Here is a 131,394-nt window from a genome sequence, read left to right on the forward strand (position 1 = left end):
ATAAAAGAGTTAAAAAGTATACCATCCGGCCATATGGCCTACGAGACACTATCACAGATAACATCGTACATAACAGTAAAACTCATGTATGCATATGCAGCACTGAAGTATAGTGTATGTTCTAACTCTATGACATCGGCACCATGGCAGCCCACCCCAAATCCCGCACGCACGCCCCGTACAGCTAGGGGCGGTGGGGTAGCCTAGAGGTTAAAGCGTCCGCTCGTCACGCCGAAGACCCCGGGTTCGGTTCCCCACATGGGTACAATGTGTGAAGCCCATATATGGCGTTCCCAGCCGTGGTATTGCTGGAATATTGCTAAAAGCGGCGTAAAACCAAACTCACTCACTCACTGAGCATTACAAGTAAACACCGTTGTGTGGACGTTGGAGGGACCTACGTACCTACTGCGACATAACCGAGGTTCGACGGAACTTCAAATGATTACGAAATAAGGAATAAGGGTCCAAGCCTTTACTTCGAGACAGTGGAAAGTTCGACATATCATGTGTTTGACTGAAGTTTCACGTTGGAAATGGAAATCTCACGACATATATTTTGTCCAGTTCTTCAATATATTATTTATGATTTATATTACCCAGTTTTCAAGCATGTTCTTTGTACCCTACAACTAAACAGTGAAATATACCCTTGTTTCTTAATCATGTTCTGTTCCTGAATATTGCTGACGGAATTCCAAGGAATAGAAACATGGCTCTGCTCCATAAAAGTGAGTGAGTTAAAGTTTATAGTCACAATGGCAGTATTTTAGTCATATGGCGACTATAAATAGTTATAACTTAATGATAAATGCACAAATTTTAAAAAACCTGTCGGACGAAGGATTCTCATTAATAATAACAGTACTGTTGACGCATACATACATGCCGTGTTCGCCTTTGTCGTAGTTGAAGTAGATTCCGGAGCTGATGGTGTTGGTGCAGGGGTAGTTCCTGGGGTAGTAGTAGCAGTAGTTGGTGTAGGGGTGGTTCCCGGGGTAGCAGTAGCAGTAGTTGGTGCACGGGTGGTTCCCGGGGTAGCAGTAGCAGTAGCTGGTGCAGGGGTGGTTCCCGGGGTAGTAGTAACAGTAGTTGGTGTAGGGGTGAACGCACCAACACGTACACATACATGGTCTTTAGCTGTGTTGACGGGGATGCACATGTGATTGGTACTACATGGCTGGCTGGAACATGGATGAGCCTAGAAATAACAACAAGTATTCATGTTAGCTCTGCGTGAGAACGCAACAAGGCTACAGTAAAGAGTTTGTCAACGACCCAAACACCTTCATGGATTGTGTGTGACCGAAAATGCTCTTTAAATTATATTACAATGCTATGCTGCACCTTAATAACGACATATGACCTGAGACTAGTAAAAAACATTCAAATTACGGGGCGGTGGGGTAGGCCCGTGGTTACAGCGTTCGCTCGTTACGCCGAAAACCCGGGTTTGATTCTCGACATGGATACAATGTGTGAAGCCGATTTCTGGAGTCCCTCGCCGTGATGCTGCAGGAATATCGCTAAAAGTGGTGTAAAACCATATTCACTCACTCACTCACTATCCATACCAACAGTCACAGTCGACATTTAACATGTTCTCCATGAGACCCGTGAAGATCCGGGTTAGAATTGATCTTCAGTAACCCATGCTTGACTAAGAAGGTGTAATCCCATTTTTGTTGAAGTCTCGATGGATGAGCGGGTTAGGCGGCTGACTTTGTGTGCTGGCGATTTGGTGCCTGACTCTGAGGGTGTGGGTTCGAATCCCGGATGGGACTCAACCCCCAAAAGTACTAGAATTTGTACTTTACTAAGAAAGTGTAATCCCAACTAAAACATATGTTCCATGCTTGTCGTAAGAGGCGACAAACGGGATCGGGTGGTCAGGCTCACTGACTTGGTTGACACATGTCATCGCATCCCAATTGCGCAGATCGATATCGATGTTGATGCTGTTGATCACGGGATTGTCTGATCCAGACTCGATTATTTACAGACCGCCGTCATATAGCTAGTGCGGCGTAAAATTAAACTCACTCTCACTCACTCTCACTCAGTCACTCACTCACTTCATGATCAATATGCCCCGGGAATGCACAGCCTCAAACTAACGATTTTACGAGCGCATCAGAAGTGCAGTAAAGGCGAAACCAGTTGCTAGTTCATTTACGAAATATTAACTTTACTTTGGATTTAGAATAGTTGTCTACTGTTGATGAAAGTCCAAGTTGCCCAAGACCCAGCGCACATGTACTTGGGTCCGCGTCAAAACTGTACAGGGAACCATGTGTTGCAGGCCATGGCTGCTTCGGCGTGGAGTAAAGGTCTCAAAACGCCCCAATACTAAATAATTACTGGAACTGGGAATCTGACGAAGCTAACAACCATGTTGGTATTAAGACAGCTGGAAACGCTGGCGTCTATTTTCCAAAACCCGAAAAAAATGATATTAAACCGGAAAAGCTCATAGAAGTGCTCATAGCTTTTTACAGTTGTAGTGTAGGTCGGAATGTGTTTTGTCAAATCGGAAAAGCTGGTAACGCATTCGTAACAACTCGCCTCCTTCCGTGACCTACAAGAAGTCTCGTACCTGTATAGTACGCCATTATTGCCAAGAATCGTGACAAATCAATAAAATCGCGCATTTCGAAGCATGAAAATGGCGGCACCGTCGAACTTTGAAACTTCGCTAAACTATGGAAAGCACAATTTGAACATAAACTTTGAGCTAAAGGATCAACAACTTTGAACACCGAAACTCTTTTCTAAGAGAATGATTGTACAGCCCAGGGGATATGGAATATTCTTGGAGAAGCCATGTTTGGAAATTCAGAGTTACCTTTCCTTGGAAATAGTAATGGACTATTTTCATCTCCATGCCCGTTTGCGTAAGGCCCAGTCGTGAACGTCGCCACGAGTTGCGTATGAGTCGCCAACCGGCTTGCCGGAATGACACGAGTAGTTAAGAATGACTGGCAACGTAGGTATTTAGGTAGCTTGAAGCATGATAGTTTCCGTCCCAGTTGAACTACATTCTTTTATGCATCATGTCAACTGGGGCGGTCGTGTTTTGGGGCCTGAAGTCGTGGATGGGGCTGCCTATGTTTAAGCATATAACACCTTTTTCGTCTTAGATTTGTAGTAAAAAATGCAGTCTTGTTGTCTAACTGAATAAACAATTTCAAAACAAAAGTTAAGAGGTTGCTTTTAACAAATAAAGAGCGCCAGGTAACAGAAGATGACGTCACAAAAGCGACCCTGCACTTTTGTTTGTTTGTTTGTTGTTTAACGCCGCACTCAGTAATCCTTCAGATATGACAGCTGTCTATATACAATCGTGTCTGGACCAGAAATGCCACTGATCAACAGCATGAGCATCGATCTACGCATTTGGGATACGATGACATGTTTCAGCCAAGTAAGCGAGCCAGACAATCCGATCCCGTTAGTCGCCTTTTATGACAAGCATGGGTTGCTGAAGACCAATTCTAACCCGGATCTTCACAATGAGATCAATATATATATATATAGTTTGACCAGAAATTATTGAGAATTTTAGGAATATGTTTAATTGGATTTCTAGTATAAACAACCTTGACCAGCTGTCAACTGCTTGGTTTCATTCAAGAGAGACAACTCCATTAATCCTTTTCATTAGTTTGTGAAGAGTTATCCCCCTTTGTTTACTTGCTAGCAGACGACATTTTCAGTGATCCTCAGTATGGATGGTTTAGAGAAGAGGAAGTTGATTTTAGAGTATTATAACAAGGACATCAGATCAGCTAAAGTGATTTCAAGTAGAACAGGCATCCCTTTGTCCACTGTTTATCGTGTTTTGGAAATATTGCAAATGGATATGTCATTGAGCACCAGGGAGGCGCAGACAGGCCCAGAAAATTGACTGTCGGTGACAGGAGGCGGCTTGGTATTCTTGTTCCTAAAAACAAACGAAGGAGTTTAGAAAACTTAAGGCTGGATATGATTGATAGAGGAACTGTGGCTGTCAAACAAACAAACTGAAAAACCTATGTATCAGCGCCCAAAGTACAGTCCGAAATTTAACGTGTGGGGCGGCATATCTGTGTTAGGGGCAACGCCCCTCTGTGTATTCAAAGGGAATATGAACAGTGAGCGGTACACGGATATTCTCGAGGGACATTTACTTCCATCTGCTCACGTGTTCTATGGAAATGTTTTGATTTTCCAACAGGACAAAGACCCAAAACATCGTTCAAAGCATTCACAGGCCTGGTTTCGGACCCAAAATAGGACATTATTAGATTGGCTAAGCTATAGCCCTGACCTAAATCCAATAGAAAATGTTTGGGGACTTATGAAGGAAAGTGTCGATAAGAAAAATCTGACAAATATTGCTGAAATGAAAGAAAAGGTGGTCCTATATTGGGACAGCATGGACCACGACTTTCTAACTTCTTTGATCAGTAGTATGCCCCGCCGCATTGAAGCCTGCATTGCTGCCAATGGTGACTTGACAAAATGCTAACTGTTCACCTGTCTTTGAATCTGGAGTTATGTTCTGCTAATATTCACATTAATACGTGAGTAATGAGTGAAAAAAGTAAAAAACATTACAATCTTTAAATTCTCAATAATTTCTGGTTGTACTGTATATACTAGGCACATAAAGAAACTGTGCATACACAAATTTAAAATCTAATTTATCAAAACTGTGTAGACACATAAGGATTCAAACTCAGAGATTAGTGACATGTATCCAACATGCATGCACGTGCCACGTTCCGTGACGTCAGTGGGTTCGTCCTTGAGACGTGCAATACGTTGTTGCACGTGCATTCCGGGAAAGAGAAACAGAGCAAATGAATGCAACACAATACTGTCACTTTGGAAAGCTAAAGCCCTGACCTTCCGATCGTTCAAAAAATTAAACGGCTATTGAAACGCATAGCATGCCAAGGCTCACGTCTGCACAACGTCATGAGGCCATTGGGATGGTCCGTGGGGGAATGTCTCAACGACAAGTGGCTGCACATTTCCACTGCCACCGGAACACCATTTCTGCACTGGTGAGACGCTACCAGAACACAAATGACGTCATCGATCGGCCACGTTCTTGACGTCCACGTGTAACAACGCCAAGACAGGACAGATGGATAAGGGTGACCCATCTTCGCCACAGGTTTCAGACTGCAGTGATGACTGCCCGAACCATCCCAGGACTTCGCCGTATCCACCCCAACACAGTTCGACAACGTTTACGTCATCACGGGATCAGACCACGACGAGGGGCGGTGGGGTAGCCTAGTGGTTAAAGCGTTGGTTCGTCACGCCGAAGGCCCGGGTTCGAATCCCCACATGGGCACAATGTGTGAAGCCCATTTCTGGTGTCCCCCGCCGTGATGTTGCTGGAATATTGCTAAAAGCGGCGTAAAACCAAACTCAGTCAGTCAGTCAGTCAGACCACGACGTCCCGCCATACGGCCTATCCTGACATAACGTCACCGACAAGCTCGCCGAATGTAGTGCCGAAATCATGTCCGCAGACCCTTGTTTTGGTGGAGAAATGTTGTTTTTACAGATGACTCCAGGTTTAACATTTCCCATAGTGGTGGACGGCAACGTGCCTATAGACGCGTGGGAGAACGTTATGCACAGACCTGTGTCTTGGAGAGGAATCGCTTTGCTGCTGGTGGTCCCGTGATGATTTGGGGTGGCATAACAGCACGCCAAAGAACTCCTTTGGTGATTATTCAGGGCAGCTTAACTGGTGTGGGCTACAGGGATTAGATTCTTCGACCTGTGGCAATTCCTTTTCTGCAACGTCATGGCCCTGGGTTAACATTCCAACAGGACAATGCCCGCCCTCATACGGCAAGGGTTGCTATGGATTTCTTGCAACACCACAACGTTGACTTACTGCCTTGGCCTGCAAATTCACCGGATCTCTCCCCGATAGAGCATGATTGGGACGAGATGGATCGACGTCTACGCCGTCTACCTCATCCGCCAGATAACGTCCTTGACCTTGCAACAGAACTTGAGAGAATCTGGCGTGACATCCCACAAGCCTTCCATGCACGTTTGATAGGCTCTATGCGTCGTCGATGCACTGCTGTTCTCAATGCCGATGGTGGACATACCCGTTATTGAGCTTGTGACATGGTCGTTTGACCCCTGTCCCGCTTGTGGACTCGTGACGTCATTGTGATTGACTTTTCAATTGAAATTCTCCCGACTTGTTATGGTCACGTGATCCTTCCATTAAAGTTTATATAAACCTTTGACATTGTTATCGTACTTATCAACTGGGATAATATTTTGGCAATGCAATGAGCTGACTTCGGTTACAATTTAAAAAAATATTGACATCGTTCTTTTTGTGTCGCACGTCTTGTGTTAAAATAGCACCGGAAGCTACGTTTGAAAACAAGTTCAGTTGTTTATTTAATCCAACCTAGCCAGAAAACATGTTTCGTTTGTAAATTGTGAGGCAAAATATGATCTTAAGAACATATCTGAAACACATGAATTATTAACAAATCCTGCCCACCTACCTGCTGTTTCATCTGCTGGACTAGTAGATAATTGCTACTGTCAGACACAAGCAACCGTTTCCTGTTCCCCTTCTTTGATTTCAGCTGACACTCCCTGGTGGACGATGACCAGTTGACGGAGAGGCATCTTGACGTGTACACACAGAGTCGGCGACACTGCTGTAAAGTAGTTCTACGAAATATCTGGAACACAGATCCGGGCAAAACCAGATCCTGTGTTCCATCAAACTGTCCGTTGGCTGCCACACTTAAAGAAAAGTGTAGAATCAGAGCAGCTAGAAATATGGTACTGGCATCCATTTGCTCCATGCAGTTGAAGTCGACAAAGCAGACCCAGCTCGTCTCTTGAACTAAGCAGTATTAATGGAGAGGTGTATCACTTAGAGAATCGATAGACAACAACCTTGTTTGTATTTGTTTGTTGGGGTTGTTTGTTTTCCGTGTAACGCTGCAGTCAACTGAAACCAGTTCCATGACGACAATCTGCAAGTTATCTAGTCTAGACCAAACGAAACGTCGATGTCTACCCATGTCAGGTTTTATACTTGTCAAGGTACCAGTTCTCTGGAAACAGAAAAGATTTTAAGGTTTTATGATATCCTGGAAGATGCTTTGAATTCTGAGTGTCTTTGTCGAACTCGTTTCACTGCAGCCAAAGCTATAAATTACTTACTCCTCCTGCATATTACATTATAGCAGTTCAAACTGCTTTGATACAAAATCGTTTGTCAGTGATGCGTTAAACTGACAAACGTCTTTCATTCTGTTCACTGCCACAGAACATTGTAGGGCCTGACGAAACAGAGCTGGTACACTTAAGAATTGAATGTCAGTTTGTGTGTTTGCCTTGAAAAATTAACGATGTCAAAGCGTTGTTCAAACTCGTGTGAACGAGCGAGTTTACGAGTTTACTGGTGAAATTATTACACAATATACATGCTGGTATACCACACAATATACATGCTGGTATACTACACAATATACATGCTGCCACCAGAACAACAAGCATGGGTTCACATTTCGGCATCAAACACGTGTCTCTTTGTGAAAAAAACACCAAAGAACCCATAGAAGCATGCCCCTTTTTGCCATAGGATTTATGTCCAACGCTTCCTTTGCTAAACCGACTGGAGTTTGCCGCTGATTAGTCGTTTGAAATATTCATGTGTTTTTATGGCGTGTTTACTCATGTTGTCTCTTAGAGATTCACACAACATGTGAACGTAATGTATTGTACCTGGAACTCGAACAAATGGATGCATTGTCATTTGCACATGAAAGCCTTAAATGCTTTCATCACTGTAAAAAGGTTTTTAAAAAATAATTTTATATAAAAATGCAAAGTGTTCGGTTTGTTTTGGGTGATGTAGTCAGCTGTATAACGAACATCAAATCCATCAGTCGAAACGTTAAGGAAGAAATGATGGATGAACACCTTCTTTTTTACAATGAGGAACGAAGTTTCGGTGACGGTTCTTACGCCGTTCCACGGTCATGTGTCTTCATGACTCTTTATCAAGTAAATATATTTTATCAAGACATAAGAATTGTTTCTACAACCATTCAGGTTCACGTCAACCGACATAAAGTCACAGGAACACTAGTTTACCTTAGAATCCAGGGACGATTCACAAAACTTTGCACTTTGCTATTACGTAAGCCTGTGGTAAATATAGAGTTACGAAGGGTCGTAACGGAACGGCACCCTGTTACGACGTAAATTGTAAAATGTAATTAACGCGGTAAAATGTAATAACACCGCGGTAAAATGTAATACCGCGGTAAATTGTAATAAAAAACGCGGTAAATTGTAATAACTGAGCCGCGGTAAATTGTAATAAAAACTGCGGCAAATTGTAATAACTTAAACTGCGGCAAATTGTAATAACCCCTGCGGTAAAATGTAATAAAATACATTTCATAGCCTATTATGCAAGGAAACATTCATGATGCTAAAATGTGAGACTAAGCTTTATAAAAATCCCAACCCGGACCTTGAAAACATCGGCATCTCTGAATCCTTCTACTTTCCAAAGAAGGTCCAATTTACCGCGTTTTTTATTACAATTTACCGCGGTATTACATTTTACCGCGGTGTTATTACAATTTGCCGCAGTTTATTACATTTTACCGCGTTATTACAATTTACGTCGTAACACACCCTGCATTGATCCAGGCATGTAGCGACCTCGTCATGACTTTATTTGCGACTGGGACACAGAGATCACTACCATCAGTATGGACCAATACGCGCTGTTAAAAGGGCGTCTTAACTTGATCCATGAAGGCATCTGAAGTTTTCTGAGAGAGACATGTGACATGTGACATGTGACATGGTGGGCATCCCCTTGGTGTCCCCCAAGTAGGCCTCCCCATGGCGCCAGCTGTATTACACTCATTGCTGAAAGACTCTTCATCAACTGTGACTGTTTTTCAAAATTGATACAAGGCAGTGTGGAAGGAAGTTTAAGTTCAGCTTCAGATGGATAACAATCACCTGTATTCCCCTGCTACATTCCCGACAACAGCCAGAACAACGTCTTCTACAACATCCCCAATATCTGCGACGTCTCCTACAACATTGTCAACATCTCTGACAACGTATCCTATAACATTCTCTACAACGTCACCAACAACATCAACAAGATCTGTGGCAACGTTTTAAACAAAATCTCCATCCAAAATTCCTACAACGTCTCTAAGCACATCTTCTACAACATTTCAAAGCCCCATGCTCCCTCTGGGAACGTATGTTGGTGATACTAAAACCATGCTATCAACGACGGATGACGTCAACATGTAAATACATGTTATCATCTCGCATATGTATGGAATCCGAGAAGGGACATTGTCGCTATGACGCATTGTCGCCCTCTCAAAAACAATTAAAGTGAGGCAAAATAAACCAAAACGCGACACGCGACATTTCGCCCATTTGTCGCATTGTCGCGATGTCGCGTGTCGCGTTTTAAATAATATTTTTCCATTCCTCCAAAGGGCGACATGCGACATAGCGACAACGCGACAATGTCCCTTCCAGGATTCCATACATATGCTTAGTTTCGAAAATTCACGCCGTTGGTTGTCACGAACCAGGAATAGCTCAGGTTGGCTTGGGGTTCTGTGATGTATTGCCGCTCCAGTTAAGACAATATTTGACCATATAGATTGATTGTTGAGTTTAGTTTTACGCCGCACTCAGCAATATTCCAGCTATATGGCGGCGGACTGTAAATAATCGAGTCTGGACCAGACAATCCAGTGATCAACAGCATGAGCATCGATCTACGCAAATGGTAACCGATGATATGTGTCAACCAAGTCAGCAATCTTGACCACCCGATCCCGTTAGTCTACTCTTACGACAAGCATGGGTTACTAAAGATTAATATTCTAACCCGGACCTTCACAGGTGTCTAGCTGTATGAGGGCAGTCTGTAACTAGACAATCCAGTGACATCACAATCATCAGTCTACACATTAGGGACATAATACATGATTATTGCCTACACCCATGCTATTCATGGAGTGTGTGCAAGCATGCCCAGTGACATGTTCCTACGATTTCAAGCCTTTTAGTGATGGCTGAAATTGACACATGACGCTACTGTTGCCTTCATATGAACAGTAAGTGAATGTAAATGAAAAGGAACTAGGTGATGCATGCAATGTTGACAGATTAACTTGTTGACATTTTCCCTAATTACCATGATACTGTGATGATTTTATCAACTGTGATGATTTTATCAACTGTAGCCGCCTCTAACGTGAAAGTGAATGAGTGGTGCATGCAATATGGTTAAGTTACACTGTAACTCTATTGACATTTTCCTAGTGACCATGATATTGTGACCATTTTGTCAACAGCAGCTGACTCCAACATGGAGGTGAGGTGAAGTTAAATTGGGTTTAACGTCGTGCTTGAGAATATTTCGCTCATATGACGATGTGCATGCGTGTATATGTGTATGTGTGGCTGCTTGTACTAGCCCAGACTTAAGCTGGTTTTATAGTGCTAGCCCACTGAGATACCATGCCGCAGTGAAGCATGAATACCCCACTCAGACACATTATACTGACTCCGAGCAGACCAGTCCTTGTTGTACCCATTAATGCCGAGCGCCAGGCAGGGACCAACAAGTACCATATTTTAACGTCTTTTGGTATGACGCGGCCGGGGATCGAACCCACGACCTTCCGCTCTCCGTGCGGACGCTCTAACCACTACACCACGGAGGCGGTCTCCAACATGGAAAGGAAATGAGGGATACATGCAATATTGACAGATTAACTTGTAAACTTGTTGACAATTTCCCAGTTACCATGATACTGTTATCAACAGTAGCTGATGGGGCTAAGCAATAAAACCGGTTTACCGGTTCAGGCATGAAAGTGATACGTATTGCGATACGCTGATCGTAAACCGATAGTTTGTCTGGCATTCGGAAAACTTCGTAACACTCGGAAATCTTCGGATATTTCCTTGTTTCATTTGTGCCAAGTGTTATTTACGTTTTTATTTTATCATGATTAAAAGTTGTTATTAAAGCTTAATCAAGCATTTGTTGTGTTTTTGCTCTATAAATCAAGCATTAACTCGATTAAAAGTAGTTTTTTGTTAAAAATACTTCATACAATATATTGCAATACATATTTCAATACATGCTTTCGCATCGCAATGTATCGCAATATGAACATTCTCTGCAATACCCACCCCTACTAGCTGACTGTACATAACATGAAAAGGGGAAGGATGAAGCATACGATATTGACAAGTTAACCTGTAAACCTATTGTCGTACCAGTATTCCCCAATCATCACCATGAGACTGTGGTGATTTTGTCAACAATAGCTGACTCTAACATGAAAAGGGAATGGGTGAGGCATGCCATGTTGACAGGGTATTCCAATTTTCCTAATTATTAAAGGTCACATGCAACGTAAAACACAACTTTGCAGATTCTGATACCTTTCGGTATGGACTTACCGAAACAAATCATCAAAAATGCAAATTCAACTTATAAAGTTGAAAAATAACGCGATGAAAAAAAACCCGCGAAATCGTAGTTCAAACGATTCACTAACTTTCAACCCAACAAAAGTACTAGAATCTGTATTTTACAAAGAAAGTGTAATCCCAAATAAAACATATGTTACACCTATCAGGCTATACACCATAAACAAAACGCATTGATTTATGGCCCTAGTTCGGTCTCTGTCACATTATGTAATTACACAGACAGGCAGGTGTGATACTTGTACACATGACATGTTATCATGTCTGTTGATTGCCAAATGTTATACACAAAAAATGAGCATGTATTTACAAAACCTAACATCTCTATATATACACACACAATGAGCCGTGAGGGGCGGCATCTGCAAATGAACCAGCCGTTACACTTGAGTGCACACCCACCCGCTCTGACTGGGTTCGGTATCCCGGCTGCTTCGTTTCTTGGAGGTAAACCCAAGTACAAAATATTGCACTTTTGATTTGCGATTGTACGCTTATAATTTTGTTTTTATGTTTTTTCATAACCAGCAATGTATATTACATGTCATGAATAAGTGATAATTGTGTTTTAATTATGTTTGATTTTTTGGTTGCATGTGACCTTTAATTATTGTAAATAAGTGTTGTTGGTTTCAGTAATCATCCTGCCCATGCTATCAGTGCAGCCTGTACAATCATAAAAATGTATTTACTTCAGAAAATATTTGCGTTTGATATTATTGCAACGTCCTAGTTAATTATTGATCTTTAAAAAATTAAAAGTGTCGTCACATGATTTTAGTGAAATCTATTGTTTGTCATGTCATTGTATTCCAGTTATTTGGACCGATGTTCATGATGTCAATCACTGGATTGTCTGGCATATAGTCGAGTACTTACACACTGCCTAGCCGTGAAGGTCCGGGTTAGAATTGATCTTCAGCAACCCATGCTTGTCGTAAGAGGCGACTAACGGGATCGGGTGGTCAGGCTCGCTCACTTGGTTAACTCTTGTCATCGGTTCCCAATTGCGCAGATCGATGCTCATGCTGTTGATCACTGATTGGATTATTTAGAGACCATCGCCATATAGCTGGAATATTGCTGAGTGCGGCGTAAAACTAAACTCACTCACTCACTACACACTGCCGTCTGTGATATGAAACCGTGCTGAGTACAACAAATAATGCATTGCACAAATTGGATACGCTTGTAGCGACCAGAACTGGGATACGACCAGAACTGGGATAAACAGTCCACAATTTCGTGAAACCCGATTTGCTGCGGTACTGCTCCCGGCTAACGCTAAAACTTAAAGCCACTGATGTGCGGAATATGATTTGCTTCTTGTTTTTTTAGAAGAAATACAAATTAACATTTACTATTTCCAGATTCATTTTCGAATATGTAACCCTAATTGTTTCTCCACTATAATTTGGAAAAAAAATCATACGCTAACGTTTTGTGAACATCAGGTGTCGCTATTGTTTTATTAATAATTTCATAAACACATCGTTCGGATATGGTCAGAAACTTACAATGGTCTTTGCTTTGGGTTTCTTGTATAGAGATACCCGTGAAGGTCCGGGTTAGAATATTGATCTTCAGTTACCCATGCTTGTCGTAAGAGGCGACTAAAGGGATCGGGTGGTCAGGCTCACTGACTTGGTTGACACATGGCGCAGATCGATGCTCATGCTGTTGATCACGGGATTGTCTGGTCCAGACTCGATTATTTACAGACCGCCGCCATATAGCTGGAATATTGCTGAGTGCGGCGTAAAACTCAACTCACTCACTCACTTTGGGCAACCGTTTTGCGAATACCTTTTCTTGTCATTATTTTATTAATAATTTCATAAACATATGCTTATGATATGGCCGGAAAGATACCATGGTCTTTGCTGTGGTCAAGGATTTCTAATGATTATGGTAAAAGGTTCTGTCATTGCCATGTCCATGAAACTATTGCAGCATATATCGATACATCTTATTTATCTGTATCGTTGGTACCATCCGCCTTTACCACCAAGCAGCTCGGGGTCGTAGTGGATGCTGGTGTTCGTAATGCGGTGGGGGGAACGCTGACTTCAGTGCATCGAGAACTTTAGACTCGATGATGTGGACCTGTTTTCTTGGTGTATAGCCATCTCTCGCAGAACGGACCACAGTCACCACGCCAGGAGTGAAGGGTTGAGTGAGAATGGTCCGGAGTTGGTTGGTGGTTTGGTCTATACCATGCATATCAACACTGTGAAATGGTATCATGGTCGAGTTTGGACCGACATAACCACGACATACCATCACACCATAATTGCGGTTGAATTCGAAAGTCCTAGGAGACTGTTGCATACATACACCAATAGTTATCAGTTCCTTGATCTGGTGTTCCGTTAAGACGAGAAGGTCATCAAGGAGATGGCCAAGAAGGAAATGTGTTGTCTCGGAAGGAAGACACATCACATGCTTCGCCTGTTCAAGTTTATCGGTGACTTTCCTGAGGATTGCACTTTTCATCACCTGTGTCTCAGTGCATACGTCACTTTCACTGTCGGGTTGACATTGCTTGAGTTCGTTGAGGAGGATCTGTAGAAGGTCATGGAAGAATTTGTCAGCCATCATTTCCTCACGAGCATTGCCAGCACAAAGAAGAGTCGCTACATTCTCTGATATGTCGCCTATTTGAGTGCTCGTCATTCTGGCGTCGTACAGAGGAATGGCTGCAGACTCGCACGCATAGAAGTCCTCATCGATGTCCAAGATGACACTGTCTTTGCTGTGATCCAAGTGCCAGTCTTTGCCAACTCAATAGCCTTTGGTATGCTGACAATCTCGACAGTTATGCTGAGGACCTTGTCCATACATTTAGATTCCGATATGTCATAGAACTCATCCGTTTCGTCATCCCCATCGTCATTTATCCATAAACACTTGTCTATCTGCAACTGGTCAGATTTTGCACAGACGCAACGTTCAAGAACATGACTCTGCTCGTGTTTCTTGCCATGTCTGTACATAACCCCCACCCTTAGTTGCATGGACATGTAAGGCTCGTCGTTGCTGTGCAGGAACCCACCGGTGTCGTAAAAAGGCCACACCCAGATGAATCGGTTGATTAGACCTGTGGCAGCGGCCATCTGGAAAGATGTTGAAAAAATGGTTTAGAATTGTTAATCGAGATCAAATTGTCAGACTGTGTTTGCGCGCTCTAATTTATCCTTTTTTATCTCTTTGATATCCCCGCGGTGGGGTAGCCTAGTAGTTAAAGCGTTTGCTCGTCACGCCGAAGACCCGGGTTCGAATCCCCACATGGGTACAATGTGTGACGCTCATTTCTGGTGTCCCCCGCCGTGATATTGCTGGAATATTGCTAAAAGCGGCGTAAAACCAAACTCACTCACTCACTCACTTTGATATCCCCGTATGAAATTGTTGACACCGCTAACCCTGCGCCGTGTTGGTTGTGGGTGTTTTGTGCATCTGTTTGTTGATGTAAGAACAGAGACGTGTGCAACAAAGGATGCTATCAGGATTCATGTTCAAAACGAATATACGCCTATTTAGAGCTCAACTCACTCACATAACACATCCCATTGAGATTTCAGGCCAAATCATTTATTGAGTTGGGTTTAACGTCAATTGAAACTGTGTTGATGTTATAAAACGCCGTTTCCGTTCGAGAGGTGCAGATCTCGGAGGTTCACCTCTTGCAGTGAACTTGGACAAAGTACTGTGACTATGCAAGAGTTGTATACTCCCAAGGGAGTTGAGATTGATAATACCATGTGCCGTTGAGATTGACATCCAATGGTCGAGGGAAAAAATACCAGCGTCTTGCGCATGCACTAGTTGCCTGGATTTGTGCGCTATATAAATATCCTATGATAATAAATAATTTTGTGGAACAAGGGGGCACAAGCAGAAACGTATTCGCGACCAATCGTGATACGGATCCACGATCACAGGTTTCTGGGACGCCAAAGGGACGCAACTCTGTACAGACAATTGAGCGCTTTGACCATTTAACCACCCGTGTTTCGTGCTCATAATAATGATACCAGTTCGTTACCATAAAGATACCAGAAAGATTATGTTATGTACTTGGATGAAGACGTCGTTTCTTTCCATCATTCTCTTCACATCCATCTGGCTTATAGGCAACCGGAACAGAGGCGCATTTTTCCACGATACGGGGTAGCCGAGGTCTGAATGGCCATCTATATGCAGCTGTCGGTGAGAGAAACATGGACTGAGTGAAAGACAGTACACAGCAACAGCATTAGTTAATACAAATGTTTGAGGGTAGATGGTCGGTTGAATAAAATTAAGGGTGTCAATTCCCCTTTCCTGAATCCCGAATATCATCAGTTTTCACTCTGAGGCTCAATGCGCAGCCCCATTTGTGGTGTCCCCCGCCGTGATATTGCTGGAATATTGCTTAAAGCGGTGTAAAACTGAACTCATTCACTCACTCAATGCTCAGCCCTCAATCCCAAATGTTATTAAAAGAAATCTGAAAAGATCATGTCACAGATGCAAATGTCAAATCATGGGCCTGAGTAATATTAGGATGGAATTTGAAGTTATCTTACTGAAATAATATCGAAAGGAATAGAAATATAATTGAAAATGTTACGTGCAGAATTTATTGCTTTGGTAAATGCTGAGTGAGTGAGTGAGTGAGTGAGTGAGTTTGGCTTTACGCCGCTTTTAGCAATATTCCAGCAATATCACGGCGGAGGACACCAGAAATGGGCTTCACACATTGTACCCATGTAGGGATTCGAACCCGGGTCTTCGGCGTGACGAGCGGACGCTTTAACCACTAGGCTACCCCACCGCCCCGGTAAATGCTGAACCTACACCCGTGTAGATCCGGGTTAGAATTGATCTTCAGTAACCGATGGTCGTATGGGGCGACCTGTCGTATGGGTGGTCAGGCTCACTGACTTGGTTGACACATGTCATCGCTTCCCAAATGCGCAGATCGATGCTCATGCTGTTGATCACTGGATTGTCTAGTTCGGATTATTTACAGACCGCCGCCATATAGCTGGAATATTGCTCAATGTGGCGTTATACAACAAACCAAACCAAATCCAAAAACTGAACCTGCCTACCAAATACGAATTAATGTGCGGCCATCGTTGCATAAGGATAAGTTTCGAATACTAACACACCATAAATATACCCTTGAATTCCATGTACCAAAAATAGGTTAAAAGCCCCAAATCTGCCACAACTGCCAAAACGCCACCACCCACAGCGTGTTGGTGTACGGCGGAAGGGAGGAGTAGTTCTTTTGGTCATTATTTTGGTTATTATTTTTGTTAACGTCACATTGGGATGTATTCGATTCATATGACGACTGTATTTAAATATCCAATCTGGAACATATAAACTAGTGATTGATATTATGCGCAACGATGCCGTGGAGGGGCGGTGGGGTGGCCGAGCGTTTGTTCGTGACGCCGAAGGCTCGGGTTCGATTCCTCACATGGGTACAATGTGTGAAGACCATTTTCGGAGTCCCCCACCGTGATGTAGCTTGAATGTTGGTAAAAGCGGCGTAAAACTAAATTCACTCACTCACCTATGCCATCGAGGTACGATAACACCTATCAATCATATCACTTAACCTGACCACTTGATACATCATGTGACCTCTTTTGACTAGTATCGATTGGTGGCCAATTTCAAAGCATGCTTTCTGGGATGCGGTTGTTAGTAATAGTTCTGTGTGAAGTATTGTATCTATTGTAAGTCTCTCCAACAACGGGGCGGTGAGGTAGCCTAGAGGTCAAAGCGTTCGCTCGTCACGCCGATGTCCCGGGTTCGATTCCCCACATGGGTACAATGTGTAAAGCCCATTTCTGGTGTCCCCGCAGTGATATTGCTGGAATTTTGTTAACAGCGGCGTAAAACTAAACTCATTCGCTTACTCACTCTCAAACAACGCTAACGTCAGTGTACGCTGACGGATGGCAGACATGGATACACCACTGAGGTGAGGTGAGATGGGCTTTGACGTTTAACATGGACACTCCACTGAGACAGAGTGTAGTCAGGCGTCAGGCAGGGTAAAAACAAGCATCATCATCGAACCACCAAACTACCCTCTCCGGCCAGACGCACTACCCACTAGGCCACGGAAAGCGTTCATGTGAATGTGAGAACTGATTAGAAATAGAAATAAATATCCACTTAACGTTACAGTCACAAGAATAAACCTATCCATTTGTATGAAATCCTGGAAGGGACATTGTCGCGTTGTCGCCCTCTCAAATACAAGTAAAATGAGGCAAAATTAACCAAAACGCGACAGTTTGCCCATTTGTCGCATTGTCGCGATGTCGCGTGTCGCGTTTTGAATAAAAAAATTCTTTATTCCTTCAAAGGGCGACATAGCGACAATTTTCAAGGTCAAAATATGTCGCGTTGTTCGCCCTATGTAAGATGTGTAAAAACAGCCTAAAAAATTACTAAAACGCGACACGCGACAATGCGACAACGCGACATTTTGATGAAATGTCGCTATGTCGCATTGTCGCGTGTCGCGCTTTGTTAAAATATTGAGTATAGTATGTATTATAACATATGACTAAAACGGGACACGCGACAATGTCCCTTCTCGTATTCCATACATTTGGCTTCAGGAAGCATGGCAATAGATTTCTCCATTGATTTAGTTACGGACTTAAAGAATCATCGGATATGATCCAAAAGCAGTAATTTACGTTTCCGGTAGATTGTTAATGAAACTATATCCCATGAACAAATATTTTCAGATTGTGTGAAGGAATGGAATTTTCTCCTTTCGTGTTTTTGTTAATGACATGAAGGCCTTCTGCAGGAAGACTTAGTTATCTTCACAAACCCTCCCATGAAAGGAATCACAATTGGATACAAGCTGTATATGCTAAGTCTGAGTCTACCAGAACGTTGCCCTTTTGCTTGATGACACCACTCGCCGCGGCCGAGAACCAGTACAGGAGTGCTGCAACAGACAATTGACAACTACAACAGACAATTGACAGCTACAACAGACAATTGACAGCTACAACAGACAATTAAAAGTGACAACTGACAGCTACAAGTGACAATTGACAACTACAACAGACAACTGACAACTACAACAGACAATTGACAACTACAACAGACAATTGACAACTACAACATACAATTGACAACTACAACAGACAATTGACAACTACAACATACAATTGACAACTACAACAGACAATTGACAGCTACAATAGACAAATGAACCCTGCAAAAGACATATGACAGATGCAGCAGACAAACGGCATCTACAGCTGTAACAGGTAACACACATACATCCCTCCACCACAGACGTTCTTACACACCTTCAAAAAGACAAACACCGCCCTGCACCACCATCGGTCTGCCACAACACCTTCTCCAAGAACCACATCCTTTATTCACTAAAGTACATCTCCCTGAGACACCAACTGGTGCCTATCCGCTACAGCATAGTATCTTACCCTCATGGTGTTCCTCCATGACGTTGACGACGCCGGCCTCTCGGAGAATGAGGGGATCATCCTTTTTTCTCACCTCTGCCCTTCTTTCATGCGGCCCGAATCTAATGAACAACAGCACCACTGCTACAACCCAGCCCGTGATGGCAACGATCTTAACACGTTGTATCCTCATGTCCACCGACTTTCTTCTTCACCTGTGTACAGAGATGTACGCGTTGTAGTTTAATACTCACGGTGCTTTTATAGGGATTTTCAATGAATAATCTAAGCCCTAAAATCAAAGTGATACTTACGTGTATGGCCCCGTTTCACAAAGCTCTCGTAGGCCTAAGATCTCGTAACTTTTCTCGTAGCATTGGTATCTGCTATACTGTAACATAGAAGGTACGAATGCTACGAGAAACGTTACGAGATCTTAGGCCTTCGAGAGCTTTGTGAAACGGAGCCCTGGAGGCAAGATACAGTCAAACGCCGTCTGGTCCAACTTTTGGCTGTCCCCAAGTAAACGATTGTTCCCTTTGTGTGCTTTCGTTATTCATCATATTTCTGCCATACCGGACCTCGGGTTACTTTATTTTGTGTTGGTCCATATAATTCTGCCATAACGGTGTTTCACTACAATTACGATTAGGTCTTAACGTGTGATTCGTGATGAATAAACCAAAGGTCTGAGACACGTTTTGGTATCGGTAGTGGAGGTGGTAACCGACATCCAATTGTCATTAGTTATACAACACAACTAGCCTGTTAACGATGTTGGTAGGAGAAGCAGGAAGAAGACTATTGCAGTAGTCTAATCTGTTCATGACAAGGGATTAAACAAATGTATATGCTGATTCCTTTGTGAGATATTGTCTGATATGACCAGTACACCTTTTCGACCCTGGCTTCGCCTAGACGGGTGGTAGAATGGGCTCTGACCAGTACACCTTTTCGACCCTGGCTTCGCCTAGACGGGTGGTAGAATGGGCTCTGTTGGTTGTATCCCATTACCCCTACATCCCATTACCCCTACATTCCAGTACCCCTACAATTAGTTAAAACAACACACGGCATTTACCTGTCTGGCTTAATGAACTTACCCATGGGAGCGATTAAAGTGTTGTGTATACAACTTAGAAAGGATTAAGTTGTTCTTGGTAAGAGAAAGTTTGTTAAGATGAAATGAAGTAAATGTTGAAATTGACACTGAGATGAGACAAGTAATTTGAGATGACCCCAACATCTACCGATTTGTGGAGGTGATCAGGAAAGTTGAACACGCTGAGAGAGCGAACATTTCCCAGATAGACTTTGGAGCAGCACAGAGAATCAGAAAGAGAGTGTACAGAGAGATGGAGCATCGTTTGTGTCGCCTCAAGGAGCAGCTCAATCTTGGGCTGAAAACACCAATGCAGTTCCTTGACGCTGTGGGCCATCTCCTCAAATTGGGATAGAGACTTGTTTAAAAGACAAATATTAACATTAAAAGTTAACATGACCTGTTGCTCAGGTTCTATCAATTGGCTGGTCATTCTAAGCCCTGTGCAGTCTCAGGATGAGATATATGGATAAACAACCTCTATACTTCAATGAAGAACGACGTTTTGGTGTAGATTCTAACACTGTTATCACGCAAGTGATGTACAAGGTAGCGTAGGGGGGCATATATACAGATATGAGGTAGTGGTTTTACAACAGAGCCGGGAAGCATGTTTAGCTTGCCCTGAAGAAGATCTTAGGTTATCAGATCCTTACACACGAAGCCAGCCGTGTAAACACACAAATAACACAGACGGAGTGTGTCGACTGGAGTCTTTGATGAGCTGGTGTAAGCTAAATGATTCAATTGATGGATCACTTTTTGTGGATGATTTAGTATTTTTTGTCCCGGGAAAAACATGAAAAGCTAGTCTTTGGAAAATGAACCTCAATTTTCAAAATTTAAAACACTGTATCCCTTAGCGTAGATTATATTATACCTCATAAAGACCCAGAAATACTTTGGAAACGACACTCCTATTAAAGTATTGATCCCCTGTAAACACGACTAGAGTGGAGCTCGTCAGCCTTGGACTGTATTTATGAGCAGTATTACAACAAACATAATTACAGCTTTGAAATATGAATAAAACCTAAAATGTTATGCTGTAAAAAATGAACCCAATACGTTTCACCCATCCAAGTTCATCCCAAATGAGGCAACTCAGTTGCTAGCTCTACAATGATTCGATCCAGTGCCATACCATCAAGTTCAATATTCACAGCAGAATCAAAAGTTATATTACCAGCTCTTACGTGTATCAATGCTCAAGTTAAACACAAATAATTGATTATTTTACTGATTTTTCATGCCATAAGAGGATTTTCTGCCAACATCCACCCGTAATGGAAATTCTTGAATGATATACTGGTCTTGCTGTTGGCCTATACGACATCGTCTTCTTTGGTCACCCCGCCATGTTGTAATGCTGCTGCATAATGCTTACATAATAGTTCAAAAACAATACTTGTGAAACTCTCGTTCTTTTACTGTCCTTGGTCGGCAGGTTTTACAGTTGAATTTGTATTATTGATAAGTTACTTGTCTTAGTCTCGGTCGAGTTTGGTGAAATACAGCCGATGTGACTATAAGTATTAACTCACTCACGAAGAGTTTGTTTGCATTAGAAGCATTGATAACATTTCGTAACGCTCCAGTTGGTCAACTGTATTTGTAGCTTTAACTGTATGTTGCTGATGAAAGTATTCATTACTGGTGACACAGCTATCTCCTTCTCGTCTTTAGAGGATAATGGAAGACATAACTGGGTGTCGGAGGTTAGATCTCTGCTCTTTTCAACAGGTTTCACGTGGACTTGGTTATCACAACAAGTTGGTGACGAGAAGCTATTTATCAGCACTTTCAAACAAAGGATACAGGATATCTTTATCCAGGATTGGCATATGTCTATTTCTACCTCAAATTATCTGTCATTATACTCTGGATTTAAAACTGATTTTAACACAGAAACATATATTACTTGTCTCTAAGACAAGTCTTTGGTACGTGCATTCTGTAAATTCAGAATAGCATTGAACAATCTGAAGGTAAATGCATACAGGAAGGAGAAACAACAGTACGACTATACCATCTGCTGTGAACATTGCATGGATCTCAACATCGAAGATGAAGTTCACATACTATTTTCCTGTCCAAAATATTCTACACTTCGAATGAAATATTTCCCTTGGTTAACTTCTGTTGTGCCAAACAAATGTAACTTCATCAAACTTATTTCTTCACAAAATCCACAAACAATCAAATTACTATCATTATATTTGAAGCATGTATTTAATGCCACCGTTCTTAAGTATAAGTTTTGTTTATTATATCACATCCACGTGACAAAATAATATGTTCTGGTGTAATTGTACCTAAGGTCATATGGCCTGCAGTATTGAATAAACGAGTCTGAGACACGTAATGAAGTTTACACAGCTAGTTTATTATATGTTGGCGGGTAAACGGGTGAATCTGTATGAAACAGTCAATGATTTGGTATAGGGATAATCGCGGTTTTGGTATAGGGATAATCGTCGCCTCGGTATAGGGATAATCGTGGCCTCGGTATAAAACCATTGCGTATAGGAATAATTACTGCTTTGGTATAGGGATAATCGCGGCTTTGGTATAGGGATAATCGTGGCCTCGGTATAAAGACCATTGCGTATAGGAATAATTACTGCTTAGGTATAGGAATAATCGCGGCTTTGGTATAGGGATAATCGTGGCCTCGGTATTAAGACGATTTCCGGAAAGGAATAATTACTGCTTAGGTATAGGAGTAATCGCGGCTTTGGTATAGAGATAATCGTGGCCTCGGTATAAAGACCATTGCGTATAGGAATAATTACTCCTTAGGTATAGGAATAATCGCGGCTTTGGTAAAGGAATAATCGCGGCTTTGGTATAGGAATAATTGCGACTTTGGTAAAGGAATAATCGCGGCTTTGGTATAGGAATAATCGCGGCTTTGGTAAAGGAATAATCGCGGCTTCGAAATAAAACGATTGTGGCATCAGTATAGGAACAATTACTGCTTTTATATGGGATCAATTACGGCAATATGTAACGAAGAAGTAACACATCCTGTAGCTCACATAGCTTGGATATTATTATGGGCTGATAATCATGACAATGACGTTACGTGGCTATGTAATCCGTAAAGTGACAATTCTACGTTACATGCATTGCATCAATATCACAGTTTATATTACTCTGATTGTTATATTTGAAATTACTAAAAATGGATGATACTGAAGAGAATTATGAAAATCTCGATAATTCATTCAAGGAAAACTTTTAGAAAATAGCATCCGTTTTTAAACAGCGTGATTGTTGTTACGGTCAGCCTCGTAGTATATCTTGGGATTCCGAACCCACGGTATCTTTTAGGAAGTGATTTAATTTTAAATCGTGGCTGTTATGGGCATCATCCAAACCTATCACACTTTCGGGCGCTTCATTACAGACAGACAGACAGACATTTTTATTCAGTATAGGGGCCTCAGGCCCAAAATACAAACATCAAATTTCAGTTACTGAGCATATTTTAAGTTGATCCTTTTCTCTGCATGATAGAGGAAATTTCCATCACGATATAGAGTACTTGCGTTTGAATCTTTTAAAATATTAACAACGGACATGTGGTAATATGGATTCTTTAAAGTATCAATCAGGTATTTGTTTCTACTATCATTATATGGCGCACATTCAAGCGAAATATGATATTCGTCCTCAATAATATTTACATTATTCTTTTTACAGTGGCTACACAGCCTTAGATGTCTATCAGTATTAGTGTAGCTTTAGAAAAGTCAATATATATACAGTAAAACCTCCCATTTCTTTTACACGAATATTTTGTTGCACTAGCATGAAGAGTAAATATGTGGTCTATTGTAGAATAGCCAGGTCTAAACCCTGCTTGAAAATCACCTAGTACATTATTTTCATCACACCATGTCTGCAGTCTAGTGTTCAGTATTGAAGTGAATACTTCACATAGTGAGTCAATGAGTGAAATGACCATATGATTGGTTGTTGGTTTGTTGTTTTACGCCGCACTCAGCAATATTCCAGCTATATGACAATCTAGTGATCAACAGTATGAGCATCGATCTACCCAATTGGGATACAATGACTTGTCATAGGCGGATCCAGATGGGGGTGGGGGGTGGGGTGGGGTGGGAATGCAGGGGTGCGCACCCCTTTTGTCCAGAAAGTTTGTTAAATGACCATTGAAACTCGGGTGGAAATGAAGTGTGCACCCCCCTTTTCTCAATAGTGTGCACCCCCCCTTTCTCAAAAAGCTGTATCCGCCCCTGCTTGTATCTACTAAGTCAGCGAGCATGACCACCCGATCCCGTTAATTGCTGAAGATCAATTCTAACCCGGACCTTCATGGGTTTCATAATCTGAAATAGCGTTGATGGTTTTTGACAGCGAAAACTGTTAAAGGACATGCACACAGTTTGCCAAGAATTATTATTTCTCCTATTCTGTAGAAAAACAATGTTACCTTTGTGTCGCTGTGATAGCTGCCGTGCGTCAGCATCCGATGTTGATGTAACTAAGAGTCTATGGAGGTTTAGGAAGTCTCCACACAATCAACAGTTTGTTATTACTGATTGTTGGATATCGGGCAAGGGGTGGTTCACTGACGCGTGTAATAACTGATCATATGTTACAATATTAGTGCAGTCTACATTCACATTATTATCGATGTTCCTGTATATATTTTCCCACGTACATAAGTTAACAATTATTGGCATCAAAACTACTTATAGAACAATAGACAGAACAACAAAAGAACAATACATTTCATTATATCACATAGATTTTGAAATCCATATTTTGAAAATATTTAAGCGGCAACATCGTGACAAGGTGACAAGGTAGTTACCAGCTGTGATATTGCTGAAATTTTGCCACGCAACGCTGTGATCATTATCGTAATGATTAAATCGTAGAAAAAATATATTTACGAATTAATTAATTGTTACCAATTATTCTCCCATACAAAGCATTCAGAGCATACAAAGGCCAACTGAGTCTTTCATACTTCAATTCCCCTACCAAACTGGTTTGCAAGGGCCAGGTACGACCTTTTCATGATCTGCCTTTCGTTGTAGAATAGTTAATTGGGAATATTGTTGACTTTGGTATTAGTCAACAGGTACCAGTCAAATTGACCCAGATACAAAATGCCCCAGCAAATTTGGTCCAAATGCCCCAGAGTCTTGGTCAAATTGCCCCATGTTCGGGCAAATTGACCCAAGTGGGTAGTCAAAATGCCCCAACTTATTCAAGATGATTACATATGTGCCATAAATGCATAGTTTTTATCAACTTTAATTTAAAAATATTATCATTTCATATATTGTCTAAATATTTACCGGAGAGCGGAAGGTCGCGGGTTCGATCCCTGACCGCGTCATACCAAAAGACGTTATAATATGGTACTTGTTGGTCTCTGCCTGGCGCTCGGCATTAATGGGTACAACAAGGACTGGTCGGCTCGGAGTCAGTATAATGTGTCTGAGTGGGGTATTCCTGCTTCACTGCGGCATGGTATCTCAGTGGGCTAGCACTATAAAACCAGCTTCAGTCTGGGCTAGTACAAGCAGCCGCACATACACATACACACGCATGCACGCCGTCATATGAGCGAAATATTCTCAAGCACGACTCAATTTCACCTCACCTAAATATTTACCAGCTACCAGATATTTTGTAACACTGAGCACATGTCTCCAGCCATGTGCTACAGCCATTGAAAACAACCACTCTGCATCACTCTGTTTCCTGGCAGCTAAGATAATCTCCAATGTATTAAACATGTTAACATGAGGGTCTGTTATCAATGTTCAGGAAATAGACTTTGTAATAACGTAGTGCTGAATCTATGAGTGTGTGTATTTTCGAGAATCTGGTGAGTAGTGACATCTTTCTTGGACTCTCTGGTCACGTCGCTTCTACTTTAATGATCTGTGACATACGCTGACTTGGTTGACACATGTCAACGGTTCCCAATTGCGCAGTCGATGCAAATGCCACCCTGACACTTGGACGAATTTTGTCCCCGCACTGCCGCGCAATTCGTCGTGGCAATGCGTGTAATTTAGGTGGTACGCATGAAAGCGTGAAGCATAGTTTGCGCACTGTTTGCGTCCTGCTTACGCATAAGTTACGCACTTGGCATGCAATGCGTGACCGAAAATGGTGCGCATTGTCACGCATTGACACGCTATCGCACGACTTATTTACGACTAGGTCAAGTATTGTTGGGGCATTTTTACGTCTAGTGTACGACATGGTACGCACGACGCGCATAGTTCCAGCATGGGCATGCATTGCCACAACCACGTCGCGCATGCGTGAAGCAGTCGTGGTATTATTTGGTCCCGCTTTGTCCAGCTTGCGCCACGCTATATAAATAGCAGGCATCACCCCAGCTTTATGCATTGCTGTGGACCTACACATGTTGAACACTAGAGAACAAGCTCTTATTGCAGAAAAGAAAAGGTGTCTATATCTCGCGGGTGCAGCACTACTACTTCTTGAAGCATGCAGCAAGAGCAGGAGCAGGCCCAGATGAGTGAGTGAGTGCTCTCTTGGTTTAAGATAGTAGCAATATTCCAGCCATTCGGCGGGGACACCAGAAATTAACTTACGACTATCTTAGCGCTAAGAGAGCTTCGAAAATCTGGGCCCAGGCCAAAGAAGAAGACGTAACCCCAACTAGAAAAAGCAAGGACAGTGTGGGTGAGGGAATGGTTGACCAGAAGACATCACTTCGGACATTATGATCAGTTAATGACAGAACTCCATCCAAGAGGCTACAGAAATTACCTGGGAATTTCCCCCGACTTGTTCCAAGACATGGTGGAGAAGTTAACCCCTCATCTTGAGAAGAAGACCACATTCATGAGGAGGTGGGACTCAAGCTGGCAACCATTCTTCGCTTCCGAGCCATTGGTAATTCCTATGCAAGTCTTCAGTACAGCTTCAGAGTTGCAAGTTCTTACCAGAAGTCTGCAAGGCCACCATTGAGGTCAACAAGGACGAGGTACTCAGGTGCCCCAAAACTGAAGAGGAGTGGAAGGAGGTTGCTGAAGGTTTTAGTTGCAGATGTAACTTCCACAACTGTCTGTGGGCTGTAGACGGCAAGCAAGTTGCTATGAAGAAGTCACCCAAAGCTGGGTCATTCTACTACAATTATAAGGGCTTCCACAGCATTGTACTCATGTAGATGCTGGATACAAGTTCTTGTATGTTGATGTTGGGGCAGAGGGTGGTGCTTCAGATGGAGGAAATGGAAGAACTGTACTTTGCATGAAGTTGTCGAGGACAACCGAGCCAGACTGCCAGGACCAGCCCCACACCTAATGATGACAAGCCTGTGCCGTATCATTTCGTAGCCAATGACGCATCTGCACTCAGAACTTGAGCAATTACATTGATAAAATGCGATTAATAAATATTTGTTTGGTGGTTTTTTGGTGTCTTTTTTTTTGGTTGTTGTGGACCATGACGTTTCAGCAACACAGGCTCTAATGCCTGTTAATTACTGTAATTACTATGCTCTAAATTCGTTATGTAAAGAAACTCAATAAAGAAAGTGATTTTATTTCTTCTTTTTTTGAAACACACCTACTTATGCGAAAACATAACATATATAAATTATCTACAAGTGAACGATTAAGTTAAAGATATGTACACCGTCAGAGTCGGGGGTCATGAGGGGAGTGTCCATATCCTTGGAATAAGGTGACAGCCCAATACTACTGTCCGCTGAACCTGAAGAAATATCCTTCTCCCTCTCCGAGACCTCTGTCTCTATCCCTCTCTCTGCCTTTGTTTCTTGTCCGGTCTCTTCTTAGAGTCTTCTATCCACTGCTGGTCCTGCTCTTCCTCTGCTTGTCTTCTTCTTGGCAGGCATCTTGTTGACTGTTCGCTGTCGAGTTGAGGAATGTGGGGACTGGCAATGGGCACGCTTTTATGTACGCACTGCCGAGTGCGCAGTCGTCGCTGATTCGTGCGCCAACAATGCGTGAAGTAGGCTTACCTAATGCGTATCAATTTCGTGACATGCACAAAAAATTCGTGCTGTGTGCAAACTATGCGGGAACCCGTCGTGCCATGACCACGTGAACAAGTCGTAACAATACACAAGTCCCGCCCGCCCACTTCACGACTAGTTAGATGGCGTGAACTTTGCGCAATCTGTCGCGACCATGTCTGGAATATTCCAGACATTAAACTATATTGCAGTAGTCTAGCCTAGAAAGTATAAGGGAGCAGACCCAGGCAGCTGCGGCATCCTTGGTTATCAGGTGTCTGATGGTGCCGATATTCCTGAGATGGAAATGACATACTCTGCAAAGTTCTTGTACTTGTTGCTCCATGCTCAGATTGGAATCCATGAGAACATCAAGATTCTTCACTACAGGGAATGCTTTCTTGGTCAACTGAAAGGTGTGTTTCTTTCACCTTTGTCAGTATGGCACCAGTCCCAACTAACATTGCATCAGTCTTGCTCTTGCTTAGCTTCAGCTTGTTGGATGTCATCCTGGATCCTGTCTGCTCTGTGCAGTTCTCCTTCTTGCTTAGAGTTAGATTTGGGTCTTAAACAATAAAGCTCTCTGGTCACGTCACTACTGCAGCAAGCTGTGACATACATCAGTCCCTGAACTCTGGTCACGTCACTTCTACTGCAGCAAGCTGTGACATACACCCATCCCTTGACTCTCTGGTCACGTCACTTCTACTGCAGCAAGCTGTGACATACACCCATCTCTCGACTCCCTGGTCAAGTCACTTCTACTGCAGCAAGCTGTGACATACACCTATCCCTGGACTCTTTGTTCACGTCACTTCTACTGCAGCGGGCTGTGACATACACCCATCCCTCACTCTCTGGTCACGTCACTTCTACTGCAGCAAGCTGTGACATACACCCATCCCTCACTCTCTGATCACTGTCACTTCTACTGCAGCAAGCTGTGACATACACCCATCCCTCGACTCTCTGGTCACGTCACTTCTACTGCAGCAGGCTGTGACATACACCCATACACCTATCACAAGACTCTCTAATCAAGTCACTTCTACTGCAGCAAGCTGTGACATACACCCATACACCTATCACAAGACTCTCTAATCAAGTCACTTCTACTGCAGCAAGCTGTGACAAGCTACTTCTACTGCAGCAAGCATACACCCATCCCTCGACTCTCTGGTCACGTCACTTCTAGTGCAGCAAGCTGTGACATACACCCATCCCTCCAATCTCTGGTCACGTCACTTCTACTGCAAGCTGTGACATACACCCATACACCTGTCACAAGACTCTCTAATCAAGTCACTTCTACTCCTGAACTGACAACAAAAACACAGGTTCTGTTACTTATTTTATATACAGTGTATACATGGTATATATTTATACAAAGAAAATAGCTGACTTCACTGTGAGTCTTGTATATACAGGTCTCCACATGCAGTCAGTGGACGGCAGAGATGATGATGACTGATGATGGGAGACTGACTATCTGGGCACTCCAGCCAAACACTGGAGTTGTAGTGGACTTCATAAAAGCAAACAAAGTTAGGATAACACGGAGTTCTGTCAATATATCAACTGGCATGCTGTACAGAATTCAAATATTAGTTTGTTCTTACTGTTTACAAAGTATAAAAGGTATATAGCTACTATGAAGGTGCCAAACCCTGTGTAGCCATCCAGTGTTAGCACTGTAAAGAAAGCCCACTGTACACAGCTGGTACAGGTAATTAGAACTGGATTTCACATTAACTCATGTGCTTATACACAATACAGCAAAACGATTTTTTTTGATTGGCAAACAAAAAAGGAATTCATGAATTTCAGCACTGAACTTTTGGCAGCTGCATACCAGACAAATATATGACACCCAGCATACTGCACTGTGACATCAGGAATACCAGTTAACAGGTCTTGGTATCCGGTATACAAAAGGACTGGCATCCCCTACTATAGATAATACATTTACAAGTATTTGAAGTTATTCCTGTCATTTCCCAAAAGGAGAACTTTCATTATAATAAAATCATCTTTAAAACTGTCCATTAATTCCAGTCTACCCAGGTGTGACTAAAATGTGTAAAATATCTAGTATATAAGAAAAAACTTCTAAATGCTCAAGACTAAAACAAGACTCAACATAGTACTGTATGTTTAACAGTGGAAACAAACAGATATCACAGACATACTCATAATTTAAGTCGTAAAATATACAACACACCACTTGTGTCTCTCCAGGGAGGCACAACAAACAATGGCTAAAAGAATGTGGGCAACAGGTGAGGCAACATGTGATGCAAGTTTCCAGGAATTTGCAGAAAGTGACTTCCTGTTCAGAGAAAAAAGGTGTGTATAAGGCCAGATTCAACAATTTTTTTGCAGAGCCACTAATCATTTTCATATCTAAAATAAACTAAGAATAAACTAACGGCTTTAATGGACATTTAGAAAAGTTCAGATTTATGTTGGAACAAGAACTGGCTGATGTGTTTCACATAACATGTCCATGAATGTGTGAGTCTTTTAGACAATACCTAAGACGTTAGTATCCCTGTCAAACGTTGAGTGGTATATATGTATGTGTGTGCTACACTTCTTACAATCTGTGACAAATACATATGCAGAGTGACAAACATTAAACTTCATTCTTTGTTATTTGAAAAAGTGAGAGTTAACACATTGAGATATTTTGAAGACTCATGTCACATGTGAGAAAGTGAGAATTTCTGAGTCTTATGTCACAGGACAACACAAAAACAGTTGAAAGTGAGACCTTGCAGAATATTAATACGTTCCCTGAACAAAATATGACATCATGATGCGAAAGTTGACCAAAGGAAGATATAATTGAGTTTCAGAGGAAATGACAATTGGAATTCTATGTGTTCATTGAGTCTGAGGTAGAGATAACTTCGTCACATCAGTTCTGTGCCTGACGTGATAATCAGCTTCAACAAGTACCATAAACTTGACATGATTCACCAAAATGTCAAATCCCCTCTCTCTTCTTCTTCCATTGCAGGTCGAAAATGAATATCGAAGAAAAAATAGATATCATAAGTTATCATGATTCTCAACTACTTACACTTCCACACATAAAAACACAATTCTAGTCTCACTATATGAGCTTTATAGTATTCAAGTGGCTCTCTATCCTAATAAAAAAATCGGTTTAGTTCATTCTTCCTGTATGTATTTATACAATAACCATGGTAATATGACTGTGTGTGACTACCTCTGTGGTTACCAGATGGCTGGGGCATCTTCCTAATATTCAACAATTTGCGACAGTTTTGGGAAGAAATCATAATGATGAATATTTAACTCTTTGTAACTGGCATTGAGCTTCAATAATGATTCAATAATGATTCAGTGACTTCAAGTGATTCAGTATATGCATTATCATCTCTAAATCTACAAGGTATCAATAATATGTTGGATTTAAAGGGGTCTAAGTGTCCTTGATGTTTTCTCCTGCAGTATCTTTTTCTAGGTATATTTTAGACTTATATTTATACCAAGGACCCCTTGACTTTCAGGCTTAATTTCAACACTGATGTATATAAAAAATCATTTCATTTTCTGTGATAATAGTGTAAAGTTACATTAACAAAATATTTATTGTTTTTCAACTTTAATATTAATGTATATAACAAATGTAATCCTTGAGACAAATAACAACTTTCATGTCAGAAAATAATCCATACAAACTGTAGACATGCATAATGTAGAAAATATTCAAGTATGTGTGTGCACCTCGTGTTGTTGCAGTCAAGATGACAGACAGCATCAAGGCACTATTGAACGTATAGGAGACGTGGGCATTGAGATAGCACTGTCTCCGAACACATTAGCGTAAGAGTTTTTCAGGAACTGTACATAGTTCTGCATGCTTCTGTTGGTGCTGTGAGACTGTTCCAGCCGATCCTTCAGGTCATACATTCGGGAGTTGAACTTGCGCTCATTCTGTTAACAGGACAAGATGTTGTCAGATGTCAGAAACTCTTGCAAGCATCTTTAAAACCTTCTGTGAGTACACATCCGTCAGTTTATAATATAACATGGTTGTTAAACTGAGTTGAAGATTATAAGATGCAATATCTTAAAAACGTCAGTACAATAATAAGAATATGCCTATACAACTTCAGTCACAGCAGCATCTCATTATTATTTCAGTAAGATATTCCTCCATTCAACTGTTATTATAGCTGTATCAAGTTCATGTCAGCGCTTCACTGGTTCGATTCCCCACATGGGCACAATGTTATTGTTGTTGTTTAATGTAAAACCCAACTCAGCAATTATAGCTATATCAAGGCATGTCAGGTGTGTCGATGGTTTTGTTGTTGTTTAATGCCGCACTCAGCAATTTTCCAGCTATATGATGGTGGTGTGCAAATAATCGTGTCTGGAACAAACAATCCAGTGATCAACAGCATGAGCATTGTTCTACCCAACTGGGAACCGAGTCTTATGACAAGCATGGTTACTGAAGACCAATTCTAACCCGGACCTTCACAGGTCTTCGGTTTCATGAGCGAGCGAGCGAGTTTGGTTTTACGCCGCTTTTAGCAATATTCCAGCAACATCACGGCGGGGGACACCAGAAATGGGCTTCACACATTGTACCCATGTGGGGAATCGAACCCGGGTCTTCGGCGTGACGAGCCAACGCTTTAACCACTAGGCTACCCCACCACCCCTTCGGTTTCATGAGTGAGGGAGTGACTTTAACAGTATTTCAATCAGTCATATCACAACATAGCTTAAGAGGTAGAAGGCTCTAAGAGACACACATCTTTGCCTTTTTTTTATCAGCAATGGCGAGGCTGTTTTCAACTACGGAGAAGAAAAGTAAAACACATCTGACTCAGTGTTTCAGTGGAAGTGAGACCCTCTCGTCACCTACAAATGTTACACAAATGACTGAAGACACTCACCTCCTCTTTCTCTCGTTTCACTCTGGCGATCTCTGCTCTTAGCTGACTTAGCTGAGACTCTAGGTCTGCGATACGACTCTGGTATGTACGTTCCTGCAACACACACCTTTCACTTTACCAACAAACAGAGACTATTCCACATATAAAATACCTCATGTGCACATTTTCTTCCATTTGCTAAAATTTGTGCTTAGTAACAGAGAGTTTATCATGTTTTCAAACATATATTTTTATTAAAATCTTGCAATATTTTAAAAAGATAAATAAGACCCATAAATATGATGGTGATGATGAACTAAATTTCTCCTCTTCTTTATTACATTTCAACTCATAATGGGTGATGTTGTTAGGTGTTTTTTCTTTTTAGCCTCATCTCTTTTCAGCCCAATTGTTCTTTGTAAATGATGGCTACTGACCTTGGAAGACATGCGGTCCCTGGCCTGGTCCTGGTGGCGACGGATGTCCGTCAGGGCATTCTCCAACTGACGGGTCAAGCTGCCGTTCTCTCGTGTCTTCTCCTCCAGGCGGAGCTGAAAACACAAATCCCATTCGTTTTATTTGTTTGTTGATTTGGTTGGTTGTTTAATGCTGTATTCAGTGATGTTCCAGCTATATGTATGTGGTCAGGAAATAACTGATATTGACCAAACAATCCAGTGATTGACATCATGAGCATTAATTATGTAATTGGGACACAATGACATTCATCAACTACATAGGAGACTCTGACCACATGATCAAGACAGCCAACCCTTACCAGCATGGGTTGCTGAAGACCAGTTCTAACCTAGGACTTGATTGGTTCCCAGAAGACCAGTCGGAGGGCACAGGGACCACTAAAACATTTGTTTGTAATGTTTGTTTGTTGTTTTACGCCGCACTCAGCAATATTCCAGCCATATGGCTGCGGTCTGTAAATGATCGAGTCAGACAATCCAGTGATCAACAGCATGAGCATCAATTTACACAACTAGGATACGGTGACATGTGTCAACCAAGTCAGTGAGTCTGACCACCCGATCCCGTTAGTCGCCTCTTACGACAAGCATAGGTTGCTGAAGACTAATTCTAACCCGGATCTTCATAATGGCTAGACCAGAGTTGAGTAAGTGCACCAACACAATATACAACATGTTACTGACCAGATAAGACAGACTTCTACATGTGAGACACCTACATTGTTTTGATGAATAGACTCCTCCCTCTTGGCGATGGATGCTATCAGCTCTCGATTTTGATCCTCAACCTCTTTCAGCTTTCTGTGAATCAGACAGTAACATGATTATTGATCTGACATGTTGAACACATCAGCAATGGAGAGGCTATGTTTTCAAGGACATTCAACAAGCCAAGATATCAGCCAGCTTGGAGTCAAAGTGAGTCAAGTGAAGATACAACAAGAAGACAAAGTCATCAATATCCCCCGCAATGGTAAAATACTCTTCATGATTATGTCTACGAGTTATGATTATGTCAAATATTTAGGTGTGTATATAGAAAAGTGGAAGGAGAGTATTGAAAGGTTTTGAAAGTTCTGCTCCAGAAAGGAACACTATCACCAATTTCAGTCTAAGTCAAACTTGTTGCCATGGAAATGACAAAATATTTTATTCAGAATTCCAAAACTACCAAAAGGCACCAGTACACCACCAGATCTATGTATGTGCCAAGTTTGGTGAAGAAATAGTGAATGGTTTTAGAGTTCTGCTCCGGAAAAGAGCACTACCACTAATTTCAGGCTAAGTCAAACTTGTTGCCATGGAAACGCCAAAAATATTTTATTCAGAATTTCAAAACTACCAAAAGGCACCAGTACACCACCAGACCAATCTATGTGCCAAGTTTGGTGAAGAAATAGTGAACGGTTTTAGAGTTCTGCTCCGGAAAAGACAAATGTGCACGGACGAACGGACGGACGCACGGACAGAGTCCATTTTAATACCCCCCGAAAAACGCGTTGCGGGGGATAAAAACCACCTAGCCATCATCAGAAGCAGGTTTGTTATGGTACAACAACAAAGGTGGAAGACCAAAGTGTCTAAGGATCAAAACCAAGTTAAGTGCAGGGCACTTCATGATGCATAGAGCAACTGTTCATATTATAGTGTTAGTGTGTCATGAAAAAAATGACAGTGAAAGGAGTAGGGGCAGTGAGGGAGGTCCCAAAATGAAATTATATCAACAATTAAAAAATAATAGTTGAATTGACATGGAAAAATTGTAACTGTTCTATTTCTGTAAATTTTTAAATTTGACCATTATATACGGACTGGTAGAACCCATCCTATATTAAATGACCAGTCCCTTGCTAGATTTTCAATTGCATACAAGAAGGTGCATGACAGCATCATCATAATAATAACAGGCTCCAAGAATCAGCTTGAGACTTCCATTTTCCATACCATGCATCTGAATTAATTAAAACAATTCCTAATCATTCCAAATTATTAGAGGTCTGCTTGTGATTACAGCATCAGTGACCTCCCCTGGTACTCACTTGTCCATCAGTTCAACCCTGCTAGCCAGCGTTCGGTTCTCGTCCTGTCCACCGTGCATCTTGCCTCTTATCTGATCCATCGTGTTGGTCAGTTGCTCCACCTGGTGGGGTATGACAGAACTATTCAAGACTGGCATGTTTCATTTTTAAGATCACTATGCATCTGGGCTCACATAGACTTAAATTTGTTGGTGCAAAACATACATGTCACATTAATTATAATGTCAGATAAAGTCAAACAGTTTCAGAAACTCTTATGTTGATCAGGTTTGGTTTGGTTTGGCTGTTGTTTAACGCCCCATGCAGCAATATTCCCGCTATATGGAAGCGATCTATAAATAATTGAGTTTTGACAAGACAATTCAGTGATTAAGTGTCAATGAGCAAGCCTGACCAGGTTCTTGAAAGGCATATAGAAGTATAAGACAAGTATAAGACAAAGTATTATGGATGTCAACTTCTTTTTTATTGTATACACAACGTTTCTGGGCTTTTCCTTGCCCCTTCGTCAGGTGAATGATGTAGGGGCAAGGAATAGCCCAGAAACGTTGTGTCTACAATAAAAAAGATGTTACGTCTGATCATCCGAACCCGTTAGTCTACAAATAATGTAGAAGTGAGAGGAATTCAGTGTATTTTGAAGACACATTAACAGTTTTTCCTGAATCAGACTGTAAAAGTTGCTGTTAAAGTAGTGGAACAAGATAAAAAGAATTTGTTTACAAATTTTGAATAATGAAATCTGACCATTGGTATTTTGTAAAAATGACCGTGACAAAAGGCCCCAGCTGGGGAGTCATGACTACCACCCACTTCAAGAAGCTAGGACAAAGTACCTTGGCCGTGAGTTCTGCAATGAGCTTGGTGTTGTCAGTGTTCTTGCGCTCATAGGCCAGCAGCTGATCTGTGGCATCCTGCAGCTTGAACTCTGTCGTGTGCGTAGCAGCTCTGGCAACGGTTCCAACTCTAATAGACGCTGGTTCAGACGAAGCTTCACCTGGAGGCAATAATTGACAATCATCAACATCATCACCATCACCATCACCATCATACCTGCTGTCTTACAGGCTTTTCAAGAAAAAGAAAATGCTTCAGGTACCATCAGGCTTCAGGTGCTCTAACCATCACCCTTGATGTAGGACTGTACACTCAGCTACTCACCTTTTCTAGCTCCAGTGCTCTAACCATCACCCTTGATGTAGGACTGTACACTCAGCTACTCACCTTTTCTAGCTCCAGTGCTCTAACCATCACCCTTGATGTAGGACTGTACACTCAGCTACTCACCTTTTCTAGCTCCAGTGCTCTAACCATCACCCTTGATGTAGGACTGTACACTCAGCTACTCACCTTTCTAGCTCCAGTGCTCTAACCATCACCCTTGATGTAGGACTGTACACTCAGCTACTCACCTTTTCTAGCTCCAGTGCTCTAACCATCACCCATGATGTAGGACTGTACACTCAGCTACTCACCTTTTCTAGCTCCAGTGCTCTAACCATCACCCTTGATGTAGGACTGTACACTCAGCTACTCACCTTTTCTAGCTCCAGTGCTCTAACCATCACCCTTGATGTAGGACTGTACACTCAGCTACTCACCTTTTCTAGCTCCAGTGCTCTAACCATCACCCTTGATGTAGGACTGTACACTCAGCTACTCACCTTTTCTAGCTCCAGTGCTCTAACCATCACCCTTGATGTAGGACTGTACACTCAGCTACTCACCTTTTCTAGCTCAGTGCTCTAACCATCACCCTTGATGTAGGACTGTACACTCAGCTACTCACCTTTTCTAGCTCAGTGCTCTAACCATCACCCTTGATGTAGGACTGTACACTCAGCTACTCACCTTTTCTAGCTCCAGCTCTAACCATCACCCTTGATGTAGGACTGTACACTCAGCTACTCACCTTTTCTAGCTCCAGTGCTCTAACCATCACCCTTGATGTAGGACTGTACACTCAGCTACTCACCTTTTCTAGCTCCAGTGCTCTAACCATCACCCTTGATGTAGGACTGTACACTCAGCTACTCACCTTTTCTAGCTCCAGTGCTCTAACCATCACCCTTGATGTAGGACTGTACACTCAGCTACTCACCTTTTCTAGCTCCAGTTCCCCTTCTTGCTGAAGGCGGCCATTTTCTTTTTCCTTTACATCCAAGTGTACACTGATCTCATCTGCTTCCCGGCGAGATCGGTTCAGCTGGAATAGAATAACGCTATCTCATCATACCCTCATTGCATCTGCACCCTCTTTACTCAAACTGTGTCATGACTGTCTTGAAATATTGATGACCTACATGCCCTCAGTGAAGAATCCACATGGACAGTGCAAATCTTCAGGCACCAACATGTTCAACCACTGGGCCAAAGCTACAGTGTCCAGAGAGGACACAAGTAACTCCACAATCTACTGAAGCTGGTGCCAGTAGACTCACACGATAAAACTTGTAATACTGTGTCTACCACACAGCATGAGTGGAATAACGACAATTGACACGATGGGTCTGAACTCACAACAACACAGCCAGTTGTTGCCCACTGAGATGAGGCCTAGACACAGTGTAGGCCAATTACCTCAGTCCAACTCCATCATTCGTAGTTCTCTTACATCATTCCTGGTCTCAAATTTGAAAAATGACAGCAAAATAAAACTTAGCACACTGTGGGGACTAACCACAAACCCAATGTTCCACAATTGTGAACACATTACAGATGACAAGTTGTACAAGGGAAATACATGGATCCCTGTCCAGTATACAAGAATGTCCTCTGAAATAGTGATGAGAACAAGCTGCCACTGTCTGTGTAAAACATGTGAAACCTTAGTAGCTCACATATTAACATTTTCATTTCTGTCTTGTAATTATAGTCAAAGTCTAAGTTTATTCTCTTTGCAGAGACCTAGTTTGTTTTGTCTGACATTATTCCAGAGTCATCCTAGACAGCTAGAGCTGCATGAACTTTTAGAAACTGAGGAGAACTACAGTTTCTCAAGAAAAGCAAACAAAAAGGTTTCAAAAGCAATTGATAAAAAATAAGAGCAATAAAATAATACAAATTAAACTAAGTTCACTACAACATGCAGGACATTCTACATCCTTACTACCAACATGCACATTACAGCCTGCCAACTAATGTTTTACCTAGTGGAACTTCAACCTCATTAAAATCAGAGCTCACAGCCAACTAGGGCACTGGGGTCTGATTTTACTGAGATTGAGTTGATGTTTTACATGCAAAATGTGAGAAGCACTACCTGGCAATACCTGGAGCCATCTTGTCAAGTTAAGAATGTTACAACATACCCTTCCACCGAGCACAGAGAAGACCCGACACAATGTGTTATGTGTGTGATGGATTTAGATAATTATCACTGCTATACTGGGAAAACACAATCTTGCAGAGCAGTCACAAGTACCAAGACATTGAAGATGCAAGAGCAACATAGAAATATTTATGGCTTTTTAAATTGACTAAGAATATCTTGACATACGTATACGCTTATCTAATGCATTATTGTATCTGCATATTCCATCATAACCTTGAAGCAGGAGCTACTTGCTATGTGTGTTTCTCAAGTGCACTGTGACATACACAGTCAAATTACAGACATCGTGAATTTTAAAAAAACAACATCCAAAAATAATTATTGTATTTTTTTAAAATATAATATTACCTGCACTGATTGTATTCACACTATAGTCCGTTTGGCTCAAAAGCGGACCGATGAATTGCAATCTAACTCGAAAACTAATAAACATAAAATACTCAATGAAACGCTGATCATTATCAAAACATCATACCAACTCTGTGAGGTTTTTGCAGAATTTTTGTCCTAAAAATAATAATGTTGTTTAACAAACTATCATTAAAATATTGACACAGTTCACTGTTTGTTACGAGGGAGGACTGCAGAGAAAGGGACAGCCAGGTGTTCAAGAAGCACGCGTTCACAGACAAAGTTATTTATTCATTAACCTGTGCTGTGCGTCTCCATCCGCTCTCCAACACCTGGCTGTCCCTTTCTCTGCACTCCTCCCTCGTAACAAACAGTGAACTGTGTCAATATTTTAATGATAGTTTGTTAAACAACTTTATTATTTTTAGGACAAAAATTCTGCAAAAACCTCACAGAGTGGGTATGATGTTTGATTATGATCAGCGTTTCATTGAGTATGTGATGTTTATTAGTTTTCGAGTTAAATTGCAATTCATCGGTCCGCTTTTGAGCCAAACGAACTATAAACAATATTGAAAATCAACCTGAGTAAACATGGTTTGAGTGACAAAACAGTGAATGTGTAGAAACAGTGCAATCAACATTTGAGTCTGTATTCATTCATAGTGCAGGTGGTAAGGAAACATCAGTGTACAACGGTGATATTTCGTGTAAAACTGTGATTTTTGTGACAAAGTAAGAATTTGTGTAATGTACACAAGAATGGATGTGACATAAAAAGAACAAGGTCAGGTGAGGGAAACTTTCTGGACCACAGGAATTGACAAATATAACATCTGTCCAAAAAGACAATTCAAATAACTCATAGCAGCATATTTTCTAAAGACTTTCAAGTTTTGAATTTATAACAGAGGCATGACCAAACTGTATGCATACGTAAACAGTTGTTGTTTTGAGAGCATCAAAACCTTTATCAGAAGCAAGTTCTTGATTCAAGCTTAATTTTTAGGCAATAATTCTGAAACAGTTCCATTTTTTCTTCAAGAAGATTGAAAAAAAAAAATGTTAAAATTCCAAAAATTTACAACTGTTTTACCAACCCAAAAATGTCAGTTCTATTGGGCTGAAACAAACCCTCAACAGCTTCCCATCCTATCTCAAAAACATGTAGAGCAGCAGTGATTCATAGTGGTGGTCCGATTAATTGAAATAATCGAAGATTGGTCGCAGTGACTAAACGACCAAGCAATCGATCATGTTCTCTCATAATCAAACACAAACAATTCTGGAACACTTGTTTTCATAAACAATATTTTTCACAAGGTTGGTTTTGTCTGTTACATTTCATAAGCACAACAAGCTCGTTTCAAGTCATGATTGAATTTATCTTAAAGACTCCAAGAAATTTATGTTCCTGACATACTAGTCATCCTTTAAAGATGTGAAATTTTGCCAAAAAGCCCAAAAGAACTACATGTTTTTTCCATATTTTTATGTGCATTAACAATTTTCATAAATGACGCTAACCAATTTTTTTCGATGATTGATCGGTTGTAATAAACCAATCATCAATTATGAGATTTTAACCAATTCCCAACACTAGTGATTCATCACTGTAAACACTCAATGACATGGTGGTCGTTAAACAGCTGAACAAGACTAGAAGTTTTGTTAACGAGCATACTGGGTACCATATAAAAAATGAAAATCTAAACAGCATTAAGAGAAATTTGCATGCTCTATTTCCAACCCACCCTCCTACAAACTGCAAGCTTTAAGCATAAGATATTAAACACTGAGTATAGAATATCACTAAAATTGATATGGATTCTAAAAGATTGTTTGCTCGTTTGTTTCTTGTTAAAAGTCGCGACTCGGCAGTATTCCAGCTGTATGAAGTTTGTAAATAATCAAGTCTGGACCACACAATCAAGTGACTGATTTTTGAAGCCACAATGAAAACTCTTGGTGTACAATGACATGCCCCCATGTCAACAAGCACTACGACTATCGTAAGTATTGGAGTTATGGCCCCTTAGAGCTGTGGATACTGTGAATGAGTGCCCTACTTGTAATAAGGTATGACAATAAATGCTGGTTCTTCATATTGCTGATATGTTCATCTGACAATACAATTTAAACACGATAAAGGCATTTCATTGAGGATTACTTTCGATAGTAACAGGAAAGAAAAGGCTTTGAGAAAAAGACATTATTTACAAGCAACAACATTGAACTATCTTCTAGCACTGACAATGAGAAGGAAAATGAGTGCACACACTTGAACATGCACAACCACTTCCGCACCAACACACGCCTCCTGCACACACAACTGCACCGCATGCACACTCAACAACTTACCCGGGTGGAAACACTGCGACTATAACCTGGGGACTTTGGAGGAAAAACACAAATGTTGATGTAACAATGCATGCAGGAGACAACGGTTGCATTCTAGGATTTGGGAGATTGGGGAGGGCATCGCTTGGGACCATTTGCAAATAGCAATCTTAGTGCTATGATTATCACAAGTCTATGTTTAAGCAAGGTAGTTACGATCGTTGAAGCACTAAGATCACTTTTTGTAAAGTGGGTCCATGGACCCATTTGAGAACTGATTGTAGGTAACTCCCATACTTTAACTCAGACTTACGACAGTCGTAGCGCTACGATCGCTGAGTGAAACTGGCCCCTGGACTGTAAAACCAATAAAATACATAGCAAGCACTGTTTACATAAGAAATAGCACTAAAGGCTTTTTTCCAAACTAAGTGCCCTTGGAAGGGGGAAAAGTACTTATGTTCAAAATAAGAGCTTTTATTCAAGTTCTTGTTTACTTATCATCACTGTGAGGTATTTTAACATGTAGATGAATCCCTGAGCAGACAGCTGGTAAATGCATTCAGGAATGAAGGTTGATTTACAGGGCATCGGGGAGATGGATGAGGACATGGAGGACGATAGATGAGCACATGGAGGAGATGGATGAGGACATACAGGACATTGGGGAGATGGATGAGGACATGGAGGACATGGGGAGATAGATGAGGACATGGAGGAGATGGATGAGGACATGGAGGAGATGGATGAGGACATACAGAACATTGGGGGAGATGGATGAGGACATGGAGGAGATGGATGAGGACATGGAGGAGATGGATGAGGACATACAGGACATTGGGAGATGGATGAGGACATGGAGGACATGGGGAGATAGATGAGGACATGGAGGAGATGGATGAGGACATGGGGGAGATGGATGAGGACATGGAGGAGATGGATGAGGACATGGAGGAGATGGATGAGGACATGGAGGAGATGGATGAGGACATGGGGAGATGGATGAGGACATGGAGGAGATGGATGAGGACATACAGGACATTGGGAGATGGATGAGGACATGGAGGACATGGGGAGATAGATGAGGACATGGAGGAGATGGATGAGGACATGGAGGAGATGGATGAGGACATACAGGGCATGGGGGAGATGGATGAGGACATGGGGAGATAGATGAGGACATGGAGGAGATGGATGAGGACATGGAGGACATGGGGAGATGGATGAGGACATGGGGGAGATAGGATGGACATGGAGGGAGATGGAGACATGGGGAGATGGATGAGGACATGGAGGGATAGATGACATGGGGGAGATGGATGAGGACATGGGGGAGATGGATGAGGACATGGGGGGAGATGGATGAGGACATGGAGAAGATGGATGAGGAGGAGAGGACATGGAGGAGATGAATGAGCACATGGGGAGATGGATGAGGACATGGAGGAGATGGATGAGGACATACAGGACATAGGAGGATGGATGGGGATAGATGGAGGACATGGAGGAGATAGATGAGGACATGGAGGAGATGGATGAGGACATGGAAGACATGGGGGAGATGGGTGAGGACATGGGGAGATGGATGAGCACATGGAGGAGATAGATGAGGACATGGAGGAGATGGATGAGGACATACAGGACATGGAGGAGATAGATGAGCACATGGGGAGATAGATGAGGACATGGAGGAGATGGATGAGGACATGAGGACATGGAGGAGATGGATGAGATGAGGAGGACATGGGGAGATGAGATGACACATGGAGGAGATGGATGAGGACATACAGGACATGGAGGAGATGGATGAGGACATGGAGGAGATGGATGAGGACATACAGGACATGGAGGAGATGGATGAGGACATGGGAGAGGATGGGGAGATGGATGAGGACACAGGGGAGATGGATGGAGGACATGGAGGAGATGGATGAGGACATACAAGACATGGAGGAGGATGACACATGGAGGGAGATGGATGAGGACATACAGGACATGGAGGAGATAGATGAGCACATGGAGGAGATAGATGAGCACATGGAGGAGATGGATGAGGACATGGAAGACATGGGGGAGATGGGTGAGGACATGGAGGACACGGAGCACATGGAGGAGATGGATGAGGACATACAGGACATGGAGGAGATAGATGAGGACATGGAGGAGATGGATGAGGACATGGAGGACATGGCGGAGATGGGTGAGGACATGGAGGACATGCCTGAGATGGGTGAGGACATGGAGGACACGGAGGACATGGGAGGAGATGGATGTGGACATGGTGTGCAGTCCTGGAACAGCATGCAAATACAACATGGCCAACTCTCATCTCTGCATCATTACACAGCATGCAGCCAAATAACATAATCAATCTTGTGCAATACACTTGCACCAGTTGCATAAAACATGCACAGAAATCTCTGCACCCCCACAATGCATGCTGAACAATCTCTACACAAAACCATATTGTAAAATTATTTAATATCCCACATGGCAACCAATGTGCAGAAAATGAAACATTGCTACAAGGATACCATATCATTCATGGAATAAAACAGAACGCTACCCATGCCACCAGAGCTGCACACTGGGAAACAATGCCCCATGCGGAGTTGTGGGTACATACCGCCATAGATTTGAGATACCGAGTTCTTTGGAGGACATATTCAATCTGGGTTATGAGGAAAACATAGTTAACGGAAATATTTCACCCATAATGAGATAACGAATGTCAAGTTTCACTAAGTATTCTTCAAATGCCACATAACATTTTGACTGTTCATAAAGTTACTGAGTGTTATACACGACAGTCAGCAATATTCCAGCTGCATCACAATGGCCTGCAAGCAGCCAAAGTTTGACCAGGCAAGCCACTGAGTGAGAGCATGAGCAATGACGAGGTTGTCACACCACAATGACATACAGTTCACCAAGTCAAAGCACCTCATCATCCAATTCCCTTTGGTTGCCTCTCTTGACAAGCATGGAAAACTTGGAACCAACTCCTAGAATCCCAGCCGGAGTTTCATCACATCAACGTAAATACTATCAAACACGCACGCATTGGCAGTAACATTTTTCAGTGCAATATATCAAAGAGGGCTAGGATGGAATAATTTGAACCAACAACAGCAAATTTCATCGAGAACAAAATACAAAAACAACAACAGTTGATCCTGACCACTGACAATCAACACAGAATATTTCCTCACGATAAGAAGGGTTCAAGAAACAAAACATATTTAGCCTCTTACATATCAAATACACTCCTGACCAATGCCACATGATTATAGAATTGTGGGAAATAAAGAAATACACCCTGGAGAGATTGTCTGCCAACAAGGGCACTCAAGTTCCACACTGAATGAGACTGTACAGTGAAAGAGAAGTTTTACTCATTCATATCCAGGTTCAGGGCTGGAGAAGAACAAGAAATGCCCATGACCTGCATAGTTTAACTCACCTGGTCTCTGTAGTCATCTGTGAGTTTCTCGCTCTGCCTCAAGTTGTTCCTCAGTTGCAGCATCTCCTCTTCAGCCAGCTGGAACTTGCTCTCGATGTTAGCGATGGAAGACTGCAACACAGAGTGTGAGTCAGCACAGTATTTCATTGTTTACCTAGTCTGGAAAACTATAGTGTTTCTGAACAGTAAATGATGGATATGTCAGTAAAACCCACCAGGACCATCATGAGAGTCTGTTATCACTGTTTCTCGTGTTCTTAATTCTCCATGTAAGTAATGACACTTGTAATCCTACACCTGGGTAAGGCTGTAACGATTCACTCGCATATTGGATGAATCGAACCATAGCCCTTCATGAATTCAATTCGTTATTTGTGGTCATCAGAACCGAATATTCATGAATATTTACAATTTTTAAGGGAGTGTGTTTTACTTGAACCCTTATGTCCTTTTTCAAAATGAGATATGCAAGAATGCATTATGTACTAGCCTTGTAGTAGCGCAAGTCATGTTAGTTTGCCAAGGCCGCACATGGTACTGTCATCTATAACTATTACATACCAAATTTGAGTGTCATGAGATGACTGGTTATTGCTGTGACAAATTAACACTGTCAACATGGGCATTCAATATTGTGCATCAGTCACTTAACTACAATATTGTATTCGTGAATAATTATTCGTATTCGGTACCCAATATTCGTGATACGTATCATATTCGCAACATAGTGTATTCGTTACAGCCCTACACCTGGGTGTCGGATGTTTCTCAAAATACGAAAACTGTTACCAAAGATCTGCTGAGTAGCAACTGTCTGGGTAGATTTCTAAGCATTGAAATGCAATGGACTAAATATAACTAAGAATGATTGTTTGTTGAGAACACATATTCATAGGGACTACATATCTGAAATCATTGTCTTAAGTATCCCCAGTTAACCCTTCAAGTAGTTTGGAGGAGTTGGTGAAGATGTCTAGGTAAAGAAGGGGAGACACTGGGTCAACTCTAGGACATCAGGTCCAGAAAAATGACAATATTCCCTCACCTTTAATCTTTCATTCTCCAGCTTGAGATTTGACAGTTCGGATGTTTTCTCGTGGAGTCTGACCGTGACAGTGTCTGAGTTGGACCGAGCACTCTCCTCCACCTTGTCTACAAGGTACTCCAGCTCACTGATCCGTCTACAACAGAGTATGGCCAGTCCAGAATCCATAGACCTCACCAAACTGACTACAACACACTGAACATCCAGTAACTAACACACAGTACAAAACCACTCACTCACCGATCTGACTACAACACACAGTACAACCCTCACTCACCGATCTGACTACAACATAGTACAACCACTCACTCACCAATCGGACAACACACAGTACAACCACTCACTCACCGATCTGACTAAAACACAGTACAACCACTCACTCACCGATCTGACTACAACACACAGTACAACCACTCACTCACCGATCTGACTACAACACAGTACAACCACTCACTCACCGATCTGACTACAACACACAGTACAACCACTCACTCACCGATCTGACTACAACACAGTACAACCACTCACTCACCGATCTGACTACAACACAGTACAACCACTCACTCACCGATCTGACTACAACACACAGCACAACCACTCACTCACCGATCTGACTACAACACAGTACAACCACTCACTCACCGATCTGACTACAACACAGTACAACCACTCACTCACCATTCCGACAACACACAGTACAACTACTCACTCACCGATCTGACTACAACACAGTACAACCACTCACTCACCAATCTGACTACAACACACAGCACAACCACTCACTCACCGATCTGACTACAACACAGTACAACCACTCACTCACCGATCTGACTACAACACAGTACAACCACTCACTCACCAATCCGACAACACACAGTACAACCACTCACTCACCGATCTGACTACAACACAGTACAACCACTCACTCACCGATCTGACTACAACACACAGTACAACCACTCACTCACCGATCTGACTACAACACAGTACAACCACTCACCGATCTGACTACAACACACAGCACAACCACTCACTCACCGATCTGACTACAACACAGTACAACCACTCACTCACCGATCTGACTACAACACAGTACAACCACTCACTCACCGATCTGACTACAACACACAGCACAACCACTCACTCACCGATCTGACTACAACACACAGTACAACCACTCACTCACCGATCTGACTACAACACACAGTACAACCACTCACTCACCGATCTGACTACAACACAGTACAACCACTCACTCACCGATCTGACTACAACACAGTACAACCACTCACTCACCGATCTGACTACAACACACAGTACAACCACTCACTCACCATTCCGACAACACACAGTACAACTACTCACTCACCGATCTGACTACAACACACAGTACAACCACTCACTCACCAATCTGACTACAACACACAGCACAACCACTCACTCACCGATCTGACTACACAACACAGTACAACCCACTCACTCACCGATCTGACTAGAACACACAGTATAACCACTCACTTACCGATCTGGACTACAAACCGATCTGACTACAACACACAGTACAACCACTCACTCACCAATCTGACTACAACACACAGTACAACCACTCACTCACCGATCTGACTACAACACAGTACAACCACTCACTCACCGATCTGACTAGAACACACAGTATAACCACTCACTCACCGATCTGACTACAACACACAGTACAACCACTCACTCACCAATCTGACTACAACACACAGTACAACCACTCACTCACCGATCTGACTACAACACACAGTACAACCACTCACTCACCCGACTGACTACAACACAGTACAACCACGACTGACTACAACACAGTACAACCACTCACTCACGATCTGACTACAACACAGTACAACCACTCACTCACCGATCTGACTACAACACACAGTACAACCACTCACTCACCGATCTGACTACAACACACAGTACAACCACTCACTCACCGATCTGACTACAACACACAGTACAACCACTCACTCACCGATCTGACTACAACACACAGTACAACCACTCACTCACCGATCTGACTACAACACAGTACAACCACTCACTCACCGATCTGACTACACAACACAGTACAACCACTCACTCACCGATCTGACTACAACACAGTACAACCACTCACTCACCGATCTGACTACAACACACAGTACAACCACTCACTCACCGATCTGACTACAACACAGTACAACCACTCACTCACCGATCTGACTACACACACAGTACAACCACTCACTCACCGATCTGACTACAACACACAGTACAACCACTCACTCACCGATCTGACTACAACACACAGTACAACCACTCACTCACCGATCTGACTACAACACACAGTACAACCACTCACCGATCTGACTAGAACACCGATAACCACTGACTACACAACACAGTACAACCACTCACTCACCGATCTGACTACAACACACAGTACAACCACTCACTCTGACTACAACACACGATCTGACTACAACACACAGTACAACCACTCACTCACCGATCTGACTACAACACACAGTACAACCACTCACTCACCGATCTGACTACAACACACAGTACAACCACTCACAACTGACTACAACACACAGTACAACAACTCACAACTACAACACATAGAACATCCAGTAACTGATCCAATTACAACAGTTGCAAAATTGGTTGCAAATCATTAATGTTGTTTGGATATGAAATGCTTACACAATTTTTGCAATACCTTTTGAACAGATTTGAATCTTAAGGCTTGATAATTACATTAATCAATATTACTGAAAAAGATTAATTATTGTTAACTTTTTCAAAACAGCTATATTCCTCCCTGTCGCTCCTCAAAACAAGGGGAAGAAACTGTACACAAACACATAATGTTGTTTGAAATTTGCATCACATATGTTTTCACAACAATGATAGATTATGAACACTATTGACAATAATACATTGTCATATCCCTATCAACAAAGTACAAACACAGAACACACAACTGGAACACCCTGACAGTTTGATAAATCATTACAGTCCTACTTGTCAGAGTGTTATACAGATGTACAGGACAGTTGTATACAACATGCAGTCAGCAACATTCCAGCTGCATCATGTCATCAACCTGCCCTGACAACCAGGGCCTCGTTTTCACAAAGCTCTCAGTAAGCCTAAGATTTGCCCTCAAGCATTCGTACCTCCTATGTTATAGTATAGGAGATACGAATGCTATGAGAAAAGTTACGAGATCTTAGGCTTACGAGAGCTTTGTGAAACGAGGCCCTGGTCAGTTTCCCCCAGATCACAATCTGAATTTTCAAAACAAAACCTTCTGGTTTACAGTGAAATACTGTTGTGTTCGAGGGACCTATGTTAACACTTCGTGTTATTCTCTGTTCCACTGAACTGAAGAATGATAAAGAAAGGAGGAATATGCAGGGACAACAGTTTTACTTTGAGACGGAAGTCTGAAACTTCAACATAAATTGATAGAAACTGCCTACAGTTTGATGACTCTCAGCTTTCAAAGCAAGGTCTAATACCATTGTGACAGACGTATTAGCATTGTGACGTCATAACTGTAAACCATTATGGCATCGAACGTCCAGCATCACACGATGTTATTACACAATGTGAAATAATATTGTAGATTTATTAAACAGTGATATCTTCAATGGGTGAGTAATAAAATAGTTTATTATGCAAGCATATTTTTCCGGCTACCTGATTGGTCTAGAGGCGGTCACGTGACCGTCGACAGAAAAGCATATTGACTCCAACCCAGGTCCGACCAAAAGTCATATTGACCTGAGTTACTATGACGTCAAGCTATGACGTCATTTATTGTTTACATGTCACAGTATTGTTGACATAACGTTATTGCTTTGTAGTGAAAATAAAATTACTTTTCTTGACTAAATGGACATGTTTTGGATTTAAGAAGCTTTTTTTCGGTAATTACATAATAAAACAATTATAGACTGGCGAATTCGGTCAATACCTGTTCTTATGGACCCGCAAACAGCAATATTGACCTCAGACTTTGTCCTCGGTCAATATTACCTTTTGCGGGTCCATAAAAACAGGTATTGACCTCATCACCAGTCTGTAATTGTATAATAATATTTCCAGTTGAAACTTTCTGTCATGGTTGCCATGGTTACAATATTCCTTTAATAAGAAACAAGGAATCATGTTCCAAGCTGGCATATACAAAAAGTATATTTAAATATCAAGAACATTAGGACAGGTAAGTTGAAATGTTAATGAAGTGACTTCACTCGAACCACACGGAACAGTTGCAGGTTAGATCACAGCAAACTAATCAGAAAGATACACACCCAAGCCTACAATATGTCAACAGAAGAGGGTAACATTAAAGCTTTAAAGATAAAGGCAAAATGGAGTGAGACAGTTTCTCTTGTACAAATATGAGTTAAACTTCATGGAACTAAATAAAAATTACTTGAAAAAAAGGTAATGCAACACGACAATAAATTAAATATTTCACACAGGTTACATTCCTAAATCATGTCAACTGACCAAATTATATTCACTGCATTTTTCACATCAACTTTCTCAGATCGCCAAACTTACGTTTTTAAAGCTGTGTTTTCTGCCTGGGCTTGCGCCCGTTCCTTGGATAGTTTTTCAATGTTGATAGTGACATGATCAAGCTCAGATTTTAAATCAGTTACTTGAGTCTCTCTCTCCATAAGCTGAGCATTGAGGCAATCTAAAGCATCCTCGACGCGCTCTGCTCGCTGCTTCTGGGCTCTGCACAAATAAGGAGTGCTCATGCAATAACTGGCGAGCAGTGCTCGTAAGGCTGCTAATCGACACATGTGATATTCCTGGTACTCGAGCTTTTGTACAGCAAGCATGTACTATTATATCTGTCAACAGTCTCACTTCTTGATCATTATCATACTCATGAAGGTTGTCTTTGACTGTACATCTAAAACTTGATGAAGATAATCACATACAATATCTGGGAGTCTGCCAATGTCGTTTCTTGTTTTACACCTTTGATTGGTAAATACGCATGACTGTCAGAATCAAAATACAAAATTCATTAAGAAATATTGATTTCAAATTAAAACCACTAATTTTTTTAACAAAATATTTTTGGGAAACATTTCTATCATTTTGGAGCATTTTTCATTTCTTTTACGCTATTTATATTGGATATTCCAAAAGGTTTATACCAACAACAAACAAATCTGAAGTTGCCCAAACATGCTAAATACAGAATTTGCCATTAATATTTATGCCTCATGATTTTCTTGAATCAATAATGAAGCATGTTTGGTCTTTGTTTTCAAAATATTAATCTGTATTAGAATATGCCATAAAATCATTGCTGCAAAGGTGCACCCTTCTACGCTGCTGCCATCCCTGGAAGACTGCTCATTTGCAAGCCCCTGATATTGATGTTCCCATCAAACCTACTATCAATTACTTGGATGCCACTCTCTGTCAATATCTCACAAGTCAGTTTAACCCAGAATGAAATTTGATCCCCAATCCAAACAAAGGATGCATGAGTTTGGGATCTAATCAGATACAAGTGTTCTGTAAGGATTCAGCTTCACTACACCCAACTCAATTTGTCAAAATGAATTTCAAGTTTCAATATATTCCTTATCATCTCTGTTGTTTATTCCAAACAGAAGAAACAGCACATCAATGGCTAAGGTTACATGATAGTACAGTCTGCTTGGTCCAGATGCCATAATGCTCAGAAACAAAAACTGTAGACATAACTACAACACAGAGTGGCTTCTATTTTTTCCATTTGGAACCTCCCATTCACATTCATTTTCAGGACATCAGTTACAGAGATCCAAATGCTTGGCCTGCCCTTTCTTAAAATTCAACCTCATGAGTAACTGGTGGTTTAAAAGTTCACCTGACAGACTATATAACACCTGACAGACTATATAACACCTGACAGACTATATTCAGAATTTATGTTAGATATTGACAAAGACAGGTCCCTACTTCAGCAGATGTAATACATGACTCCCAATCTTGACTTGTAAGTGTATTTGTTATACATGAAAGGAATACCATCACAGGGTGATTCTTGCATGTTAGTGATGCTTACAGTGACAGCAGAATGAAATAAGCTTCCCGAGACACTAGAAATATCACATGTTCAGAATAGACAAAGAAAAGAAGGTAATATGAAAAAAGAAGACAGCTGTGACTCAAGTGTAATCAGTTTGTGCTAAATAAACCAGGAGTTGACATCAGGAAGTACATTCAAACACACCACAGCTCATTTGAGACAAAGGTTTAAGTACCATAACTATGTTTGGGAAGAAAGCATTTTGTTTCAAATTGTTACGAATTTGGGGATTAGCAGAATTGAAACCAGCTCTGAACAACTTATTCAAGACTAAAATTTTCCAAACTGTGGGAGTAATTAGGGCTGGCTATAGTGACTGAAACTAAATATCGATCGATTATTTTATCGAACACAATTTCATCGATTATCATTTTAAAAAATTATATTTATGATATTTCTGGTCATCAAACATTTTAGCCAGAGCTAGTAGTAATGTACAATTGCAAGAAAAAATGAAGTAAATTTTGAACTGATTGGCTAGAAGATGACAGTCAACAAGTCCAGACACAGGAAGATTTACACTGCAGTCTCAACTCACACAATCAAGATATAGCGGGTTTCTAACATATTTTACATGTTCTAAGAGCTCAGAAAAGACAAAAACAATCAATGAATAGAATATTGTTGACTACAGAAATAGAGACTATGTTGTACAAGGACATTTGTCATTTACCTCCCCATGACCATGAGCCTTTCACTTACAACTATGTGCTTTGAAATTAGTCTGATTCTGACTAGAAGTGTGCAAATGTAAATCAAATATGGAAGTGCCAAAAGAACATGTAAACTTTGAGGAAAGATGTGGCAAAAATGGCCAAGACTTTGTTCAACTTAGTCTAATGTCAAGCGCCAAGTCCCCTTCTAACAGTGCCGACAACTGGTAGCAGTCTAAAACCTGCACTCACCATGTACCGTAATCTCATGACAAATGTCCCCTGATAATCCCTGTACTCATTTCCCCTCCAACAATGTTTCCTGATAAGCCCTATCCCAAGCCCCTCTCTAACAATGTTTCCTGATAACCCCCATCCCCAGAAACAATGTTTCCTGATAACCCCTATCCCATCCCCACTAACAATGTTTCCTGATAACCCCTGTCCCCAGTCCCCACTAACAATGTTTCCTGATAACATCCCAAGTCCCTATCCCTAACAATGTTTCCTGATGTTTCCCCCACTAACAATGTTTCCTGATAACCCCCCATCCCCCAATGTTTCCTGATAACTAACAATGTTTCCTGATAACACCTGTCCCCAGTCCTGCCACTAACAATGTTTCCTGATAACCCCTGTCCCCAGTCCCCCATTAACAATGTTTCCTGATAACACCCCTGTCCCCACTAACAATGTTTCCTGATAAGCCCTGTCCCCAGTCCCCACATTAACAATGTTTCCTGATAACTAACCCTGTAACCCCTGTCCCCACTAACAATGTTTCCTGATAACCCCTGGCCCCAGTCCCAGACTAACAATGTTTCCTGATAACCCTATCCCCCCTAACAATGTCCCCCAAGTCCCCACTAACAATGTTTCCTGATAACACCTGTCCCCAGTCCCCACTAACAATGTTTCCTGATAACCCGTCCCCCCACTAACAATGTTTCCTGATGATAACACCTGTCCCCAGTCCTGATAACCCTGTCCCCACTAACAATGTTTCCTGATAACCCCTGTCCTCAGTCCCCATTAACAATGTTTCCTGATAACCCCGTCCCCACTAACAATGTTTCCTGATAACCCCTGTCCCCAGTTCCCCACTAACAATGTTTCCTGATAACCCCTGTCCCCACTAACAATGTTTCCTGATAACCCCTGTCCCCACTAACAATGTTTCCTGATAACACCTGTCCCCACTAACAATGTTTCCTGATAACACCTGTCCCTGATAGTCCCCACTAACAATGTTTCCTGATAACCCCTGTCCCCAGTCCCCACTAACAATGTTTCCTGATAACCCCTGTCCCCACTAACAATGTTTCCTGATAATCCCTGTCCCCACTAACAATGTTTCCTGATAACCACCAATGTTTCCTGATAACCCTGACCCCACTAACAATGTTTCCTGATAACCCCTGTCCCCACTAACAATGTTTCCTGATACCACCTGTCCCCACTAACAATGTTTCCTGATAACACCTGTCCCCAGTCCCCACAATAGTCCCCACTAACAATAATGCTTCCTGATAACACCTGTCCCCTGATAACCCCTGTCCCCACTAACAATGTTTCCTGATAACACCTGTCACTAACAGTCCCCCACTAACAATGTTTCCTGATACCACCTGTCCCCACTAACAATGTTTCCTGATAACACCTGTCCCCAGTCCCCCACTAGCAATGCTTCCTGATAACACCTGTCCCCAGTCCCCCACTAGCAATGCTTCCTGATAACACCTGTCCCCAGTCCCCAACTAACAATGTTTCCTGATACCACCTGTCCCCACTAACAATGTTTCCTGGTATCACCTGTCCCCAGTCCCCCACTAGCAATGCTTCCTGATAACACCTGTCCCCAGTCCCCCACTAGCAATGCTTCCTGATAACACCTGTCCCCAGTCCCCAACTAACAATGTTTCCTGATACCACCTGTCCCCACTAACAATGTTTCCTGGTATCACCTGTCCCCAGTCCCCCACTAGCAATGCTTCCTGATAACACCTGTCCCCAGTCCCCCACTAGCAATGCTTCCTGATAACCCCTGGCCCCAGTCCCCCACTCACCGTGTGGCCTTCTTCAGGGCTTCCTTGTCCCGGTCACTCTTTCCCTTGGCGTTATTCAGCAGGTCTTGGATGTGGTCCAGCTCAATCTTGTCCTGGTTCACCTGAGTCTCCAGGCTCTGAAACGACGTCAATATGTAACCCTGGCCCCTCAAACTAAAACAAATACAATGCTAAGAAAGGTCTTGGACTACGATACGGAACCACTCTTAGCACCAGTTTCACAAGACTGAATCTACTACAAGTGTTGCAATTAAGTTTGACCTGATGAAGCCGACCTAGTGTCATCTCAATTTCATTTATCTGGCCTGGAGCTGACATCTTCTCATAGCATGACTGCTGCTTGTGAGTGACTGTTGCCTTTTCCAGCAATGTCATGGCAGTCTGTACATGACTAAATCTGGGCCCAGTATTGATCACTAATAACAATCCATGTCACTGTGGTACCATGACTAGGACTGACAAATGTACCAATCTGTGTTGGTCATATGTGACAACAAGTCTGTGATGAAAGACATGTATTCTTCCTAGAACCCAAGTAAAGCTGTGGTACACTTAGAATTAACATGACACACTAGGGCTGCAATGATTCGCCCAGACCTCGAAATCATTCGATTTTCGATATTGGTCTTTCGAATCAATTATTTTCAGATTTCATTTAACTCTCAGAGTCAGCTTTTTTGTGTGAAATCCATCGTCAAATTGGCGATGTCTACTAACAACAATTCTCATTGGATAATTAGCCCGGCATCAACCAATCACGTTTCACCTTATTTCAGCGCTCGAAACTGCTCGAGTTGATGTCAAAATTAGGTTCTGGCTGTGTGGAAATAATTTAAATATTCAAATATCGAATCAAAATTGTGAAATATCGAAAATGAAAAAGGTGTGATAATCGATGTTGAATCAAAAAAGTGAAACTAAGGTGTCAGATTCAGGGCCAAAATTTACTGATGAAGAGTTGTTGTGAACCAAATACATTGCAGCCCTATACGGCTGCCTGAGACACCACCATAATTTAAGGACGGTATATGCAAAACTTTGACCATTGCGGGGCCACCCGAACGATGTGTGACTCACGGTAAAGAGTTGTTGAAAAATACTAACAACCTTCCAATCGTCAATAATTTACATTGTGTGCATGTATTACACCATGTTACTTTACCGAAGTCTTCAATTTGAAACATTTTCAATTTGAGACACAGTCCTGACAGAACATCATTGTTGATACAGATAGATGTATTGCAAATATCAAAATATATTGCAATACAAAATTTTGGCAATGCCCAACCCTAATAGATAACACAAAATCATCACCAAGTTGACATGACACTAAGGATCATAATTACAAGTAAGCTTCGTCTGGATGATGGACGTCAGTCAAGTGGTCACAGAGGCAAAGCTAACAAAGTGACCAGCATTTGATAAGGACTGGAGTTAAAGACAGATATTATAACTTCAAACAACTGATCATTACACCCTTCCCTGCACTCAAAGAATTACGATTTGTTTGTTTGTTTAGCACCACGCTCAGCCACATGAAGGTGGCCTGTATATACCAGAGTCTGGATCATACAATCCAGTGATTCATATTGTGATCACCAGTCCACTACACTGATAAACTAATCCCCAAATTAAAATGGCAGTCAAGAAACACATTAAATTACAACCAATATTTTGTATTCACATTATTGCGAAATAACTTTAAAAACGTGTCAATCTGTTCATTTAATTTGCAAGAAAATCTAGACCACACACCTCAAGCACTTGGAGTTTATGTTCTAGTTTACCTTCCACAGTCTCAAGCTATGCCATAATCTTGTAACATACAGTTTGAATATTCCTGAGTGGAACATTCAACAACAAACAAATCTCCAGCAATGTACTGCATCAGCTACACTATGTGTGTCACTGTGCAGCTCTGTGTCCATTACCCTTATCTGTACAGCCATGCGGTTACAGTCTGCCTCCTTGGTACGGAGCTGCTTCTGTAGGTGTGCCCTTGTCCCCTCCAGCGTCCCCTGAAGACTGGACAGAGCCATATTCTCCTCCTGGGATAGATGGAACAGCCCCGTTACACACAGCACACCACACAACCAGCAACAGGAACACACAGAAGAACAACACACAGAAGAACACACGAGAACACTTACTACATGATAAACATACATATAACTCTTAACATTTGAATAACAGACATTTCCGTTCATATCATTTCCACTTTACAGAGTTGCAAATATGACTTCCAGGCATTCATGCTGCTGCTTATTATTGTCTTCACCTGCTTATCATTACCTACAGCTGCTTATTATTATCTTCAGCTGCTTATTATCTACAGCTGCTTATCTATCTACAGCTGCTTATTTATTTACAGCTGCTTATTTATTTGCAGCTGCTTATTACTATATACAGCTGTTTATTACTATCTACAGCTTCTTATTACTATCTACAGCTGCTTATTACTATCTACAGCTGCTTATTTATTTACAGCTGCTTATTACTATCTACACACTGCTTATTTATTTATCTACAGCTGCTTATTTATCTACAGCTGCTTATTTATTTACAGCTGCTTATTACTATTACAGCTGCTTATTACTATCTACAGCTGCTTATTATTATCCACAGCTGCTTACTATTATCTACAGCTGCTTTTGCTGTCCTTCATGATCTGCATCATTATATATAAGTATAATAATGATACAAGCAGACATAAAAATCCACCATATTGACATTCTTTGCTGACCCCTCAGTTTGATTGATGAGACATTCACTTGTCATTAGAAATTGTAGAAATTACAACACAAAAGTCTCAAAAGTTCAACAATAAATATACACAGTAAAGAATTTGAAAGTTAAAGAGATCACGGAGTGAAAAGTAAACAAATGATCAATGAAACAAAAGTCCAAACAATAAGTTACCATGGTTACAAACTTACATAATATTTTATATAAGGTACTCAAAATAAAAATATGAATGAAATTCCTAATGTCTGAATATAAACTCTTATGCTCCTAAGAGTTAATAGATTTAATATTTTCTTTTATTCGTCAAACAAATTAACTGATCTTCAAGTGGCATAGTCTTTCTAAAAATTTGAAACATCAACAGTGAACATTGAACAGACACCACCAAAGACACACAAAAATACAAGAAAACAGCATCAAGAAAGTTGACAAGTCCATCAAAAATGTTATCGAAAATCTGAACTAACTGTTCTTCCTTCCTATAAGCATGCAGCAGGCAAGGAACAATGTCTGGATTACTTAGTAACATGCATTTGTTGAAAAATCAAGTACAACATACTGTTTATAGCTAAAATTAATACAATCTAAGAATGTAACAAAGTTAATTTTAATGACTATCTGACCTACTGAATGTTCTACAACATCAAGGAAATGTTTAAGATATAATGATTATACAACTAAATTCTGTTTCATTATTCCAGAGTGAGCCAATACCTCAGAAATAGACACCACACTCAATGTATTGAAAAAAACAACATCACTTACTCTTTGGGCTGCAGTCTGATTCCTTAGATCGACTATTAATCTGTCTCTTTCCAACAGTTCTAACCGCAACCTCTGAAATATTAACATAAGGTAGTCAAATACACAGCTGAGAGTGAGTTCGGTTTTAGATATACTTTCAGAAATAGTCCACCAGTATGACAGCAACTAACACCAGAAATGACCTTCACACAATGTATCGTACCGTTACTCATTTCCGCCCAAGCCCTATTTTAGCTAAGCTATTTTGAATCCCGAAATCTATGAGAATTATGACATGTGACATCACCAGGAGCTTGTTTACAAACAAGCATCGTACCGCTGCCACTCAAGCAACAAAATGCTGAGGATCAACCTAAAAAGGTGACTTATCGAAACAATTTGCGAAATGTATGATTTTTGAACAGGTGAGGTGAGGTGAAATGGGTTTAACGTCGCACTGGAGAATATTTCGCTCATGTGACGATGTGCATGCGTGTGTATGTATAGTGCGGCTGCTTGTACTAGCCCAGACTTAAGCTGGTTTTATAGTGCTAGCCCACTGAGATACCATGCCACTGTAAAGCATGAATACCCCACTCAGACACATTATACTGACTCCGAGCCGACCAGTCCTTGTTGTACCCATTAATGCCGAGCGCCAGGCAGGGACCAACAAGTACCATATTTTAACGTCTTTCGGTATGAAGTCGTCGGGGAACGATTTTTGAACACAGATCACTAAGACAGAGGTACAGATAAGTTTGAGTGAGGTGAGTACAGTTTATTTGGTTACACAAAGGAAAATTAGGATACCCAATTGAGATGAACACAAGCGAGTACATAACTCAATGACCCAAACAGTTATCTGTAGCTCTGCTAAGACATAAACTATCGCTAAGTAAACAATGTAGTAAAACAGTGTCAAATTTCCAAGTAATAGTTCGTCTGCTAGGTATTTATTAATTTCACTTTGTGATGGGAATTCCCTGCAGTACAAGGGACCAGCTTGTGCGTGACTGGGAGGCCATAAATAGCCAACCAATGAGGTGAGTGACAATAGGTGATGTCACTAAAAGTATCATGGCGGCTTGGAGTCCTCCAAAGCGAACGCAATAGACTTTTGTTTCATTTTCCGTCACAGTAAGTAATGATAAGGAAACAATCACATCATATTAACGAGTAGGTACGATCATACACTTGTCCTGTTATTTGTCTATATTTTATAAGCACTTGTTTCTTATCTGAGCGAAAACCGGTAACCCCAGGATACTGTAGCACGAGCACATGCACACGGTTATAGAACTACCATGATTCACAAACAGGGAAAAGATTCATCCTGCTTCAACATATTCACTAATATTAGAAATCAATTATTAAATCAATGTTGTGTCAGAAGTTAAAACAAGCAGAAAATGCTAGGTTTTTTGTTTGTAAACTAATAATTCTCATGACCTTATCATAATAAGCCTCCAAAGTTTGATATATATCTTAGTAGATACCAATATTTTATGAGCAAACACAATTTAAGAAGTAGCCAAATTCACACATGAACAAAAACAGATAAAAGAGGTGAAGTTTTAATTTTACCCTGTCTATACAGAACGAAATAACTTTGTATCTTGTACAAATATTGAACAGATTATATCATAGGACAGTCAGTCGCTTGGCAACATATGGTTACAGTGTTGTTAACAGGAAATCTTACTGAACTTGAGGAAATTCTCACCTCATTGAGTCTATCCATGTCGGCCATCTTCTTTATGAGAACATCCCTCTGCTCAGACAGACGGAGAGCCGATGACTCTTGACGATGGTGCTCACGGAGAAGTCGGCGCAGTGTGCGATTGGTTGCTTCAAAATCTGTCAACTTTTCTAAGAGGAGGTCTTTCTGCTTTGTCAGTTTGGCACCTTCTACAGATGGCCTGCTCTCCTCCCGGATGCGGTGGATGGTTTCCCGGAGTTCCCGGACCTGCTGAGCAGCTGCCTGACCGTCCATCTCCACCTCAATTAATTTTTTCATCAACTTCTCCCTCTCAACACTGAAGAAGTCCCTGATCACACGAAAACAATTGTTTATTTGTTTTGTTTGTCTGTTTGATGCCACATTCGGCAATATTCCAGCTATATGGCGACACTCTGTAAAAAACTTGAGTCTGGACCAGACAATCCAATACTCAAATGGGATACGACCTATTGGGTCAGCCTGCCTGACCACCCAATCATGTTAATCGCCTCTGACGACAAGCATGGGTTGCTGAAAAACAATTCTAACCAAGATCTTCATGGGTACAGCTGGACTTGTCAATGGCTTAGCGACTATCTAAATATCTAAACTATACCTTAAGAATTTTAATATAAATAAATGACAGAAAACACTGATGAAATTGCTCTATTTTGTGGGTTTTTTTCCTTCAAATGTTTACTGCAGAATTTTGAAAATGGGATGCAGAATTTACTTAAAGGTCACATGCAACGTAAAACACAACTTTGCAGATTCTGATACCTTTCGGTATGGACTTACCGAAAAAAAGCGTCAAAAATGCAAATTCAACTTATAAAGTGGAAAAATAACGCGATGAAAAAAAACGCGCGAAATCGGAGTTCAAACGTTTCACCAATTTTCCCCAGACTTTTCTGGGGAATACGGGTTTCAACAGCTGGCTGCGCTCATAGCACGTGCGCAGTGAAATAGGTTCGCGTAACTTGGAAGCGGGCTGTCTGGTGAATACTCGGTGAAGGCTTTGGTGTGAGCTAGTTTCATAATGTTTTGTTGATATCTCACAGGCTTGAGCTTTTGTATGTTATGACAGTAAATAACTTGTTTATATAATTTCATTTATCTATTTCACCACACGTTCTTCTTACCGAGTCACTTTCTCAGTTCGATACTTAAAAGCAATGTCATTATTTAGAGTTGACACGATTTCTAACTGTGATATAGATATGTTGCTGTCACAGACAAAACTCAATGTCTTGTTTTATTGACACCAGTGTGTCTGCCTGCCTGTCTGCTAATGACAATATTCAATACACAACTGCGATCACTGACCACATGCAATTTGAACTTAACACCAATCAGGCTATACACCATAAACAAAACGCATTGATTTATGGCCCGAGTTCGGTCTCTGTCACATTATGTAATTACACAGACAGGCGGGTGTGATACTTGAACACATGACATGTTATGATGTCTGTTGATTGCAAAATGTTATACACAAAAAATGAGCATGTATTTACAAAACCCAACTTTCTATATATACACTACCAAATAAGCCGTGAAGGCGGCATCTGCTAATGAACCAGCCGTTACACTTGAGTGCACACCCACCCGCTCTGACTGGGTTCGGTATCCCGGGTGCTTCGTTTCGAGGAGGTAAACCCAAGTACAAAATATTGCACTTTTGCTTTGCGATTATACGCTTATAATTTTGTTTATTTGTTTTTACATAATCAGCAATGCATATTATATGTCATGAAGAAGTGATAATTGTGTTTTAATTATGTTTGATTTTTTGGTTGCATGTGACCTTTAAATTTGCCACGGAATTCTTAGAAATTCATCGTGGAATCCAGGAGCGACTGATAGTGATAAAGCCAGATTGCACATCCTCTACTGGACTACATGACCTAGTTATGCCTGCACAATTCCCCCAAAATGTCTTTATCTCGAGGAATCTTGTTTTGTTTCAGCAGTGTTATATGTACAGACAGCAACATCCTCTCCCATGGCCACAGTTGACACAAGTACAACACAGCATCATATCAAAAACCAATAAACCAGGTTTGTCTCACCAATATATTGAAATCCCTAAAACTGTACAATCTGATAAAAGTCAACCTTCTGTGCAATGGACTGTGACAGGGATGATGGATATGCGGATCAAGAGCAAGGGCAGGGGATATAAGATGACTAAATTCACAGGACCAGAATGACAACCAACTCACTTGCTGATTTCGGACTCGTCCTGTATGAGGTCCATACTCTTGCGGAGCAGCCTGTTCTCCTTCTCCGTCATGCACAACTCGTCATGGAAGTCCTGGATCTCCTTCTCCTGTTTCTGGATGATTCGCTGGGAGGTCTCCAGGAGGTCCTCCTTGTGCTCGATCTCGGATATGGCGGTCTGGAGAGCAGCCTGTGGAGACGTGAGGATTGTCATATGTTCCATGATAACTCAACATGAAAAGACACTAAACCAAGGTTGTTTTGATAAATAGCAACTATATAACGCTTTGTTAATGTGGTATCCATATTGCCAAGTCAAATGGTCATATGGCTTGTGTTTAAATGAGTATAGGTCAAGAGTTGAAAGGGGGATGGGTATAGGTCAAGAGTTGAAAGGGGGATGGGTGTAAGGCACAAGAACTGAAAAGGGGATCGGTAAGGGGCACAAGATCGGTATAGGGCACAAGAGCTGAAAAGGGGATGGGTATAGGGCACAAGAGCTGAAAAGGGGATGGATATAGGGCACAAGAATTGAAAAGCGGATTGATACAGGGCACAAGAACTGAAAAGGGGATCGGTATAGGCACAAGAGCTGAAAAGGGGATGGGTATAGGGCACAAGAGCTGAAAAGGGGATGGGTATAGGCCAAGAGTTGAAAGGGCGTGGTTATCATGGTTATAGGATGCAAAAGCTGAAAGGGGGATGTGTCTAGGAGTGATTCTTCTATACAAATATAAACATGATCAGTATGACATGGAGACACTGTACCTCATTTTTAAGGGTTCCAACCTCAGTCATAAGAGAATCAATCTTTTTCTCATAGTTTCTCAAATTGCCATGGACACGATCTTCATCGTCAGTGGACAGATCTTCAATCTGAACCTCAGTTCGTGGCGTTGTGATTTCCAGGCGATGTGTCGGACCCTGCATGTGGAACAACAGCACAATACAAAAATACCAGACATAGCCAACGGAATCAGCAATATTCCCCTCAGCCTAAAACAGCTTAGTGCTTTTCTACGAAATGAAAACACAAATATGCCCACATATTTCAAACTTTCAAAAGAAATATGAGACAAATCTATTCTAATCCAATATTTACAGTCACAATCGTTTTTAACTTATAATCACCAGGGCCCAGTTGTTCAAAAGCCTGTTACATTTTAACGTACCGTTAACAAACTTTTCGTTAGCTATTTAACGGGTCGTAGTGTTTAACAGTACGTTAAAATAACGGCGTTTTGAACAACCGGGCCCAGAACACTTAATGGCTGGTCCCAAGCATTATATTTGACTTTTACGTACTTGTATTTCAGTGTCACATGTCCTTAAGGGTGAAATCTGTGGCCATACCCCTATCATATATATGACAATCATGTTCCTCAATGGATATTTCCATGTTGCTCAAAGTGAGATCTGACTCCAAGTCTGGAGATAAGTAGACATGAAATCTTCAATATCCAACAAGGAAACACATGTAGTGTAAGAAACAGTGCGTAATGTTTCTGATGTGGGGAGGCCTTGTGTTTAAAGCTTTTGTTCGTTATTCAGTGGCCTAAACTGTCTGAAAACCATTCCCTGGTGCCCCCTGCCATTACATTGCTAGTAACGGATAAAAGCTGCATAAAACCAAACTCACTCACTCACTCTAAATTTCAAGTAGTTTTGGAAAAACAGGTTGCCCTCGAGCCACATACCGCACTATCTTAATTAAGAACCTCTTAACATGGATCAAATAACACTAGTATCATCATGATTATGATTAGAACCCTCGACTGTCATTCTCAATTTTGAAGTTTCTCGTTTAATGCCATACTGAGCAATATTCCAGCTATACGTCTGAAATACTTGAATGATGGACATCTTCTGCATCTATCTAGGCTATTTGGATATCCACATATTAAGCATGTCCGCATACCCAATCTTAAACAGGCAAGAGTTGCTGATGACATCAGCAGGCAAGGGTGGCAATTTTAACCTCATTTTGAATGTTGTCATTTATTAAACAGACATTGACATCATGATTAAATTATTACAATTATGTTTCAAAACATTTGTTTATAATTAGCTTTGACAACTGTTTAAAGCTTTCAATTTCATTGACATTAGTAGTAACTACTTTTTAATGGAGTAATGGATATTACTGGTAATGTTTAATCCAACCAAATGACAGTACTTTCGAATTTTACAAGCTTCAACTTTCAGGAAATTATAAATGTCAGACACTAAATTTAAAATCAGCCTTTATAGCCATGGAAACCAACAAACCTGCCAGGATATCTTTGAGCCCTTGGTTGCTTTCCCCGGTGGGGGCACCCATGGCCCTCCCCCCGGACTGCGACTTCGAGCCCGAGCTGAGGCGGTGCTCTTGCGTGATTTGCTCCTCAAGTTTTCACCACCAAGGGAACTAGAAAACCCCTGAAACATGAAAGTGATTAACATTAGGGTAGTCAGTTTCAGAGTGTGAGACTTAGTACTAACTTGGTTCTGCATTTCACTCTACATCAACTATATACAGTGGAAACTGCCTAAGTAAAGACTGCTTAACTAAACAGACCTGATAAGTAAACACTATTCTTTGGTCCTGGCAAATTTCTTCATTAATTATCACTATTACAGTTCGGTTAACTAAACTCGGATAAGTAAACAATACCGCTTAACTAAACGTCTTCGCACGGTCCCTGGAAGTAAATTATTTAACAAAAGAGACCGGATAACTAAATTAGTGATTACCACATAATCCGACATGATTGGCACATGTCAGTCTCCAGTTAAACAAACATCCTACTTGCAGCTCGCTGGCGTCATGCAGTTGACGATACACTGACAACTGGAAGCCAGATAAGTTGTTCATTGTTACATATGCATACATATACATGCATATGGCTGTCATTTGCAGGTTTTTATAAGTTTGGATAAGTAAAATACCTGATGAGTAAACAATTTTGGCGAGTCCCTTGAAATTTTACTTATCAGGTTTCCACTGTACTTAAGGAAACCTTCCAACCAACTGCCTTACTGAAGTTAGCATAATACAAAGTAGAATTTAGTGGCTTAACATGCTTAAGACTTGGCACATAATAATGTGATGGCACTTATGGTCATATGATGACAGTAATTGTCATATTTAGAATACCATACCTCAGTTAAACACCCTGGACTTATCATTCAGCTTATATTTCTTTTTGACACTCTTTACTCCTCAACACCACATCCTTATCTCAAAGATTATAATGGGGGAATTTCCTTTTGTAAATATTAACTATGAAAATTTTAATATGAGACAAAAAAACTTAACTGAAAACATGGTTGAGCAATTAAAATATGCTAAAACTAAGAGCACTACATCGTATAACTTGACAAAGATGATTATCGATTATGACTAAAAGATGTCAATATATATGCAAAACCCTGAACACTGTAATTACTTGTAAAAGTTGCTTGACCTTGTTTTTCTCTGAAGCGAACATCACAAAAAGTTTGTTTACCTGTCGCGATCTCACCTTTGTCCCTTTCTTCTTGATAGTCTTTTTAACATGTACATGTATAGGGGTGTCGTCCTCTACATGAACGTGGACTGGAGATGTTGGACGAAGACCTTTCTCCACACCCATTATACCTGATAGATTAAAGATAGAAAATTTTAAATGACAACAATCTGTCCATTCTTAAAATATAACTGAGCATCTTTAAACAATGCACAAAATGCAAAATAATGGATGCATCTTTTGCATCTGATTTCAGTTTTACAGCAAGTATACAGTTTTCAAAACAGATACATGTACATCGTCATGTACATTGCCAAAAACTGTCCTTTTGCAGCATTTTCTGCAGATTGCTATCATGGAATTTATAACCACCAGCAGCATGAAATTGAAAGTATCTTTATCATCACATAAGATCAAGTTAATAAAATCAAGTCTGACAACAAACATCATTTTTGTTTGAATGATCAAATCTGAACATTTTCATGCTGCTAAGAATAGTTATATTTTGTGTCCATACTCCAACTTTTTATCAGATCCAATAATGGATGAGTCTGTGATTTTACTTTCAGATTATAATTACACTAAAGTATATATCTGAATATGGGATAATTGTTGAGACACAACAACAAAATGTGACAAAACAAAATATAATAAATAATTGATTACCTGTTCAATCTATTACTGTTGTTAGCAGGTGGGTCATTAACTATTCAAAGATTTGTTGGTAAATGATTTATTATACTAGTAATTACGGTTTCGGTAGTGTATTCTTTGTAAAGGATTCCATATTCCTAAGACAAGATTAATTTATTGTGAATTTGAAATCGGCGCTAATTTCCATACTTGTTCATACAAGTTTCAATATAGATTTCACTAACTTGTAATATACAACATGCAGATTGGGGTTTTAAAGATTAGAAGTGACGTGTTTGAAACAAAATTTTGCTTGAGAAGATGCATTAAAATAGATCAAAAGTTCATCTACCTCGCGTTACTAAGGAGAGGAATTTCAGAAATTCATGCAAAAACACGTTGACATTTCGACAAGAAGACTGACACATTTCGCTGACATTTCTGAGTTACCTTTCGAAATACACTATAATCATTCCTTAATAAATAATTGCAAACACATAAACGAACCTTTTGGCATCAGTTAACACCTATCCATCCACTCAGTTCAATAATTCAGTCCAAAATAAAGGGAAAATGATGATGGATCGGCAGAATCTTTGTTGTTGTTTCCATCGGATGCAAATCCCTGCAATTTCATTGGTTGCAATCAAATATAAATTTCAGCCGAGAAACATGAAGAGTGAATTAAGGGAAGCTACTCTGTCAAATGCCACCCACCAAAATCGCTTTTGGCAAAGCGCCTAAATTCTTTTCATTTTTATGGTTAGTGTCAGAGACCATATATGTTCATGTGTTCACCAACGAATGTCAATGCATTATCATATTTGGGAGAAATGATTATTTATGCTATATTATATATTCCCATGCTAGACAGTATCATTTAAAACATTTAAGATTTTACGCCGCTTCCCACACTGTTCATGTATGGTTTGGGGAGGTTGGTAACATTCTAAGGCTGGGACGCATAACCCGGATACCCGGGACGGGTGGACCCGGGTACCCGTCTCAATACCCGGACCCGTTATGATCATGTGACCAATAGATTAAACAATATAATATGTTATTCTTTCATGATTAATAGGTTGTATTGTCTTTGAAGATTTAGACATAATTTATAGTCACCTGTTTTGACTATAATGCATGGTTTAGATATTGAGAAACGCGAAATTTTAACTTCCGAGCTGAAGAATATATTGCCATTTCTTACAAATTCGATGTCAGGAATTAACATAACGGGTATCCGGGTAGGGTAGGGTAGGGTAATAGGGGGTAGGTTACCCGGGTAGAAAATTTGGACCCGTCCCAGCCCTATAACATTCATCGTATACTGACATGTAACTGACTGACTGAGTTTGGTTTTACGCCGCTTTTAGCAATATTCCAGCAACATCACGGCGGGGGACACCAGAAATGGGCTTCACACCTTGTACCCATGTGGGGACTCGAATGCGGGTCTTCGGCGTGACGAGCCAACGCTTTAACCACTAGGCTACCCCACCGCCCCTGACATGTAACATTCTTCGTAGACTGACATGTAGTCTCTGAACTCAACATATTTTACAGAAAAAAACTGTTCGTAAAAGATAATCATAAACTATAAGGAAAAGGAGTCCAGAAACTTTCTTTAATTTCAGAAACTGTAGAAATCTAGACTTGACACATATTCTACACTTGCAAGGGCTTTCTTGGATATGTTTGCTTCGGGGCCTGTATGACAGACTCCATTCTTTGTTACTAGTCAACTCTTTGACAAACGATGGTATTGTTCTGTAAACCCATTGTCATAATTTTAAGCTTGGTTAACGGTGTAAGCGTATACACAGAAGCCTCGTTCTGGTTTCTGGTCCTCGAAGCAAAAAGGACAAATTGGAACCTGTTTGGATTGACGGACAGGAAGTAGAAACAGTAGAAGAGTACAAATATCTGGGTACTATCATTGATAATAAACTTTCATGGAAATCAAATTCACATCGTGTACATGGGAAAGGACAACAGATCCGAGGCTTTTCTTTCTGCGAAAATTGTTATCTTTTAATGTAGACACTACTATCTTGAAATTATTCTACCGAACATTCATCATAGTAGTTTCTGCTTTCATGCGTGGTATGGCAATCTTCCTCTTACACAGAAAAACAAAATTGACAAAACTGTAAACATATCCAGCATTTTTTTATTTTCATTTATTTATTTGTTATTTTATTTTATTTATTTTTTGCGGCTTCTATTTCAAACCTTTTCCCTTTCAGTTTGAGTCAAGATTTAAAAAGAAAGCTCTGGCCATTCAATCGGATCCGTCACACTGTTTGATTGAATATTATGAATTCCTGCCTTCTGGCTGTCGTTTCAAAATCATGTATTACAAAGCTAATCGAACGTCATCTATCCCATACAGCGTAAAACTTCCTCCACAATTGTGATAGTGAGATCAATGATGTGGCATGCGTGATTATTATATTAGGTACTTTGATTATGATTCATCATTATATTGTATATTGCGGGACAATAGGTTTATCCCATCTCAAAAGTATCTTATCTTTTATGAGATAAAATATGAAGTTGTTATCCGTAAGTTTGTAATCTTTGTCATGTAACTGTATCACTGCTCATGATGTTTAGGGAGAAGCATGTAATTTGTGAACCCCAACCCCCGCCCACCACCACCACCACCAACTAATTGTATGTGCAAAGTTGCTAGGTAACACACTCACACACACCGCGTGTCATGTACAAATCACTAGTCGTGAGTACATGCACACCCGTTCTCTTGTCCAATTGATGAAAACTGCACTTTGTGCCTTTGATACACATGGTGCTGTAAAGGTGGGATTGTATTAAATTACAATTGTTTGCTGTACTGCTATTTTCACTTTTCTATTTTAAAATTACTTACGTCTGTACAGTTATTGTGTTTCTATAAAAACTCAGAATATTTTATCAGTTTTTCCAAAGGTGCGATTTGAAATATGACTTCAAGAAACTCTTATATGAAGAAACATCTGGACTCTGTGTCAAGCATTCATCACCAGACTCAAATGTAATTATTGTCCTGTGTTAAGTATTGTTTACCATCTATAATCTTGATTTAACTGGCTCGTTTGTAATGTTTTGCCATTGTGAGTTTTTGTTTTATTTTATAAATGTAGAGTGAAGTTCTGTGTTGTGTATCGTGTAGTAACACGACCGGTTAATAAATCTGAATAAAGCATAACTAAATAATCAACAATAATGGGTTAAACGTATAACGAATCCCCCGCCTTGCATTAAATTCCAGTTAGCGACAAGCCCAGGAATGTAATTACGAAAGAGTTACTTCCCTTCAAACACAACTATGCAACCACGCACATGCGCATTTCAAATCCGCCATTTCCCCTGGCAGGTGCGTAAAATATAGATTGTGTGAAATCAGTTGGATGAGTAATGTTTAATATGCGAAATTGCATGTTCATCATGTGAGAAATGTTTTAAAGATGGATCACTACATATATAAAACAGAATAGGTTGTAGAGACAGTTCTTATATTTGTAATTAAACACGTTTTATCAACTACCGGTGCATTCGAGTTCCCACCCACGTGCGAATATTTAGCAGTGGATATGATAATGTCCTTTTCACGAGTATGTGAAAGAAACATACTTCGCTTTATCATGTGAGAAGTGACACAGCAGTATTATGTTTAACGGACTTAATTTGATTGTTTTTATGCAGTTACAAAGTATATGGTTGATACAGGACTAGGACTAACCAACGAAACGGTTTTCTTATGTATGTTCAATATTTTTAATAACAGTTTGAAATTAAAACATAGTCCCCCACACGTTGTAAGATACCCATTATTGCAGCTTACCTTCCACGAAGCGAAACGGATATGGACTAAGAAATATTCATGTGTCACTGTCGATGATAAGGTGCCATCTGAAATTTTATCAAAGCTAAAGATAGCATACTGAGCGATACAAACGTGTATGTACTATGGTAGTTGTAAATATTAGTATTTGAAGACTTGATGTAATGGGAAATTTTGGAAAACTTAAAAAAAATAATATTTTTAATGTGTGGGATGTTTTAGATTTCTACAATTTGTTTTGACACTGTTCACAAACAGTTTTCAAATAAGCCTGGGTTCTTCAGTCGTTGCCAGTCATGTAATATGCTTTGTGCATTCACGTAACACGTGTTCTAGTGTATGTGTTCTCGTATAAGTGCTGAGAAAAGATGCTGTGAATGAGGCCACTGGTAGCTGTTGCTGTAGCCACAGTGGTAGCGCACATAAAGACACTCTGTCCAGTCATGGGCTAAATATTCTATTCAGTTGCGACTATACCCAAAGAAATTAATAAGAAATTAATATTAGTAAATAAATTGAGATTCCTATTAATGAAATATAAATAAAAGAATGGCAAGTAAAAGAAATGAAGGTTAAGTGACATATCCTGATAGGAGGACTACTAGACAAACAGACCACTAGAAAAGTATATTTGGGAGATCATATTTTCTGTAACAGTGTCGTCCGATCTCTGAAACTTTTAGTAATATTAAAGTAAAGTCATGGCAGGGGACATCAGGAATGGGCTTCATACATTGTACCCATGGGAGAAATCAAACGCAGGTCTCTGATGTGATGAGCGAACTCTGTAACCGCTTGGCTACTCCTTTTCTGTAACAAGCATGAGAATCACTATATTGTGATTTAAGTAGGTTATGTTAGACTCTACTGCATGTATTTAAAATAACTCGAATAACATCTGTTTTGTCACTTTGAAAAACCCTACAATGGATGGATATGGCTCATATGAAAGAAAAGCAGTGCTCTGTTCTGTGAAAATAACTTTGTGCAAAGAATGACGTAACCTTTGGTCCCATACTCCGATAGTCCAAGGTTATAAGATTCTGGAAGAAACCTTTATGAACGGGGGCCATATGCCTGGAGTCATTATTCGCTGTCAGGTTTATGGCATGTTAGTTTTCCACAATGAGCTAACAGTAAATGAAAGATTGTGAGGTCAAATGCATGCAAGTGAATAAATTGCTTTCACAGTTTGTTTTTTTAGGTGCGCTCACATTTGTATAGACATTTCAGTCCTGCCTATTCATAAAGTCAAGTAGGTATTTACAGAATGTAATAGGTGCCACTCCTTGCAACTGAACAGAATTGTGTAGTTTTTCATTTCTGTACACCAGCAGTATACACGTTTGCAATCTAGATGTATAGTATTACCAGAATAAGAATGAAATAATTTTCTGATATTTGAACATTATTATTATTATTCATACTGATTGGTCATTTGAGATCATGACGACACAGTGCTTCAATAATAAGAAAAATATGATGGCATCCATTGTTCATGATGTCACAATTTGATTGTTATGTCATCTGAACAGAAAGGTGCCTTTTTGTGAAGTTTTTCTTCAGGGTTGAATTTTAGATATTCCTTTTTATTGTCTCGTGAAATAATATGCTATAAAGTCAGAATTACTGATTATCTGTCTTTTTTGTGATTGAACGTGGTATGTTTCTGTAAGTTATGACTCAGAAGTAACACAATTCATTCACTAGCGAGGGAGAATCTGTATTTTCCGATATCTTCTTGATTATTCTCTAAATATCCCCATTCACATATATTTATAACTGATGAAAATGTTACTTTTGTTTTATGATCGATTGAATTGTTTTCAAGTTCATTCCCCATTTTTTACATGTATGTGATACTTTGATCCTTTGTTCACTATACTTCAGTACTGCATGTGAATTTTTTTGTGTAGTGTGTTTCATCATCCTTTTGTTTCTCCATCAGATATTTTTTTCCTCAATCACTTGGGGATCTTACAACTCGGTATCTCAGATTCAGACATAATTCAGAGCTTTTTTTTGCCGTCCAAATAGGAGGATAAGGTAATTGGTGATGAATTTTCTTTTTTCTTTGTTTTTTTCTTTCTTGATGTATGTTACATTTTTATTTCTCAACAGATTCAAAATCAGTTGAGATATTTTCATTTTTCAGGTGACATGGGCAAATATTACCTAATCAGGCTGGTCGCGTAGCATAGAGTTTGTTTAAAAAAGAAGTAATTCACTAAAGATATAAATAGGAAGTATAATTATAAGACCCCATTTCCTTGAGTATAGACTGAGATAAAACAAATTGGGATAAGAGCATCTAGAAACAATTTTGGTTGTGTCTTCATTGGCTGTTGGTCTTCGGTTAAACGTAAGGGTGAAACAGTACGCTCATACCACGGTACAGTACGTATTGCGGTACAAGACCCTCGGTTTGGTATATGAGAACTTTCTTCTGGGGGAAATAGCGTCCGTCTAGCAAAAAATTAATAGATTTTGACAAAATGATTTGATTTTTAGACATTTTAGACAAGGTTTAAAATGGTTAAAAAACATGGTACGAAAACCGAAGATACCAAATTTTTTAATTGCATTACGGTATACCAACGAACCGAAGGCCAAATCCTGTGATTCTACTAATACATCAGTATATTGTTTCACCCCTAGTTAAACACATTGATAGTTACAATACAAGTAGCATGCAGAAACTTTCTGACTTCAGCTTATTATCTTGTAAATGCCTAACAATTTTTGAGTAAAAAATTTCCAGGGCCATGTTGGCTTGCTGTCAAATACACTAACTACATACTTTAAGCACTTGAGAGAAAATTTTGCAGAAGATTGGCTGAGGAATAGTCATGAGAGTTATCCATTGCATTTGCAGCTTATCAAGCCAAAAAATGTGAACAAGGCTCAGTAATGCCCGCAACCGTGACTCTTAATTTCAGCTGAACAAACAATGAGTAATTCTGACAGTTAATTAGCTGATGTTTGGAGTCACTTTCAGGGTTATTGGTGATCTTTGCTCATATTTTTTGGCTTGTTTTATGTGAGTTCTTTCAGTTTCATATATTTCTGAAAATAGTGTTAGTTTAAACAACTAGCAGAGTAGACGTCAGCATTTTTAAAATCATATTTACTTGACCAGAATTTAGGTTTATTGCATTGTTTATAAATTTAATATAACTGTTTGCAAATATTTCATGAAAAATGCAGATATGCAGGAATTACGGGCTATAGCCATGTTTTTGAGTGTGGCATCTTTGCTGTGAAATTGTTTGAATCCATTCTGAAAATAGAAAAAAAACATACCAATTTTCAGCCTGATTGCTGTGATACAATACAGTAATACAGTAACAATCAGTCCACTCGTTTACACCAATCATCTGACAAAGATGCACCCCTTCACAATAATGACCCAACCAGTTGTGACACGGTCACGCAATTCATTAGTATTCACTTATCAGGTCAAGCTGAACCAGCTGTAGTGATGAAGCCATGTGTAAGACCATGTGTTGTGTCTCAGCGTGCTGGACCAGTTGAGCTCAATCCCTCATAGTTTTCTTCATACACGTTTTCTGTTGAAGTCACAATGTTTTTAGTGACTACACAAATAGCACATACTAATATCGTGAGTTGGGGCTTTGGCATGGGTCTGCAAGATTTGTACACAATTCTAATATGTGGTTGGTTTGTTGTTGAACACCGCGCTCAGCAATATTCCAGCTATATGGCGGCGGTTTAAATAACTGAGTCTGGATCAGACAATCATGTGATCAACAGCATGAGCATCAATCTACACAATTGGAATATAGGGACATGTGTCAACCAAGTCAGTGAGTCCCGATCCCGTTAGTTGCCTCTTACAACAAGCATGGGTTACGGAAGACCAATTCTAACCCGGATCTTCACGGGTTTTAAACTTTATTCTAATGTGTAAAAATACTTAAATGTTAAAGAATTTTTGAATTTGGAAGTAATTATTTTGTTTAAAACCAAGGAATTTTCATAATATACTGAACAACATTAGAAACGCACCACACTAAAATGCACCGACGATGCTCAGATATCAGGGATACATTTCAGTCGGACGGGGGATATATGGGTGGTGCATTTCTAATGTTGTTCAGTATATGCTACTCAAAAGAATAAGACTTTTCTTCAGTATTGCTATGGTTGTCTGTAATACAAAAGAATGTGTTCTTAAGTTATTTTGGGTAGTATATTTAACTTTAGAATGGCTAAATTTAACGCTTCAAGCGTTCACTATTTTGTGAAATTTTTGTTAGCATGTTCAGTGAATGTTAAAATTGTGTTCTATCTGTAACTACATTTCTTAACTACATTTGGCACCTGGGGTTTAGTGCTTAACTACATTTTGCACCGATTGTTTGGTTAAGAGCTCTAATATCATGAATATTAGATTTTGTTTTGCTAGCCACATTTAGAATGTTTGGATTATTATCAATCTCTTTTTTCGTATTGTAGTATTTTCTTTTTCTTTCATTCAAACTTTGTGTTCTAAATGGTACTGTCATTAAATGAACAGGGATTTACTATGGAGATGAATATTTGGTCAAAGGTCTGTTGTAAATTCGTTCATAATTGCTTTAAGTAAAACATGTCAAAATCATGTTAGGGAATTTCCAAAGCAGTCGATTTTTGCCCCATTTTTGCATGAACCAAACAATTGTACTAGTTGTTGTATAAAAAGGTGACATTTATCCTGAATCTGAACATGAACACATTTTCCCCTTTAATGCAACTGATTTTTTTTTTTTTGGTCAAACTAAGGCCGGACATAAAAAATCCCCTTGTGGTTTACTGGCTCAATTCAGTGCTTCCAACCCTATTTCCTTTTCAATAGTTTTAAGACCCAGTCAGTGACAGTATATACTTTGATGCCATTTTTTTGTTAAGCCCCTGTGCATAGACAGTTCCTCTTAACTTGCCATGTAAGAGTATTTCCATCTTAGTACAGCTGAGAAACCATTGTCCTACCAAAATTATGGAGTGAAAAACAACAATGACTAAGGGACCGTTCATAATTTATGGCTAGGGGGGGTGATGATGATTTTTATGGAGAAGCATGTACAATGTGAATGACACCACCCTAAAATTTATGTACAAAATAAGTGCCCCCCCCCCCTTCTCATGTCATGTACAAAATCAATGACCACCCCTCCCCTTCCCATAATTTATAAGCTTAGTTTTAAACATATTTTTATGTACAAAATTGCAGGGAAAAACACACACACACACACACCACACCACACCACACCATACGGAACAAAATGGGTGACCCCCCTTAAAATCATCATCACACACACACACACACACACCTAGCCATAAATTATGAACGGTCCCTAACGTAACAACTGTATTAACCCGAATTGGAAAATAATTTAACCTACCTACCCTAATTTTGGAACAGCTGTACGTAACCACAACATTTTGTCTGTGTGGCCTAATACCCCAAATGGTAAACATTTGCACCATGGATCCTATTGAAATCTATTTTAAAATTTTAAGCCAGTACTTTTGGGTGTCCATATCCATTGTTTGGGGAATTTAATTCTTCATTTTTCTTTCAGTGCACTTTTCTCTCTGCACTTTTCTCGACACTGTTTCCTTGTAAGGGTTCACAATCTTCCAGGGGCTTTCACAACTGTATTTCTGATTTTATTTATTAATGTACTAAAATCAATGTTGTGCCGATAAAATCTGATTGAATCACCAGGGAACAGGTCAGAAAAATGATTAATTTTCATGAATATTCTACTGAAAACGTTTGTTTTCTGTTTACCAGGTATCGCTACATTGAATTTTTTTCCTTTTTTTTTCATTTTTCCTCTTCACTATGGCCTCTGGAAGACGTCAGGTTGTCTGTCTGAAGACCCTCTCGGCTAACTATCACAATGGCAGACAACTCCAACCACGAACCTTATCATCAACTACCTGCCACAAACCTTATCAGGACGAAGAGTTTGGTCCATGTTCCTAAGTATTGGTCCTATCAAGTCCTGCAAGATCGTCCGTGACAAGTCATCTGGGTACAGCTACGGTTTTGGCTTTGTCGATCTACTGAAGATGAAGATGATGCGCATAACGTGCAATTAAGACATTGAATGGGCTGCAGATGCAAAATAAAAAGATCAAAGTTGCTTTGGCCCGACATGGAGGTGATGCCATCAAGGGGGCGAACCTGTACGTGCGGAATCTCCCCAGGGAGTGGAGAGAGGAGGAGGTTCATTCTTACTTCCAGCCTTACGGCAAAATCATCCAGACACGAGTTCTGGTTGACCCCAATACAGGTGTGTCCAAAAGGGTAGGCTTTGTTCTGTATGACACAAGATCAGAGGCAGAAGCAGCATGTAGTGCCCTGGGAGGAAAGAACCCACCTGGTTCAAATGAGGCCTTACTTGTAAAATTTGCTGATGATAACGCAAAGAAGCTCCGCCCACCTCCCGGGTACCAGCATGGTCCTCAGCATCATTCTGCCGGCTACAGCAATCGATTTCCCTCCCCCGGACCCATGCGCAACCAACGGAACCGTTTCCACTTCAACCCCATGGGTCAAGCTCATCCAGGACAAGGCCCTTACAACCAGCCCGGGGGTCATATCCTGTTTGTGTACAACATTGGAACTGATGCTGATGAGAAGCTGTTGTGGCAGTTGTTTGCCCCGTGTGGCACCGTGCAAAAGGTTAACGTTATAATGGACACAGGGAAAGGTTGTTGCAAGGGCTATGGGTTTGTTACTATGACAAACTACGAGGAGGCTGAGTACGCCATTGAGTGCTACAACGGTTACTGGCTCAAGGGTCGTCAGCTGCAGGTGTCCTTCAAGAACTAAGTGACCGGTCTCCTGATGGTCAAATAGCTTTACCTACCATGCATAAAGATGTGCTGTTACTTCGCTGTTACTCTTATGTTTTGGACAATCAATCACGCCAAATGTAAACATGTAAGATGATTTTGCTTGTGACCTGAATCATATTCAATGTGTAATACTGTATTCAATATATTAAGCGTCAGTGGATAAGGAGTCGTATTCATTGGGTGGATGCTCGATAAAGACAGTCATAATCATTTGTTAATGCTACGTGGTTTGAGTATTTTGCTGTATGATGGTAATAAATAGTTTGGTGAGTGTTATTTGAACACGTTCAAAGGACTAGCTTGTTAGTGGGGCAATGGGGTAGCCTTGTGGGTAAAGCATTCCCTCGTCACGCCAAGGTTCCAGGTTCGATTCCCAACATGGGTACAGTATGTGAAGCTCATTTCAGGTGTCGCCTGCAATGATATTGTTGGAATATTGCTAAAAGCAACATGAAATTAGACTCGCTCATCCACTGGATGGTTATAGTGTTCGATTAACAGGTTCGATTCCGATCTCATGCCCACCTTTATTCTTCATGTCTGATGAGAAATGATAAGCCGTTTCCTTATCTCAATATTCCCCTCTTCTGTAAATACACACCTTCGTGTGACTAAAAAAAAAGAATACTCTTGGTCTTTCACCCTCGTGGAATAACAAGGTCAGCTTGATCTTTCTTCATCTGCATCTATTAAAAAATTGTTGACGAAGAATTTTACTCTTATGTACGTCATAGGTGCAGTGGGGTAGCCTGAGGGTTAACAGATGAAGATTCAGGTTCGATTCCCCACATGGGTACAATGTGTGAAGGCCATTTCTGGTGTCCCTCACCCAGATATTGCTGGAATATTACTAAAAGGGGCATAAAACAATATTATCTACGACATAAATTGATAGATATATAGGCTATTACTAAGTGATCGAAATCTAGTTTCTTTGCCCACCCACTCTTCTGGTTACAGTGAGAAACACAGAAATAAAATACAGATGGCCTAATATTGCTGAAATACATTAAAGGAATGAAGCTCCACCCATAATTTGCTAGAGAAAGGGTATTTGGTAGATCTGGACGATTAGTACATTGAATGCAGTTGAACACAGTATGTGAGTTGAGAGAAACTGTTTCAGTTTTTTTCGTGTTTGTAGCCTCAATTGGAAAATGGTTCCAAGTAATTTTTCTGTTTCATTGTTTCATTGTGTACATGTGGGCATTATCTGGGTTTTTTCCTATCGAGATTAATCAACACTAATCAGTTCAAGATAATCAATTAACCTTATTAGATTTCATTTGAGAGGATACTCCCTGTTATTCTTGATGGACAATAATTCAACTTATTCTGTCCCTTTGTGTTGACTATGTAGAGTGGTATGTGATTTATGGCAGTATTTTGATTCTGTGATTATATTTCTTGTCCCCACTCTTGGTGTTACAGCTTGGCTGCTGTGATTATATTTCTTGTCCCCACTCTTGGTGTTACAGCTTGGCTGCTGCGGTATTAAACATTTGTCTCATCAGTGGTATAAACATGTGGTTTGGAATAGACACACACAAGATAGGGATCCTGATTCTGGGTCGAACAGGTTCTCCCTAAGATGTGTAGTAGCAACTGAGTGGATTGGGACGTGAGGCTGGGGGAATCTTTACTGAATCTTTGCAGGTGTACTTGTAATATTATTTAGTTTTTTTTCGTTAAGAGTACTTTGTTTTTGCGAACCACAACTTATTTTCCTGTCTGTTAGTGTGTGCAAGGGATGTGAGAGTAAACATTAAGCCTGACACGACATTCCACTCTACAGGATGTTAAGGGGTGGAGAAATATATGTCAAAAAAGTTTTAACATTCTGACTTCTTTACAGCTAACATATCCAAAAATCAGTTCTGTGCACTTAACAGCAGTGACAGTGTTTTAGTGACTTTTTAAAACTGTTTAAACACTGATTCGTTTTGGGATTGTCATGGAAACAGATATGACAGGCAACAGAGTTGTTCTTTTTAATCCTGTCCAGGTAGACTACTTTGGTGTTACAATAAATTAATAATTATGGATGTTTGACTTGGAAATACTTCTCCACTCCTTTAGATATTAACATGTTTTATCTGAACAACCGTTCCAGTAAGCTTTAAGCACAACCCACTCACTCCATTGGGCATTAATGCTGTGTTATCAATGAAATACTGTTCATATAGGCTTAAAGCACAACCTGTTGTACGCTGAGTCTTGAATAAGCAATACATGTCCAGTTAACTTGTCTTACAAATGATCAGGAGCAGAAGGTTATGAATGTGATAATAACCTGAGATGCCTTTCGTAAGTGGCATAGTGATCTAAGCTTCTCTGTAAGTAACTGATGTCATAATGATAAATGTTGTCCAGGGAGATGTTACTTCTGGAAGTGTCAGTTGGATGCATTATTTGAAGCGCTTGGAGAGTGAAAAATATTAAAATGAAACGTTCACATTGTATATCGAGTTTACCCTCTGCTGACTTTCCAATAAAGACACGAGTATTAATGCAGACTAAACTTCGTGTTTTGTGTTGTTGTCGTAGTTTAGACCCTGTTAATGGTTAAAGCGTTCGCTTGTCACGCGGCACCGACCTGGGTTCGATTCCCCACATGGGTACAATGTGTGTAACCCATTACAGGTGTCTCCTGCCGTGATCGTGCTGGAATATTGCTAAAAGCGGGCGTAAAACTAAACTCACTCACTTGCTCACTCACTTAGACACTGGGAATTTTTTTGGGTGTTATTTGGTATTTTTAATGGAACAGTAATCATGACAATAGTATAAATCATAAAGTGTTTGCCCTGTGCAGGCTGAAATCATCTGTACATGGTCAGATCTGAGGTATGCATGAAGGCTATGCAAGTTAGGCTCTAATCTCACAATAAAGTCTGGCTTTGTGGAGTAGCCCAATGGTTTGTGTTTCCTATCACGCCAAAGGCGCGTGATCGATTCCCCAAATGGGTACAATATGTGAAGCCCATTTCTGGTGTCCCTTGTCATGATGTTGGAACATTGCTTAAAGCGGAGTAAAACCAAACTCACCATAAAATCTAGATGTTTATGCCTAGTAGATGTGGGGCCAACGCTACCCACTACTTAATGCAGATGGGGAGGCGGGGGAAGAGCATCCCTTCTTTTGAGTTAAGAACTGATGTAAACTATCAAATTTGTTTAATCACATCTAAACATGGTTAGTTTTTTTCACACTCAACTTGAGATCGTGTTAAATATATAGTGGTCAAACTAAGTTAGGGATATTGGTATTTTTATGATTTATATTTTATCAGTGTGTCAATGAATAAAAAGATCATTTGTTCATAATTTCAAAATTTACATATATCCCTAACTATTTTTGTCCAGTATAGAACGTCAGTGCAGAAGAATATCCTGTCTTGGCTATTTCGGAAACAAGTCCGTTTAGTGTAAGGAAATAGCTCTACTAGTAGCATCTGCCATTCACAAAGTTTGGGACCCGTGAAGATCTAGGGTAGAATAGGCTTCAGCAACCCATGTTTGCCACAAATAAGGCGACTATGCTTGTCGTAAGAGGCGACTAACGGGATCGGGTGGTCAGGCTCGCTGACTTGGTTGACACATGTCGGTTCCCAATTGCGCAGATCGATGCTCATGCTGTTGATCACTGGATTGTCTGGTCCAGACTCGATTACTTACTCAACTGGAATATTGCTGTGTGCGGCCTTAAACAAAAAACACATAACGTGTACTCGGAGGCCTCAGGCGAAGTATTGGACGTTCATATCTGAAGCAACAGTGCTAAGCACACTCGTAAAATGCCTCCGCAACGATGTCTGAATGAACAAACACGCGAAGTGTTGAATAAAGGTGGGGTGAATCCATATCCGGAGTTTTCCGAATATTTGGCAAATCGAAAGGTATGATTTCTTGACCTGCGACAAGTACTGTCAAACGGGTGAGATTGTAATGAAACTTAAAATAGCCGGAGTAAAAACCGACACCCAGACTAAGATTATCATTACCTTAGTGCAGGACGCAATAGATTCAAATCTGTTACTGTCAGTAGAGAATTTCGTATAATGACCGGAAGACGCATCTCACTTCTACCGTTTTGAACCGGTTCTATCTCAAGGATGCGGGGCGTTGGGGTAGCCTGGTGGATAAAGCGTCCGCTCGTCACGCGGAAGACCTAGGTTCAATGCTCCACATGAATACATTGTGTGAAACCCAGGGGTGGAAATAACCGATTGCCCGACGCCCGAGTCCAGTGTTTTTTTCTGTCGGGCAAGCATATTTGTCTATCACACTGTACCGGTGTCGTGTTGACTTTCCAATCTTAATTATGTTGTTTATTTAATAAATCAACAAGAAAATCGGCCAGTATAGTGGAAAAATTATCAGGGCAAGTGATTTTACTTGTGCCACAGTACCGGAGTACACTAGCAATTTTAAAGTTATTTCCAGCCCAGAAGCCTATTTCTGGTGTCATGATATTGCTGGAAAAGCGGCGTAAAACTAAATTCATTCACTCACTGTATGATTGTGGTCCAACGCCTCACTAAGTTGTACTGTCAGCTAACCGACGGTGATCAGGAAAGGCGTGAAACGATTTTTGTTTCCCGGAGCTTTACTGTGTACATTTGTGATAACTTCTATGTAATGTTCAAACATGAATTAAGTGGGGGCTAAAGTATCCTCCCAAAACTTCCACATCCCAAGGGGCGGTGGGGTAGCCTGATGGTTAAAGCGTTGGCTCGTCACGCCGAAGACCCAGGTTCGATTCCCCTCATGGGCACAATGTGTGAAACCCATTTCTGGTGTCCCCCGTCGTGATATTGCCTGAAAATTGCTAAAAGCGACGTAAAACCCAACTCACTCCACAACCCAAAACTTCCACAGCTTATAACAACAACATTTCAGATTGACTGCACACACTTTAGCATACTGATTACCCCAGTCTGTGATGGTTTAACCCATTAATCAATAGTGAATTCAAACACTCACTTAATAATAAATCATATATTTTATTAAGGCAGGGTTATTAACAAAAATACATATCTTTTGTAGTGATTCAAGCGTCCGCTCATCACGCCGAAGACCCGGGTTCGATTCCCCACATGGGTACATGTATGAAGCCCATTTCTGGTGTCCCCCGCCGTGATGTTGCTGGAATATTGCTAAAAGCGGCGTTCACAATACGCAACCTATCATCCTATCGCCCTTGTTACCTGCTTAACAGCACCGCCTCCGGAGAGCGGAAGGTCGCGGGTTCGATCCCCGACCGCGTCATACCATAAGACGTTAAAATATGGTACTTGTTGGTCCCTGCCTGGCACTCGGCATTAATGGGTACAATAAGGCTCAGAGTCAGTATAATGTGTCTGAGTTGGGTATTCATGCTTAACTGCGGCATGGTATCTCAGTGGGCTAGCACTTTAAAACCTGCGTAAGTCTGGGCTAGTACAAGCAGCCGCACATACACATACACACGCATGCACGTCGTCATATGAGCGAAATATTCTCATGTACGACGTAAAACCCAATTTCACCTCACCTGCTGAACAGTGTCGGGTATATAGTGATGCTTAGACAGTGTCATATTCTATATTCAAAGCGCAATGAAGGCAACACTGATACAAGGACACTTATTGACACTCAATGTATAGTTGCCCCAACTGAGCTACGTTGAGATTCATCTGTCTTGGCGGGTTTTTTTCTGTTTAACGCTACACTCTGCAATACTCCAACTACTTGACGAAAACCTCCAAATATCAAGTCTCGACCAGGCAATCCAATGACTGATATTGCAATCAACGATGCTCGAGTTCGCTGACTGATGAGTGAGTTTAGTTTTACGCCGCTCTTACCAATATTCCACGTCACGACAGCGGTCACCAGAAATGGCAGCTCCTTCTGAGGAACCTTTGGGTTTTAGTAACCCATGCTTGTCATAAGATGCGACTAACGGGATCGTTATACTTGATATTATACTTGGTTGAAACATGTTATCGTATCCAAATTGCGTAGATCGATTCTCATGACGTCATTCATTGATTGTCTGGTCCAGAGTCGATTATTTACAAATCGCCATCATATAGCTGGAATACTGCTGAGTGCGGCGTTAAACAACAAACAAACTTCTGCGGATTACAATTTTCTATTTGGCGCGAACCCGTGAAGGTCCGGGTAAGAATATTGATCTCCAGTAACCCATGCTTGTCGTAAGAGGCGACTAACGGGATCGGGTGGTCAGGCTCGCTGACTTGGTTGACACATGTCATCTTATCCCAATTGTGTAGATCGATGTTCATGCTGTTGATCAGTGGATTGTCTGGTCCAGACTCGATTATTTACAGACCGCCGCCATATAGCTGGAATATTGCTGAGTGTGGCGTAAAATTCAACTCACTAACTGACTAGTAACTATTTGGCGCGTTTTGATATGAAGAAAGACCGGGAGCGGTTGTATGACAAGATAGTAAACTGGATGTAGAACAGAAAATCACAAAGGAATTGTTGCTGGCCCTTCGAGAACACCCGGTGTCATTACTGATGATATTAATTTTTAACGAGAACACACATTTTAACTCTTCATTAAACCTCTTTCCACATACACTCGAACACTCTACTACCAGCAATTTGTTTTGGACTGGTCTAAAAATAGCCATCCAATCAAATTGCACGATAAGGCACTCTCCTACAGGCATCCTATAGACCTAAGCTGGGCCCCGTCTCGCATATCGGAATGTACTCGATATAGCCAATATCGAACGTTGGCCTCGAGGTCCGGGAACCATACTATAGACCATTCTTAAATATGCATGACCCGAGGTCAAATCGAAATGGCTTAAACCTCGAAAAGGAAAGATTACTGCTGTGTGCCTTTGCGTTGGAGTGATGCCCGTAAGGATTTTACAGTATCTTTTCACCATATTCCCAAGAATAAGATCATAAGAAGGCAGTGGTTGACGAAAATACGGAGATCCTGGAAAATTATTCATAGTAAGTACAAAATAATTACGGCACATGGCATAGTCTAGATCTGCCGTGAAATGTACAAACTGTTCACTATGCAAGGTTTTAATATTTAGGACACATGTACAATGTGAATGTCGCACACAGACACATTCAACCCCACCCACACACCCACACACACATTGTCATGTTCAAAATCAGTGACCACCCCCTAGTTCATATGTACACAATTGACCCTGCCCCCTGCCTCCCAAAACAAACTGGGAGACACCCCGACCCCCACAAACACCGCACCTAAAAAATCATCATCACACCCCTAGTCATAAATTATGAACGGTCCATTATATTATTTGTTTTAAAGCATATGGACATATGGAGACACTCTTGTCATGATGGCAAGGGAATTTTATTTGCAAATATTCTGTATCAGTGAAATTTGATTGGCTGCAAATCAAAGTAACATTTCAAGTACATGTATATGCAGGACACACACATGCTGTTAAAAAAAATCTTAAATATGTACTTTCAAAATTACTGCATGCTGACCAGTACTTCAGGGATACAGGACATATTACTGGACAATATAATTACAACAACTGACACATATTAAGTGTTTAAATATCCATTTCAGATGCTGCTAATTAAGAGTCAGAGAGCATGTCACCAGCTCAGGAACCTCCCATAAGGAATCTACCACAGTCACCATCTCAGATACAGTAAGAATGTCAGATCGTATTAAGTTAATTTTGCCAACTGACATGGTTTTAAAGAAGTTAATACAACTGAACTTTATTATGCTATGTTATTTACATATAAAAAAATATTGATTGCCCATACTGTCTAAAATATGAAATGATGTTAGCCTCTACTCCTTGATGTATATTTGTAATTTCAGAGATGCTATGTTATTTACATATAAAAATATTGATTGACCATACTGTCTAAAATATGAAATGATGTTAGCCTCTACTCCTTGATGTATATTTGTAATTCCAGAGATATATTTATTTGTTTGTGTGGTCTAAAAGATGAAATAATAGTGATGTATATTTACAATTCCAGCTATATATTACAGATGCTTTACAAAGCAGTGAAGAGAGAGTGATACAGCAGCCACTGACCCCAGTCCTACATAGAACAACTCCATCAAAAATTACATGAACAGGAGAGGCAACTCAAGGAAAAGGTTGACAAAATAGAAACATTGAACAGAAAACTTGAACTTGAAAAGTTTGGACTTTGTAAATTCATGTATGATGATAAAAAATGATTGAACAATTTACAGTATTCCATCATTTCAAACATTGGCACTGATTAGCTGGAACTTTTTCATTTGTTGAATATCTTCCCAGGTTTTGTGAAGTACCTTGCCCAAACAGCACAAGAATTGACAGACATGAATGTAAATGAAATTGTTTCATGCTTTTGTGTTGTGTAAATGATGGATGAAAAAAAGAGACAGCTGTAATACATACACATTGATGGATTTAACTGAATAATAGAAAGGTATTTCATAATGGCATAGTTGTAGATGTAACTCATTTGCTGCTGTTTAATTAATAATTGATGAAAAAGAATGTATTTCATCCTGTTTGAAAAGAGTTAGTTGGGAACCAGAAAAACCAGGTAAGAGATTATGATAATGTGTAAGGGGAGAAAACTATGATAAATTATTAATTGATCCAGCTGTACTTGTTGCCATTCATGTCAGACTAATCTAAAAAGATATTTCTATCAACATAAATATTGCACCCAATATATTTTCAATTTGCATCCTCTGAAAATTTTATTGTTATTCATCAGTGTTACAGTTGGAAGCTATTGTGAATGTGTCTATTGTTATTGGACTTTTAAGACACCATTTCAAAATAAAATTTTATTAACTGCACTCCAGGTGTTCGTTATTTATTTAGGTTAATTGTTTGCTGTAGTGTGAATCCTGTTATGCTAACCTGATAATATGTTCTCCTTAAAAAGGTCTTCAGTTACAGTGGTACAGAATAAATGCACAAGGTGTACAATAAATCAATGTTATGGTATAGTAACACAGTATTGAAAAGTGTTTCAAATATTCCACATGCAGGTATCATAAGTCCATTTAAGTAAAATACCTCCAAATCAGTCACAAAAGAAAAAAAAATCATCCAGTTTTGTCTTGCACATTGTGTCCCACTCATGCTGATTGAAATAAATAGTTTCTACATGATGATGTGGCGATTCGTTTTTCCTCTGCGATTGTAACATGTAGTTACGCGCACATCGCCATCACCAGTAGTCCTGTACAACTGAAAATAAATGCGTGAATAGATACCCTATATCTATAAAACAGAGTCGATAGGGCAAAACATTTCAACAGAAAAAATACTAAACAAATAATTTTCCGTCACATGAATAATACAATTTTGTTTGGTCCAGATCCACTCGAGGAGAGCTATCTTGATCTACATATTACTTATAATCTCGATTATCCAGCTCAAGAATTAACAACACTACTCCCATGTGGAAGCGGATGATTTGAATCCAGGTCAGGAAATACGTTGAGTCTTTTGCTTTGTTCATATGTTGATAAAGTAAACGTGATTGACTTCCCTTGGTAATATTTCCACTATTGTGACTTTAGAGTAGCTTCCCTTCATAAATGCTGCGCAACATGGTAAACTAGTTACCTAGGATATCAATGTTGGTCCAACATATATGACGGACATTTATCGTATATGATCGTGTGTCGTGAAGTACAGTAATTATTCACCCTTCAATCCGTGAATATGCTACAGAAACATTTAAAATTTGTGTAGCCCTTTCCCATTTCTCTGCGATTTCCCTGAACTACATGACAGTTTCGTAATGTACCGTTCAAGGGAAATTTGAAACCAGGAAGTAAACATTGAGATTGGTCGCCATTATGCGATTGTGTCCTTGCCCAATTTAGCCTCGTTTTGGCACAGATATGAATATTCATGAGGCCTCATTAAGAATGGTCTATAGGGGATGTAACATTGTCGTGACAAACATTATGGTGATCTCTCAGTAGCGTACGAGCTTCCCTCCCTGTGTCTTAGTACTTGAGGCGGCATCCGTTTCGACTGGATATCGTGGTTCGTGGAAAAATACATCGAGGCCCGGGCGATTTTAAATGCCAAGGTATCGTTGAAAAGTAAAACTGTTTGTTGAGTTCTAAGACCAGCAACAGAAGTTCAGAACCAGCTTATCGATGCGGAAGGCGGATAAGCCAGACGTCAATTCTTAAAAGAACCTTGAATATGGGTTTTAGGTCTTTGCAGTGAAAACGTACTGATGAATTTCACTTTAAACAAACAAGTAAATCAAATAAAGTGAAATTAAGATTGCAAATCCTCATAAATTTTACCTTGCCATTTGAACATTTAAATTTCAGAATTTTATTCAACTTAGGATAAAAGTTGTTTAACAAACGATCATAGATTCAAATCGCTATTATTGGTTTGTATTACAATGGGGTAAGCGCAGTAGTTGGAACAGTGAAACAAATGCACGTGCGGTACGTAAAGAGCGTTAACTTGGAACAACCCTTGTCGTTCTCGGTGTTTCATGTGATGTGCATACCCCCTTGTAATACAAACCAATAATAGCGATGTGATACTTGACTTGACTCGTGACTATTATTTGTGACATTGAACGCTTCGAGGAGATAAAACTCACAGGAAACATTTGCACTGATTTTCTGGGTGTTGACCATTGTGGGTGTGATGATATCTGATGATATCAGACCTTTTGTCAAGTCGGAATTGAACAAGGAAGACCCGCCTTGTGTGAGTGCTTCATACAGTGTTAAATAGTACGACAGCGTCAGTTTCCTCTCTGCTACTGTGAGATGGGGACTGTGTGTACATCTTCAGCATTGCTGCTCCTCTTCATCCGGGTCTCCTGGGCCATGGAATCAGTGCACATCACGGGGAACTGTTCCGGGGACGCGCCTGGGCGACGGGATGCTCTACAAGTCTTTGGTACCTCCGTGAGTACTGTCTGTCTACATATGGCGAGAGTGAGTGAGTGAGTGAGTGAGTTGGATTTAACGACGTATTTTAGTTCCATTCGGCTTCATTTTGCCCCCTGTTCGTGTTTCTTTACCAAAAGCAGATAATTTTTTCTAAAAGATAATGTACATTCTTGTTAAATAAATCTAAAGCTAAAACCTCCGTGATAATTATAGATGTTTTCGGAAAAATGTATTATTACCGTTAAATTGACAAAAATCTCACACAACGTGAAAAACTGTAGATGAAAGGCACTCTTTGTATTCTTTATGAAACTTCTTGTTTGAGCATAGCGGCTGCATCAGCTTCGTGAAACGCCCTATAATTATTTCGCTGGAGATAGTTTCAGATATGTAATACTTCTGGCCTGAAGTACGTTGTAGAAAGTCTCATCCAGATCTACACAATTGATGTTCTACATTGCTATCTATAATATACATGAAGTTGGTAATTTATGCAAAGAAAACTCACTTAAATGAAAATCATTTGGAAATGAAACAGTAAATATTATTTCATTATATTTGAGTATTATTTGACTACGTCGTGGTGTGTGTTATAAGCTTACGTCAATAGCCTCAGGTCACATTGCATTTTCAAATTAAATACGATCGAGGAAATGTGAACAATACATGGCAAATTCCTGAGCGAAGTTTCGTTTTTAATATGGCACAAGAACGATCTAATGTTGCTGTAGTAGAAATGTATTCGTTATCAAAACATATCATAACGACATCTTAATGATATAGAGTAAAGTTGTTTGTAAGTTAAAGCTCAACAGTTGGAAAAGGAAGGACCGAGATCTGTAGACGTACATTTGTAACGTCTGGCTGCTCTGTATATAAAAACATTAAAAAATATATACATATATATGTCGTGCCCAATTCCCGGAATTGCTCATTCCCCGGGTTTGGGCAACCGCTCTGCCCCATTCCTGGGAACGGGTCAATTCATGATTCAGTTTGCACAATCCCCAAGGAATGTGCGGGGATTAAACGATAATCTAAATGAGAGACATCATGACTAAAGTTTATTCTTACAAAACAGTATCTTGATACAATGTAGCACATCCAAACATTTAGGTAGTTAAAAGTTCAAATATATATAATTTTTATAGCTGAAAGTAATGGTTATTCTAACAAAACAGTACCTTCACACACACACAAACACACACACACACACACACACATATATACATGTATATATATATACATATACACACATAAACACACATATATATATATACACATATATATATATATATATAAAGGCCCCAAGTACAATCGTATTTTCCATGTGCATTGCATAACTGCTATTTCGTGTATTGTGTCCGTTCAAAACTAGGTCGTATCGTCGAAGGTGGACAAACAAACTTTGTATAGGAAACTAGGAGACAGAGAGTTCAGCTTGCGAGTACTGCTGTATTGGTATATTGTTTTGTGAAGATCACATTGACCACTTTGTTGATTTAATAGAATACTGACGTCTGTTGCTTTGGGGTTGTTGTTTTTCCTTTTTAAAAAGTAAATATTTTGAAAGGTCATTGATTGTGGATTGTGACTTACAAGTCACAAACATTGAGTACGTGTTGCCAAAGCTCAACAGATATTATACCCAGTTGCAACGTTGCCAGCGCCACACGTTCCTCGCCCAACGTAGACGGTTCTATCGATGTCGACGGGAAATGGTCGATAGGTCCGGATGCGAGACCACATAGTTGTCTCATCACTGTGTTCCTGCTGATGTGGTGATACGACGCTGTTGATGCTGAAGTCGCCACTGTGAGCAATCGAATGCGCAGGTGATGGTCATCTTGCGTGATGGTCACTCTCGGTGTTCCAGTTCTGGGTCTGTCAGTCTGGTTGACGCATCTCATTTGTCTGATGACGTTCTGCCTTGTAGAGCCGAACATTCTGGCAATATGGCCGTTCGAAGCCCCTATATGCAACATTCCAATGGCTCGTTTTCGCTCCACTGTTGATAAGCTTAGCATTTTATTTGTGCCTTTAACTAATAAACCACTCACAATTTCAATTAACTTTTAACCGTTGTTGCTTATCATGTACGTGCTATTCAACAAAATCACAATGTTTATGATATCCTATGTACAACGCTGTACTAAATTATTAGTCTAATAAGTCACAATAGAAACACTTTTCAAAATATATACATGTACTTTGTTTTGGGAAAATAATCCCCCTGACCAGGTGTACAGTTTCTTTTGTACGTCAGTATAAGTCACAACATTCCAATTTTTACTTTCATTTTTTCAAATTATATGTGACCATTATTTGTTTGCATATTCTTGTATTTACAAGAATTATGTTTGATTGTGATTAAAGAATTGTATTTATGGAAAATAATATATTAACACAGATTTGTTCTAATAATAGAAATGGAACAGATTCAAATGTACCACGCAGTTATCTAAGTAACGAATCGAACCCGCCAAAGTTGTTAGCAACAGAGTTTCCCATAGAACATATAAAGGACTGAACATGATAACTACTGATAACTACTTTCCGTTGCATTAAATCGTACCCGCACCCTGATTGTAACATTTGATACTTCTATAAATTATATATAATTATTTTGTCCCGAAAACATTAACTTTAAAACATATCAAATAATTCAAAGAAATTGTGTTATCTTTGCAAATATCTTTGAAAGCCCTGACACAGTTTATACCTGTGGAAATATTGCTCTGTCGGATGCCCTGCGATATTGAACTTGGAGATACATTCCGATATATTTGAATGATAATATGAACTGAAAATCCGAAGGAAGTATACTCTTCGTGTTTTAGGATATCCCCCAGCCCCTACAAAGCAAGCAAGAAACAGCAAAACAACCCCCATAAACAACAAAACCGCGACAAGAAACAAAAACAAACAAACAAAAAACAAACAACACCCTACAAAAACAACAACGACAAAGCACAACAACGAAGATATTTCGAACAGTCTCAATCGCCTAATTATGTCTTACACATATGATTGAATTTCAACAGAAATTGATTATTTGACAATTAGTCGCAGGTTACAACCCTAGATTGACTATATATGTGTAGTATTTAGACATTGTATCTGAGTAAATAAGCCGCCTAGGTAATAAAACTACTAAACCCCGTCTATGCTGGATCATGTAGATGGACTTCTTTCATCACCTCGGATTGCCGGAGAATCCCATCTACAGTCGAAGGAATTACTTTTCTGCGTACCAGTATCTTCGTGCGCATGATGTTTCACCGATATTCATACATATTCATGATCGTTTCAATACCCGAAGCCAGGAAGGAGTGAGTGAGTGAGTGAGTTTAGTTTTACGCCGCAACCATCAACATTCCAGCTATATGGCGGCGGTCTGTAAATAATCGAGTATGATTTCCTAATCTCTGGTCTCCCTTTTCAATATAAATTGGCTTGTTTGTTACTATCAAAATTTATATATTCAGAGACTAAGCCTTAGTCTAAGTTAAAATGTGTGTTCTCGTTAAAAATTAATATCAGTAATGACACCGGGTGTTCTCGAAGGGCCAGCAACAATTCCTTTGTGATTTTCTGTTTATTTCTGTTCTACATCCAGTTTATTATCTCGTCATATAACCGCTCCCAGTCTTTCTTCACATCAAAACGCGCCAAATAGTTACTAGTCAGTTAGTGAGTTGAGTTTTACGCCGCACTCAGCAATATTCCAGCTATATGGCGGCGGTCTGTAAATAATCGAGTATGGACCAGACAATCCTGTGATCATCAGCATCGATCCACGCAACTGGGATACAATGACATGTACCAGACAAATCATCGGGCCTGATCACCCGATCCCGTTAGTCGCCTCCGACGACAGGCGTGGGTTACTGAAGATCAATTCTAACCCGGATCTTCACGGGTGACAAGCATGGGTTACTGAAGATCAATTCTAACCCGGATCTTCACGGGTGACAAGCATGGGTTACTGAAGATCAATTCTAACCCGGATCTTCACGGGTGACAAGCATGGGTTACTGAAGATCAATTCTAACCCGGATCTTCACGGGTGACAAGCATGGGTTACTGAAGATCAATTCTAACCAGGATCTTCACGGGTGACAAGCATGGGTTACTGAAGATCAATTCTAACCCGGATCTTCACGGGTGACAAGCATGGGTTACTGAAGATCAATTCTAACCCGGATCTTCACGGGTGACAAGCATGGGTTACTGAAGATCAATTCTAACCCGGATCTTCACGGGTGACAAGCATGGGTTACTGAAGATCAATTCTAACCCGGATCTTCACGGGTCCGGGACGGAATGAACCAACGTACCTGCAGGATCGCTCGCATGTATGTCGCTTTTTATTCACTCGCCTGGCCTACTCAAATGACACATGTTCGGGTTCTCTGTTGCTAAGTTGCATTCATCCTCGATAATCTCCAGGGTATACGTTACGATCACTCTCCACTATACCCTGGATGCATCCACGGCTTGGGGCGATGATTTTATTACCTCCCTTGGCTGGCTTTTTATCCAGTCAGGTGCCTACGCTGGGAAGTTGAGCGTACCAATCACTACTCACTTTCGCGTCTTAAATTATCTAACCGTTTAAACTTAGCAACACAATTGATGCAGAGGTACTCTGAAAGAAGTAGAAGGAGTTCTTTCATATATTCTTTTTAAAGTTTCAGATCTGTGAATTTGTCTTTATTATTTCCCCAAAAATCTGAGTGGCACTGCCTACAAACTTTATCGAGGAAACCTTTATCGATGCTTCAATATGACGGTGAGACTATCTCATTTGAAACAGTGCCTTCTTCCTGATATATTAGGGGCGGTGCAGTCGTTTACGTCGTCACGCCCCACATGGATGCAATGGAGCCCATTTCTGGTGTCCCCGCCGATAGAATAGAACAGGATACTTTAATGCCTTTTCAGGAATTTGACTATACTGACACATTAGAGAGATACCAAACATATTTACATAAATGCTTTGATTTAGGTATCTTCACATTTGTTTGATATGGTACTTGGAATAAAGGATGTACGGGCTCTCTTTAGGCAATTGGAACTTTGTGTCTGAAGGGAGGAGGTGTATTCCGAATTTTAGTGAGTTGGGTCACATATGATTTTGACAGCCTGACTCACGATTTGCCGCTCATATATTGATGATAAACATTCAAATCTGACTCCAGCGATTTTACTTGCAGTGCTAACAATTTTGTCTATTTTAGATTTGAGATGAACTGAGATTAACCCGTACCAACAATAGAAGGAAAATGTTAAAATACTCTGAATAAATGCTACATAAAAAGATGACATCACAGATGGGTTAACATTAAAAGATCTCAGTTTACTCATGAGATGAAGACGTTGTTGACACTTTTTGTAATGGGCTTCAGTGTTAGAGTTCCAGTTCAGCTTAGAGTCAATGAAGGTTCCCAGATACTTATAATCCGACACTGTCTCAACACATTCACCGTTGATTATTACTTATATTGCTGGAATATTGCTAAAAGCGGCGTAAACCCAACTCACTCACTCCTGATATATTTGTTCCTGTTTGTTACAGCCTGACTGTTGTAGTTCTCGAGCGATTGACAGATTCTGGGAATTTTGTTTTGATGGTACTATATGTTGAATGGCTACTGGTTGTGGGCGTGTCAAGTAAGATGCCTCAATTAAACAATCACCTGATATGCCACAGTCTGTATTCCTTCAACTAGAATTTTATCAATCTCGAAATTAAAAATGTTTTGAAAAATGGCGTTTTTGCGACTTGAATTTAAATGCAGGGATTATCAATTGGTCCAAGGTGTTTCCTGCTCTTTGCTTATATCACAACATCCTCGTGTTTCAGAGACGCAGCATTGACTGTGACGTCATCGAGTCAGATTGTGAGTTCCGTGTGGCCCCATATTCCCTTTTCGATTGCATCCAACCTACCCTCGGGTCCGTCTGAAAATACAATAATGTACCTTAATTTCAAGACTAACATATATAAACACCACCACAAAACATTAGTTTAATATGGTATAGCCTTTTTTGATTGATCAGACTGAACACACGCACGCACGCACGCACAAACGCACAAACGCATACCTAGACTGTAACAAACTGGAATTAACATATCAGGTAGATGGCGGCTATTTCAAATGATTACACAAAGCCATTTAGAAAGTGATCAAATGTAGCATATGTTATATTTGGGATTGTCGCTGTGAACCCTACTGAACGCGGCGTTGAGCCGTATTTCTTCTCAACTGACACATTCTGTTACAGTCTACGCACATGGACATTTACCTGCCCAATTGTGTGGGGTGTCGGCTGGACGGCCGAGGGACTTCAGGGTGGATTATGTCTTCACTAACAGAACAGTGGGGAGTGTACCGGTAGCCGTTGTCACATGGAAACCACCAGCATCAGGTAAACTGCTCGTTCGTTCGCTTGTTTGCGTTCGTTCTTTTGTGTGTTTATTCCCATGTTTGTTCGTTCGTTTGTTTGCTTGACGTCATCGTGTCAGATGGTAAGTTCCGTGTGGCCTCATCAATCCCTTTTCAATTGCATCCATCTTACGCTCCTAGTTCCTTTATTCGTATGTTTGTTCGTTCGTTCGTTCGTTTACATGTTTGTTCGTTCGCCTCTTTTTCTTGATTCGTATGTTCGTTCGTTTGTTTGTGGGGCGGTGGGGTAGTCTAGTGGTTAAAGCGCTGGCTCGTCACGCCGAAGACCCGGGTTCGAATCTCCACATGGGTACAATGAGTGAAGCCCATTTCTGGTATTCACCGCCGTGATATTGCTGGAATATTGCTAAAAGCGGCGTAAAACAAAACTCAGTCAGTCAGTCGTTTGTTTGTTTGTTTGTTGATTTGTATGTTTGTTCGTTTGTATGTTACGTAACGCCGCAATGCCGGCTGGTACATACCCGGGGTACCATGCCTGTGCTGGTGTACATGGACCTAAATGTATCGGGTAGTTAGGCAAGACCACTTGGTTGATTGCGTGCCATCGACACCCACCGGCGAGGACCATTTACATCAATCATTTGTGTATTTAAATTCCACCGTCAAATACCTTAGACATTTCTGAGGTAGGCATCCAAAATATTTTCTGTCTCGACTTTGACATATCCCTGTTAGTACATATCGGTTCCTCACGGGGTCGTGGCCAAGGATGCTATCTAACCCGCTTCAAGGATGTGTGCGCTGCTAGAATGTCCTTATTGACATGCAGATGCGTAAATCTTGATATCGGCAAATCTAACAAGGAAGAGTTATTGTTGATCCAGGAATACGTCAAAGGAAAATATCTAGTAATTACGACTTGAGTGAGTTGCCTCAAAATATGCTCGGTATGTGGGAGCGTGCCAAAACATTGTAACACGTCAACGTGATTTTGTGTTAACGCCACTATCGGAACTTTTCCATAACTTGTAGATAATAGGTCCTGGACAAGACAATCCAGTGATTGATACTAAAGCAAAACGCCATCGCCAGAAAACAATAAGTCTCGGTTATCTGCCGATTTAGATTCGATAAATTTATTATCCCACATTTAAATCCCCACTTTTGATCTGACTACTACTACTGGGGGCGGTGGGGTAGCCTAGTGGTTAAAGCGTTCGCTCGTCACGCTGAAGACCCGGGTTCGATTCCCCACATGGGTATAATGTGTGAAGCCCATTTCTGGTGTCCCCCGCCGTGATATTCCTGGAATATTGCTACAAGCGGCGTAAAACTATACTCACTCACTCACTCACTCACTACTACTACTACAACTGCTGCTGCTACTACTACTAGTACTACAGCTGCTGCTGCTGCTACTACAACAACTACTACTACTACTACAACTACTACTACTACTACTACTACTAATACTACTACTACTACTACTACTACTACATTCAACTAAGGTTTCAACAAGTATGAGCAGGTTCGTTGATAAAAGATATTTTCCCAATCTTCAGGCGGCATGTGTGAAAGTAAATTGATACCACGTATATATATACCTCTTGAGTAGAATTCTGATTTTAGCCATGAACATGGAGAAGATGAAAAATCGGGATCAAGATTGTGTTGTCGAGATTGCTCGGAATATATACTTCCATTGCAGACCTCGTGCATCTGAGGGGGTTTCTGTTGCGTATGAGGAAAGTCACTGGTCCTGCTGAAGATAAAGCATCGTTCTGTAGAATATTTGATCTCTCAAGAAATACATTCAAGGCATCTGATAAAAGTGTAAGTGAGTGAGTGAGTTAATATTTAACGTCACATCGGCAATAGATAAAAGTAATCCCCAGCGTATTTGTGTGTATGTATCTATGATAGTATTCACGATGTACATTATCGTGAACTGAGAATGCATAGCTGTCAACCCCTGAGAGTTCCAATGAGTAAGGAGCTGAGGTGTGTGTTTGTAGGTTATTTAAGGATGGTTTCTATGTCATTTGATGCGAGTTTCTAAGCCAATTAAAAACATAAACAATAACAAAAGATTTCATAATTTTCATATAATCCGGACAATTCCGTTCTGCAACAATATTCTCTTAGTAAAATATAGACTAACGCTTAGTCTATGAATATATATAATTTTGATTGTAACAAATAAACTCATTTAAATTGAAAAGGAACCTCAGGGATTCAGAACCTGGGGAGATCTGGACTTGCTTAATTTAGGCCTTCAGCATTGCAGGAAGGGCAAGGCTGTAGGGAAAATGATATGGTTCAGGGACTGTGAGACAGACTGAGTAAAATAGTATGTTACGTTGTTGAAAAAAGGTATTTTTTTAAAATTCAATAATGCGTGAGTTTTGAGAGGTAAAATGCGCGAGTCTGTCTCACGCAGGATGCGACAGGTATGAGAATGTCCACCTGCTAATCTGCTCATGTAATGACCATACCAGACGCAGTGCCATCACACGTAAGCCGCGTGTAGGGGTAGCCTACTGGGTAAAGCGTTCGCTCGTCACGCCGAAGACCCGGGTTCGATTCCCCAAATGGGTACAATGTGTGAAGCCCATTTCTGGTGTCCCCAGCCGTGACTTTGCTATAATGTTGCTAAAAGCGGCGTAAAACCATACTCACTCACTCATCCACTCCCTCAGTGAAACATCTGTATGGCATACACAATGCCTAAGAAACGTACTAAGAAAGTGTGATCCCAAATATAACATATGTTACATCTGTATGACATCCTCTCCTTCAGATGGAGTTCCAGGAGCTATTCCCCGGCCTAGGGACGGGACCCAGGTACCTGTATCAGGCAGTGTTGTACTCACTTCCACCTGCCCGGCGGCCCCAAAGTCTCTACTTCTCTCTACCGGAAGTAAACGGTAACGTGACATTGTTTTTATTCACCGATCCTAAACTTGTTTCAAAAACATATCGGCCAATGCGAACTGTACACGTCATTTTGGCTGTCCATCTAAATCATTTAAATATCTCGGAAAAGCAAATTTCAGATCAGCTGTAAGTACTTGAGATATGGAATCCTATAAGGAAAATCGCGTTTAGTCTTTACAAAAACAAGCAACATGTGTCCAAATTACTCAAAGCCGGACACTGTTACACCGCGACATTTTGGCCATTTGTCGCCTTATCGCTATGTCGTTTTGTCGAATAAAACCAGTGACAAGAAGCGGTTTCTTTTCTAGTTAATGCAGATCTTTAATCGTTGCTTTGGAAATTATTTCATACAGTGAACAATATGAAAACAACTTACTTTGAAATTAGTAAGGCCTACTGGTCTAACCTCGAGCAGATATTGTCATTAACGATATGAAAACACCTTACTTTGAAATTAGTAAGACCTACTGGTTTTACATCGAACAGATATTGTCATGAACGATATGAAAACAACTTACTTTGAAATTAGTAAGACCTACTGGTTTTACATCGAACAGATATTGTCATGAACGATATGACAACAACTTACTTTGAAATTAGTAAGACCTACTGGTTTTACATCGAACAGATATTGTCATGAACGATATGACAACAACTTTGAAATTAAGTAAGATACTGGTTTTACATGATATTGTCATGAACGATATGACAACAACTTACTTTGAAATTAGTAAGACCTACTGGTTTTACATCGAACAGATATTGTCATGAACGATATGACAACAACTTACTTTGAAATTAGTAAGACCTACTGGTTTTACATCGAACAGATATTGTCATTAACAAGAACGATATGAAAACAACTTACTTTGAAATTAGTAAGACCTACTGGTTTTACATCGATCGATATGGTCATGAACGATATGAAAACAACTTACTTTGAAATTAGAAAGTAAGAACTGGTTTTACATCGAACAATATTGTCATTAACGATATTGAAACTTACTTAGTAAGACCTACTGGTTTTACATCGAACAGATATTGTCATGAACGATATGAAAACAACTTACTTTGAAATTAGTAAGACCTACTGGTTTTACATCGAACAGATATTGTCATGAACGATATGACAACAACTTACTTTGAAATTAGTAAGACCTACTGGTTTTACATCGAGCAGATATTGTCATTAAGAAATACAGTTCGCTCTACCACCATGTATAGTGTAATAAAACACACTTTCGCCCTGAACTATTATTGTTAAAGTACGAGGACGCTTGCGTCCGAGTGGTTTACGTTATAATAGTTTAGGGCGAAAATGTGCTTTATTACACTACACATGGTGGTAGAGTGAACTGTATTTCTTTTCTAAGATCCCAAATTTACTACTTTCTAAGGACAATTACGATTAAATTAAGGCAGAAAACAAACGACGGTGTCGGTAACCTAAATTAAGAATCCTCGCACAGGGCTAACTGGCGCGCTGTTCTATTGGTGTGTCTGCCCCCTACGTTAAGACGAACGTTACCAGAAAAAAAGAAATGATAACAGTTTGATGACGGTTTACGTTCGGATTAAATATCTTCTCTGAATTATTTTAATTACATCTGTCATTAACGTAAACCATATGGGGCAATATGAACGTCGCATTTCTACTACCAACGTAAGTTTAGATCAGTACATCCAGATGAAGCTGAGTAGTCAAGCGACATTTCACGGTTGCATTGTGGGAATGTGAACATTGCGAACGGTACCGTGTCGCTGAAAACTTGTGAGTCGAATTGACACATTTTAACCGTGGTAAAACATAAACGTAATGTCCCACCAGTGATGTTAGCTGCGTGAAGCAACTGCAAACCAAGAAACTGGACGAAACAGAGTAGTTTACTGTAGGAGGCCGTACGAGGCGATGACAACAGACATGCATCGTGACGTCGCTTACATTGTGACGTAATGTAAAATGGTTCGATTACGAGGGGCACACTAGAATGGCGCAGTGACGGGATAACGTCATTCAATTGTTACGTCATCAAAAACTATACCTTTATTGTCTGATAATGGGTTTTTTCGATTGTTCTAACCGCTAGGCATCTTAGAATGAACGATAATGAACGATATGAAAACCACTTACTGTGACCAGCATACTTTACACATACCTGTTATTTGTTACTCTCCTTACATCGAACTTAATATATGTTTTTCTTCACAGAGAGGTGAGCACCGTCCGAACACTGGCGCAGGTGGTAACAGACAGTGAGTGAGTGAGTGAGTGAGTGGGTGAGTGAGTGAGTGAGTGAGTGAGTGAGTGAGTGAGTGAGTGAGTGAGTGAGTGAGTGAGTGAGTGAGTGAGCGAGCGAGCGAGCGAACGAGAGTGAGTGGGTGGAGTGGGTGGGTGGGTGGGTGAGTGAGTGAGTGGTGGGTGAGTGAGTGAGTGAGTGAGTGAGTGAGTGGGTGGGTGGGTGGGTGGGTGGGTGGGTGAGTGAGTGAGTGAGTGAGTGAGTGAGTGAGTGAGTTTAAACGCCGCTTCGAACAATATTCCAGCTGTATCAGTGTGTATCAGCTTGGTATATTAAGAAGTCTGACCTGATGTAAGTCTTAGACGTTAACGGAGCGGTGGGGTAGCCTAGTGGTTAATTAAAGCATCACAGCGAAGACCCTGGTACGATTCATGTAGGGTACAATGTGTGAAGCCTATTTCTGGTGTGCCCCCGTTCTATTGCTAAAAGCGGCGTAAAACAGTACTCACTCACTCACTTAGACGTTTACCGCTGGGGAAACCAACAAGCACAGGTATGATTCTGACAAACCTAGAAACATCATGGGTATTCCCATGGGTATTTGTCCTTGGTTTGTTTGCTGCTCCACTCCACACTCAGCCACATTCCGGGTATATGACGTGGGTCTGTCAACAATTGAGTGATTGACAACCAATTGACTGACACGCTCAGCGCTGATCCACTTGACTAGAATACGTCATGGAATCAACTGGCCTGACCACCCAATCCACTTCGCAAACACGGATTATCCATAAACACCACGGGCAGTTTCAGTCATTGGAAATAGAAAAGAGTTGGCGGAAACCGCAACTGCCCGTCACTTCCGTTGATCACAGAATACCATGTCGTGGTTGGCGACAACTTTGTTCAGGTGTCAGGTATATACAACAGTGTCAGAGAACATTTCCTAAATCATAACAGCTATCGCTGTCAGTTCCGTCAATACAGTTGCACGTTTTTATCAATCACTATCAATATGAATACTCAAGGTGTTTTACATGGTGAGGTGAGGTGAAATTGGGTTTAACGTCGTGCTTGAGAATATTTCGCTCATATGACGACGTGCATGCGTGTGTATGTGTATGTGCGGCTGCTTGTACTAGCCCAGACTGAAGCTGGTTTTATAATGCTAGCCCACTGAGATACCATGCCGCTGTGAAGCATGAATACCCCACTCAGACACATTATACTGACTCCGAGCCGACCAGTCCTTGTTGTACCCATTAATGCCGAGCGCCAGGCAAGGACCAACAAGTACCATATTTTAACAGCTTTTGGTATGACGCGGTCGGGGATCGAACCCGCGACCTTCCGCTCTCCGGGCGGACGCTCTAACCACTACACCACGGAGGCGGTTCTATCAATATGAATACTCAAGGTGTTTTACATGGTAGTCTTATGTAACACACGTAACAGGTTGTGTAGTGAGAAAGTGTGCGTCAAATATATATATTTGTTATGACATTTATAGTGATGATACCCGTGAAGGTCCGGGTTAGAATATTGATCTTCAGTAACCCATGCTTGTCGTAATAGGCGACTAACGGGATCGGGTGGTCAGGCTGGCTGGCTTGGTTGACACATGTCATCGGTTCCCAATCGCGCAGATCTATCCTCATGATGTCTCGATTATTTCCAGACCGCCGCCATATAGTTGGAATATTGCTGAGTGCGGCGTAAAGCTAAACTCACTCACTCACTTAAAGTCAGTAGATGCTTTCACCTGAAACTATGAACAATGAATATGTAATGTGATGACAGACAATTGACGGCAGCCGACTGGAGTCCAGTGATAACGTGCACATCCTCCAGAAACTCTGTACTTCGGGGCTACAAACTGACAGTGACCTTCACCCTTGCGCCAGCCCGTTTCCGCTTTGGGAAGTTTGATGTGTCTTTGTACACGATGTCCAGCTTACATAACCCACTGAAGACGTGTATACTGGACACGGAGAGGCCAACACCGTGTAACAAGGTAAGGAGGGTGTTAATTCGTTGGTTTCACATAACTGTTCAACTCGCAGTGCGCATGCGCAGATCGTGCGAAAAATATTCACTGGCCTCCTACGACCACCATAGTACTCTATTACCAAACACTAGATTCCTGGAGACCGATTCCAACCGGGACCTTAATGGGTGGCATGTTGCAAGTATAGCCTGGCAACGTACAGCATTAAGTCATTTCGCAGCTGCAAGTGTCTCTCAAGTTGCTGTCACAGATCAGTGAGTGAGTAAGTGAGTTTAGTTTTACGCCGCACTCAGTAATATTCCAGCTATATGGCGGCGGTCTGTAAATAATCGAGTCTGGACCAGACAATCCAGTGATCAACAGCATGAGCATCGATCTGCGCAATTGGGAACCGATGACATGTGTCAACCAAGTCACCGAGCCTGACCACCCGATGCCGTTAGTCGCCTCTTACGACAAGCATAGTCGCCTTTTGTGGCAGCACGGGTTGCTGAAGACCTATTCTACCCCGGATCTTCACGGGACCACAGATCAGTAATCGTCGTGAAAAAACGTCAATTTTCATCTTGGGCAGATTGAAAAACGTATAATTTACGATCAGCACCATCTTACGAACACCTGGTAACTTTGTACTGCTTCTGTGAACGGAACAATGTATGACATGACAACTCGTATACGAGCCCCGATGATCCAAAGCATTGATTTGCTTCAGTAGCAAACCATGTGATGATTTGAAGATCACGTTCAGAAGTACGATAGTAAGTACAGCATGAAGAATTATGTACAACACTTTCAATGGTTCAGATAGTTTTCTTAAGACAACAGCGGACGGTGGGGTAGTCCAGCGGTGAAAGCGTTCGCTCGTCACGTCGAACGCCCGGGTTCGATTCCCCACATGGGTACAATATGTGAAGCCCATTTCTGATGCTCCTCCTCCGTGATATTGCTGAAATATTACTAAAAGGGGTGTAAAACTATAGGCAAAACACACCCAAACTTACTTATGTCATATATGCAGCTATTTTGGCCTGTGTTTGGATCTCTTTCTGAAGATAGTGAAGACTGAGTAGTGTTTGTAGTGACGATTTATATCATACCTTGCCAGGATACGACCTTGAGTATTGTTTGTAATGACGATTTATATCATACCTTGCCAGGATACGACCGTGAGTATTGTTGTAGTGAATTGTAATGACGATTTATATCATACCTTGCCAGGATACGACCTTGAGTATTGTTTGTAATGATGATTTATATAATACCTTGCCAGGATACGACCTTCAGTATTGTTTGTAGTGACGATTTATATCATACCTTGCCAGGATACGACCGTGAGTATTGTTTGTAGTGACGATTTATATCATACCTTGCCAGGATACGACCTTGAGTATTGTTTGTAGTGACGATTTATATCATACCTTGCCAGGATACGACCTTGAGTATTGTTTGTAGTGACGATTTATATCATACCTTGCCAGGATACGACGTGAGATTGTTTGTAGTGTATTCATTTGCCAGGATACGACCTTGAGATTTATATGATTTATACCTTGCCTTGCCAGGATACGACCTTGAGTATTGTTTGTAGTGACGATTTATATCATACCTTGCCAGGATACGACCTTGAGTATTGTTTGTAGTGATGATTTATATCATACCTTGCCAGGATACGACCTTGAGTATTGTTTGTAGTGATGATTTATATCATACCTTGCCAGGATACGACCTTGAGTATTGTTTGTAGTGATGATTTATATCATACCTTGCCAGGATACGACCTTGAGTATTGTTTGTAGTGATGATTTATATCATACCTTGCCAGGATACGACCTTGAGTATTGTTTGTAGTGATGATTTATATCATACCTTGCCAGGATACGACCTTGAGTATTGTTTGTAGTGATGATTTATATCATACCTTGCCAGGATACGACCTTGAGTATTGTTTGTAGTGATGATTTATATCATACCTTGCCAGGATACGACCGTGAGTATTGTTTGTAGTGACGATTTATATCATACCTTGCCAGGATACGACCTTGAGTATTGTTTGTAGTGACGATTTATATCATACCTTGCCAGGATACGACCTTGAGTATTGTTTGTAGTGACGATTTATATCATACCTTGCCAGGATACGACCTTGAGTATTGTTTGTAGTGATGATTTATATCATACCTTGCCAGGATACGACCTTGAGTATTGTTTGTAGTGATGATTTATATCATACCTTGCCAGGATACGACCTTGAGTATTGTTTGTAGTGATGATTTATATCATACCTTGCCAGGATACGACCTTGAGTATTGTTTGTAGTGATGATTTATATCATACCTTGCCAGGATACGACCTTGAGTATTGTTTGTAGTGACGATTTATATCATACCTTGCCAGGATACGACCTTGAGTATTGTTTGTAGTGATGATTTATATCATACCTTGCCAGGATACGACCTTGAGTATTGTTTGTAGTGATGATTTATATCATACCTTGCCAGGATACGACCTTGAGTATTGTTTGTAGTGATGATTTATATCATACCTTGCCAGGATACGACCTTGAGTATTGTTTGTAGTGACGATTTATATCATACCTTGCCAGGATACGACCTTGAGTATTGTTTGTAGTGATGATTTATATCATACCTTGCCAGGATACGACCTTGAGTATTGTTTGTAGTGATGATTTATATCATACCTTGCCAGGATACGACCTTCAGTATTGTTTGTAGTGATGATTTATATCATACCTTGCCAGGATACGACCTTGAGTATTGTTTGTAGTGATGATTTATATCATACCTTGCCAGGATACGACCTTGAGTATTGTTTGTAGTGATGATTTATATCATACCTTGCCAGGATACGACCTTGAGTATTGTTTGTAGTGACGATTTATATCATACCTTGCCAGGATACGACCTTGAGTATTGTTTGTAGTGACGATTTATATCATACCTTGCCAGGATACGACCTTGAGTATTGTTTGTAGTGACGATTTATATCATACCTTGCCAGGATACGACCTTGAGTATTGTTTGTAGTGATGATTTATATCATACCTTGCCAGGATACGACCTTGAGTATTGTTTGTAGTGACGATTTATATCATACCTTGCCAGGATACGACCTTGAGTATTGTTTGTAGTGATGATTTATATCATACCTTGCCAGGATACGACCTTGAGTATTGTTTGTAGTGACGATTTATATCATACCTTGCCAGGATACGACCTTGAGTATTGTTTGTAGTGATGATTTATATCATACCTTGCCAGGATACGACCTTTGAGTATTGTTTGTAGTGACGATTTATATCATACCTTGCCAGGATACGACCTTGAGTATTGTTTGTAGTGATGATTTATATCATACCTTGCCAGGATACGACCTTGAGTATTGTTTGTAGTGATGATTTATATCATACCTTGCCAGGATACGACCTTGAGTATTGTTTGTAGTGATGATTTATATCACACCTTGCCAGGATACGACCTTGAGTATTGTTTGTAGTGACGATTTATAATTCATACCTTGCCAGGATACGACCTTGAGTATTGTTTGTAGTGATGATTTATATCATACCTTGCCAGGATACGACCTTGAGTATTGTTTGTAGTGATGATTTATATCATACCTTGCCAGGATACGACGACCTTGAGTATTGTTTGTAGTGATGATTTATATCATACCTTGCCAGGATACGACCTTGAGTATTGTTTGTAGTGACGATTTATATCATACCTTGCCAGGATACGACCGTGAGTATTGTTTGTAGTGACGATTTATATCATACCTTGCCAGGATACGACCTTGAGTATTGTTTGTAGTGATGATTTATATCATACCTTGCCAGGATACGACCTTGAGTATTGTTTGTAGTGATGATTTTATATAATACCTTGCCAGGATACGACCTTGAGTATTGTTTGTAGTGACGATTTATATCATACCTTTGCCAGGATACGACCTTGAGTATTGTTTGTAGTGACGATTTATATCATACCTTGCCAGGATACGACCGTGAGTATTGTTTGTAGTGATGATTTATATCATACCTTGCCAGGATACGACCTTGAGTATTGTTTGTAGTGACGATTTATATCATACCTTGCCAGGATACGACCTTGAGTATTGTTTGTAGTGACGATTTATATCATACCTTGCCAGGATACGACCTTGAGTATTGTTTGTAGTGACGATTTATATCATACCTTGCCAGGATACGACCTTCAGTATTGTTTGTAGTGACGATTTATATCATACCTTGCCAGGATACGACCTTGAGTATTGTTTGTAGTGATGATTTATATCATACCTTGCCAGAATACGACCGTGAGTATTGTTTGTAGTGATGATTTATATCATACCTTGCCAGGATACGACCTTGAGTATTGTTTGTAGTGATGATTTATATCATACCTTGCCAGGATACGACCTTGAGTATTGTTTGTAGTGATGATTTATATCATACCTTGCCAGGATAGGACCTTGCATCCTTTTGAGTTGCAGTCTTTCACCCTTCCACTTACGCTTTTCCAAATGTCATTTTCCTGGTCATTGACTTTAAACTCTAATCATTTAAATTCTAAACATCTAAATTATGGAGATACTCTATTTATGTTTTATTTGGGCTGTTAGACGACAGTTAGACGACATTTCATGTGCTTAGACCTGTTTAAAATGTGTTTTGATAGAAGACAGTCAGTGTGAGTTTCGTTTAGAATTTAGACACATCCTTATATCATTTTCAGCAATATAAGGTGTAACGGTCTTGTGTGTTTGTTTACATTCAACTAATTGTAAACACATGAATGAACTTGATACATTTACTGGGAAGATTATAAAAAGTCCAATGGCATTTAAGAATACTACATGTACATTCAAATAATGAATTTCACTGAAGTCAACAACAAAAGCCGTATACACTCTACTTCCGTACAATAGAACCTTGAATGGCAAAAATTTAGTTTTCGTATTCACACGAATGAACTTGATAATTGTTCACTATAATTATCATTGAAAAACCTTGATCCAATCCCTTGTCCTTTCACGGCTAGACTATACCAATAGCCTCCTCTTTGGAATGAAGAAAACATTACTACAAGGGCTCCAGAAGGTACAGAACACTGCAGCACGGATGGTGTCAAGAGTGTCCAAATTCTCGCCCATTACACCAAATCTACAATCATTACACTGGCTTCCTGTAGAAGCCAGACTGAAATTCAAAGTTCAGTGCCTAATGTACAAGTGCTACCATGGATTGGCTCCAGCATATCTATCCTGTCTACTCAATCACCACCAGTCCCAACGTTCACTGCGCTCAGATAGCCCCCACCTTCTGTCAATGGAATGGAATCTAGCGGGATACAAAACCACATCATCATCATCATCATTTATTAGCATCAAAACTTCAATTAGAATTTTAGAATACTACATTTAATCAATATAGTGATTTACACTGAACGCAAACACAACAAGCGCATATATAGAAGGTTTGTTATTCCATTTCCTCGTTATTCTCCATCTTGGGCTTGTCCTGGGAACACTCACTAATAGTCATCTCCTAATAGATGAAAGTTTATTCTTCAATATTCCTCATTATTGCCCATCTTGTGCCTGTCCCGGGAACACTCACTGACAGCCATCTTCTACTGCAGATTCCGGACCTGGCCAGAAACAATGCAACGTCCGGATCCGTTACCTTTGGCGAAATCAGACCAGATCACTATATGGTGGAGGTAAGTTCCTGCATTAACGTCATCGACTGCATTTCCTCGACAATGCAGCAGCAGCAGAATTCTCCATATTCTTTCCGCTCCAGAAGCAGCATCACGTTCATTACATCGTCGTCAGCTGAAGCTACGTATTTCCAATCTATCTCCTTCTCCTTCCCCTCCTACCCTCATCATCATCGTCGTCGTCATCTTCTCCAATTTATTTCCCCTCTAGAAGCATCTTCACGTTCATTACATCGTCGTCAGCTGAAGCTACGTATTTCCAATCTATCTCCTTCTCCTACCCTCATCATCATCGTCGTCGTCATCTTTCTCCAATTTCTTTCCCTCTAGAAGCATCTTCACGTTCATTACATCGTCGTCAGCTGAAGCTACGTATTTCCAATCTATCTCCTTCTCCTACCCTCATCATCATCGTCGTCGTCGTCATCTTTCTCCAATTTCTTTCCCTCTAGAAGCAGCAACACGTTCATTACATCGTCGTCAGCTGAAGCTACGTATTTCCAATCTATCTCCTCCTCCTACCCTCATCATCATCGTCGTCGTCATCTTTCTCCAATTTCTTTCCCATCCAGAAGCATCTTCACGTTCATTACATCGTCGTCAGCTGAAGCTACGTATTTCCAATCTATCTCCTTCTCCTACCCTCATCATCATCGTCGTCGTCATCTTTCTCCAATTTCTTTCCCCTCTAGAAGCAGCAACACGTTCATTACATCGTCGTCAGCTGAAGCTACGTATTTCAATCTATCTCCTCCTCCCTCATCATCATCGTCGTCGCCATCTTTATCCAATTTATTTCCTCCAGAAGCATCTTCACGTTCATTACATCGTCGTCAGCTGAAACTACGTATTTCCAATCTATCTCCTTCTCCTACCCTCATCATCAATGTCGTCGTCGCCATCTTTCTCCAATTTCTTCCCCTCCAGAAGCAGCAACACGTTCATTACATCGTCGTCAGCTGAAGCTACGTATTTCAATCTATCTCCTCCTCCTACCCTCATCATCATCGTCGTCGTCATCTTTCTCCAATTTCTTTCCCATCCAGAAGCATCTTCACGTTCATTACATCGTCGTCAGCTGAAGCTACGTATTTCCAATCTATCTCCTTCTCCTACCCTCATCATCATCGTCGTCGTCATCTTTCTCCAATTTCTTTCCCCTCCAGAAGCAACTTCACGTTCATTACATCGTCGTCAGATGAAGCTAGCATATTTCCAGTCCATTACATCTTCCTTTTTCCTCCGCCTCATCAACATCATCATCTTTTCTTCATCAGCATCATCATCATAATCATCATCACTATTATTGTCGTCGTCGTATCGCTCTAAATTAATTCCCTTCCGGAAACAGCATCACGTTCATTACATCGTCGTCAGATGTAGCGATATATTTCCAATCTATCACATAATCCTCCTCCTCCCCCTCATCATCATCATTATCATCGTCGTCGTTGTCATCTTTCTCCAAATATTTTCCCATCCAGGAGCATCTTCACGTTCATTACATCGTTGTTACCTAAAGCTACATATTTCCAATCTATAACACCCTCCACCTCATCGTCATTATTATAATCATCAACGACTTCGTCGTCGTCGCTGTCGCTGTCGTCGTCATCTTTTTTTCCACATTCCTTCCCCTTCAGAAGCATCATCACGTTCATGTCATCGTCGTCACATGTAGCTATATATTTAAGTCTATCCACACCCTCCTCCTCCTCTCACTATCATCATTAACACAATCGTCTCGTGGTCATCTTTCTCCAAATTGTTTCCCCTCCAGAAGCAGCATCACGTTCATGTCATCGTCGTCACACGTAGCTACATATTTAAGTCTATCACACCTCCTCCTCATCACTATCATCATAAACACAATCGTCTCGTGGTCATCTTTCTCCAAATTGTTTCCCCTCCAGAAGCAGCATCACGTTCATGTCATCGTCGTCACATGTAGCTACATATTTAAGTCTATCACACCCTCCTCATCATCACTATCATCATTAACACAATCGTCTCGTGGTCATCTTTCTCCAAATTGTTTCCTCAAGAAGCAGCATCACGTTCATGTCATCGTCGTCACACGTAGCTACATATATTAGTCGATCACACCCTCTCTCATCATCATCATCATCATCACTATCATCATTAACACAATCGTCTCGTGGTCATCTTTCTCCAAATTGTTTCCCAACCAGAAGCAGCATCACGTTCATGTCATCGTCGTCACATGTAGCTACATATTTAAGTCTATCACACCCTCCTCGTCATCACTATCATCATTAACACAATCGTCTCGTGGTCATCTTTCTCCAAATTCCTTTCCTCCAGAAGCAGCATCACGTTCATGTCATCTTAGTCACATGTAGCTACATATTTTAGTCTATCACACCCTCCTCATCATCACTATCATCATCATCACTATCATCATCACTATCATCATTAACGCAATCGTCTCGTGGTCATCTTTCTCCAAATTGTTTCCCCTCCAGAAGCAGCATCACGTTCATGTCATCGTCGTCACATGTAGCTACATATTTAAGTCTATCACACCCTCCTCATCATCACTATCATCATTAACACAATCGTCTCGTGGTCATCTTTCTCCAAATTGTTTCCCAACCAGAAGCAGCATCACGTTCATGTCATCGTCGTCACATGTAGCTACATATTTAAGTCTATCACACCCTCCTCGTCATCACTATCATCATTAACACAATCGTTTCGTGGTCATCTTTCTCCAAATTGTTTCCCAACCAGAAGCAGCATCACGTTCATGACATCATCGTCACCAGTAGCCACATATTTTCAATCCATCACATCTGTTCCCCGTCCTCATCGTTATCGTTACACCGCCATCTTGCAATACATCCTTTCAATCCGCTATGGCGATCGTTACAGGCCTCGGGGCTTCTTGATTCTTGTCGTAAGAGGTGACTAACGGGATCGGGTGGTCAGGTTCGCTGACTTGGTTGCCACATGTCATCGGTTCCCAATTGCGCAGATCGATGCTCATGCTGTTGATCACTGGATTGTCTGGTCCAAACTGGACTGGATTATTTCGAACCGCCGCCATGTAGCTGGAATATTGCTGAGTGCGGCGTAAAACTAAACTCACTCACTCACTCGGGACGTCTTGTGGTTAAGGTCAACGTTGTCTAAGTACAAGTCAGGGTTAGATTTGGTCTCTTTTCCACAGAACCCATAAAAATCAGGGTTAGAATTGGTGACTAACGGGGTCGGGCGGTCATGTTCGCTGACTTGGTTGACACATGTCATCGTATCCCAGTTAGGTAGATCGATGTTCATGCTGTGCATCACTGGATTGTCTGATCCAGACTCAATTTATTTCCCGACCGCCACCATGTAGCTGGAATATTGCTGAGTGCAGCGTTAAAAAACCAACCACAGTGTGTACTGTCACAAGCATTTTAATACATCGTGTGCTTAGGGTCAGTTACTCATCGTACACTTATCGTTGCTCATGATATCAATCTCTCGATTGTCAAGTCGGAGAATAGAATATTGCCCAGTGCGGCGTTAAACATCAAACCAAGCCGAAACGGCCTCTGAAAGAGTATTGCTCACTTTGCACTGTCCGACCCTGTTTATTGTGAAATTTTTCTCTTGATCAAGTTATAGTAACTCACATATCAACCAGATAATATCGCTGCGAACCAGGAAATTCACAAGTAAATATTTACACACCCATGGCATGACTGCATAAGAATGTTCCTTGAACTGAATGCCACATTGAGCTCTTCTAAATGTTATGTGTCCAATGTCCAATGTGGCGTACCAGGAAGGGCGGGAGACGGTATTTGTTTCCCGGAGCTGACGCTGTGTAATGTACTGCTATATAATGTTCAAATATGAAGTGGGCGATGGGCTAGCCTAGTGGTTAAAGTGCTCGCTCGTCACGCTGAAGACCCGGGTTCGATTCCACACATGGGTACAATGTGTTAGGCCCATTTCTGGTGTCCCCCGCCATGATATTGCTACAATATTGCTGAAAGCGGCGTAAAAACCATACACTCACTCCAATATGTAGTAATACCTCACCCGGGTATGCGGGCACCTGCACCACTTGACAAAGCGCATTACAAATCTTATTAAAGGAAATTGAACTATATTCCTTGCATATTGAGTACTCTCCACATACATTATATCTCATTGTTATCAATATATAATTTTGATTTTCTAGACCCGTTCCACAAGGCGATCGTTGCTAAAAAACGGTCGAATGTTTAAGTGAGGGAATTAAGATCACCTCAGCGCTTCAAAACCTTAGCGGAACAGATCCTGGATTTTATATAAATTTATTAGAAATTTTACCCAGAAAGTGTCTGTTCCAAAAAGCGATTGTACCGCTAAAGTGACCGAAATAACATATATATTATAGCGTTGACTTAGACACCCTAGCGCTAAGATCGTCACGCGGAGCGACGTTTGGTTTGTTGTTTTACGCCGCACTCAGCAATATTCGAGCTATATGGCTGTGGAACCACGTCTTACTCAGTATGATTCAAACACCTCATCACGTATCGCACAGTCTACATATTTGTCAGTCATGTCAGTTATTTTAGAGATACTTTCATTTTTTTTTTCATTTTACGCTCAGGCCAATATCTCTTCTGGCAGAAAATCCCGACATTCTCTGTCGTAGACTTTGTATGTTTCAATGTAACCTTTCAAACTAAACTCACTCACTCACCAGTAATGATGATACCTCCGGTGAATGCTGAAGTTGTACACGTTCCTGTTGCAGGTCCAGGCGATTGATCCGTACTGGCAGTGGGACGACAGCGCCCTTTGCTTCAGTGTCCAACCTTCTGGCAGGAGACTTAGAAAGGAATGCTTGAGAACACGCCTGAAGGGAATCAAGATTGGTAATGCATGTGCTACTTTATTACAGTTGTCAAAAAGACCCAAAATGTTTGGGTTTTTTTTATTTATAATTGTTTGGTTTCGTCCAGGTATATTTAGTGATTCCTGTTCTGTCGACTGACTGACTGAGTTTTGTTTTACGCCGCTTTTAGCAATATTCCAGCAACATCACGGCGGGGGACACCTGCTTCACACATTGTACCCATGTGGGGATTAATGAGGAATGAAATATGAAATAAATGCAATCAATGTATTGAATGAAATGACAAAAATTTTTTTAATTGAAAAATATTACATGGTCGTTAACAGTAACTTCATATTGACTGATCATTATTTCTACTATCCTCCAAAATGTTCATCCTCGATAATCCCATCCTCCACGTCGAGATTTATCGGAACGTATACCCTGGAGATCATCGAGGATGACGAAATCCAGACTTTCCCATTCTCAAATTATCACCTTCAACATACCTGTTGTTTGTATGGATTCCAATTGCATCTAATGGTTATCAGCGAAGACAAAATGTCCCCTCAACGTCATTGTAAACAAATCCTCGACCAACTTAATATTGTGGGAGATATGTATACCCATGTTTATGTTAATCGGAATGAGTGAGTAAGGTTTCATTCCGCTTTTAGCAATATTCCAGCAATGTCAGGGCAGGGAACGGAAGAAATGGGCTTCATACATTGTACCATGTGGGGAATCGAACCTGGTTCTTTTGGCGTGACGAGCGAACGCTTGTCCCACAAGGCTACCCCCGCGGTCCCTAATCGGAATACAAATTGATGTGATTGGTTGGATTGTAGTTATAATACAGTAACAATAAGTCAGACAGGTATTAAGTGTTGGTTTCAACTTCCAGGTGGCAATACTGATGACGTTGCTCTCGGTGATGACGGAACATCTAGACAGCTGACATCTTCATCTTCCCTGACCACCAGTAAGTAGACAGTTAGGGGAGCCTGTCTTTCCTGACCACCAGTAAGTACACAGTTAGGGGAGCCTGTCTTTCCTGACCCTTCATTTTTGTCAAACGAGAATTTTTCTAAAATGTGTGGTCATCAATAAAATAATGATAGCATGACACATACAAGACGTGACACCTGAATGGACATATTTATGTTTATTTGTTATATATGTGTGTATAATGTGGATTGTTTGGTTAACTTTGCATGTGTTTACTTTCATTTTCGTATATCCTTTGAGACTGACCCGTGAAGATCCGGGTTAGAATTGGTCTTCAGCAAGCCATGCTTGTCGTAAGAGGCGACTAACGGGATTGGGTGGTCAGGCTCGCTGTCTTGGTTGACACATGTCATCGCATCCCAACTGAGCAGATTTATGCTCATGCTGTTGATCACTGGATTGTCTGGTCCAGACTCGATTATTTACAGACCTTAGCCATGTAGCTGGAATATTGCTGAGTGCAGCGTTGAACAACAAACAAAGGAATCCATTGATATTGTACCCTCTGCTAATAATATGAATTTATGTCAGATTTGTTTCACCTTTCAGACCGAAAATTCGTTCAATACTGTTACGTTTTTAAATGACCATTTCGTATATATTTGTTTAATACTTTTTAAATGACCATTTCGTATACATTTGTTTGATACTTTTCAAATTGCCTTTTCGTTTATATTTGTTTAATCCTTTCTTAAAAGCCCATTTCATATATATTTGTTTATTCCTTTTTAGATGAACATTTTGTTTATATTTGTTTAATCGTTTCTTGACCATTTCGTTTATATTCCTTTAATCAAATTTGTTTCACTTTCCAGGCCAGTGTTTAATTCATACCATGTCACACTACCGATGACTAACATCACTTTTATACTTGCTATCATAGCCCTCCTGCATGTAAACCATATCAATGTATTGAACATGTAACCATTTCGAAACACCTTTTCAAGGATATTAATCTAGGATAATTTTTAAAGGATATGAATATTGGCGTTTTATACGGGTTCAAAGTGACGTAGAGAACAACCAGTCACTGACACTATACTATTCTGTGTATGATTGGTCGTCAGGTACCGTAGTTTGTCGTAAAATGTGTGTGGTTGTTGGGGGTTGAGTAGCCTAGTGGTTAAAATGTTCGCTCGTCATGCCAAAGACACGGGTTCGATTCCCCTCATGGGTACAATGTGTGAAGCCCATTTCTGGTGTCCCCCACCGTGATACTGCTGGAATATTGCTAAAAGCGGCGTGAAACTAAATTTATTCAATCACTGTAACTACGAATGTTGTTAAGCGCCTCACTTAAGTTGTACTATTGCAGCTAACTGACAGCAGTCTGTGAATTATGGCGTCTGAATCAGAATATCCGATGATTCTCGCTATGGTCTACGTAACACACCTTCAGGTACGATGGTACATTCAATTAACAGACCAGAACAAACATTTAGTAGGCTATACGGGAGTAAATGTGGAACAGGTCCAATGATCAGGGTCCCAAATAACAAAGCGTTCGTAACGTTACGACGCCTCGTAACTTTGGCATAGTGCTACGAACGTTTTGTGGATCGGGCGCCTCTTGCTGTTCGGTTTATTTTCAACGCCGCACTGAGTAATATTACCGCTGTATGAAAGAGGTCCTTAAATAATCGGTTGTTGACCAAACAGTCCAGTGATTGACATCATGAGCATCGACCTACACAAATAAGATTCGGTGACATGCATCAGCTAAGTGAGCATACATGACAAGCCAGAAGGTCCGACAAGTATGCCCAGATCTTAAAACAAATATGCCCAGATCTTACGACAAGTATACCAAGACTTTACGACAGGTATGCCCAGATCTTACGACAGGTATGCCCAGATCTTCAGGCAACCTTGGATGCTCCATGACCTTAACTCCCATACTTTAACATAGATGTACGACTGTCTGTGCATTGCGAATCGATGTGGGGCGGTTGGGTAGCCTAGTGGTTAAAGCGTTCGCTCGAAAACCCGGGTTCGATTCCCCACATGGGTACAATTCATGAAGCCCATTTCTGGTGTTCCCCACCATTATACTAAGGAACATTACTAAAAGCGGCGTAAAATTAAATTCACTCACTGGTGAATTATAAACACATGTTCATAATTAACGTGAAATCTTAAACATGACGCTCCATTTAGCAGAGATGTCTGACTTTGAACAGGGTCTTATTTCATTATTAATGCACACTCTCCGTGACAAATCAATCGTCTAATGGGTAGCAGTGTCAGTTGTACAACCAAGTAATGTTTACTTGATGTCACTGTGGATAGAGTTGATACATACACGCTGAATGGCCAAAATATATGCAATCCGGAATTGTTTTCCTGTGAGTAAAAACGTACATACAAATAACTATAAATGAAATCTACTTTTTGTTTTGTTTTCTTTCATAGTGATATGTGATGATATGCTCTGGTCGGATGTCTCGAAGTTCGGATAACTCGATATTTTTTCTTGGGCCCATGAATATCGAGACAACGGTGCTCGACTGTAGTAACACTCTGACTATATCATGAGCTTGTGTTTATGAATCACTAAAACACCAACACGAGGTGTTCGCGAATTAGTGAATATTGCTTATCAGAAATTTTGTAGAAATTCGCAGCGAAAATTTACGAAGTTTGAGTTGATTTGAACACAGTTGTAGGTTCCACAAACGCAGGACGTTGTTCCACTTCTTTATTCAGGCCCATTACAGCTACAACTCATATTTACAATGCAAAACCTTTCAATTACGCTGTAATACGTTTGAAAACCGTGTAGCCCTATGCCTGAACGCTAGTATGGTTTCTGCTTCGGCCGACCTCTCTCTCACCACTGCCCGTGGCTCGCTTCGCCTCACCTCCCGGTCACATGACCCATACTCTTGTTTCTAATTATAGCTTACTGCTGTCAGTGTCAAACAGATGCTATAACTGGCACTTACACTAGTCAAGCCCTTGGAATACACCAACAGTGTTTCTCAGTACTATTTGTCTTAATTCAAGCTCCTTTCCCACGCATGGACAAGGAATTGAAATGTCATACAGATATTTTCTCGGATGTCAGAACATTAACGAGCCTCGATTGTGTGGCCTTGCTATCGGATTCAGTGATAACAACAAGGAAAAGATCTCAGAGTTAAATCCAAATAAAGAGAGGGAAGTATAATATGGTGCACTGTGCCTCGTCTTTTATCATTTTCTTTCATATTTGATCATAGTGAGCACGGTCCTCAGAAATAGGTAAAGCCTTGTAATGATAGCTCTTAACTTTGTACCCGTGAAGGTCCGAGCTGGAATTGGTCTTCAGCAACCCATGCTTGTCGTAAGAGGCAACTAACGGGATCGGGTGGTCAGACTCGCTGACTTGGTTGACACATGTCATCGTATCCCAATTGCGTAGATTGATGCTCATGGTGTTGATTACTAGATTGTCTGGTCCAGACTTGACTATTTATAGACTCCACCAAAAAGCTGGAATATTGCTGAGTGCGGCGGAAAACAACATCAAACAATAAATCAATCTTACCGTTGCTGCTTTAACGGTTTGATAGTAAAATGAAATTCTAGCTTCTTTTTATGTGTTTCAGTTTAATGTCCAATCATTTGATAGATTCCAAGCAGGAGCAACTCAACCAGCTGTGGCAAGGCACTTTGGCGTGTCACGACGCTCCATCATGGGTACGGTACAACACTGCTCAAAGTGTGACTGACAAGCCAAAGGCAGGTTCCAGACTTACCACCGTAGCTGAAGATCGATGCATCCGGGTGCGTCATCTCCGAACATCGAAAGACAGACTTACCACCATCGCTCAAGATCGATGCATCCGGGTGCGTCATCTCCGAACATCGAAAGACAGACTTACCACCGTCGCTCAAGATCGATGCATCCGGGTGCGTCATCTCCGAACATCGAAAGACAGACTTACCACCGTCGCTCAAGATCGATGCATCCGGGTGCGTCATCTCCGAACATCGAAAGACAGACTTACCACCGTCGCTCAAGATCGATGCATCCGGGTGCGTCATCTCCGAACATCGAAAGACAGACTTACCACCGTCGCTCAAGATCGATGCATCCGGGTGCGTCATCTCCGAACATCGAAAGACAGACTTACCACCGTCGCTCAAGATCGATGCATCCGGGTGCGTCATCTCCGAACATCGAAAGACAGACTTACCACCGTCGCTCAAGATCGATGCATCCGGGTGCGTTATCTCCGAACATCGAAAGACAGCTACCACAGCGACACATATCCCGAAGAATTTCCGACATGAGAGTTCCCAATCGACAAAGGAGGCAGGGATTGTCGCTACGTCACTAAACGGAGTGTCTGCAGTGTTGCCAACAAAGGAAGAGATTGACACGCGCCAGGAAGAGGAATGTTTGTTCTCAGACGAGCCTCGTTTTCTCCTGTCACGTGATGATAGACGCTCACGTGTCTATAGACGTTGAGGGGAACGTGATGCTCTAGCCTGCATGCAACGATCGTTTAGTTGGTGGAAGTGTAATGTTGTGGGCGGTATTCAGTCATGGTGATTTCACGGCTCTGGTGCTTGTGGCAGGTACGCAAACGGGTATCATTCTGGACGTTATCCTGCAACACCACGTCATCCTGCACATGATCGTCGACGGTGGACTGTTCCAGCATGACAACGACACGTTCCATGTTCCACGGGTTTCTGCAGCGTCACAACGTTCACACATTACCCTGGCCTGCCTGTTGCCGGCGTCGTCTCCAGTCGAACATCTGCGGGATGCATTGCGGTACTCCAGTTTGTGTGGCATAACATTCTACAACATGTTGTGCAACGTTTGATTGCTTCCATGCGTCGCTGCTGTCAAGGTGTCATCAGGGCTCCCCACCCCTATGTCACTCACATACTGGTGTACATGTTTCAGGTTACCCGTGAAGATCCGGATTAGAATTGATCTTCAGTAACCCATGCTTGTCGTAGGAGGCGACTAACGGGATCGGGTAGTCGGGCTCGCTGACTTGGTTCACACATGTCATCGTATCCCGGTATGACGTTGATCACTAGATTGTCTGGTCCAGACTCGATTATTTACAGACCGCTGTCATATAGCTGGAACATTGCTAAGTGCGGCGTAAACCTAAACTCAATCAATGTTTCAGGTGTTCTTCCAAGATGTATGTCCAGTGTTATCCCCTTCCCATCGTATCATGAACCTGTCTTACGTGTATGATGTCCTGAAGTTTTGTTATTAAAGTTTATAAGTCAATGTCATGTTTGTTTTGTGTATAGCATGTGTACTGGTGCGAAGTACAGCAACGGCCACTTTTTTTAATTGTGTCATTGGCGGGTACATGGGTTTGAGCAAAATATGCGTTCCCCGTTTTGAGAACACCTGGTGTCGTCACTGATCATAAGGGGCGGTGGTGTAGCCTAGTGGTTAAAGCGTTCGTTTGTCACGCCAAAGACACTGGTTTGATTCCCCACATGGGTACAATGTGTGAAACCCATTTCTGGTGCCCCCCGCCGTGATATTGCTGGAATATTGCTAAAAGCGGCATAAAACTAAATTCACTCACTCTCTCGCTCACTCACTGATCAGATAATTGTAACCTTTTACGCATAGCCATTTTTTTATGCAACTACATTAACGCGGACTGGGAAGCGTTGTTTTCCTTGTACCCAGTGACGATCCAGTTCGGAATTGATCTTGAGCAACGTATGATGGTCGTAAGAGGTTAGTAACAGGTCTCGGTGGTCAGGCCATCTTACTTTGTTGATGAATGTCATCGTGCCCCAGCAGCGTAGATCGCTGCTCATAATGTTCATCTCTGGATTATTTTGCACAGAAGCGATCATTTATTGCATGTTTTTAGCTGCAATACTGATGACATCATAGCGTTCAACCGAAATAATGCCGATGCAACGTTAACTTTTAACTCATTCACTCACTCATTCACTTCACATTGGTGTGTGAGTGAGTAAGGTTTTATCAATATTCCAGAAATATCACGGCGGGGGACATCAGAAATGGGCTTCAAACATTGTACCCATGTGGGGAATCGAACCCGGGTCTTCACCGTGACGAACGAACGCTTTAACCACTAGGCTACCCCACCGTCCCGGTGGGTGAGTGAGCTGGGTCGTTTTCCTGCTAGTAGCAGAGTCGTTGAGTACAGCAATATTCCAGCAAAATCATATATTGGTGGGTGAGTGCGGTGGGTCGTTTCCCTGCCAGTTGCAGAGTCAGAGTACGGAATTGATAAGAGAAATGTGTCTACAGTTTTTAGTGTCGGCAAAATGTACTACAACATATCAATAAGGCTTCACAATTTTATTAGAACGTACGTAAGTTACATATATACAGTGCATATGCAGACGCACTAGATCACAGGATCATGGATCGTCAAAGCTAAAGCAATGGGTCCCTAAAAAGCAACAAACAAAAAGTTAATACATAAAACAAATCAAATTTACCGGAGGATAATTTACGAAAGAGAAAATACTGTACAAAAATTATTTCTTTGCGTTACGTTATTTATGTTATACATCTATAATACACTCACGCCATACAAAGGGTACTGTCTCGGATGGAAGGATGCTGGTTGTTAAACGTCGCACTCAGCAATATTCCAGCAATATGGTAGCGGGCTGTTAATAATAGTCTGAACCAGACAATCCGGTGATCAACAGCAAAAGCATCGATCTACACAACTGGAATACGATGACATGTGTCAACCAAGTAAGCGAGTCTCACCACCCGATCCCGTTAGGCGCCTCTTGTGACAAGCATGGGTTACTGAAGATTCATTCTTCGGGTCTTTCTAACTGACATCGTGTATTGATACTTGCATTTCGGAAACAGAAACGCCAATGTAACTGTCAATCCTTACACAAGATCCTGCTGTGAAGCTGATCCCATAATGAACTCTCATGGAACCTCTCTATAGGAAACCTATTGTCTTTGTCCAGAAGTTGGTTAATGATAGAAGGAAGTGGGTGACGGAACACTGCATCCGAGTACAGTATGATGAATCTATCAGACGTCAGGTTCTCACCGACATAAATAGCAGATGAAAGCCTGAAGGAGCATAGCTCGTCCTCCAGGAAGGTCTGGGTCAGATAGATAATAGTCTTCCAGCTTTGATTTATGGCACCGAGAACCTCCTCACAGGTGTAGACTCCTGGATCGAAATCTCTTTCTGGAATGCAGAGACGAAGCTCCCTTTCATCTTCCAGCTTCTGTCTCAAGGTGCTACACACCCACTGAGGGTCTTCCTTGGATGAGTAGTACACAAATACATCATACTTAAAATGTCGCTGGAAGTCCAAGCCTAACCATCTGACACTCCATCGTTTTATCAAATTGATATTTCTTGCAATATGAAGACTTAGAGAAACTCCTAAGAGGAATAGGAAAACGAGGCAAATTGAAAACAAAAGTGAGAACAAAGAAATGCACTCTCTCCAAATTTTCATGAATGAATGTGCAATATCTGTTACATGGATTATAGTCCCATTATCATTTCGACACGTGTAATGTTTATCGTCAGCGAAATTTACCTTTGAGTCCATTGACCACAGAATAAATTCAAGAGAATCACATCCACACGAGAGAACATTACCACGAAGATTAACCCATACGTTTTTCTTCTGAGCCATAGCGTCTAGTCTGGTTCTTGTTTCCACACTCAGTTCCTTTATTGAGTTATACGAGACATCTATTAGTTTGATATTTGTTAAGTTCTCTACATTTCTGGGCAAATCGGAAAGACCATTACCTAAAAGCTGCAGATTTTCAAGGTGTTCCAAGTGTCCCAATACGGAGTCTATGTTTTCACTTATTTTCCTAAATCCGTGTGTGATATGGTTCAATGACAGATTTTGAATATTGGGGAAGGATTTCATGAATGTTGTTGGTAGTTCTGTAAATCCGTTGCCAGAAATTTCCAAACTTTGAAGGTTCTCCAGTCCAAAGAACTTGACATTTTTTGCACGTACCGAACAGTTGGAAAAACGCACTTTTGACCATTTTTCAGTGCCAAAAAAACCCAGATTATGTTCGATATTAGCAAAAGGTTTTAATGCTGGTGCAAAATAAAGCGAGGTTAGGTTTCGAGGAAATAGCAAAATATAAATCCCTCTTTTACTACTTTCATTTGGTGGAATAACTTCATTGTCTCGTTTTTCAGCACCCACAGTGAAGAGACATGTTTCGGGGTTTTGTGGTGGCCATACAGTCTCAATTTTGTCTTGAAATATTGAACTTGCATCATAGAAATGGAACACTTCATGATAAGCCTGTTTGAGATCTTCCAAAAATTGTTCAAAGTGAAATAAGACCAAATTTGGATAAAAGTAAAGCGTTTCAAGTATCCCATACTCATCGAGGATCATGTTGTGACTGAGATCTAAAAAGCGAAGGCATTCGGAAAATGGTGGTTGAATCAAAGTACCTCTGTCAATGATTCGTATTTTGTTACCAATAAGATACACTTCTGAAACACACATTGTGATAAGATAACGTGTCACATTTTTTGTTAACATGTTACATTGTTCAGTAGGATCCTTATCTCCCCCCACGTTTTTTATGAATGAAACTCGTTGCATGGATGAGTTTTCATAATTCTTTAAACTCATCAATCGCTTGGGTAGATCGGTGCCGACCGTGTCCCTAATGTCTAAGATATCTAAATTGGGAAATATATCAGTAATATTTTCATCTACCTGCCCTTTATCACATGCATTTATCTGAAATGCTGAAAGGTTAAACTTTTGGAAAACTTCAAATGCACTTGTATTTAAGCTTTCCTTTTCACAAAAGCTAATGGTTAAAGTTTGTAAATTTGTCATATTGAGAAATCCGACACCAAATGTTGGGTTTGGAGGAGCGTCAATGGAGAGCTCTTGCAGTTGATGGAGATCAAGAAATGTATCCTCTGGGTATTCCGCATTGAGTATACCACTCATGTTACTCATTAAAAGGCGTTTTAGTGGAAGACCTCTGAAGAGACCTGTTGGTAACAATGTGAAGTTAATCCTGTTTCTTCCAAGGTCAAGTTTCGAAAGTTCTGGTAAATTCTTCAGAGAACCTTCATCAAGATGAGTAAGCAGATTCTGATGCAGACTGAGCGTGTGTACCTTCAGACGGTAAGGAAAGGACATCTTTCCGATGCTTGTTATTTTATTCATTGTCAAATCAATGACAGTCACATTTTTAACAAATCCTTGGGGGACTGCAGTGAGGTTTCCGCTAGAACAGTTGGCAACTAAATCACGTTCGTTCACTTCATACACGCACCTGTTAATATCATCCATCTGTGAATGCAGCCCTGGGACGATCAACCATAGAGTGACGATTGTGAGAAGTTCGTTCATTGCCATGCCTGAAATGAATAGATGCTGTTAAAATGATGTACTCTCAACTACAGTGTAACTCTAGTGACACAGAGCTTCTTATCTTTCTTCACATTTACGGTCTCAATGTAGTTTTGTATGTTACTTATGTTCGGGGTGGTGGGGTAGCCTAGTGGTTAAAACGTTCCCTCGTCACAGCGAAAATCCGGTTTCGATTCCTCACATGGATAGTGAATTTTTATGGGGTAATTTATATCAGTCTCTCCGACGTGTTAAGTTATAACACACTTGTAAATCATGCAAGATTATGGCCTGATAAAAATGATGCAAACCGTGTCTACATTCAAATTTCGTACTAGTGAATTATTTTGTAGGCTTGTAACTTTAAGACTGGCTAGCAAAAATTGGAAACTATTTCGCACACTGGATCAGCCACCAAAGAGTTTAGCTGCATGATCTTCCAGTGGTGATGTTTCTCGTTGCGACGTCTCCATACGCGACAACGGCCGTCAGTTTCGCGTAGTAGACTTTCACCAAACCAATGAAACATCTGCCATGCCCTGAAGTTCGGTTTTCTCCGAGCCTTATGTCTCGTAAGCGTCTTTTGAAGTGGGTTCCCTACTGGTAAGAATTTTGAGTTTTAATGTTTATATATGGACCCGAACATTTCTTTAACAGTTGACTCCGCATAGATACATGGCGAGACTCCGGGAATTCCCTCCACCACCAGAAACATTGACCCATTTCAAGGCAATATACACGACCAATACAAGAGAATAATCTCACAGGAAGTACGAATAATCACATTATCGTTGACACTTCTAATAGTGTCAAAGCTTGATGTTAATATTTCAGGTGTTGTTGCATGGAAAGCGGGTTTTCTGAACCCGGAAGTAATCCAAACAGGAAGTACTAATATCAGAGAAATAATTTGAAGGGAACTCGAACCATGGGATTTCAGAAACCTCTTAATTGTTTAAATAAATGATACCAATACGCGCTTCCTTGGTTATCGATACACGTCCAGCATGATATCGACGTTCACAGTATCTCTTGGATCAGGGAACCGCTACTTGCACCTGTATTTTCCGCATACTATTTTTAACAATATCTTATAATGCTGTATGTTGACACTTTATAACCTACACCATATTTTACCAGTAATATTTTGCGTACCGTTATGAACACTTGCATTACGCTTCTAGATGAGCCATTGTTGTGATATGGTTGGCTGGTTTGTTGTTCAGCAATGTTCCAGCTATATCTGTAAATAATCAATTCTGGACCAGACAATTCCGTGATCAACAGCATGAACATCGATCTATGCAACTGGGATACGATGACATGTGTCAACCAAGCCTGACCACCCGATCCCGTTAGTTGCCTCTTACGACATGCATGGATTACTGAAGATCAGTATTCTAACCCGGATCTTCACGGGTCGTGATATTAAGGGAAGAGATGTCTATGTGTGACTTCCTCTTATCGGGACAGTCGTTGTTGGACAGTGTTCAATTTACCTACACCTTAATTGGGCGCACAGATCTGAGTTAGCGTACTGTCCCGAACAATGTATTTATTTCTGCCGCGGAAATTTACACTTAAATACAGGGAAGCATTGTGTTAATAGTTTCCCATCAAATTCCAATGAACAATGCTACACCGACATCGCCCGTTTCACTTTCATAATATATTTTGGTTTGTTTGTGTTTGTTGTTTTTTACGCCACACTATATGCAGCAGTGTGTAAATAACCGAGCCTGGACCAAAAAATCCAGTGATCAACAGCATGAGCATTGATCTACGTAACTGGGATACGATGACATATGTCCACCAAGTCAGCAACCCTGACCACCCGATCCCGTTAGGTGTCTCTTACGACAAGCATGGGTTACTGAAGACCAATTATAACAGGGATGTTCACGGGTCTTTGATATATGTAACATGCCACCTGTCGGAAAATTGGATCTTAATATATTTTCACATATTCTTAACACTGTAATGGCTTCGCTTTCAGAGGTTTTTAATGAATACTTAACAAGTACCACTATATATCATTGCGGTAGTTTCTTCACGAAAAATCCCATTTCTGGTGTCCCCCGCCGTAATATTGATGGAATATTGCTAAAAACGGCGTAAAACTACACTCCCTCACTCTTCATGGAAAACGTTTGACAGGACCATGCCCGTGCTCGGTTGTATTACACTTTGGTTTTTGGTTTTTAAAAACAACCCACCTATTTCACCTCGTGCTTTCCTGCTGGAATAACTGACGATGAAATAATATTCAAGGTGCTGTTAACCACAGACTATAATACAAAATCCCGCACACTGAATAAATATATGAATAGAAGCTTTGCCAGCGTTGTCAATATGTCAAATGCAGATTGTGAAAGGCATTTGAAGTAGTGACAATGAGAAGTATGTCAAGTGCTCTAATCCCACCCTGCCTGTTAAATATCTCTCACAACTGGGACAAAGGATCTCACAGCGTGATGTAGTGTGTAAATGTTTCCTTGTACGAATCTATATTTTCCTGGTTTCTTTCCATTTCCTGCCTTTCAATTCCAAATCAATAGCGAGTGAGTGAGTGAGTGACCGCCGCTATTATAGCTGGTATATTGCTGAATGCGGCGTAAAACTAAACTCACCCACTCACTCAGTGAAGGGTCCCCAGTTACACATCTACTACATGTTTGTCGATTGCTTACGGGTCGCCATTATGTGTGGCGTAATACAACAAACTGCAGTTTAATATACTCATGCCATTAATGATTGTCACCCCCCCCACCCACCACCACCACACCACCACACACACACCTCACACCCCCCTCTCCAATTAAAAAAATAGAAGGGGTCGACAACCATTATTGGCATGAGAATACTATGCTGCAGTCATATTCTAAGGTTTACATTCGCTCTGATGCCCAAGATTACTTGCCAACTGGCGCAGAAGAAATTTGACTCTTATTGGAAAAATCACTGTTATTAAAACACATTTTCTCTGCACTGCCCAACCCACCTAAAACATTTTATTAAAGAACACAACAAAACAATATATAGATTTTTATGGAAAAATAAAAACGACAAAATAAAGAGATCAACTATAAACAGAGGTTATCAAGTTGGAGGTCTCAGAATGGTCGAAATAAAATGTTTCATTAATGCTTTGAAATTATCCTCACTGAAAAACTATATGAGCAAAAATAAAGAATCGATAAACATCTTTCCTGTAATTCATATATTCTCACTTGGCTCCAATGCTGTTGACTGTTTATCTGACCATGATAATCCTTACTAGAGAGACGTTCTATCTGCTTGGAGGATATTCTATAGGAAAATTACTTTAAAATTACGCGCAGTAGTTGGAACAGTGAAACAAATGCACGTGCGGTGCGTCATGAGCGTTAACTTAGACTACCGTAGAAACCAACCCTTCTTGTTCTCGGGGTTTCATTCAATTGTGCTTACCCCCTTGTAATACAAACCAATTATAGCGATTTGAAACTATGATCGTTTCTTAAACAACTTTTATCCTAAGTTGAATAAAATTCTGAGACTTAAATGTCCAACTGGCAAGGAAAAATTATGAGGATTTGCAATCTTAATTTCACTTTATTGGATTTACTTTTTTGTTTAAAGTGAAATTCATCGGTACGTTTTCACTGCAAACAGACTATACTTGCAAAAAGATTAATCTATACTTCAAGCCTTAAACAGCAAGATGTATCCTTTGCAGAATTTCTCAAGTTATTTAAAGACATATGCTATATCGAAAGGTTTATTGCAATGAAAAATAATAACTTTAGTTGTTTTACTAGGATATGGCAACACTTAGATACGGTACTCTGACATTTTAATTTAGCACACATGCAGTTTGACCTACTCAAACTATTGTGTCCACTGCAGTAATAATATTTATCTATATATGTACACCCTCATATGTGTATACAATTTTGTACTAACTTTATGATGTAAATGTCAACACATGTCACACTTCTGTCTGTACATGCAACTTAAAATGGAATAAAAACAGATAAAAAAAATATTTTAAAAATCTCTGCCCAAAGCAGAGTCGATTGTACAACTGGGACTATATCATGAGCAGATATTTGTTTCAGCAGTATTACCTAACTTTGACAGATTATGTCCTAAAATTCCCTTCATAAGCCGCTGAACATACACGGAAGTTAAATGTGGCTATCAGCAAACCAAATGCATCCGATCAGCGATGTGAATTTCTTCATTTATCAAATGTTCATCTAATGATAACCAGCCTTAACTTAACCTTCAACATGACGTCACAAGACACTGGCAGCTAGTAGTCATAGAAGGGTTTCTAATAGTACTCACTTGCTGATGGCGCTCTTTGTTCAACGTATTGAACACGAAGGACATGGGGTGAAATGAACCTCCTTGTCGTGAAGTCCCGTGACATGAATTGTGATTTAGTTCCTGATTGTATTTAATTGGTTGTAATAAACATGACTTAAACATGTTCACAGAATGAGTCCATCTAGGCTTTAAGGAAAGTTTTATTACACCTTAAAACAGGCCTCGTCGGAAACTCAGTGATCCGGACATGCGGTAGTGTCTGGATCAACGGGACTGTTCTCCTCTGTTACGGCAATGACCTGTTGCAGGTTTCTGCTAGAACGTAGTCTACCATTATCAGCATTGTTCACTTTCGACAAACGGTCAAACACCGGAAAATAATGTTAATATGAGGTGAGTGAGTTTAGTTTTACGCCGCACTCAGCAATATTCCAGCTATATGGCGGCGGTCTGTAAATAATCGAGTCTGGCCCAGACAATCCAGTGATCAACATCATGAGCATCGATCTGCCCAATTAGGAACCGATGACATTTGTCAACCAAGTCAGCGAGCCTGACCACCCCATCCCGTTACGACAAGCATGGGTTGCTGAAGACCAATTCTAACCCGGATCTTCACGGGTGTCAAAATGAGGAATACGTAGGGCTTGGTTTTACTTCGAGACAGCTGTAGGCTCGACATATACAAGACCGACACAACAATGTTTTACTGTATACCAAAATGTAATATCAAGAATACTGCATAAAACCTTCTGAGCTAAACAGGTCATGGGTACATACTGCAACATGCCATGTTCTTCACACCGGGCAAGAGCTCAACAACTGTGGAATGGTTTCCAGGATTTCCAGAGACGTTAAACCGCTTCTCCACATCCGCATTTTGACAGATATACACAACAATTTCAAAAGAAGTTTTATCGTGTTTTCCTGGTGAGTGAGTGAGTTTAGTTTTACGCCGCACTCAGCAATATTCCAGATATATGGCTGCAGTATGTAAATAATCGAGTCTGAACCAGACAATCCAGTGATGATCAGCATGAACATCGACCCACGCAATTGGGAACCGATGACATTTGTCAACCCAGTCAGCGAGCCTGACCACCCGATCCCTTTAGTCGCCTCTTACGACATGGGTTACTGAAGATCAATATTCTAACCCGGATCTTCACGGGTAGTGTTTTCCTGGTACTGATATTGATTATGAGGACGGTTTAGCGTCTACCTAATAGTGCGTTCACGTTTGTTTTGTATCGAAATGTAATGATAATGGCAAGTTCCCATGGCAACGTACTTCAAGTCCAGACAGGTAATTACAGTCAACATGTTTCTTTAAATAAGAAAATTAGTTTATTTCAAAGCAACATGGTGTATACAAGTCACCTTTATTTCATATTAGGCCAGTTACATTAGCAAAAAGCTTTTAAACAATATGTTAAAAATCTTGAAACAATATGTAAGGAAAATACGATTCAATAATATGTATAAACATCGTTATGATATTTACATATGGGTTTGCTTACCAATAACCAAACAATAACCTGATTTGATTATAACATCAGCCTAATATAGAAGCACTCGAGTCGCCAAATACATAAACAATGCAAAGAATAAAAACAGGAAAAAAATTGAAAATGAGTACGATGTTCATAACATAACAGATGATGCCACCGTTGCAAGTAACCAATCACGATTCGAAACGTATTTGTAAATGAGTGAGTGAGTGACTTGGGTTTAACGCCGCTTTTAGCAAATATTACAGAAATATCACTGCGGGGGACACCAGAAATGGGCTTCACACAATGTACCCATGTGAGGAATCGAGCCCGGATCTTCAGCGTGACGAGCGAACGCTTTAACCACTAGGCAGTGTTGCCAACAAAGGATGAGAGGAATGTTTGTTCTCAGACGAGCCTCGTTTTCTCCTGTCACGTGATGATAGACGCTCACGTGTCTATAGACGTTGAGGGGAACGTGATGCTCTAGCCTGCATGCAACGATCGTTTTGTTGGTGGAAGTGTAATGTTGTGGGCGGTATTCAGTCATGGTGATTTCACGGCTCTGGTGCTTGTGGCAGGTACGCAAACGGGTATCATTCTGGACGTTATCCTGCAACACCACGTCATCCTGCACATGATCGTCGACGGTGGACTGTTCCAGCATGACAACGACACGTTCCATGTTCCACGAGTTTCTGCAGCGTCACAACGTTCACACATTACCCTGGCCTGCCTGTTGCCGGCGTCGTCTCCAGTCAAACATCTGCGGGATGCATTGCGGTACTCCAGTTTGTGTGGCATAACATTCTCCAAAATGTTGTGCAACGTTTGATTGCTTCCATGCGTCGCTGCTGTCAAGGTGCCATCAGGGCTCCCCACCTCTATGTCACTCACATACTGGTGTACATGTTTCAGGTTACCCGTGAAGATCCGGGTTAGAATTGATCTTCATTAACCCATGCTTGTCGTAAGAGGCAACTAACGGGATCGGGTGGTCAGGCTCGCTGACTTGGTTGACACATGTCATCGTATCCCGGTATGACGTTGATCACTAGATTGTCTGGTCCAGACTCGATTATTTACAGACCGCTGTCATATAGCTGGAACATTGCTGAGTGCGGCGTAAAACTAAACTCAATCAATGTTTCAGGTGTTTTTCCAAAGATGTATGTCCAGTGTTATCCCCTTCCCATCGTATCATGAACCTGTATTACGTGTATCATGTCCTGAAGTTTTGTTATTAAAGTTTATAAGTCAATGTCATGTTTGTTTTGTGTATAGCATGTGTACTGGTGCGAAGTACAGCAACAGCCACTTTTTTTTAATTGTGTCATTGGCGGGTACATGGGTTTGAGCAAAATATGCGTTCCCCGTTTTGAGAACACCTGGTGTCGTCACTGATCATGAGGGGCGGTGGTGTGGCCTAGTGGTTAAAGCGTTCGTTCGTTACGCCGAAGACACTGGTTTGATTCCCCACATGGGTACAATGTGTGTCCCCCGCCGTGATATTGCTGGAATATTGCTAAAAGCGCCGTAAAACTAAACTAAACTTACTCACTCACTCACTCACTCACTCACTGATCATATATGTGTAACCTTTTACGCATAGCATTTTTTTACTTAACTACATTAACGCGGACTGGGAAGCGTTGTTTTCCTTGTACCGAGTGACGAACCAGTTCGGAATTGATCTTGGGCAACGCATGATGGTCGTAAGAGGTTAGTAACGTGTCTCGGTGGTCAGGCCACCTTACTTTGTTGATGAATGTCATCGTGCCCCAGCCGCGTAGACCGCTGCTCATAATGTTCATCTCTGGATTATTTTGCCCAGAAGCGATCATTTATTGCATGTGTTTAGCTGCAATACTGATGACATCATAGCGTTCAACCGAAATAATGCCGATGCAACATTACCTTTTAACTCATTCACTCACTCATTCACTTCACATTGGTGTGTGAGTGAGTAAGGTTTTATCAATATTCCAGAAATATCACGGCGGGGGACACCAGAAATGGGCTTCACACATTACCCATTTGGGAAATCGAACCTGGGCCTTCAACGTCACGAACGAACGCTTTAACCACTAGGCTACCCCACCGTCCCGGTGGGTGAGTGAGCTGGGTCGTTTTCCTGCTAGTAGCAGAGTCGTTGAGTACAGCAATATTCCAGCAAAATCACATATTGGTGGGTGAGTGAGCTGGGTCGTTTCCCTGCCAGTTGCAGAGTCAGAGTACGGAATTGATAAGAGAAATGTGTCTACAGTTTTTAGTGTCGGCAAAATGTACCACAACATATCAATAAGGCATCACAATTTTTTATTAGAACCTACGTAAGTTACATGTAACATGTTAGTACAGATCATTTATACAATGCATATACAGAACCACTAGATCACAGGATCCTGGATCGTCAAAGCTAAAGCAATGGGTCCCTAAAAAGCAACAAACAAAAAGTTAATACATACAACAAATCAAATTTACCGGAGGATATTTTACGAAAGAGAAAATACTGTACAAAACTTATTTCTTTGCATTACGTTATTTATGTTATACATCTATAATACACTACCGCCATACAAAGGGTACTGACTCGGATGGAAGGATGCTGGTTGTTAAACGCCGCACTCAGCAATATTCCAGCTGTATGGTAGCGAGCTGTTAATAATAATCTGAACCAGACAATCCGGTGATCAACAGCAAAAGCATCGATCTACACAACTGGAATACGATGACATGTGTCAACCAAGTCAGCGAGTCTGACCACCCGATCCCGTTAGGCGCCTCTTGTGACAGGCATGGGTTACTGAAGATTCATTCTTCGGGTCTTTCTAAATGACATTGTGTATTGATACTTGCATTTCGGAAACAGAAACGCCA

General features: G+C 40.7%; 5 protein-coding genes across 8 annotated transcripts; 2 read left to right on the forward strand and 3 right to left on the reverse strand.

Annotated features, from left to right (window-relative positions):
* Positions 1-13,363: 13,363 nt before the first annotated feature.
* Positions 13,364-14,337, reverse strand: LOC124257788. The gene has a single exon (XM_046691928.1). It carries the CDS (start codon positions 14,230-14,232, stop codon positions 13,558-13,560), a length of 675 nt encoding a protein of 224 aa, XP_046547884.1. The 5' UTR covers positions 14,233-14,337; the 3' UTR covers positions 13,364-13,557.
* Positions 14,338-29,464: 15,127 nt separating this feature from the next.
* On the reverse strand, positions 29,465-67,153 carry LOC124257787 (outer dense fiber protein 2-like). The gene is given in 22 exon segments (XM_046691927.1): positions 29,465-32,092; positions 33,067-33,159; positions 33,483-33,596; positions 34,244-34,325; positions 35,564-35,664; positions 36,400-36,498; positions 36,501-36,560; positions 37,665-37,769; positions 44,215-44,259; positions 45,052-45,162; positions 46,097-46,232; positions 50,702-50,881; positions 54,958-55,073; positions 56,889-57,005; positions 58,170-58,181; positions 58,468-58,539; positions 60,173-60,497; positions 62,395-62,582; positions 63,161-63,316; positions 64,661-64,810; positions 65,881-66,011; positions 67,021-67,153. Coding segments are annotated over 22 exon segments (2,580 nt in total). The 5' UTR covers positions 67,031-67,153; the 3' UTR covers positions 29,465-31,915.
* Positions 67,154-69,850: 2,697 nt separating this feature from the next.
* Positions 69,851-79,751, forward strand: LOC124257790 (ELAV-like protein 1). 4 transcript variants are annotated; one of them, XM_046691931.1, is made up of 3 exons: positions 69,874-69,889; positions 72,306-72,403; positions 76,223-79,751. In XM_046691931.1, the coding sequence occupies exon 3, from the start codon at positions 76,488-76,490 to the stop codon at positions 77,202-77,204; it is 717 nt and encodes a 238-aa protein (XP_046547887.1). In that variant the 5' UTR covers positions 69,874-69,889; positions 72,306-72,403; positions 76,223-76,487; the 3' UTR covers positions 77,205-79,751. The 4 variants fall into 4 exon arrangements, with proteins under 4 accessions (XP_046547886.1, XP_046547888.1, XP_046547887.1 ...); XM_046691930.1 differs by lacking the exon at positions 72,306-72,403 and having other exon boundaries at positions 69,851-69,889; positions 76,158-79,751; XM_046691932.1 differs by lacking the exon at positions 72,306-72,403 and having other exon boundaries at positions 69,871-69,889.
* Positions 79,752-101,567: 21,816 nt separating this feature from the next.
* Positions 101,568-113,350, forward strand: LOC124257810. Its single transcript, XM_046691949.1, has 4 exons — positions 101,568-101,767; positions 107,422-107,502; positions 112,265-112,385; positions 113,250-113,350. The coding sequence occupies exons 1-4, from the start codon at positions 101,699-101,701 to the stop codon at positions 113,333-113,335; spliced, it is 357 nt and encodes a 118-aa protein (XP_046547905.1). The 5' UTR covers positions 101,568-101,698; the 3' UTR covers positions 113,336-113,350.
* A 6,309-nt stretch (positions 113,351-119,659) lies between these two features.
* On the reverse strand, positions 119,660-127,096 carry LOC124257809 (toll-like receptor 4). The gene is made up of 2 exons (XM_046691948.1): positions 127,040-127,096; positions 119,660-122,715 (listed from the first exon to the last, which is right to left on the reverse strand). The coding sequence occupies exon 2, from the start codon at positions 122,711-122,713 to the stop codon at positions 120,212-120,214; it is 2,502 nt and encodes an 833-aa protein (XP_046547904.1). The 5' UTR covers positions 122,714-122,715; positions 127,040-127,096; the 3' UTR covers positions 119,660-120,211.
* Between the last annotated feature and the right edge of the window lie 4,298 nt (positions 127,097-131,394).

The sequence above is a fragment of the Haliotis rubra genome, unplaced genomic scaffold, assembly GCF_003918875.1.
Source record: "Haliotis rubra isolate DU_JTF1 unplaced genomic scaffold, ASM391887v1 Scf673, whole genome shotgun sequence".
Lineage (NCBI taxonomy): Eukaryota > Metazoa > Mollusca > Gastropoda > Lepetellida > Haliotidae > Haliotis > Haliotis rubra.

Excerpts from the sequence above, each read along its gene's own strand:
- LOC124257790 (XM_046691930.1), top strand. The coding sequence starts at position 76,488 with ATGCAAAATAAAAAGATCAAAGTTGCTTTGGCCCGACATGGAGGTGAT.
- LOC124257809 (XM_046691948.1), bottom strand. The coding sequence starts at position 122,713 with ATGGCAATGAACGAACTTCTCACAATCGTCACTCTATGGTTGATCGTC.
- LOC124257810 (XM_046691949.1), top strand. The coding sequence starts at position 101,699 with ATGTCCAGCTTACATAACCCACTGAAGACGTGTATACTGGACACGGAG. Across the intron at positions 101,768-107,421 it reads GGCCAACACCGTGTAACAAG|ATTCCGGACCTGGCCAGAAA; the intron begins GTAAGGAGGGTG and ends CTTCTACTGCAG. Across the intron at positions 112,386-113,249 it reads CCTGAAGGGAATCAAGATTG|GTGGCAATACTGATGACGTT; the intron begins GTAATGCATGTG and ends TTCAACTTCCAG.
- LOC124257788 (XM_046691928.1), bottom strand. The coding sequence starts at position 14,232 with ATGACGAGCACTCAAATAGGCGACATATCAGAGAATGTAGCGACTCTT.